The 105,491-nt window shown below is 46.0% G+C and overlaps 1 protein-coding gene across 2 annotated transcripts; it reads right to left on the reverse strand.

Moving 5' to 3' along the window:
* Positions 1 to 18,866: 18,866 nt before the first annotated feature.
* On the reverse strand, positions 18,867 to 84,159 carry RYK (receptor like tyrosine kinase). 2 transcript variants are annotated; one of them, XM_055817300.1, is made up of 15 exons: positions 83,715 to 84,159; positions 64,942 to 65,063; positions 63,059 to 63,158; positions 61,764 to 61,898; positions 59,438 to 59,494; positions 57,854 to 57,998; positions 53,908 to 54,008; positions 50,836 to 50,961; positions 47,463 to 47,549; positions 33,278 to 33,347; positions 31,136 to 31,268; positions 29,303 to 29,412; positions 25,468 to 25,627; positions 21,593 to 21,729; positions 18,867 to 19,919 (listed from the first exon to the last, which is right to left on the reverse strand). In XM_055817300.1, exons 1-15 carry the CDS (start codon positions 84,022 to 84,024, stop codon positions 19,808 to 19,810), a joined length of 1,905 nt encoding a protein of 634 aa, XP_055673275.1. In that variant the 5' UTR covers positions 84,025 to 84,159; the 3' UTR covers positions 18,867 to 19,807. The 2 variants fall into 2 exon arrangements, with proteins under 2 accessions (XP_055673275.1, XP_055673274.1); XM_055817299.1 differs by having other exon boundaries at positions 50,836 to 50,969; positions 53,907 to 54,008.
* Positions 84,160 to 105,491: the final 21,332 nt, after the last annotated feature.

Here is a 105,491-nt window from a genome sequence, read left to right on the forward strand (position 1 = left end):
GCAAGCACACGTATGCGGAGACTTGCCCATTCCTCCCCAAAAAGCCCCCAGAGCCATGGGATTGACGTCAGCCGAGTGCCAGCTGTCAAACAATGGAGATTAAGGCTTGGCAGGCAGCACCCAGCCATGCGAGCACGTGTGCCTCCCCGGGCAGGTGAGCAACATTCCCCGCCGAGCAGGAACAGGCACATTGCATCAACCCAGCTGCCTGCACCTGGACACAAGACCTAACCTGAGCTTCAGCGGGGGCCAAGTCATGCCCAGGCAGCCGATGGGGCTCGGCGGACCCCCCGTGTGTGCCCAGCAGGACCCCCCCAGGGCAAGGGCACCCCTTGCCCCACGCAGGGCTGGGAAGCAGCAGAGCCCTGGCGCTGGTGGCTCGTGGCTCCAGCCCACGTAGAAGGTTAGCCTGCATGCCAAGAGATGCACAGTGCCGGGAACAGGCCCGGGGCACGATCCCTCCCTGTTCTGCCCAGGGCAGGGACGGAGGCGATGACATGCTGCCTCTTGCCGAGGTGTGGCTCAGCCCAAGCTAAGTCCTCACTCCACAGAAACCTCGAGAGGTTCAGCCCCAGGGTTAGACGGGGGCTTCTCCTGGGGCAGACGGACATCTGCAGGACACACGGTCCTGACCCGCGGCAAGAGCCTGGGCATCAGGGAGGGCATGGGACACAGCCAGGCTGGCACCAGCTTTGGGGAGCAGCTGGACCTTGGGAATGGGATGGGAGCTGCTCCTAGTTGTCATGCTTGACCGTCCCATGGTCCCGGCTTTGCACGCTAACCCTCCTGGTCTGGCCACTGGCACACGGTGCCTCGCTGCCAGCAGAGCTGCCAGGACCTGCCTTTTGCCAAAACAAAGGCAAGAGGACCGCAAACACAGAGGTCACCCAGCACTGCCTATGGTAACTCCCTTCCTCACCACTTGGCTCCCAGGCTGGGCTCGACCTGGACACAGCTGGGGCTGGGAGCCCTCAGCAGACAGGCAGAAACATCCCCGTAACCAGAGCTGAGCCCAAACTGAAAAGCAGAGCACCAGCCTTCCTCCCAACCAACCAAGCAAACCCAGGAGGGCACCTGAGGTTGAAGGAACACCATCTACCATGCCCAGAGATATGAACACACCAGGATTTGACAGTTCCAGCATGAACTACAAATCCTGCTGGGCTCGTGCCCTGCTTGCTGGGAAGATCTCCCAGCCTGGCGTGTCTGCAGCACAGGAGGTGTGCCCGCTCCTGCTCCAGGAGCCCGCTGACAAGCTGAGTCTCACCAGATGCACGAGGAAAGCATCTGGCTCATCCAGGCAAGACCAACATCGCTGCCTGGGGACAAGAGCACAGTGTCCAGATCTTGCCCCCTCCCCCAGGCTGGGAACCCCCAGACCCCTGGGGCAGCGGCAGGACAGCGAGGCTGCGGTGTCCCCTTGCTTGCACTGGCCAGGGCTCCCATAACTCAGGCTGCCCAAGGGAACATCCTTTGATGAGGTCCTGCCACTAATGATGGTGACACTGCGAAGTGACACAGGCTGGCCCATGCTTCCCCAGGGAAGAGGAGGAGGGGAGGGCAGTGGGGCAGAACCCAGGGCAGCTCAGCTGGACCAAATCCAGAGCATCCTGCCCCAAAGCCCCCAAAAGCTCTGAGGAAGGAGGACATGGCCTTGAAGAAGCAGCCCTGAACGCTACGGCACCCTCCCACCTCAGGGTTTAACGAGGCACACAGCTTGGAGGAGCCACCGGTCAGTGGCTCGCTGCTCTCCGTGAGTCAGCTCAGCTGATCTGTGGGTCTCGGGGGGTGCACACCACTCCCATGCTTGCCTTCTCCACACCTGTCCTGGGCCCTGGAGCTGGGGAGGTCAGACCCAATCCAGACTGGCCATGTTTGCTGGGGTCCCTGCCCTACAGCCCCGCTGAGGTGGGCTCCAGGAGATCTACCGAGAGCAGAAGGCAGAGGTGGCCCAGGGCAGGAGCTGCTCCAGGGCCAGCAGGCTGGGAGGGACAGCAGTTTCTCATGGGCTCTGTTGACTTCTGCTCCCCAAGACCAGTCCCTGGTCTGGTGGGATTTGAGAGGCCCCTACCCTGCGATGCTGCACCTTCTCATGCCCTTCAAGCCAGACCTCCTGGCACGCTTTGCCTTTCACCCAACGTTATCACAGGGCCTGGCCCAGCATGGCCGGATGGGAGGGGAGCAGATGGCCTGTTCAAGTCCTTCCCATTTGTTCTCCCTCAAGACACACTCAAAGGAAAACCCTTGAGGTCACCGTTCTATTTTCATCAGGCAAGGGCATCTAGCACGACTTGCGTTAGGAGGGGCTGCACTGAAGGCAACCACTCAAGGAGAAAGGTCTGACCAGAGGCTCAGATGGAAGAAGCAACCCAAAGTCAGGACAACCACAACTCGCCCACCTGCATGGAGTATCTGCCCACGGCTGATGGGATACCCTAAATGCTCTGCACCACCTCCACCAAGAGGAACACCCCACCCCCCCCCAAACAAAACCAAACCCCCCCCTAACCCCCCCGTCTCTGCCCTCTGCGACCCATCCCGGCAGACCGCTCACCAGCGGTCACGGCTCTGCCTGTGCCGGCGGAGATGGTGCTGGAGTGACTCACACACGGGTGGCCTTGCGAGCAGCTCTGCTGTGCCCCAGACACCTCAGCCTTGTGTGCACCCACAGGCCAGGCTGCCTCTGCCACCCCGCAGGCGGTGGCCCATGGCACCGCAGCGTGCGCAGGCAGGCAGGCAGCCAAACCTCAGCCAGCTCCGCTCCCCCACCGCGCTGTCACCACCGCGCCAGATTGCTCTGCAGAGTGTTAAGCTGGCAGTTTTGACACCGCAGACCTTTGTCGTGTGCTTCTCAGTCAAGATGCTCCCAACCCACACCAGGAACAGCCCCAGGGCTTGGCTGAGAACCCATTTGAAGTGTCTGTATTCAGCCCCAGCTTCTGTAAGTGCCTGGTGGTGTGCTGCTCCTCTCCCAGGGCGCCAGTCCCACCAGCGTTACTGCGTCAGAGCTGATCTCTCCCACCAGGTTCCCCCCAGGAGGTGGGATGGCAACAGGGATGGACAATGTCACGAGTCAACAGCCAGGCCCTCCTCTCTGCAGGAACGTCACTAGGGCCGCTGGCCTCCGAAGCCTAGGGCGGGGGGAGGACAACAGCAGAAGAGCAGAGCTGCTAACACAGCTATAGCTGCCAGCTCCTTGCCCAGCCACAGAAGTAGTGCAAAGGAACACCAGGCATCTTCTGCTGAGGTACTAGTCCACCAGCAGAGCAGCAGATGACCCACCGATGAGATGTACAACAAGGACACCATCGCCAGCAGCACGGCAAGGTGGGCTGCTGCCAGAATTGGCCACAAGTGAGAAAACTCAACAGGGCCATAAGGGGGGGGGGTCCCAACAACAGCTACATAATGGGGGGGGGGGGGGGGGGGGGGGGGAATAAAAGGTGTGGGACCACCAGGCCTGCAGACCATGATACCTCTAGTGCAGGGAAGAGCAGCAGCTGCCACCAAAAGCCCAGGGCAAAATTTTTCAAAGCAAGATGCAGTGAACGGGCCAGCCCCTCGCCGAGGCAGAGCTGCAAGTAAGACCCACTGCACCACAATGCAAAGCCCAGCTCTGTCCTCCCGGCTGGGCTTTGGGTCACTGCAAGGTCCTCAGCACCCCCGCAGAGCACCCACCCCACCACTGATGCCGAGAGAGGCCTTTCTGTGCCCGCACAGCTCCCTGGATGGAGATCCCTCCCTGTATAAAGACGGTACAGGGAGGGACCAGACCCTTACACAGCCGTTCAGTAAACACCAGGCTCCATCCCGGGGCACGGTGCAGACAGGTGGCAGCCAGCCACCGAAACCCCGGGGCTGTGTCACTTGGGCCGGGACCTTTGCGGCTCCCCAGCCCTCCCTGTGTGTCCTCGGTGCTATCTGAATTTCCCCAGATCCAACTCCATGCTTCCCTCATGTTGCCCACGGGGTTTGCCATCTTTAAAAAAATATATCAAGTGTACATCAACAAGTGTTTTGTGCTGACCCAAGTTTTCCTCCAACTTCTCGGCTGAAGTTCTCCTGCTGGCCCCAGGAGATGGACCAATTTCAGCCCTTGCCAGGCCATACCAGCACCACCTCCTCTGAAGCACCTGTGCAGAGCCCAAGCCTTCGCTAGACCCTCCTTCTCTAAGGGCACAGCTTTCCAGGAAAAAGCTTAACCAAAATCTGTGGTAACACTGACTTCAGCCCATTAAAAAAAATTTTAAAAAATCAGCATTTCCACTAAATGTACAGGGAGAGATGAAGGAAAGAGGAAGCAATACAGTTTGTTTTCATTCAGCCAGGACTTGCGCAAGAGTGATGTCTCTGTAGCTGTATAAAGCCCCCGTGCACAGCAGTGTCTCCGCGCTGTGAGCTCATGCTGGCCTTATCTTTGTCAGCAAATAATGGAACAGTTGCCAAACAATTTACCATGGAGGATGTTCTGCAGCTCTCCCTTATCCCCGAGCACAGAGCGAAACCATCCCGCTGACGTGAGCCCCATCTCCCTCCCGCTGGGACACCGGGAGAACACTGCATCTGGCACAGCGTGCGCCTCTCCAGGGTCACAGCAGGGAGGTCCCCCGGGCCCGGACTGGCGATGCCGTTGACATCTGCCAGCTCTTCCGAGCCCAGACCTGACCAGTCTCAGCGCTGCTAGGTGGGAGCATCCCTCTGCCCGAGGGAAAGCCGATGGCCTCTCTGCATGGCGGGGGCAGCTCAGAGAGATGCTAGGAGGGGACCACGTTTCCCACACTCCTTGCAGAGTGGGGACCGCCGTGCTGCCTCCTTGCAGACTGCCCCCACCAGCCCCACCGCTCTCGCAGATGTTTCTTGGGTTGTGTTCACAGCACAGGGGACTGCACCCAGCACGAGAGGCACGAAATGGTCCAGGACCCGACATGCAGAAGGTGCTGCTGCATCCTCACTGCTCTGCTCCTGATGGTCCTGGAGCGGCCCTGGATGCAGCAGCAAGGACAGGTTACTCAGTGCTGTGCTGGAAGCCTGGGGGACATTACGGAAGCAAAACATCTCTGGGGACTCTCACATCTGTGCCAGGGGCAGAGGGTAACGTAAAACAAGTTTCACTCCAGGTCGTGACAGCCCTGGGATCTCAGAAACCAGGTGCCTTCAACCAGTAAACCCTCTTGCCTGCTGTTACCTCAGATGCTGCCACCCAGGTGGTGCTTTGTTTGGCCAGGGCATGTGGCACCATTCTCCACGACCGATGGAACTTCCCTGTGGGCCACCGAAGGTATACCAGCTGCTCCCACCTCTCTCCAAGACCTGCCCAAGATTCAGACTGGTGAGCAAGCTGTTTTGTTTAGGAGGCCCTTACCATAAAGGTTACAGCTCCCATCCCTTTATTTTCTTTAGGCTGACCTCTGAGCATCACTAGCGCTTCCTTCTCTGACCACGTTAGCCACCTGCCTTTGTTTAAACAAGCAAGGTAACGCGGCTTTGCAGGGCTGGAGCCTGCCAGGCTGCCATGTGCCTCCCAAAGGGACAGCTGCTTGGCAGAAATTGCAAAGGGGAAGCAAGTGTTGAAGATATCAAGCAAGTTCATTTGCCTTTGGTGGCACTAATCCCTCTGCAGCAGGACCAGGATGAAGCCCAGCAGGGCAAAAGTGCCCTGCGTGGCCCCAGGGCAGCACAGAGCACAAGGTACACAAGGACCTGGGTATCCCTTGCTCCTGCCTGCTGCCCTCCCCAAAGAGAACCAACGGGCTTCAAAAATTTTAGATCTCTTGGCAGGGGAATGACACATGACGCTAAGGGCCCACACAAGCAAAAAGCATTTACAGCTTATTTGACATATTTGCATGGCTCAATTACAAAATAATTTATCCCAAAAGATCCCTAATGAAGCAAATCATGGGGTGGGATGCCCACAGCCAAATCTTGCCGAGGATTCACAGAGTCACGGAGAAAAAGACAAGGAAAAGACATTGCTCTACAGCACCTCCCATCAGCCCTGCAGGATTCACACATCAGCTCCCCGCTGTACCCCTTGCTGGGTAACGTGCATGCGTTCACAGAGGGGTGGGAGAAGGGGGAACCCTGTCCAGCCTTTTCTCCCCCTCCTTCACCTTTAGGGACCACTTGGAGCATCACCTGCCTACAGGCACAGCTGGGGAACAAGGGCTTTGCTTTACAAGGCACGGGGATGCTGCAGGGCATCCCTTTCCCATGGCACGTGCTCAGCTCAGCCCTCACCGCTGGCAGCAGCACAGCAAGCCTGAAGCATCCTAGGGGTGGATTTCCCAAAGGAGGAACTCCTGAAGCAGCTCCAAACCCGGCCCGACAGCAGAAATCCCCTGAGGGGAGAGCTTCAGGACAAACCACCCCCCTCCCAGGACATGTAATCCCCAAGGATAAGCATCATCTGCTGCTAGCAAGGAGACACACACAGATGCTTCTCCTCCTGTGGCTTTTGAGTTACACCTTGCAGCTCCTGGAAAGGCTGTAGGGTTTTGCAACAACAGACAGACACACCAGCTGAACGAAGTGGGTGGCCTGAGCAAGTGTCTTGCACGGGGAAAGAATGAAAATTTGAGATTGGGAAATTAAAGCATTCAAGACAAAAAAAAAACCCTCAAGTCCAAGCAATTAATCAACACTTAAAACCACTTCCTCCACCAAATGGTATCAAAAGATTACAGTATTTTTGCAGTTGAACACTGAGCAGCAACAATTTCCTGATTTCCTGTACTAGTGCTGTCCAAGCAACTGGGGCGAAGCTGAAGGATTTACATGTTACTGGTACATACTCCACGTGTGACTGAAAACACTTTTCCTTCAACATGGAAAAAAAAAAATTAAAGACTTTTTATGCCAGGGTGAAAATAAGACATCTCCCCTGTTAGAGCCCATTTGCTTTCCAGTTTTCAGTTCTTCAGGGCTAGAAACCTGCTGCAGTACCTTGAGATATGTTCACGTAAGGACAGGACTCCAAACCTTGGGATTTTAAAGAAAGCAGGATTTGAAGAAATGCTAAGAATGGTAACTTGGCAGTTTTATGCTTTGTAGCTTCCCCTCTGCTCTTGCAGAGCTCACAGGGACGCTGTGCTGGGCTGTCATGGGCAGTAACACCAGTTCACCAAATGTGGGCTCTTGTCCCTGGAGCAACCTGGCCGTGCAGGGACAGGAGAGCCAGGAAACCCTCAGGCTTCTGAGCCTTAGAGACCTGCTAGGCATCCCCACCAGATGAAAGCAGCCCAAATTCACTTTTAAAGCAGTAAAAAGAGATGCTGCTCCTGGCTGAGGAGCAAGCAGGTGGGTTTCTGCCTGGGCCAGCACAGCAGGATGAACACGGACGAGGTGCTGTGCACACACCAGCCAGATACCAGCTTTGGGCACAGCCCAGCCACAGGCTTTTGGCCGGACAGCTGGGGAGCCCGGGGCCTGCACCAGCACAGGACAACATACAGCTGCTCCACACCACTGCTGACTACGGGGGTCCAACCACCAGGGCTCCTGCTGCACCCAGCTGGAGGCACATCTTCACCGATGCCAGCAGAGCAAGGGGACGAACAGTTTCTGCTCCAGGGAGCTGGGAGAAAATGTGAGCCCGTCACCAGTTAAAGTCAGATGAACTTTGCCAGGATGCAGGAACAAGATAAAACAGAAGTGGCAGCACTCAAGCTTCCTGCAGCTACACGGCATCTCATCAACGACTTGCAAAGAGGAAATATATTCATGGGAGGGACGACTGCCTAACGCGCCCTCCACCCACCTCTCTTTCCTATGGTTCCAAATTCCCCTGCTGGGATTCAGCGTCTATTGCGCAGACATGTTGAGAAATACGATATAATCCACTAAAACTGAAACACCAAACTGGTCTGTTCCAAAGCAAGCAGAGGTTTAGGGAGGGGATAGTGGTAAAAACATTACTGCTTTTTTAGTGATCACTATGTAAGGACAGAAATCTATAGGCAACCATGTAGTCTGGTACCACACTCAGAAGCGCCTAAGAATAAATGTAAAAATTGTTTTAATTAACTTAATTTTTTTCTTAAAGCTCACAGATTTCAAGATTAGAGAAACACACCCAGAGTGGCTCTCGCTATCCAAAGGAACAAAGGATCTTTGAAAGAGTTATGTGTTTCTATAGACTCAGAGACAATATCCACAAGTCCCTTCTTGTTTCAAAACTTAGAGCTCTGCATGTACAACCAAGGTCATTAAGCTTTTTATTATTGTTGAAAGTGTTTTGTTTTGTTTTTAACTTGTTTGGGAGTCATACTTAAGCTTTCCAATACAGCTAATTGTTCATGATGAGATGCACTCATTACATGAGTGTTACACAAGGAAAAAGGGCAATCCTAATGCAGCTCTGCAACCAGGTGTTAGAAACAGCGTTTTAGTTTATCCCCAAAGACGTCGTGTACTTCCAGTGCTCCATGAAAACATCAGGCCACTCCTCAGCAGGAAACAGCGTGAGGTGTTGTGCAGAAAGGATCGGGGGGGGGGGGGGGGGGGGGGGAAGGCATCACATTTGCTTACCCTGCTAGGTAAATCTCCAGTTCAACCGCACCAGGAACTGTGTGCACATCTACGGCCCCCAGCCCTTGCAAAATGGGCAACTTAGATATCCAGAGCTCTTCACACTCAAGAGGGGGCCATGCTCACAGCCTCCTATGCTACAGCTGCTCCAGGGCAAAGGAGATGAGAAGGCAAGTTCAGAGCAAAAAAGAACAAAACAAAACAAAAAAAAAACCAACAGAAAAAGATAATTCTTCACTCAATAGCTGAGCTGCAGAGCTCCTCGCTCCAGAATGTTGAGGATGTTAAACACACACAGGGTTTCAAGAGAAGATTGGACAAGAGAAATTAATGTCTTAGTAAACAGAAGTGTCATTTGGCTTGGAAAATCATGCAAGCTGGAAAGGGCTGGATGCTGCAAGAGGTCTCAAAAGGATGTGTTGCACAAGCCTGCCCTGCTCTTCCTCCTCTCCATACATCTGCTTTGACCAGGGTTGGGGAGAAGACCAGGACCCTTGATCTGCCCCAGTATGGCTGTTCCGAAATCTCTAACTGGGGCGGTAATTTTTAACATACAAGGGAATGGGACTGTATTCCTTAACTTCCTACAAGGAACAGAACAACAGCCTTAACTTCAACATTTGCCCGAGACAAATACCAAAATTGTTAACAGGTCAGAGTGGAAAGGTGAATTTTTATCACTGAGCTCTCCCAAAAGAATCAGCCTTTTGCCAAGACTCTGTGCACATCCTGGCAGGGTTGATAGATTCGTTTACTAAAGCCAAACAATAAAAAGAAGATGTTCCAAGGAAAGCATCAAAGCATCTGAAGAGGTGAGCTGGCATAACCCCCACTGGGAGGGTGGAAAAGACACGGCCCCACCAGCACCATCACTGAATTAAAATGCAAATTCACGCAGCAAATACAACACTAAGCATCTCCTCTGCAGGTCCACGAATCACGCTGGGGGTCCACTGTCACAACTGGAAGAAACAGTCTGCTACAGAGACGGTCCTAGCCTAAGTGAGCACACGTCTTAAGGTTTGTGACATCAATGTGAGGGCAGTTTGTTCTGACCCAGGGAAGCCCTGTGTTTCTAGGAAGAAGTGCTCACGTTGCTCCCAAGTACGCCCTTCTGGCTGAGTCTTTGGAGAGCACAACCAAAAAGCCAAGGCCCAAGCTGCGTGCACAGTCAGATGTTCTGCAAAGCTGGCACTGCGGAGAGAGAGACTGGGCAGCAGCCAACAGCATCCCAAGCTGCATCAGTGCAGAGGAGGCAAGCACACATCACCACAGATTCCCCGAGGCACAAGAACTCCCTGCAGAAACCCAAAATTGGCTCTGACATACAATAAAACTGTTTTCCCCAAATGCTGAGCAGAGCTGGAATTAACAGCTTTTTCCAGAACCCACGTTGTCATATTCCAACACTGCCAAAACAAAGCTAGGAACAGTCTCTGCAGAGAGGACCAAGATATCCCTGTTTAAAACAACATCGGAGAAGGAAAGGTGACTGACCTGAAGTAGCCTGACATTTAACCTGTGCCCCAAGAACAACAGCTACAAGCAGCTGAGATTGCTGCTGGACAGACTGACCCTGAGCGCCTCTTTTGATGGAGATGGCTGTGATTCACACCGAGCTGCTGCAATCCCCCACCGCAAACGGCATTTTCTGAGACCAGCTGGACCCGTAACTCAGCTGCCAGCGTCATCCTGCCTGGAGAGAGGACCAACTCAGATGAAAATAGTTTTACTAGCAAGTTTGTCAACAGGTTTTCATCATCCCAGTGTGTTGTTATAACAAGCTCAAGGGCAACTGTCTCTCATCTCGAGTCCCTCTAATAACCCGCTCCTTTGTTTTGGAAGCAAAATTTGGCAGTTAATTTACGATGGCACCCTATGGAAGGGCCACTTGGAGATGCAGTACAGGTTTCCCCCTCCAGCTACTCCCAAAGAAGCCATCAGCAATTCCCTCTTCACATTTTTTTCGCCCCTGTGCCATTACCAATTAACAAATAACTCTGACTAGAAGCTGGGAGCAACTACTGGTTTTCTTCTTTTTTTCCTTTGCACAACACCCCTGTGACACAGGCTGGTGCTTTCTGAAGGGGAAACCAAGGACTCAGGAGTTTGAGGGAGCTCTTTAATGTGGCAGAAGTGTGGAACAGAGCAGTTAAATGAATCTAGGTGTCTAAACCACGGGTTCTGTCATTTTTCTCCCCTCTGCCCTTTTGCCGAAGGCAGACACTGATTTCTACTGTTCCCCATCCCTGAGTAGCAATTTCATTGCTGATGCCCTTTGCTATGTCAGCTCTACCCTTAGACGTTGGCTGTACCGTCCAGGCTGCCTTGATACCCCACCAACCCCCCCTGCTCTTATAACCCTTCAGCAAGGCAGCCTCAACCACACGTTTCTTTATTATGTAAAATGAAATAATTTTTACACAACCTTGCCCTTAGTGACTGATGCTTCTTGGGAGCCTGAATATTGCAACACAGGGAACACTGCTTGTCCATCAGCTGCCAGCACTTTGTTCCTTCTCAAAATCCTCCTCTTCAAAGAAAACTGAAGGTTTAAAGCTAGCGAAACTAAAACCAGCGCTACTCTGCCTGAAACCCTCCCTCAGGGCTCACGGAGCAGACACCACCAGTCTGAGCACAATGAAGCACACAACATGTGCGTCACGAGCGGGGCCGGAGGGGTGCTGCTCTCCTCCCGGGCAGCAGCAGCCCTGCCTCCCCCCTGCCCGCACCTCCCGGCTGCAGATGCTCCCAGTTCGGGGCAGGGCACCCTGCTGCTCGCTCCCAGTGCCCCTGCTGCTCCCCGTGCCCACCCTGCGCTCCCTCTGCCCGCTGCTGTGGCCCCACCGCAGCACCACTGAAGGCCTCTCGTGGAAGCAGCGATACCCACGCGGGAGCGTGATGTGCCCCCGAACGTCAGGAATACCCCGACCTGCTTTCACCTGTTGACGGCAAACCCCTGCCAGCTGAACACGGGCCTGCAGGGCCTGGATTTTAGCCCTCTGGCCAGCCCTCAGCCAGGCACGGAGTCCTGCAAACAGAACCTCAGGGCACGTTACCTTCTTGACAGTCCCTTTTTCATTAAATTGCTTTTGTTTTTACGCAGTTCCGCTTTTCAAACTTAACCGCCAAGTTCAGTTTGGGTTTTCAGTTGTGGGATTTTTCTACTGCTTGTTCCCCACCCCCGGGCCTTTGCTCTTTCGCACCAGCGAGGGCTCCAGACACAAGCGCCGTTTGGTGGCTGGTACACAGCAGCTCCCCAGGAATTTCACAGCTGGTCCTATGCGTGTCCAGGACCAAGATGAACTGGTTTCTTTCTGGGGGGTGTCCTGTCCAGCTGCTCCATGAAAACAGCAGCTTATGCATCAAAAGAGAAACTCCACACGTGATATTTACCCAACACAACAGACTGAAGCCTCCTGTCACACCAACAGACCTGTTCTCACCTGAAACTTGACTGTCTCACTGCTGCTGGTATCATCCTTCACTCACCATGCCCAGCAGATCAATATTCTCTTCCAAAGCCCGCATGCTGTCTCCTCACCTCCAGGCTTACTCCTAAATGTTCTGACATTTCTGCAAAGACAAGGGTAGTCGGTCCACTTCCCTATTCCTTTTAGCCCTTTTTCAGTCAAACACCGTCATTCAGTCTGTTCTTCAGCGCTTCCCCGGGAGACGTTGCCAACATCTGTCCCATCTGCCTCACTAAGGACAGACAATTCAATTTCTTTTTCCTCCCAGAGCATGAATCACCCCCAGCACTGCACTTTTCCTGTCTGTGGGGTTCTCTTAGCTCAAAAACAAAGCTTGGAGAACAGTTTTATGGAAGTCTCACAGCTCAGCTCCATTTTGATCAAGAGGAAGGCCATCACCGAGGGGCAGCCTGCTTCTCTGCAGGCAAGGGGGGTTTGAAGAACCAAGAAGTGCCCACGGAAGCGTCAGACCAAGGCTGCCAGGCCAGAGGTGCAGGACACAGGGTCTGGGCATGCGGCTGAGCAGCCCTAAGCAGGGCCTCTAGGACCAGGTAAGCTTGAAGACAGCTTTTACATGTTAGCCACAGCATTTGACCTGCATTCTCCACAGGCTATCACATCTCAAGCATGTCCAGAAGAGATTCCTACTTGCTTTCGCCTGGGTTTTGCGGCAGAAATGCACTCAGCACCTGGGGCTTCACCTTCCCACCACTTCTCCGAGTCTATTCCAGAGGCTGAAGCACCACAGACATATTGAGGGCACCCCCATAACTTTCATCCCTAACCCTCATGCTTAGAGTGATCAGCGTTGGCTGGGCAAGCAAGCCTGGGGCCTGCATAGAAAGTGGCTTTAAAAAAAAGCATTAAAATATTGAAAATGCATCTTTGGAAGGTGTTGGACAGCTCCGAGATGATCCCCGAGCGGTCAGACTCTGCTACAGGTCTCTCCCCCTCCAGCTGCACTGCCACAACTTCTGCAGCTTTCAGCCTGCCAGGTCAGAGACAGCCCCGACCTGCGTGCCAGGGGGCTACCGAAACGCAAGGGGGCTTTCACCACCATCTAAAGAGGGGATCTGAGGAGGAAGGGGAGCCATTCCTGTGTCTGCAGGCAAGAAGGATTCCATCAGAAGTGAGCCTTCCAGCTGGAGGACAGGATGGATACAGGGGACGTGGCTGCACACCAAGTGACTCCCATCAGGCAAGGTGACAGGGAGACAGACACATCCTCACAACAGCTGCAGTATGTCTCTGGACATAGGTTTTCGCATACATCAGGACATAGGTCCAAGGCATTTCTGTTATCTGGACGATTAAATGAACTCCTCCACTTCAGTACTTCCCTTACAAACTACGGTTTCCACAAGATTAATCTTGTCTCACTAAGGAGCCCAAGCTCTCGGGTGGGGGGATCGCTCGCAGCCAGCGCCAGGGTTTCTGGTTGCTTGCTCAGTGTTTTGGCTCCACAGGGATGCAAGGCATAGAAAGAGTTCCTGCATCCTGGAGGGTTAAACCCAGAGAAAACCCAGCTTGTCGGGCCAAAAGCTATGGGGACAGTAACACAACAGGAGGCAAGAAAAGAGGCTGATCTAAAACTTATTACGCAAAAGAACTAGAATGAACTAAAGTGAAGTGCGTCTCATTTCAGCGGGAGAAAAAAAGGTGGAAGCTGAGTCTACAGATGAGACTGAGCTGAAGAAAAGGCTGGGGCGCAGGAGGGAAGGAGAGAAGGAGACAGGGTTATTTGATGCATCCAGCCTCTCCCACCCTAGGAATGCACAGAAGCCGACAGCTGAATCAGAAATACACTTGGGGTAATTATTTTGTTTAACTCTGCATATTTCTTGTGTTTCTTAGTGGAAAAATGTTTTGATTTGAAGCTTTTGTAAAAGCTGACATGTCTGGCTGCTTCAGCTGCTGTGCAGCCCTGAAAAGAGGATCTGCTATCTGGAGCATCAGAGTTGGAGCGAGAGCTGGTCCTCGAGTTGGTGAGCCACACTTGTTTATGCAACTGAGAACAGTTTCTGTGCCATGAAAGGAACGAGACAGAACTAACGCTATTGCCTTTTCCAGCCAAGGGAAGCATGACAGCAAATGGTTTATAAAGGGAGACAGTGCAATCAAGGGAGCCCTCAGCTGCTGCAGTTCTGGTGGCGCTGGAGGACACCAAGACAAGCCAGCACGAGAGAGCACATACCAAACTTTCTCAGGTCCTAAACCTAGTATACTCAGCCCCAACCAGGCCAATAACTGACCCCAAAACCCACTGAATCTCACAACCAAACCTCGCCTTCTGCTACAGAGCTACTGCGCAGCAACACAAGCCTCCTCTTTTTATAAAGCTGGCAATAACTGACAGCAGCACTATACTGGACATGTTGCTCCAAGGCAAGATACAGTTAGAGATCAGGACAGGCAAGGTTCACTCCTTACAGGAATGAGATGAGCCATCAGAATAAAGCACATTCCCTCCACCCCCAAAATACTCCCTCCCTGTAATGCCATTTCAATCTAATATTTGCAAGGCGGCACCCCACAGAGAAGGTGCATTCCCCACATCCTTACCAGGGAGGAAGCAGCAATTACCAAAAGCATCACCACGTGGAGCACACAAATGGCTGCAGGGATGTCCTTATCTGGTTGTAAGAACCTGGATGCGCAAGGGTGTCAAAGCCTCACTCCCCCAGCAGCAGCACTGCAGATTTCAGCTGCCAGATCCGCTCCTTATCCGGCACTCTGTGGCTCTGGTAAGCTATTTGCATCAAACCTCATTCCTATCAGTTCTCAGCAGGCTGCTAGCCTCAGGAAGCAGCCCGCCCTTTTTCATATTTTAATCAGATTTCATAGAATCATAGAATTTCTTCTATTTCTTCAAATGGTTTCTCACTGAAATGCCTGTGCTGAGATCAAAGGCTACTGCTGGACTCACCTCGCATCCTGCGATAACAACTCGTCAACACTAAGAGTTCACTTGACAAACAGAGATTTCTTATGCTAAGTTCACACAGCCTTGAACACACAGGGTCCTTGGGTCACAGATCATTTGCACTACAAGTCACATGGCATGCTGAAAAAATACAGCATGTGTTAGCCAGAAAACACACCAACTTCTGGGCTGCTTCCCAGAACACTACAGCAAGGCTCGCACAAACACCCATCATCACGCACGTTCATTTTCCTGTGTGTCAAGCGAGGGGGTTTTTAACACTGGCATTTGGGTTTGTGTGTGGCGTGTGTATCTGGCTGCTTTCAAAGGTAAGCATTTCAGAGCTGGCATCATGGGACTTGAGGACTGAAATGGAGAAGACAGCCAAATTTACACCTGGCCCCAAGTACGCAGATTTACCTGCAAGGAATGTACTCACGCAATATGAGGTTGATGCACTCATACCACTCCTTTCACAGAGGACTACTATTTTTTTTTTTTTCTTTTTTTTGTGTTTCTAATCCTCCTTTTCTTCAAAATGATTCATATCCATCAGCTACCACAAAAATGCTCAAAACTCAATACCATTACAGAAATTCCACAGTCTCGGCAATATTTCCACTTTCTTCTGAAAAGCACCAGCTGACTCAAGCCCTTTCCATATTTGCAGTTCAGAGCACACCACATGCGTGTCTTTCCAGAGCAAACAGTTGAAAGCCTTCTCACAAATCCTAGCCCAAAGGCTGTCAAACACTTTGGGGTGGGGTGCCAAGTTTTAGTGCCAAACTCCAGGGAAAAAAAATAATAATTAAACTTCAATAAAACAAGGTCACCTCTAGTAGAAACAAATGGCACCATCTTCACATGCTCATTTTGCCATGCCAGTCTCACCCTTTGCTGAAAACGGTATCAATTACAGCGGGAAACAGAAGGACAACCTGAACATGAAGGCTGGCCAAGAAAGCCAAGAAGAGCGCTTTGATCCTCCAAGACATCTCTTGAGTTACACGGAAAAACTGCCCATGGAGCAGCCATTCCCTCAGCATTGCTTTCCAGGTGCCATTCACACCCCTAATTCAGCACCCCCACAGCTCTCAACTCACCACTGCTGCCGAGTTCATTGCCTGCTCTCAGGCTTCTCTCTTACCATTTTTTCTCTCCATGATTTGATCCCCTCCTTCACTCCGGAGCCCCACTGCATCAGAAGCCCTTCCAACCAACTCTGACCTCTGCCTTCGAAGGGAGTCCCATGACACCCTGCACTTCAGCAATCTCCTCAGTAAGCCACCCAACTTAATGTTCAACACCTCTTGCCTTTCACCTCTTCCTGTCTACTTTTTTCTCCCAGCATCACTCTCCCAAGAAAAAAAAAAAACGGGGACCCACAATCTTCCCTGTTTTCTCTCCTTCCTGTAACCACAGCTTTCTGTTCTTGACTTGCCTACCAATCGAGCTCCACCTGGCTCTCCCAATGGTCACTCCCACACAGTCTCCTTTACTGGTCTCCTCTGGCTTTTCCTTAATACAGGAGCAGTATAATTTCCAAAACCCACCTTTAGCACACATGGTTTGCTCATTTTTGTCTTTAAGCCCACCCATGACAGCTACCGACAGCTGCTTCCCCAGCCCTCTCCACAACACCTCCCATTCACTTTCAGCATTGACACTCCAACTGAAATGGCTCTTGCAGAAGTCTCCAGTGACATTATTTTACAGAGAGTTCACAGCAAGGAGCTATCATGCTCCAGAGGGCTGGGAACAGAGAGGACTGATATATCCTCAGCCTGTTATTTTCCCCAGAAGTATGATTAGGGCTTTCTCAGCTGGTTTTTTCCCCTTTAACTCCTGTTTCCTGGCTCTCCCACATACAAAACATCTTTTCTATACGTCAGGTCCAAGGCTGTACCTCTCCACCAGCGCCTGTTACCTCCTATTCGAAGTCAGACATGTGGAAAAAAAGATTGAAGAAAGACTATTTGATATGTTTAGTATGGCCAAAACAGCCACTCTTCTCTCACCCTTTTCTTGTCAACACAAAGCACGCCTCCACCTTAGTCTGCCAGTGGGGCTTATAAGCCTGAGGACTATCATCAACGTGCCCTTGATGCCTCTCCAGCATGAAAGAGTGCCATGAGCATTTATTTGTATTCAGGTAGCAGGTACCAATCAAACCAAACTCCAACACTGAAATTTTTCTCTGTAGTTTAAGAGAAGAAGCTACTGATAATATTCTCCTTCCATAAAGTCTGTATTTTCAATCTTCTACTCAAATGACGGGCTCAAGAGCTTTCCTAAAAGGCCATGGAGCTAAGATATATCACAAGCAGCAGCAAAGCAAAGCAAAATGCCAGCATGAAAGCTATTTGCAATCTTAGGTATGATAAATTATTGGCAAGGCATCTACTTGAGGTAGCTCTGCTATCGGCAAAACGCCTGTCTTAGCTTTAACCCCTGTGGGTGAAGCATGTTCAAATGACAGCAGAATTTCCCAAACGGATAGCTTTATACTTTGAACACCACACTAAACCACTTCTCAGTTTCCACTGATGCATACACTCATCTGGGAGCAGACGAGAAAGACTACCGAAGGGAAAGCTGATGGAGTTTACCATTCCCACAGCTCACGCTGATTATTCCCACAGAGCAGCCTGAATTGCAGTACATCCCTAACCCACCTTAAGACCGTAGCGGTTAGATGTCACTTCAGATACCTATCAGACGTGAACGGATTTTGCAAGATACACACCTCGTATGCACATGGCTCTACCCTGGGAAGCACATACAATACACATACCATTTTCACCCTGGGCTGTTTTCCAATCTCAAGTACATCTTACAGCTATGACCTTTGTAGATCCCGTTATAACACTGACCTAGATATGACATAACACTGCCACTGATAGCTTTAACAACCAAGTCATCGTAGACAAGTACTGACGTTGGGTAGTTCCCCTGGGTCAGAAAGGAAAGCGACCACAGAAGTCCACACAACCAGCCTTGCTGCTACCCTCAAACTCAGTGACTCCAGAGCCAACCAAATGAAACCGGTTTCAGTTCATTCAAGCAAACACGGCCCATCAAAACATGCCCAAACTTGAGGCAGAAGGAAAATTTCCTTCGAGGATAAAGCAAGACTTGGTTCACTAGCCACAGATAACTAAAGCTGAAATACAGACAGGAAAGCTCCTGCACTTTGAGGGACACTCCGTTTTAGCTCAGCAATGCAAAGGGGCAGCCTGCAAGACTGTAAACAGACCGCACAAAGTTCTGCTTCACATGATACTGATCAGAATTAAAAGTCTTCAGCAAGGTTCAGAACTCTGGAAAGAACAAAAGCTGCACATCCGCATGACAGCCAAATCCAGGCAGACAACACAGCCAAATCCAGCTGCTCGTACTTGCAGACCAGAGTCTTCTAAAATGCTGCGATCGCTACAGAGCCTGTCAGGGCAAGGATCCCAAGCACGCAGTTGCACAAACACTTGAGGCTACACATGCTTTACTCCAAAGATGGCATGAGACAAAAGGCAATTTTTCACATTTCACGCTGTGCTGAAGTGCAACCCACCTCACGGAGCCACCACATAGAGGACGTAACCTACAGTTCACTTGGAGAACTGGAAGTTACTCTACAAGAAAACTTTGCTATATACAGAATATGAAAGTTATTGAGGCTGAATCAATGGATCACCACACATCTTCCTGAAATACCTTGTTCAGTCCTCTTAAGCAATGTTCAACTCAAAATAAGCTGGGGTGGAATGGATACTTGTGTTAAAGGTGGCAGCGGGACAATATAACAAGTCTCAGGCACTAGTTCTGCAGGGAGGGAGGCCTGCAATCCACCTTGTCTTCATGTCAACTCCAGCCCAACCACCACCACCACCAATCTGCACGTTCAATACACTGGGCAACGTGAGGGACCAAGCTTCCACATTAGATGTAATAGAAAAACATTCTTTACTCTGCAAGTGTCTTTACAAATATATATTTATATATTTAAGCCCATTTCAGGCCATAAAAGCCCATAAAAAACAACCAGTACCTTTTTGAACAAGAGAAACTGCGATCCAGAAGTCTGAGGTGAAAGACTCCCACACAAGGGCTGCTTTGGCGCTTCTCTGAAGGCCTCTATTAGCACATAAAACCATCTTAAAAATCACATCAGCCTTTTATCTGAAAGGAGGGGCACCATTTTTACCCCACCTTTTCTACTCTCTGTATGAGGTAAACTGGAATCACTTTTACATAATCACTTACTGCTTTGAAAAGGAGATATTGTATCCTGAAGACCAGCTTTTCCAGAAAACATTTGTGAATGGGTTAAAAAAGTAAGATGCCGCTTGTGGATCTAACCACAATGTGCTGTTGTCTCAAAATAGAAGAAGTTGATACTAAAAAGCTATTCCAGATACACACAAGTACAAACACTAGAGCTGGTCAGAAATATTCAGTTTCAACATTTTAAAAAGCAGGGAAATTTTTCTGCAGTGTGGCTTCTGCATTAATTTCCCCCATCCTCACTTTTCTACCAGTTCCATATACCCTTCAAAAGAATCACATGTCTGTTGTAAGAGTGCAAAGTCCATCCAAATCTTGTGTTTTAAGTTCACTATCACTACACTTTAAAAATCCTGATGGCAAATAAAAAGGTCTCGATTTAACTTAGCAAAAGTGATATCTAGAAAATATTCAACATCAAGAGGTCTTACAAAAAACTTCAGACTACTAAGGCATTCTAAGGCACAGTTTTTGGAAGAAGTGCTTTCTCCCTTTGGTGTTGCTTTATACACATCACGTGTGTGAGTCCAAGTGATGCATGGAGCTGCAGACGTATGCCGTGCCTTCTCCCAATCAGTGAATTAAATCATCTTCTGCAGTTTCAGACGTAGGCTCCCAATGCTGCATGAAATTCAGTTAGACATTGCACCAGCTGCTGAAACTTGGGTCTTTCTTCAGGATCTAGGGCCCAACAGCAGGCCATCACAGCAAACCTGGAAGACATGGGAAGGTAAGCTAGGAGACCACAGTCCCAACCTGCAAGCAAAAAACAGCATTCCCAAAGAGCGGTGGGGCATGGAGTCACATCCCGCTGGCGCCGGGCACACGGGGGGTTCCCCAGGGCTCAGCGCCGGGGCCCGTCCTGCTGCGTGTCTGCACCGCCGGGCTGGGCGAGGGGAGCGAGTGCCCCCTCAGTCAGGGCAGGGGGCACCCAGCTGGGGGGAGCTGAGCTGCTGGGGGGCAGGGGGCTCTGCGGGGGGGCTGGGCAGGCCGGGCCGAGGGGCCGAGGCCAGCGGGTGAGGGTCGGCAGGGCTCAGCGCCGGGCCCTGCCTGTGGGGCACAGCAGCCCCCGGCAGCGCTACAGGCGGGCAGGGGGCTGGGAAGGGCCCGGCGGGACAGGGCCTGGGGGGGCTGGCTGGGCCGGCTGGGCGGGAGCCCCCCGTGTGCCCAGGTGGCCAAGGCGGCCAGCAGCGGCCTGGCTCGTGTCCCAGGCCGTGTGGCCAGCAGGGCCGGGGCAGTGCCCGTCCCCCTGCGCTCGGCACCGGTGCGGCCGCCCCTGACTCCTGGGCTCAGGGTTGGGCCCCTCAGGGCCAGAGGGACATGGAGGGGCTGGAGCGTGTCCGGAGACGGGAACGGGGCTGGGGAAGGGTCCAGAGCACAAGTGCTGTGAGGGGCGGCTGAGGGAGCTGGGGAGGTTTAGTCTGGCAAGGAAGATGCTCAGGGGAGACCTTATCGCTCTCTACAACTACTAGAAGGAGGTTGTAGGCAGGTGAGGTTGGTCTCTTCTCCCAGATAAGAACTGACAGGAGAAGAGGAAATGGCCTCAAGCTGCACCAGGGAAGGTTTAGATCTGATACCGGGGAAAAAAGTCTTCACTGAAAGGGTGGTCAAGCATCAGAACACGTTGCCCAGGGACATGGTAGAATCACCATCCCTGGTAATGTTTAACGAACACACAGATGTGGTGCTAAGGGACATGGTTTAGTGGTGGACTTGGCAGTCCTGGGTTAACAGTCAGACTTGATGATCTTAAAGGTCTTTTCCAACCTAAATGACTCTAGGATTTACCACTAGAAAAACTGCTGACTGGAGAGAGAAAAGGAAGCCTGTATCTTCTGATTTGCTATGCTGTACGACTCCTCCAGAAGGCAGATACCTGGGATGATCAATAATGTGCTGTGATTGGAAGTGCTGGTTTGATTAAATATACAAGTCAGAGGCAACCCCGGAGGAAGCAACACATAGTTCATCAGAAATTGCTCAACTATTGTAAAAGTATAGTTCAGTGTGTTTCTGCCGTAGGTTTATGGGAAGGGGATGTGGAAGAACATGCGAGGCAATAAGTAGCGCCTGTGCACTTGCATCCTCCTATACCATGAGGATTATGAATAAACACCTCAAGCCCTACCATTTAACTCCACTACACTTCTCCATATTCTTGCTGAGAGAATGGAGATTCCCTCTGCCTGCAAACCTCATGGCTTCCGACACTGCAGCCCCACAAACACCAAGCTGAAAACCTCCAGCCCCTTTGCCCCCCTCCTCCCATTATCAACCCCATTTCCTTATTTTGGCACATAGGAGAAGAGCTGGGTCAGGATAAGGCTGGCTAACATGCCGATTACAAAACAGGTATTTTATCTGCTCTCCAAAAACATGCACTTACAGTTCATCAGGGCAGTTGATTGGCTGAGCTATTCGATAGCCATCCTTTAAATAAGCGGCCATCTCAAAGGGGTCGATATCGACATACGGAGTCTGTCCTAAAGTCATCAGCTCCCACAGCGTTACTCCAAAGGCCCACTAAAAAGACAGAGCATGCAGCATTAAAAGAACATGCTGAATTTTGAGCACTCCTTCAAGAGTTCCACAGAATCAGTCATAAATAAGACTACACAGAGAAAGAAAGCTTTACATAAATGCTATATACATATCCAAGTTCAACATGACAACGCTTTGTCTTTGAATAGAGACAATTAAGAATCACAGAACAGGTGTTGTGTTGAACTAAAATTAAACTCTGTGCACTAAGATTTAAATTTTAAAAAAAATCATGTGTTTACTGCATTTTTCTAGTATGACATTTCAAAACACTTGCATCTAAGGAATATTAAGCACTAAACCACTGTTCTAAAAAAATTAACAATTTTATATTACATTTTACCTCTTCTACTACTACACCAAATTCCTCAAAAAAGGTCTGTGAGATTCAAAGCTTCAGAAGAGCAGACTGAATGAAACCATTTTTTAAATCAAAGTAATCTGTAAATTTTGAGTCAGAATTATATTTTGCTCACAAGTAGGACTCACGGGAAAAATAAAGATTTCATCTAAGTAAATCTGACAGCTGGACCAGCATTTAACACATTCAGCTGACAATACTTGCCAAAAGGAGCTTAAGATGATGAAAAAAGTAAATCAATGAATTCACACGCAAGCAACGTACAAGTACAGTGATTTACTAGCTGGTATCAAGAGGCCCAAGAGAGAAAACATAGATGGTGGTGATACTGCACACTGATGAGTCACTGCTGAAGTTACAAACACTGCAAACATAATGATTTATTACAAAGGGGCAGAATTCAGCAAGCCTCGAAAGATTCTTGGTTTTAAACAAAAGAAATCCTGGCCCCTGGCCCCTGCCCCCCTCCCCCCCACGAGCCTTAAGGGATGCTGCCAGTGGCCACCGATGGGAAGCTCAGAGCTGGAGAACTGCAGGGGCCCAGATGCAGCCCCACTCTGAACAGCCATCTATTAGCAGTGTGGTGCTAAGGGGAGGACATCCTTTTTATTTGCAGGTAAGAAAAATGCCGAGGGACAAGTGGTGGTGCACCTAGAACATGACAATGAAGGGCAATTCAAGCAAAACTACTTTGAGAATATAGCTATTGCTACTGCCATAAGTAGCTGCATGAACACTACATAAGGAGATGCAGAGCTTCATGTCCAACAGAGGGGAAAAAACACAGAATTAAAATCCAACAGGAATCCTGTTTTGTTTTTCTACGCTTTGGCTGACTGGTAAGTATTGGCAGAGGAAAAGCACATTAGGAAAGTTTCAAGCCAGCAAAACCACTTTAAAGAAATGCATCCAAAAAGCAAGCCTAGAACACATGCCAGTTGCATCTTAACAGACACCACCTAAATTGTTTTTAACAGATTTTTATCCCCGATAAGTTACGTGCAATTGATAACTAGGTTTGGTCCTAGCAAGCAGACAAAAACATATTACATCACATTTGTGAAAAGTGTCCTGGTAAACGCAAAGACAAGGATAGTATTTTCCACATCCAAAAACACAGTCTGTTTTTGCACACTGCAAAACTCATACAGTTCTTAATTTCGCATATGTAGCTATGTATTGGAAGCTGAGTTGCATTTATCCCTATATAATGCAAAAAGGAGTTCAGTGTTAAAATCATGAGAAATATAAGTTGAAGCACACTAGAGTTTTCTGAAACGGTTATGATGCTGAGGTTCCTTTATCTTAATAAAAGTCTGCATTTCACTGCCAGCGTTATGTAAGTTTTCATTTCCAAGTTCAGTATTACAAATGGGGAACACTTTTGGGTTCTCAATTTAAAAAAAAAAGACAGCAAGTAAGAATAAGAAAATCAACATTTATTTGACCTCATTTAGTACTATAAAACATGATTTTACAGGCAACTTCTATTTCCTGTTCTATGTTCAAGTTTGGTGTAACACAGAACTCTACACATTTTCCAGTGAGTACAGAAGTATTTCTGGAGCAGAGCTGACTCCTTTCCTATCTTCCTTTTTTTTTTTTTCAAATGTGGCTTGAGCACTAGTACAAAGACCATATCAATGAGGAAAAAAACCAACAAGGACTCTCAAGAGATTTTCTAAACTAGCACATTTTAGGGTGCAGATTACAATCTCTGGATGTAACCATGTTAAGGAAAGTATCATTACCAGAAAATACCCCCTTCGCAGGAAGACACAGATAAGTGCAAGTGGTTTACCATTAATTAGCGCTCTAATTGCCACCGGTTGATTTTAAAGGACAAGCTCTTGTAAGCACAAGAACAGTCCATTCCGATGTGTAGGAAGCTGAGCAAGCACGGCAGAAGGTGCACTGACTACGCTCAGACACATCAAGGCAGGAAAGGGAGGGTGGAACCAGGAGAAGGCTACTCCAAGAATACAGTGAGAATCCATCAGCATGCAGGGATGGAGTCTGGAAAACCAAAGCTCGGAGTTAAACTACCAAGAAATGCCCATAGGAGGAAAACATTTAGGCTGCACTAAAGCCAAGCGTATCAGATGGGATGCATCCAAGAATGCTGAGGGAGCAGGCTGAAGTCATTGCAACACTGCTTTCGTCATCTTTGAAAGGGTACCGCAACTGGTGGAGGATCCTGACAACCGGAAAAAAGGCACTCTCTTGAAGAGATGGGCTCCAGGGAACTACGGGCCAGGTAGTCTACCATCAGCTCCTGCTCGCGTCAGGGAGCACATCATCCTGGAAGTCACCTCCATGCATACAGAGCACAAAGGTGTCCAGGAAGAGCCAAAGTAGATTTATCGAGAGGAAACTGTGCCTGACTAACCCGACTAGTTCTTTGAGAAGACAGACTTAGTGGACACACGGTGAGCAACAGATGTTCACCCTGACTTCAGCAAGGCCCTTGACATCATCTTTCATAGCATCCTTACAGCCAAATTAGTGAGATGTTGGCATTAAATGCTGTACTCAAATTGCTGTTACCAGCAGTAGTCATCCAACTAGCAGCCAGTAACTAATGGCATGGCTCAGGAATCAATACTGTTTTATCTTCAGCAACAACCTGGGCTCTCAGGAAGTTCATGGATGACACCAATCTGGGCAAAGTGGCTGACAGGCTGGAGGACAGCATTCTGCAGAAAGACCTCAAGAAGCTGTAGAAATGGGCTGACAGGAACCTCTAAGTTCAAGGAAAGCAAATGCAAAGCCCTGCATCTGGGACGGCATAGCTCCACGCACCACGCCTGGCTGGGGCTGACCACCTACAAAAGGGCTTTGCAGAAAAGGACCTGGGGGTCCTGGGAGACAAAGTTGAACACAGCAGCAGCTTGCCCTTGAAGCAAAAAAGCCACCTGCATTCCAGGTTGTATTAGCATGTGTGTAGTCAGCAGGTCAAGGCAAGAAATTCCTTCCCTCTTTATCTGTGAGACTGCAACTGAAATACTCTGTTGTAGACTCCGGATCACGCTCATTCCAATAGCGGACATGTCCCAGTAGAGATCGCCCACTGAATTTAACTGCCTTTTCTGCTAACACTACTGAGGAGAACAGGGTGCAACAGACAATTTTGCCATGCAAGAAGGGCCTGCTTGAGCTTTGAACTATCTGCCACAAGCAGCAAATGAGGGAATCAGGTGTATAGATGCTGTTCTGGACAAATCACTGTTATCTAGTCAGTGCCATGATTCCCCAATAGCTGAAAAAAAGGGCAGGGAGGTGAGTGGGAGGATGGTGAGGAATCAACAAAATACAATTTACAAAGTGTAAGAGGGGAAAAAACCCCAAAACCAACTTACCACGTCACTAGCACTGGAAAATTCGTTATTAACCAGGCTTTCCAGAGCCATCCATCTAACTGGTCTGTTTTCATTATCTCCAAGGCAATGGTAGTCCATAGGAAACAGGTCTCGAGATAGCGCGTTGTCTGTAATCTTAACCTGAAGTGCATCGTCAATGCTAATTTCAAAGAACAGAAGTATTTAGCAAACTTGGCATTCCATTTTACAGAAAATATTTATACTCAACCTGAAGTTTCAGACTCAGAATTTAATTGGGGAATGCTAATCACACTATCAACATTTCAAAGGACTAGCGTTCTTACAGATGGAAGACACGCTTACTCTGTGATTATCAAATATTATCAAAGAACGTATTTATTCGGTGTTAACAGACAAGCACTAGAAAAACCATTCTTAGATTAAATAAAATCAAACATTTACAAGTGCAAAAAAAATACAGTTAAAGCAAACAAACTCACTTAAATTATTTCTGCTCCCTTGAAGTTCTCCTATCAGGTCAATTAAACAAATTTTAGCTGTAATGTCTGTGTGGCAATAATGAACCAAAGATTTAAGCAAAACAAGATCTAGTAATATCTTGTTAAAGCAACCAATATTATTTGTGGCCTAAAAGCTTGTCTCTAATCAAGCAATCAGGTAAGATACTATTTATTCTCCTCAACATGATTCATTCTGACTGTTGTCAGAAACAGGATACTGGCTAAGGGAAACTTAGTTTTAATCAACAAAAGATGACTCAAAAAAAGCACACGGAGCCTACTCATTTTTCTCCCCTCTGTGATGTTAATTCATATTCTACTGAACTTAAGTGTGTAATAAAGTTCAATATTCTCATAAACAGCTGACTTCAAAAATATGGGTAAGATGCAGGCTTTAACATCTTATGACAAAACCCCAAATATTTGGGTCAATGGAACTGTAACAAAATGCCATTTGCTGCCTTTTCATCTTGTCAATTATTTATTTTGATGAGAAAAGATAGAAATGCTCAGTTTGTGTGTTTTCCGCTTCACTATCTCAAATACCTTCTTATTTATCCCATTTCTATGCATTTTCAGGACAGTTCATTGGACTCAAAATTTATAGACCAGGAAATTTCCGTATCTAATCACTCTTCAGAGTTCAGAGAAATTCCTAGACCAGTCTATAAATGAATACAATACAAAGGGTAATTTCCCAGTGACAGGAGAGCTCTGACTTGTGTAATTTGTATGTCCACTCTAACTGGGCCCAACTGTGCCACGGGCACATGAGACCCAAACTATTTCCTCCCATAACAAGCCTGCTAAGACCACTGCAATCCTGGCTCTCTTCCCAAAATTAGGGCACAGGTACATAGGTCTGACACACTTGATATCAATTCCTCTCAGCCTTTCACCTCACAGGAACAGACCTGGGGAACAAAGGGGTGCAGATGAACCAAAGCCCTTCAAGGGATCCTGGCTACTGACACCCCCTTTCTCTTGATAAACCTAATGCTTGCCCAGGATTTCTTGTACTGCAGCACAGATGAGCAGATGCACAGCTCCTGCCTGCATTTCCCACGCAGAAGGAGCACCTGGTGCACTATGAATTGATTTTTATTGCTAGTACTCCAGATCACATGTATGGTAATAAATTGAAATCTGAACTTTGCCACAGGAAGGCAAGGAGTCAGGCAGTCTGGACTGCCGACCCTTTGCACAGCAAGGGCACTAGGCTATTGATTTGCTGCACAGAAATGAGAGCCTGTCGCAAGGTAATTTCCCTGGAGCACTGTAAGATCTTTGTCTCCTGCAGTACCACTTCTTCATCAACATGTCCACCAGAGAGGAAACGAAATAGGAACTGGGGAGAGTGTCTCTCAGAAACTGTCAAACTGAGCACTCTACGTAGTGCAAGAGCCAGGAAAGATTCTGCTGGACCATCTTGTTCAGAAGCACAAGGGACGGCTTCAGTGTGGATCTCAGTGCTCCCTCTGTCCCAGCTTTGCTACACCGCCAGTGCTTGGTGCCAGCAGTGCCAGTGTAACAGGTGCAGTAGTGCATGAGTGCTTAAGTGTCTCCCAGCTTTTTTCTCTTCGCCTCCCGGCTGCAGCATCAGGAGCTTTGCTGGCCCTGGCTGGGATCTTTGAAGAACTGGCCCAAAGGCTGCACCTCAGAGGATAGAGTGACTTTGTAGACAGAAACACAAGGGACAGAAGTTGCAGCAGTAGCAACCCCTGACAGCCCTGAAGGGCTTGGCAGGGAAGTCAGGAGCAGAATCTATCCTGGTGTGGGAAACGTGACTCATTTTCCTATTAACTGCTGAGCCAGACATGCAGAGCTCTAACAGACACCAGCAGCATGGCCCCAAGGCGGACCATAAACTAGAAGTGCGTGCTGTCCATGAAAAGTGCAGAGATAGAAACTGGGCTTCCACTTCAAGGACTATGTGGGAAGAACCAAAGCAAACCCCCATCAAAAACAGGTTCAACAACCATGCCTTGAAGATATTGGAGGGACTGAAGCCTTCAGGCTCCTAGGAGTCATTCCCAAGGAAATACGGAGGCAAATACGGAAAAACACATTCACAAAGGTGGCAAAAAGTTGAAAGAGATGGAAGCCAAAGAACAGGAACTGAGACAGTAACCCACGCAACTCCTTCCCAGGCAACTGGGGAACCTGAAGGTTCGGGAGCGTGCTCCAGTCTTTACACCCTTGCTCTGGCAAAAGACAGGACCTGAGAAAACCCCACAGGTGCTTCTAAGGGAAAAATCCTCTCAGATCACATGCCCCAAGGTCATCAAGAAGATGTGGGCAGCAAGTATGAGAAATGAAATAGTTAATAATATTTTCATAAAACAGACACAAGAAGAATTGAGCAGATAACTAGACCATGAGGCACTTTTATTTTCTCCCCAAAAAATAAATGAAGCATCGTAACTGAAGGAATGCAAGACATGCATTCATTCCACGTGATACAATGATGATGCACTGTTTCATAAATGAAATTTTTTATGATAAAGCAGAGCTTATCAAATCTCAACATCACCTCTAATAGTCAATTTCAGATTAAAGACTTTATCAGTAGTTCAGTTACTTCATTAGAAGGTACTTGTACTACACAGCTCTGGGGTATAACCCAGAGGTTGCTTCTTTCTGCTTTTCTTTCATTGCTAGTTCAGTAACAAACTGGTGCATGTCCTTGGGTGGTGGCACAGAAGAAGTGTCTCTCCAAACGAGGAACTTGGATTCAAGGCTTCAAGCATGGCCTTGAATTCTAAAAACTAACTGTTACTCAAATTATGATGTTATCTGCAGATACCATAGAACTACTCAGGACTAACTGCCCCTTTTGATATTTTCACATGTTTAGTTAAGTTTAAGCAGAAGGCTGTATTTTCTGGTTCCCCTTATTAGGTATTAAAGCAGATGGAGAATGAGCACAGCTGGTGGTCTCCAAGTGATTTAGTTTATAGAAAGCCACCGAACACATCAGTCCCTACATTTTGAGGGTGTACGTCAGTCAGAAGATGATCTCAAACCCTACTTTGGCATTCCTACCGTTACAAAGTGCATTCATATCTAGCCATCACTTGACCACTAAGAAAGCTACCAACGAACAAAGTCATTAAGCCATTTTTCAAGAAAAAATGAAGAAAAACAACTTCATACAAAAATCTAACCACTGATAAAATGCCAAAGATAATCCATGTTTTTATTAAAGCTTAAGGGAAGCTTTAATATTTTTCAAGCCTTTGAAAGAGTGACAGGCAAAACCTAGCAGAAATATTTAGAATGAGGATGTTCTGCTTCCTTGAAAACCACGCTTTCCGGTTCACCTTATTTTTAGAGGAAAACAGAATACTTACACACAGTTTCTAGCAGCCAGGTCTTTGTGAATGACCTCCCGTCTGGCCAAATAACTCATTCCACAGGCAATCTGAATAGCCATATGTACAAGATCCTGCTGGGAAATTGCCTGCAAGAGCACAGAACAATCACTGCAAAACTGCCAGCCCAGCACCTGCAAGGTTAGTGTTTTCATTGTATCCTACTACCCTCTCCCCTCACCTTCAGCAGCTGATGCTTTCTAGTAGCTACAGACACTAGCACCTGTTGAAAACTTATGAAGTCTCTTTATTCTAAACTTTTTTTTTTTTTTTACATACTAGCGGCAAATTTTTCCAATGTGCAACTGCCTCACTGCTACACAGCTTTTCCTTTGATTAGCGGTGAACATAGGCAAAACCGGTCAATTTTATCCTTCTTATCACATTTTTTCAGTTTGTTTCCCTGGGAACCAACTCATTTTCAGGCAGCAGAGCACAAACAGCAGTCAAAATTCTTGTTGCTGTCTACTGCTGAAAACTAGTATCAAAGGCTGTTGTTCCATCTACTTTTACAACTTCACAGTCCTATACAAACTAAACCCTTGCATCTATACCTTGGGTTCCCTCTTCCATTTCTACAGTGTTTCAGAAACTTCAGTATGCAGGTGGACACGCTGAAGCTTCAAGACTGGGATTAAAAGAAACCAATTATAACAGTAATTAACTGGTTTCTTCATTAACAGGTTGTTATTAAGAACAATAGCCAGGTGTTATTTCAGAAAACTTGAGAGTTTGCTTTAGGTGTTTGTAGAAAAGTTCCATCTTAGAAGTAGTATCTAGGACACCAAATGTCCCATTTTTTGATAGCTAAATACACTCGTACCTAGTTACTAAGAGGCAACTCCTGTGTTACGTAATACAGATTATAAATAGTGTTTCCACCTAAATTCTTGGAAAGGGATATTGGTGCGATGCAAAGGTATTTATAACTCAGATTAAGCAGCAAAACAAGTCGAAAGATCCTAGCAGCTTATCAGAACTTGTAAATTAACAGAGGTAAGTGGCTCTTGCCAGTTTGAAATCTGGTACATAACATGAATAAGGGACAAATGCTGACCTCAGGAAACAAGATTTCATTTTGTCTAGAGACAGAAGTCAAAACAAGGTGAAGCTGAAGAAAAGACAAGGTAATCCCAGTAAGAGGGATACTTTTCCTCCATATACACATCCATCACTAAACACGTATTCAGATTTTTAAAAGTAAGCAAAGTATGTTCTCATCTAGGAATATTTTCTTTCTCACTTCATGAAATATATTCAACAGGTTCCATTTAAACACAGTAAAGCTATGCATGCTAAAGAGCACCCACAGCAGTAAAAAGTAAAAAAGTTAAATAAATCCAGTTATTTTACTTCATAGCAAATTTACAGCAGGACACTAAAAGTTTAACACAAGTGCTTTATGCTTACTATAAAAATTAAAAACTACAGTAAAGAGATAATCTGTTAATTATACCAAAAATAACCATCAGTAAATCTGAAATTTCTCCATACAGTTTTCCTCCGTATATTCTAACTTAAACCCACAATCATAAACTATTTTCTCCAATATTTTTTTAAGATGTAGTGACATACCATACTATTGTAATCAGAGTTTAACTCAGCTTCATGCCCTCTGAACATGTGTGATAAATACAGCCAAGAATGTTTTCCTTGTACGAGTCAAGACAAACACTTGCTAGGGATCCTGCTTGCCAATTCTCTCATTGTCACAACAGCTGAATAGCACAACTATTTATTTTAAGGCACATACACAGATGACAAACCAAGTCTAAGTTTAATGGGCAAGAAGTCACAGATTTCTGAGTGTACCTGAGGATTGTTGGCCTCTACCAGCTTGCACTGTCGCAAGAATAGTTTAAGATTCCCCCAGTTCATGTATGGCAGCAGCACCATTGGTTTCTCTCCCTCTTCTATACAGACGTGAGTGATAGGTAGCAGATTCCTGGAAGACAAGGAGGGCAATTCCCGATTTTATGAAACTGAAATTTCTTAAGAATCTTCTAGATCCCTAAACATAGCAAGTAAAAGTAATTCAGCGTTGAGGAAAAGCATTTACTCTTGCATTATGAACTGCAGAGCACAAGGTCTCCAAACAACTGAAGCCCTAGACTTTTTTTTTTTAAGGTGAGATATTTGAGCACTCTCCTGTTAGGAAGAATGCTCCAAACTTTGCTGCTTGGTATAAAAGGGCTTAAATAAGTTTCTGTGAATACAGGTTATCATTTATATTAACCACATATATATAATCATTTATATATCCTCAACTTGAAAGTGTATCATTCTAAATGCAACTATAGGTACAAAACACATAGCCCCATTACAGTTTTTTTAAAAAAGGCAAAACATCATGTTTGATTTACTTCAAAATGACAGAGCAGAAAATTTTAGGTTTGAATCAACTAAACATTAAATTGCACTCAAAGCACAAAAGTATCTCAGGAGTTTTATCATAGGTGTTTTAGAATCACAGATCATTTAGGTTGGAAAAGACCTTTAAGATCACCAAGTCCAACTATAAGCCTGTAACTGTCAGCTCCACCACTGAACCACTTTAAAGGTCCCTTCCAACCCTCCTTAAGGCTCAGATAACCCCCATACAGTAGAGTTGCTAAACATCTTACTATAATATCACCATATATATTTGTAGAAGCTTGAAAGAAGTTTCATGGAAAATTGAAACTATATGCAACTTTTTTAAAAAAAGTTTATCCTTCTATTGAAAACCTATTAGTAGTCTCCAATGAGTTATAATGATTTTTAAAAGGGAACTTTGAAATTTCCTGTTCTTACCTGAAGACATTCAACAGTCAGGTGTCACATCCATGAGCTCTACCTTTGATCAACATAAAGGTCCCAGCTTTACAGGCAGTGTGCAAAAGAAAAGCTTTTTGGACTATTTAAGGAGTTTGACTTGTAAAAGGGAGGATTAACAGCTGATTTTGAATGACAGGAGGGGGGGCTGTTTCATTTTGTTTTGATTTGAAGTATGTTTCCCTAAGAACCTGCTAGTCCTTCTAATACAATGATGTATTTTAGGCCTTACCTTAATTATAACTACTCTTAAAAAAGCAAGGCACTGTATAACTAATAATTCTGCTTGAACTGTTTTCACTTCCTTCACATTACCAGTAAAAAAAGATCATTTACCAGTCCAGGGAGTTGATGAGCACAGGCTTCTCCTTACTTGCATCCTTGCCAGTAACGAAGAGCTTTGAGGCCAGTTTCAGCCTTTAATCCAAGCTGCAAAACTGCCACTACCTCAAGCTGCTTAGGGCATCAATTTAAAAAATTTAAGCCATCACCCAAAAAAACCCATGCCATTAATTCTTAAGGAATAAATCCCATCAGTGATGTTATGATGCCATATCAAGACAATACGTGTGCAAGAGTCCTAAAAAGCATTTCCTTGTGTTCACGTAGCACAGTACCTAATCACCATACTTGTGTCATGTAGAAAGTTATGAACAAAACAGACTAGTAAGTTAGCTAAACTGACAATGAACCTGCATACATACTCTCGTCATCACTAAGACCCCACCACACTTAAGAACTAGCCTGTGCTAGAACCAGCATAAACCAGTACATAACTGTAGCACCTTTTTCTGTAACAACTAAGAACATACAGAAGAAATATCTACCCACATTTCACTGTGAGGACTGGAACACCAAAGACTTTCCCCATTTTCCCACACACTCCCACCATTAGATTTTACAGACTGCGTAGCTAGGAAAAAAGCTTATAAGCACTCTTTGCAATAAGAAGCATATAAAGAATTCTGTATTAAAGTTGCACAAAAATTGTTTCAGCTCTTTATGGCTTAAAAAAAAGATTTCAAACATACAAAATGTTGAATTCTGAAACAATTGTTTCCTTTCCCCCTAGGGAACTTTAAGGACAATTATTTCAGCTCACACAGATATAGTTCTGTCTATAAACACTGTTTAGCTTACCTGTGATGAAGTCCTCTGAGTTTACAGCTTTCAGTCAGCATCATTGTCACCTGTACCTCTGAGGCTTGATCTAATTTAAAAAAAAAAAGAAATAAAGAAACAGCAGATATAACTTTGGAAACAAATCAACATATTAATTAAAATTTGGTCCAGATTTCCAAGTCAGTTAGGTTCATTTGAGCACAAACAGAACTTGTTTGCCTACTTTTCTAAAATGGAATTTAAAAAACCCCAAACGAGTAAGCCAAGTTCTAGGGCATATTTCTGCTTAAACAAATCAGGTGAAGCCAAAAAAGGAAATAAAACACACTACAGGTGCTGACAGACTGAACTTCTGCTACTTCCTGACAGCTTCTGGGCAGGCACGAACTGCCTGCGCTGCAGCATGGACCACATCCTGACACAGGGCCAGTGCTCCTGGAAGAAGGGGAGCATGCCATGCGTTTCCCAACAGTGCAGATGTGCTCAGAAGATGCCGGTTTGTTCCTGAATTACCAGTATAGGCTTCTGCAGTTTACTTCTACATAGGTGGAGACCATTTATTTCTAGATTTACTTATTTACTTGCTCTCCACTTGACACTTGGCAGCCTTAAAATTGTTTGCTGTTCTCTTCCCCACCTTTCAAAAGAAAAGTAGAATCACTGCTGCAGCTAAAATTCAAGCATCTGTGGTAACTCCAGTAACCCACAGCAATCACATCTACTGGGCACAAGTGTTGCCTGTAACCCCTTCCTCACAAGGAATTCTGTTTGGCTCCCTGCCTCTGGTGGCAAGAAGGAACAGTGAAGCTTAATGCGATGTAAATCAGAGCCCTCACAATCCCACCCTCCTCATATCTGGGCACATTTTCCATCCCTCCTTTGTGCTAGAACTAGTACCGGTGTGCCTAGGCAGCAAACTGCCTCACAGGAGAGAGCCCAGCAAAGGCCCATCAGCTTTCCTTGCTGCATTAGGATGGATTTACGTATAACAGACGAATCACACCAACGTTTTACTGCCCTGGGAGGAAGAAGAGAACTCATTTGCTCTTTTCGCTTCTTCACGGTCTTACCCTCCTCCCTATACCAGCTCTGCCACCCTTTCCTAACCGAACTTTAACCCTGCAAAAGAAAATATGACTTTTGACTGAGTTAAGAGCCAATGTGGTCAGTGCCGGTGAGCACAAGGTGGGGAAAGAAAGCACAAAGGCCAGAGGGAGAGCATGGTCTCCCCACCATGGCAATGGCAAGCTCTAACCATACTACACAAACTGACATTTAGCTTTCCAGATCTGCTGGAAGTGAAGACAGCTTCAGGCACGCAGGTCCTGCCTGAGGAGGGTTCATCAAAAGAAATCACGCAACTCAAGAAACTGTGAGCTTCATCAGCTGGATTGAGAAGGTTCCCCTTAACCAGAGAAAGGAATGATATCCCAAGACAAACTACTCCAAAGGCTGCTTACCACCCTGGCTCAAGAGAAATTAAGGAGGTGGCATGCCTTCCTGAATGCATACAGGCACTATAAAAGGAGGAGATTGGGAAACAGAGGTTATAAATGCAGAAACAGGTCCCAGCCAGAGGCACTGAACCCTGAGCATGCTTGGAAACCCCTAAGAAGCATCGCTGCCTAGACCCTGTACAAGCTGGAAGGACAGAGACCACCAAAAGCCAAAACACGGTGCTCTACAGAAGTCCAGAGAGAGAGGTGCCACTATATTAGTGGCAATTATGGCTGCAATATATTATGCAATGCATCAAAACAGTGCATTTCCTTGTATTTGATAACAAGTACATATAGGGGGGGAGGGTACGAACAGGTTCTTGCAGTGCAGGAGACACTTAAGTAATGGTCAGCTGAAGCCTCTAGTTTGCACTCCAACAGAGGCATGAGAAACAGCAGGTCCTACCTACTGTGCAGCAACAGCACTCGAGTGTTTCATATTTGATGAATTTGATACATAGGAGACAGACTTCAAAAAGCTTGTAAACAAGAAACAAGATACTGTATTAAAATGAAGTTATATAGGCATGAATGGCTGAAGCATCCAACTTTATAAAGGGCAAGAAGCATTAAAAATAGAGGTGTAAAAACATATTATAAGAAGTTAGAAGAACTGCCAGCAGGCTACTAGTACATGGCTTCAGGTTTAAATACATTGACTACTACAACTGAAAGTCCACAAGCTCTTCAACCCAGCACATAATGAAGGGAGGAAACAGATGAGTAGATCTGAGTTTAAACTCTTTGGCCCTGTGCTCGCGTAACTGGTTTGCTTTTAGTTATAAGAGCCACCATGCAATAATTTGAAGCTCTAAATCAAAGATTATTTAAGACTGGCTTTAAAATCTACGGAACAAGTTAACCTGGTCTGGACAATGCACCTATTCATCCCTTCACGCTAACACTGGGAGAGATTACACTCTTCTGCCGATGCCTTTCCCTTTCCATCACACAGAGTGTTTTTCAGCAGGTCACTGTTACGTTTCATTATTATTTTTTTCAGCTCAGAGACACTACACTGTAGTTGTTGAGCACCCAAAAGCATGATTGACTCCCATTCAAGTATATACGGAAATCAAAATCTTATCTTGTGAAACAGTCCCAGCATCCGTATTGTGTTTTCTTATCAATATTATTTCCTTGTTTTCTGTATGGAAAAAACTTACACAACACCAACAAATTCAACATACTCGGAACAAACAATAGCAGTACAAGGCTAATCTTCCTCTAACTTAGACCAGTGCCAATTTAGAACCACCACACAATTTGATTATTGTGCTTCTGTACTAGATATAATTCAAAACAGAATATAAATCACCACTTTGAGTAATTTAGTCAAAAGTGGGTAAAAAAGGCATCAAAATAATGCTACGGCAACAGTCCCCACTGCAATCAGACTTCCTTTTAAGGCCATTTTATTTAGTTACACATCAAAAAGTACATGTAAACAAACTATGTCACATTTGGTACATTATAACCACTTTTCAAACATCCAACAGACAGGTTTTCATAGCTTAGGAAGACTGTGACTTTGGTAATATTTTTATTTTTATTTTTTAAAAATTATTATTATTTAATTAATTTTAAATAAAAAACTGAGGAATCTGACCATCCTGCACTGAAAACCCTTAAAAGCAATCCAGAAAAACCACAGCATTTCTGGCTTCGGTATCACAAACAGGCAGTCCCAGAGCAAAGCCAGTGACAGCCATGACCCAGCAATTCCAGCTCGCTGAGACTTTTTCCAAGGACATATTAAGGTGAATCCCACAAATTTCATTTTCCTGCCTGGGCCAAAGTGTAATCCTGTGCTGACACCATATATCAATTTCTAAGCATTACACGTAAGCACACACACGTGGGCACTTTATTCACAGAATTGTTTGTATAGCCACACAAAACGAGACCTGAGGAATGATCTTGTCAAACACACAAGAAGGCCCACAGGCTTTTGTGGTTCACTTTTTCTGTACTGGATCCATGAAGTCATTTGATACAAACACAGCCACACAGCTAATGAGGCGGGAATAGGGAGAAAGCCTCCCACAGAGCCAGAAACCTTTTTAATGAGAACAGCACCTTGAAGCCATGACAGAGGAGGTCATAGTCTCCCACATATTAAATCAGAAAAACAAGCCCAAGTTTAAGTCAAACACTCCAGAGCAAGGTAACAAGGACTTGTTGCACAACTTTTTCAAAGCCCTAAAAAAGCTAAACTTCCCTCTGAGATACCAACACTATTTGTGATTAAGAATACATCAGTGGAGAACAACTCACACAGCTGCAGCCTGATGATCATGAGGTGTAACCAGGTCAGTACTACTTAGCCCTGAAAAACTGTCATATATTTTTCACAAGGCTATCACACACCAACAGCTGAGTAACTGAACAGCAAAGACTTGAGGTCACATGAGTGAAGAGAAGGATTTAATACCCAGTAGTATTTCTAGATGTTCAACTAGGACCAAAAAAGGTCCAACTTTCAGCAAGTGCTTAAAAACAAAACTACTTGAGATGGATGTAAACTCATTCCAGAACTAGGAAGATGCTTTTAAAGCACTGGTTTTACCCTTTCTGTGCCAAGAACCTGGCTGTGAAAGTCTACCCTAAGGCACAGAGAAGAACAAGCTAGGATTTCAAGAAGCCTTGATACTGCTGCAAGTTTATCTCATGTTATTATGTTATTTGCGTATAGCCAGGCACAATGGGGCTCTTGGCACTACTATTTTTATATAAAAGCTAATCTCTCCACATAATTCTGGCAAGTGTTACATGTGCTGAGGCCCTTCCTGGTTCATGGGAAGAAAGAGCACCTATTCGATTCTTACCAACTTCTCAAAGTCCATCTACAAAACTGCATTTTACAGTCCTTCTTCATCAAAACTCACCAGTCACATGAATCACTGCAACTACCGTGAAAAAAAAAAAAAATCTCTTAAGACGTTTTGCTATGACACTAACATTGCAGCAATTCGATTGCTCTGAGACTGGGCACTCATAACAACTGCAGAGCATCATGTTCTACATTCACTAGGTGGTAGTTTATCAGAAAAGAGTCACTCCACCTCTCAAATTACTTACCAGAGATGAAAAGCAGCAATTACCTGGATATTGCAGTGGGTTACCGATTAGTTGGATAGCTTTCAAGAATAACATTTTAAGTCAGACCTCCTAGAATCTCAAAATAGCAAAGCACAGCACTTAAAGACTTTAGATTGTAGCACAGTCACTGAAATCTGTTTCTTCAGACAGAAGACAAAGCAGAATCTTAAAAGCAATATAACCAAAAGTTTCAACACCGAAGTCGTTCCAGAGCCCTTTCACAGCCTACTATGGGCAGTAACACACAGCAATTTCTTTCAGCACTCCTATCAGAAGCAGCTCCACAAACACTGTAGCTAGGAAGTCTAAGGCTTCCAACAAACACATTTCCCAATAGAAACATTCAAAAAGCTGTTTTACCCAGAACTTTCTCACCTTTGGACCATTTGTAACATCTTGTTCCCACGCAAACTTCCTTCCATCTCATATTACAAGCTAATATCCCCTAACATCAGAATATTTATACAATCCATTTTCTATACGGCTACCTGTTTTCACGAAGCTTGTATTACCCTTATTATCTTTCAGACCTATGAGCTTTGCCAAATACGCTGTGACAAAGTCCACAAGCTCAAGTTACTGAAGGGTGAAAAGCACAGAGGCAGGCACAATGGTCACAGACTGTGTCCACAGGAACTGAGGTGTAGTACTAGAACTACCCTAAATGTTCCGCTTCAGGTAAGAAATGCTCCTAGTACCAACACATCCTTTTTAATTACAGCTACTTCAGCACAGCAATTAATTACGTACAATTCCTCCCGAGGCAGAATTCAATCCCAGTTCAAAGAGAATACATGCCTGAATACTGCTTTAACCCTTCTACACAGTCTTTGGGTTTTTTTGGAAGAAATTCAACTCTTAAAGACTACCCCCAGTTCATGCCTGTTGTGTATGACATTTTTAACGCTGCTAGCGGCCATTCTTCAGAACTTTTCTTCAATGCAAGGACGAACTGCTTCCGGAATGCAAGTAGTCACTATCCAGTCTGCTTTTTGATAATTAGAAAGTAAAATAAATATACAAAAATATTTATGCCTTAAAACTTCAAGAAGCCCCAACAGTTAGACAGTGAAAAGTTACTGTGGAAGCCAGTAGCGCATCTGCCTACCACAGAAGCGAAGGAAAACCACCTTGCTCCTGTTTGGCAGCTCTACTGCATATGCAAGTCTAGATCGATGCAGAGGCATTTGGGTAATAGCTATACTTTCATACATTAACCGCTATCTCTTTACAAGGCATCCATGCATCCTACGAAATTCAGATCTCCTATATGTCAAGAGTTACATAACATAAATAACAACGTAAGGTTACAACATAAGACACTGTGCTCAGTCTTGTTAAAATTTCAATAGAGCAGGATTTCTCCTCCGATCTTAATATCAAGGCTATTTATAATGAAATGTTTGTTTCCACACCACAATCGCGAAAGCTTATTTTCCACAGCAAGGCAGTTCAAATCCAAGCCTAAATTTGGTAAGTGATTCAACATGACATTGCTAAAACAGGGAATGCTGTTCAGGTTTTCCTACATTACAAATGCACACGCAATTTTAAATCACAGAGAAGGGCAGCGAGAAGCATGGTTTGGAAATACTGCTATTTCCCTACATAAAATACCACCAGAATCTAAGTAGCGGCAGTGAATAGCAACAAGTAAAAGGCTCTTTGCTTAGTAATCCATTTAACTTAAAACGAAGCCAAAAGCATAGGTAAATGTCAAGTGAAACTGGGGCAGAGAGAAATTGCTGATTTAATGTTTCTAAGTCTATCTAAAGGGCAGCAGCTAGTAAAATTGAAATACAGGTAGTGATTTTAATTAAGTAAATGGAAGCGTACTGTAGATTAGTTTTTCCTCCTGCAGAAGCATAAGGAATAGTAAATCTTTAAATTATGGACATCAACCTCTGAAAGCTGCTACACAATAATTTTTTTGATGTATAAGGTACTATTTTAGGTGTCTCAGGGTATTTTCTTCATGAGCCATGACTGACAAATACAATGCATCTCTAAGCTGGTATTCAGAAATGTGCTACTTTACCCTAATTCTTTACATTTAAGTATCTTCCTTTATGAAGACACTTAAGAATTTAGCTGAGAATTGAAGCAGCTCTTTTCTTGAAAACTTTGTCATCAACCTTCTTCTACAGAACCAGGATCCTGTACTCTTGATAGTGGAAGGTTAAATACTTTTAACAATTAACTTAAATACTGTACATTTAAGTCATGAACTTAAACTTATAAATATTTTCACAAGGCAGCGCTTTTAAGAATGAGCTGCCCAGAATAATAAATTCAATGCAATTTAAACTGGTACCTTGGGAACAACTGTGTATACTCCAGGTTGTGGTATTCTCTATTTCTAACACAAACAAGAAACCCTTCAACTAGGTTAACACAAAGCTTATTATACACACTTCAGTCACCTAAGAATGCCTAAGGCTTTGCAAAGCAGGGGAAAGCTAAAGTTCTCAGGATCTCTACTCTTACACCTCCTAACTGTGCTGAAGTCCTCAGGGGTCACCAGCTTGCACTTGGCCTGGTTCTTAAGCTGGCGAAAACAGACACCACGTGAACGAAGGCAGTAACAGGTCTGCACACTATGGACAGATAAGTCTCACTTGTTTTAACAAACAACATTTAACATCGACTAGGTTTCCTCATATCTACAACTCAGCACAAACCCACACTGCAAAGTGCATGTTTTGGCTCACAGTAGAAAAGTCCTGTGTACTACAAATACTCTGAGGGCAGCTGCAGTCCTGAGATGTACCAGAGGAATTCATGGTAAGGTCCTTCTCCCAAGCTTTCATTACAGCACCATGATCTATAGTCTATGTGGGTGTACTTTGAGCATCTCCTCTTAACTAGATTAACAATAAATAAAATTTTTTAAAAAGTATAAGTTACAGGTAGCCAAGAATGCTGAAAGAGTTCTTTAGTGACTTAGGATGACATGAACAAAACTCAAAGCTTTGTTAAAGTTGGTAAAAAGATGAACTCTTAAGAGTTAATCTTCCCTCACATTATGACTTTGTTTCCAGTGCTTTTCATGGGTGGTTTGTTTTTAAACACTCTTTTCTTGTATGTAAGAAAAAAAAAAATCTTAAGTGGTTACAAAATTAAATGGAAGCAGTCAGATTATCCTGAACAGCACCATTAGTTGTTTTTAACAAAAACATACCTTGGCCAGACCATACTAAATGAGTCAGGGCTCTGCACAGCTCAAACTCACCGCGTATGTTCCTGGAATAACACAATTCCATTTGTTCTGCAAATAATCTTCTCCTTCACAGGAAAAGCACCATTATACAATGTGTTCTTTAAATCAAACGTGAAAATGGTGTGTTTTCTTCCTCTTCTACCATAAGAGGATCTAAAAGATTCACAGGAAAGTCTGCTTCACACCATATAAAGGCAGAAGAGATCTATCAATCACTGGCAAGATACACAACGCCAGCTTTGAGAAACATGCCAACCCAGACACTTCCCAAAGTTGAAGGTGATTGGAAACCTCCTATTGGAAAGGAATGTGAAACATTATAACTAAATAAAACAGTTCTACCATAGAGCAAGAAACACAATGAAGAAAGCAAATGCCAGCTAAGTCTCTCAACTTTCTAACAAAGAACTTATTCAGGTTGTGTTGATCACAGAGTCCAATATCCCAAATATAGTACACACATTTTTGTTCCTACTGCTAATGAGACATACATCCTTATCTTCATGAACGTCCACTTAAAGCAAGAACAAAGGCAAATTATCCACAGCAAAGTCTAAATGTGAAAGAAGGTAAAACTTAGGATGACGACTAGCAAATTAACACAGAGAAACTAAACTGCAAACAGAGAAGAACAACTAGATAACCAACATGAAGGATCTAGAGGAAGTATGAACAAGTGCCATCTTTTGCCCAAGGCTTATGATCTTTGTACTCTCAAAGTTATTAGACCTTCCAGAAAGCTACTTCTAATTTTGCCAACTGATACCCAGTTTTTCCTTTTAAGCTCTCCTCTTTGGCACAGAGCACCACACGTAATGGAAGACTCAGGCATCCAGAAGCACTCTGAAGTGTTAGATGATACAGCATTAAAAGAAAAAACCCAACAGTACAAATTAATGTATTTCATGAACATGCAGGTAGAAGCTTTGTCACTACCCAGGGCATGTTACAACTTTCCTCTGGAGTGCACTACAGTTAGGTGAAAGAAAAAATTCTTCTAGGGATCTGGAGCGAACTTCTGGCACGCTGGGATGAATTCTGCTTTCACACTGTATCTTTATAGAAGATGTGGTGCTCAGATTTCAACAGAAGCATCTCCAACTTTTCAGTCATATCAGCTTACAAGCTATGGAACAAGTAATCACGGAATCAGTTGAAAAGTACTTGAATGACTTCAGGAACGGTTCAGATGAAAGATCCCAAACAATTCTGTGGCATAGGAGAAGCTAGTCAAATAATGCTAAACTAGCAACTTCCAATCTATTTGCCTCCTGCAATGATGTTGCTTTATTAGGATCTAACTCGCCCTCTCAGAGTCTGACCTAACAGGTCAATCCCAGCTTGAGAAAATGGGGAATACAATACATTCCCAGAAACTAATCTCACACTCTCTGAATGGCCTCTTTCACTTAAAGAGTTTCTCTGGACAAAGGTAAGCAGGTCCAGACTTTCTCAGTTCTTACCTATTACCAATTCCTTTAATAGCAGATCACTTCAGAAGGGAGAATAAGTAGTAAGTCCAGAAAAATCAAGGCTTCTTGATTTCAGTTAGCACTCTTCTGTGTTTATAGTAATGCTCAACACCTTACCAAAGGGCTAGAAAACGTCACGGAAAGAAAGTGGGAAGGGATGCTGCAGTTACTGCCATAACCAGTCAACCATCTTTGCTTTTTGATCCTCTAGGGAAAAGGATCAACCCCAGCGGGAGGTAACTAGATAGGAAAGGAGCAAACTGAGAAGGCTACAAACACACTCCTCTCAGAGTGGGAAATACACATCTAACTATTGTCTGACAAGCCTGTCAGCCACAACTTCCATCTTCTCCAGAATATGAAATGGGAGAACTGACATAACCCATCCTGAAAGGTTATGGATCCTATAATACATTAGCAACTGAAGGAGGAACCCAAGAAAGAAGAGACTCATTATGATAGGCACCTGCTGTTTTATCTATGGCACGACCTTTCTTCACAGATTTTCCCAATGAGCAATTTTTCTCTCATTTATCTCTCTGAATTCATCAAATTCAGAAACCATTACTTGAACGGCACAATAAGCCTGGACACCTTTCCCAGTACAGGCAAAGGTCATCTAAGAGCCAGCATACATGTGCTGCCCATGGCACAAGGAAGCCTTCCAGTGCCATGTATACTACTTGTTGGGCCTTCTGAGGCACGTCCAGTGGATAAACATTACCCCACTAGCTTCACCACCCTGCACAATGCAACCCCGCCATGATCAGCAGCTTGCAATGGTAACACCCAACACAAAGCCACTTGCATGCCAGTACACCGGTGTTATGCTGCAGGGGGGAAGGCACTGATCTGGTGACACAGTAGACAATTGCACCAAGGTCATAACTAGACAAAGCTCCCAGGTTGAGGGGAGGGGATTCTCCACCTCTATTCTGCCCTCATGAGACCCCACCTGGAGTACTGCACCCAGCTCTGGGGTCCCTAGCACGAGAAAAACACGGACCTGTTAAGAGCTGGTCAAGAGGAGGGCTGTGAGAGTGAGCCGAGGGCTGGGAACACCTCTGGTATGGAGAAAGGCTGAGAGAGCTCAGGTTGTTCAGCCTAGTGAAGAAAACACTCCAAAGAGACCGTACAGCAGCCTTTCAATACTGAAAGGGAAAGGGGGGCTTACAACAAAGACTGAGAGACTTTTTTTTATCATGGCCTGTAGTGACAGGACAAGGGGTAACAGTTTTAAACTGAAAGAGGGCAGATTTAGATTGGACTTAAGGAAGGGTTTGGGTTGTTTCCGTTGGGGGGCATTGGGTTGGTTTTGTTTGGGGTTTTTTGTTTGTTTAAGGTGAGGGTGGTGAGGCACTGGCACAGGTTTGCCCAGGAAAACTGTGGATGCCCCATCACTGGAAGTGTTCAAGGTCAGGTTGGATGGAGCTTTCAGGAACCGTATCTAGTGAAAGATGTCCCTACCCATGGCAAGGCAGTTGGACTCCATGATCTTTAAAGGTCCCTTCCAACCCAAGTGATTATGATTTTAATATGAAATTCTAGTTTGGGCACAAGTGTACTGATCATATTTGCCATGTCTAGGTGTTCTCCTTCCAAAGGGTTTCTTCTATTGGCAATACCAGCTTTAAAGCCACAGCAACCACCCTAATGTCAGAACAACATCACAAGTTTCTCAGGCTCTGATCCTGGTAAAAAAAGAGATGGTTTTCCACTCAAGAAGGTTATTCTTCCTCACAGCATCTGCCGAAATAATTTTAGTTCACATTACCTGAAACAACCCACGCTCCTTCCCCATGATTTTCTGTCATTCAGGGTACCACTGGACTTTATTTTATTAATTTCAGAGTGTACACGACAGTTCTGGAGCAGCTCATCCTTTTTTTTTTTTTAATTTGGGGGGAGGAGGGGATAACTTGGCTATACAGGCAAAGCCTTTTTACCTTGTTTCTCCCTTCCATGGCCCTCAGCTCCTTTCTTGCCTTCAGCAACAGAGATACTTAAGTCAGTTTAATAGTTCTCATATCCATCTCACTTTTGTGGTCCTGCCCTACTCCTATGTTTGTGCCAAAACAGCAGTGTGTGTGGTCACAAAATGAACAAGATCAAGGAAAAAGTCTGGTTAAGAGAATTTTTGCAGGGTTGTGGGTTTTTTTCCCAAGCAGATTAGATTCCCAACTTATTACATGACCCAGCTGCACACACAGCTATCACAGCCAGGGTACGAAGATCAGGCTGCTTAATATTAGCACTGCAAATGAAACGCTCTAAGAAGTGGGGATGTTTACAGTTATTTTCCTAGCAACATTCTGCGGCCCAAACCAGTATTATTTCACAGGCAAGTGTCCCGCAAAATCTATTATAAGCTTTGTCCATATAGATCCTTTTTAAAGCTGAAAAATTCCCTACAGACAACAATTACATGAATACCATTACTCCCTTAAGACCATCCTCCAGTTCCACTGCAGCCAGAAAATCCTTCCCTTGCAAAGGGAAGGCTAGAGAAATCAAGACATGCACTGTGTCAAAGATAAAAGCCACTGCAAGGGAGAAATGCAGCTTTAAGAGTGGAGTGAAAACCCCACTCTGGTAAAGCAGTTAGATAAATGGTGATGGGAAGCAGCTAAATTAAGATCTGTTTTCACAAATGTTATCTTGTCATTTAATCCAGTGCTATAAAAAGCAAGCATGCTTGAGTAGTGCTGTACAGATGTCAAATTGCCCTAGCTCACAATCATTTTGGGGCTCACAAGAGCTCTAGCATTCGTTGACTCTGAATTGGGGCAGAGAACCACCAAATATCACAGTGAAGGGGAGCACAGATTAAGGTAATACTGGTGAACGATGCCCAGGTTAGACTGCCTCATCAGGAGCACCAGGCTCACATGATAAGGGATAAGTCTTTGGGGAACTGTCAATAAAATCAAAATGACAGAGCTGTTAAGCAAGGAGGAGCAACAGAGAAGGACAGAATTCAGACAAGTTGGCAAAATAATGGAAAGAAGCATACTTAGCATACTTTTTGGGGTGGTGTTTTTTTTTTTTTTTAATAGAGGACTCTCCTTTGCTTCTTGCTAGGAGTCACTACAGGAAAATACTTGCCTTTATATAAGGGGACCATTACTTTCGTTAAGGCTGTGACTACTTCTGCAGACACTGTTCTACTACCACCATGCTAAATGTTAGCTACCAACATCTTCCAAAGGGGACAGCATATCTACTTTTCACAAGTCCCCCCTGGACTCAACAGGGAGAGGTGCTACAGAATGAAAGCGTGCCATCTCAGAGGCACTCCTGAAGAAATAATGCAAGTATCTTGTGACTACAAGAGTTAACTGTCCCTCTGAATCTAGGAATGCCCACGAGGATGTGCAAGAGGAAAGTGCAGGAAAAGTGAGAGCAGCAAATCCTCATTGTTAAACCCTCCGTGAATCACGTTAGCAGAAACACAAACAGCTGTTCCAGAGCCCAGATCACGCTCTGCTGGCCGACTCGATGCCCAGACAGGTTACCCTGCTGCTGCCCAGAGCACAGGTCACTGTCGTACCCCTCCCACGTTAAGAGTTCAGCCATGCCAGACAGATTAGGAGGTAAGGATTTGTTAGGCAGCAAAGGAGGCTAATTTCACACTGCCTATGTTGATTACACACAGCTGGGACCTGGCTCATAGTAGAAGCTGGACCTTTTAAACTCATCATAGTTTGTTGGAGTGGCAGGTATCGTATCAGGCACTGACCTGTCTTTACAGCCAAAGCACACCATCCTGCTAAGCCTGCATCAAGAACAACGTGCAGCTAAAGCATGCAACAGCATCCACCCCAAACTGCCACTCCAGACTGTTTCAAGAAATACGGACTCCTTTTTTTCAGCTATTTTTACTCCAAACCAGGTTGTCTAAGAAATTCCTTCCCTTGAAGTGAACGTGAATCATCTCCTAAGCGGCTTTCCACAAAGAAACATACCAAGAATAATAAAAGCTTGCTTTCTTAAAACAATAGGTTTTTCTTAAAAATGGCACAGAATAAATAGGTAGCGGAATAAATTCAACAACAACAAAATATAGCAGCTTCACTAATTCCCACCTTCTTTAAAATGAGTATATTTAAAAATTACTAGCCAAGCAAAGAAACATTAAAACAAGTTGAAATTCTTATAGAACCTATTTTTTTTAAGAAAGAATTAAAAGTTGTAGAATGAAAAAACAAAGGCAATAATACACCCGATTGAAATGACAAAAATAACTACTGAAGCAACTACTGTACAGGGAATTTAGCAGAACTGTTGTGAACTACTAGAAAACTCTTACAATTATGAGTGTAGGAGAAAGGATATATGTAATATGGTTTTCATCTATAATTACCTTGTTGTTTCTTAAGTCTACCAGCCATGATTTAAATCGCTTCAACAACATGTTTCTTCTGCAAAGCTGGTGTATTTGTATAAATTAAGTTCTAAGTGATAATTCTCATGCCTCAGTAGCAAAGTCTAAAAATGGCAGAAACTATGCCGTATCTTTTGTACAGCCAGCATGTTTTTAGATTTTTAAGAAGAGTTTTGCAGGTGCCTTTTTCAGCAACTCACAGGGGAAAGGGCTGTGGATGGAAAGAATAATGACATGCTAGAGGAAAAAAAAAAGCCAAATATAATTTTTACTTATAAGAATAAGCTAAAGTATTCCAGACACACCAATTGAAGGCACTGGTGGAGAACACATGCATTTTTCTTCCATATAAGATTTCCGTTCTCTCTGGCTGAAGGCACATCCAAATTGGTTTTGCTTTTTAAGAAGTAGCCGTTTTCATATTTTGGAGAGGGAGGGGTTTGTTTTTAAAGATAGTTTTGATACACTCAGCATGCACCACAATCCACACAACGGGATATAAAACCACTACTTTATGTAAACATACCTTTAACAGTTTTGACAAAAACTTGCTTCTCTTTACTGGGGTCTTTTTCTTCTATAAGAATCCCATGGAAAATGCGCCCAAATGTGCCTATTAAGAGAACATACAATTAGTACATATTATGTGGTTAAAACACACTGGTAACATTATCAGAATTTCATATCTATTAAGAAAACACCACCTTAAAACCTATCAGCCACAGCAGAAAGTTAGGAACAACAGCAGTTAAAGCAGAAGTCCTGAATGCCCTATTAATGCAACAATATATAACCCAACCACCTCTCCAGCACGAGATGGACTCACAACTATACGCAGTAAACGCTGAAAGGTTTAGGTAACTAGAACTTAGGGGGGCAACTATGAGAGAGTGAACTAGTGACAGCAGCAGAATCCAGTTAAATTAAGCATCAATACTGATGAGGGGTCTATTTGTGGCAGTTCAGTCTTTGTCAGCTGTCTGCACTAAACGCTCTAGCTCCATCCTTTTCTCATCCAGCCAGTCTGGAATTCTCCAGTCAAAACATTTCTCACAAAGATGAATTTTTTTTGCAATGGTCAGGAGGAAATAATGGTTTCAGCCAACCAGTACATATGGAGCAGTTTGAAATAAACAGTATCACATTGTTCAATTATTTCACCTCAGTTGGAAGGTGTTGGGTTTGTTCAAGGGTTTTTTGTCTCCAACATTTTTCCATTCACAAAATTTTAATGATGCTGTTTGCAGGAGGAGGAGCTACATTAACAGCTGGAGTAAGAATGATTGCAGTATGGCAACACACACTTTTTATAAAAGTCAGGTTCACAACACTTTTCTGTCACACTATTACCATGGCACCAATTGTGTGCCTCATCTTCATGCAGTCTATTCGCATGTTACATCCCTTTCCCGTTGATTTGTCCTGTCTGATTAGGTTGAAAGATCTTTGATAGGATTGCCTTAGCCTGGTCGTGCATCTTCTGGCATGCAGTGCGGGTCTCATTATGGTTTTAAATACTTAGGCAGGGACAGTACAACACTTATATCACCTATCCTAGGACTGCAAGTAAACCCTGCAAGACTGGGGTCTTCAAATTGTAATCTCACTAAGCAGGAATTTAACCAAGGAGACTGCAAGGCAACCATAAATATACAGCATGAATTATTTCACGGTAAACTAACACACACACCCCCCATCTTGGCTCTTGAAGACATCAAAAAAGTGCCTTAAATACCTATTTCCAGTATAGAGATAGACATAAAAATCAAAGGGAAGATAGCATCTTGTACTGAAACATGTTAGGGTATCAAGCTACCCATTTGTAAGCGCTGGAATTAAAGAGAATGTGGAAGCATGTAACAGCAGGTATGGCTAGAAAGTAATTTTACACGATCCATTATCTCAACATACTAAGACTGTAACATAGCGTGTCTGTATGGTCCACCATTTGGGGTTTTGTTTTCAGGGCTGTGTGGGTTTTTTTGTTGGGTTGGTTGGGTTTTTGTGGTTTTGTTGTTTTGGGGTTTGTTTTTGTGTTTTTTAAACAGCACCCTGAAAGACTCCCACCTTAGCAGGAAGTGTACATCACTGGTGTGCTATAACTTTCAGACACAGCACCATGAACATGCTACTTCTGCCTTGCTCTCCACTGAGCTTTTTTGCAAATTAAGCTGTTTGCATTCCAGACTGGACATTTAAGCTGTTTCCCTGTTTCACTAGAAAACAGTAAAGGTCCATTTACTGTTAACATCTGTTCCATTTGCTAAACCATAGCTATTCCATTAGAACCCTTTTTTTCTTTGACATCTACATTTTTGCCTTACATCTGTTACAGCGTGAGCTTGAAGCAGGTTCAGAATCACGTGCTGTATTGCTGGGCTTGCACAAAAGGCCCCTACAGATCCCTCTTCCTTTGCACACTCTCACACCTGGTGCTTTGCATTTTCCAGCTGGTTACACCACAGCAGAACCATAATCTCCTAAATTATTAAAATGTTAAATAAGCTAGCTACATTATGGAAAGTTTATACTTGAAGTTTATAATGAACCTCTGACCAAAATCTACAAACTGTTTAAGATCCATTGGCAGCACTTCGGTACTGCCGAAAATTTTACGCAGACATTTCTATTAGTTGCTTCTTCCTCTCTGAAACTCTTTTGTTCTTAGATGACAGAGGCTCAACTCTGCTATGATCATGAACTAAAACTGATGACTGTTCATCAGGTTCCGTCTTCTAGTCCTCTGACTAACTTTTAAAGATTCCAACAGACTCAAAAAACAGCTGAGGCCAAGAAACAAGATCCCATTATTAACTGGGTCCACAATGCATTTGACAGCTGTTTAAGCCGCATTTCACACAACAGGGCAGCTCCATCACTCAGTGCTAAGTGGCTGAAGTATAGCTGTGGCACTGAGTCACTTCTAGTCATCAGATGACTCCTAACGTCACAGCTACAGGCAACAGACAGCACAAAGGAACACACTGCGTATCCAGCATGCAAAGGAAGCTTTCTGCAGAACCAACATTGGAGCTGAGCACAAAGCTACCTCCTTAGAGATTTAGAGACATACATTAAATGGGGAGTGTTAGCATCCTCCCATTGTTCTGCAGACAGTAACGCAAAGCATTTAGCAGCTCTACCTCCAAAGGATGAGTATCTCTGATCTCCAGCTATGGAAATTTTGATTTCTCATGAGGCTCAGGGAACACAGACTTGAAGTTCAGCAGTAAAGATTAATGACAAAACCCCCAAAATACTTAAGCTCATTTCCCAAATTCAGCATCAACAGGATGCAAATTGTGCATCAACATGCACAATGAATGTTGTGCATGAACATTTCCAAAGTAAACATTAAACAAGACAAAAGTATCAGGTAATCTCTGAATTTTTCACATCAGAGCTGTAAATGTTGCATCTGCTAATTAGATTTCCAAAGAAGTGATCAAATTGTGATTATGAGTTTAGACAACTGAGGTTTTTCTGGGCTTTGTGGTTTTGTTTAATTTGATTGTTTTTTGGGTTTTTTTTTTGGTACAGTGAAGCTCTCATGCAGTAACTCACCCAAGTAAGTTACTTTGCCACTTAAAGCCCTAACTGATTACCTCATTCCTTAGCCATCTAACCCTTTCCTTTATTTAAAAGACCAGATTATTACGACAGACAAGCTGAATGATTTACTGAACACAATTAGTCGCTCCCCCGTTCTAATGAATTCTGGAACCTGCTTTCCCCACCCCCACACACCCCAAATGCAAACATCATTCATCATTCTCCTCCAAAGCTATGAAGATCAGAAACGTCATCCACGATTAGTTTCAGAAAAACCTAGCTGTAACTGTAACTATATATATATATACACCACGTTACAGCAGCAAGTGGCTGAGTCTTGTAAATACCTTCTTGGAGCACATCTTTTAGAGTTATCCTCTCCCTGGAGATGGCTATGTCCTTCACTTTGGCTTTTGCTTCCATTAGAGTGACGCTTTTAAGATCATTCTTCTCTATCCGTAATGTAGGATAACCTGAGGAGCCAGCAGAGCCAAACAAACCAATATAAATACCCTTATAATGAGAACACAAGCACATTGCCTCACCTCAGCACCACCTACAGGTATAAAGACATGCAAGCAGCATGTACTTTAAAAGATTATGTATTAATCTTAAAAAGATTATAGTATTTAACAACAGAAAACACAAGAGAAGTCATGTGTGAACATAATTATCTGCAGGGAAACAAAAAAAAAATCACGCAGGAATTCTGTGGAGTGTCGCACAATCAAGACTCATTATTAACAACAAGTTAACAAAACTCCTTACGTACTGAAGCCAATTAACGCAACACTGCACTGCCCTTAACAAGGAAATGAAGACCTCGGTCAGAGACTGTCAGAAGACTTGGAGCGAGGAGGATGCCTTACCGCAGCAGGACATAACCAAAACTACCAGTGCCCTCTTCTGGTACTTCTCGATATCTAGAGACACTAATGTAGTCAGAAAGGCCTGAATATTTTTGTGCAAGTTTAAGAATTATTAGAGAAATCTTGAGAATTACTTTCATGATTTTTTTTCCCTCCATAATTTAAATATTACTGAAAACAAAGTTAATATGACTGTGGAAGGACTAAGAATGCTCTTCCGGTTTATTTTATGCATCCAACCTTTTTTCTTCTTCTATTTGTTTTCACCATTTCCTCTGCGACAGGGGTGTCCCAAAAAAAGGTATGAGACATTCTGAAACAATGAGGACTGAACACAGCAAACAGGTGCCATGTGGCATAGTGGTTACCACTCTTGCCAAGGTGAGGAGGGTTTAATCATCACTATGGGCTTGGTCTTCTCCCCTTTTGTCAGAGGCTCAGCTAAGGAGTTTCCAGGGATCATATTCAAATTAATCAAATGGCGGTCACTTAGAGGGTAAACCCAAAAACCCAAGGTTGACAGGACATCAGCAGCACAACATGATCTGGGATAAGAGGTGGAAAATAAAAAAGCTGGGAGATGACTTCAGGTGGCAAGAGGGAAAACCAGCTCAAAAATCAGTTGCATGCTAAGGTAGGTCTCTTCCAAACTCTGTGGAAGAGTTTTTCTTGATATATATATGTGTGTATACGTTTTTTAATATTTATATATGTATATACAGATATATATTTATATTAATCCTTCTACTAAATAAATTTTAAAGGCAGCTCTTTGAAAGGGAAAAATGAACTAATGACAAAAAAGGTCTATTTTTTTTTTTCAGGGGATATTGTACAGCTTAGAAGGCAGGCAAAACTTTCCCAAAGTTACAGTCCATTCTTAGGCTAACACCTGCTTCCACGCCTGGGAAGGAAACAGGAAAACACAGTAGGGATGAACAGTAATCATGACATTTCTGCAGTGCTGCTTCAGGAATTGGGATCATCAGTACCACTACTAAGTGCAACCAGAAGACAATGGGAGAGATTTTTGGGTCTTATTGGCTGCTTTTTAACAAAAAAAATAAAACCAAAAAAAAAAAAGGAATTAATCATTGCATTTATCTAGCTCAAAATAACAGATCTGTCTTGGGTTTTCTACTCATTAGATTGCTGAACAAAGTCACTTCAGCTAATTAATGCAAAACTCAATGATCTTAAAGGTCTTTTCCAACCTAAATGATTCTATGATTCTGTTGAGCATTACAGAACAGAAAAATCACTGGTGGCAGCAGATGAAAACAGGAATCATTTAATTTGTACTTCTGACAAGGTCAGGAGTGCCAGGGTACTAGTATTCCAGTCTGGTAGTTCCCACCCTGAGAAAAACAGCAATTTGAACTTAACAGAGAGATAGTTTGTTCCTCTGGCTGGGCTTCCCCATTTTTCTCACTCTGTAACATAAACCCTTACCTCACTTCAGATCTTTTAACGCAGGCTCTCCAGCAGCTACTCAAGCCAGTTGAGTATGGGCTAAGTCCTACCCTCCTCCATTGCTCAGCCATGTAGACCTGTACGCTCCCAAGCACCAACCTTGGTGCTCATACAGTTAGGCTACAAGCCAGTTCAGAGACCTGAGCCTACCAAAAACCCATCACTCTACAAAAGAAGTCAGTTTTTGCCTGGTTCAGCAGAAAAGAAAGGCTCATGGTCAGTCCAATGAGACTCAACTGCCAAGGAACTGGGCAACCCAAGTGTCTCCCTGCACTGCCTGGCTTCCCTACAGTCTGAACAGTCCCTTCCCTGGAGCGATGCTAGAGCAGACAGACAATAATTAGAGGAGCAAACATTCCACACAATAAATACCTTCAGCAGTTACAGAATTAACACTGAACACAGCTAGTATCTGGTACCAGATCAGTCTATCAGAGTATATAAACCACTGCCACCCTTTTAATTCACTCTCTTTTTTACTATTTCATGTTCTTTGAAGCAAACTGTAAATAAAATGATATAATGAATGTATCATCCTTGTAAAGCTTTTTTGCCCATTCATTTCCATTGCACATTGCAGCAATGAGATGAAAAGAATAACACAATCATCAGTAATACATATGATGACATCACTTGCTTTGTTGTCCACTCAGGAACTGATCCTAGGGCTAGGTGGATACTTCCACTTGCTGTTATCTCTTCCAGTTCTATACCACCCTCTGCTTGGACTACATAAGGCAGCTTCTTTCCAGTGTTAAGCAAACAGATGCTGCACAGATACTGGTGAAGCCTTTCTGGCTGACTGATCTGTGTGCAGGGAGAATACCCTGTCAGATAAAACACAGTATCATGCTCATATGATGACTGCTGGGCCCCAGAACTTAAGGAGGCTTCAATCTTGACTATGGCATGGCTGGATAAAACCACACAGCACATTAACTCGAGGTGCAAACTGACAGAGCCAGATTATTTATTCTCTTCTACTTGATACTGAATTGGTGTGACCCCTATCAACAAATACTCCAGCTGTGTCCAAGAGTGTCTGTTGCAATGGTCCGTAATTAGATTAACACTTACTGGTTACTGGCGTTGCATTATTCGGTGTGTCAGCGCGCAAGTACTGTGTCGTCTGTGTGGAAGGCTGGGATAACCCTTGTGAGCTACTGCTGTCACTAATGCTGTTTCAAAAGAAAATTGGACACAGACATGACTGCTTGTCACTGTAATGAATTCGAAGTTAAATAATCAAAGTTAAAACCAGAACATTTTCCAAGCTAGATTTTGAAAGAATGGCATTTTTGAAGTCTCTCACACATTAAAACGTATTTCAGGTAACTCAAAAATCTTGGCACTTCTGTTATTTAAGCATGAACAACTTCCTCCTATTTGCTTTGCAGAATTTGCTCCATTTGCCAGTGCTTCTTCCCCACATTTGAAAAATCAAGGTGACAACACATTTATGGCAAGAACCACTGTCATACCAGAAGCAAAAAACCTGTTATGTCCCAGGGAAGATTTATATGCATTTATTTCATAGTACCAACTTCCTGTTGAGAATCAACGACTACAACAGTTTGAAAGCAGTAGTCTCAGCCAAACCGAGAGGCACCTGTAACACTCCGCAAAGCTTAACCAGGTTTTTCAGCCAGAGTGATCTCCTCTTGCTTGCTCTGGGCATGCCAGCTGCTAGCTCCATCTGCTGCCCTTTAGTTCCTGTGCTGGTGCAAATATCAAAAAGGTATTCCCTAGTTCACTGTTGCAGACGGCCGTTTGCCCTGTACCACTGTACCTCTCTCAGCTCTCTGTTACAGACCAAATTGCCTTAGCCTACTTCGTCATTCCTCCCTCTACGGATACCTGTTGCTCCTTCCAGGGCCACTTACAATGTGCTTTTGAGATATTTTGTTTGAGTAGAAGGACCGTAGCTGCACATAGTATTCAAGAGACTGGGAAACCGTAGCTTAAACCACAGCAGGATGTTTTGTCTTATCCTCAAGACAAAATCCTACAAAAAAGTAGTTGTAGCTGCAACAGCCTAAAAACAGGTGAGAAAGTTTGCAGGCAAGGCAGTATTTGTCACTACCTCAGACGGCAAGGCCAGGAAAAGCTTTTTTGATGTCCCTCCCAAACACACACAATCATCCCCGCCTTCTTTGGAACTCGAAAGCTTCTCCACTACTGCTGACTGCATTGGGAGAACAAAGAAGAGATTGGGTTTGGGTATAACCCTCTGCCTTGGCAAATGATCAACATTCCATTTGCTTCTTGGGCTGCTATTGAGCACTGACCAAGCAGTACTAGCCATCCTTGTAGCATTTTTAGACATGCTTGGCGATGCCCTTAAGGACCACTGATAGCTCTGAAGCAAGACTTCATTTAAAAGAAAAGAAAGCCAAGTCAGCTCTTCCACACTGTACCATAATTACAGGTGCACCTGCTGAATTTTTTCTTTAGAACAGAATCTACTAATTCTCATAACACAAATTTCAGGCTTACTGATTTATAGCTGGCCTCAATCTCTCTCTGGAAACCTTTTTTAAAGTTCTTCCCACATTCACTCTCTTCCAGGTGTAGGGTTCCAGCACAGTTTTTAGCATGCAATTAAAAGCTGCAGTTGGTGGCCTAACTACTCCACTTTAAATTCCTTTAGAGTTTTTGAATGAATATTCTCTGGTACCTGCAACTTACTACTGCTTCTTTCAACTGTTCACACTATTGCATCTACAAGCTGCTTCAATATGATCCACTCCTCAGTGAGTTCCCCAGAAAGAAGCGTCCTGGCATGGTCACTGCATTAAACACTCATGCGGAACTTGCATTTCATTTCCCTGCTATGGCTGGAAACTCCTTTTGTAACTTGATCACCTACTAGCCCTACAGATTTCTTTGGCTGGCTTCCTGCTGTAGGCAAGTTTGAAAAAGGAATTATTCCTTTTATGCCTGTTGCAAGTTTGACAAACTACCTTTTGGGTTGGCTTCATTCCATTTCTTAGGTTTAACTTGCTCACGTTTATGAGCTTTCTTAGTTTTCTCACTTGCATACTATGTCAGCTTTTTGAATGGTGCCTCCTTGCTTTTAATAACCTCCACTACCCCACTGTCAAGCCATGCCAACTTTCTTTGGCACTTTTTCAAGTGCTTTGATAGGAGGCATGCAAGCATTCGCTCTGAACTTTGAATACAACATTCTTAAATAGTCCATGTGCAGCCTGTAAACTCAGCTGCCTGGCTTCAGTTTCTATTTAACAGCCTTCCTCATTTTTATTTAGTTCTGGTTTTTGAAATTAAGAGCAACAGCAGTGGGTTTTTCAGCCTCTGTTGCTCCTGGGAGGTCGTTAACCCTAATGATGTTATCTTCGATGCAGAACCCCTTTAGATCAACGTTTTGGAGCTTGTTATTCAAAACCAAATCAAAAGTTGTTTCTTCTCTCACGAATTTCTTGACTAGATGCTACAACAAGCAGTCACTGATCATATGTAATGCTAGTGCCTAACACTGAGGTTAAATTCTGAACCAGTTTCTCAACAAAGCAGGAAACATCACCTCACAGTCTCTTCATTGGCTCCTGTGCACACCACCCGTTTGGAAAACAAAACTCCACAGATCCTGATTTTCAGGCACATTTTGCCTCTGTTACACCTTTGCTACCATACTAGTTGACTACAGCTCTTACCCAGGAGCCCGTGCAAGGCTTTGCCAGGTCAGGCACCTTTGGGCTCAAAAAACCAAGTCATCCCATTGCTCTCTGAAGAACTAAATCTGCACAAATACCACAAAAATTATCAGGCAGCCATATACTGATGTAGAGCAAAGTCTTTAATACCTGCAAACCACAGAGTATTAACATCAGATTAATTTTTAGCTTGTATCTCCTCAGAAATCAAGTACAGTGGAGTGGATGAAGGGACATTTGATCACACTGCTAGGCTAAGAGTCTCTCAAAAACTCATAGATGACACTATTCACACACTCTATAAACGTAATGCTTTTCCTTTCTGAATTAAAGCAAGCTGCACATCTCTTAACACCTATTTATTAAAAATCCTTAGTAGACAGGCACAAGTGAATTGAGGAAAGCTGGCAAGTCATTCGGTTAGATCATCAGGCCTTGAGAAGGCCTTACTACTTAGTACACCAACATCCCCAAAAAACCAAGTGGTCTGGGGACACCAGAGGAGCGAACGGCAGAAAGAAAAACGAAAAGAAACAAAACAGATGAATGGATAGAGGGGAAGTTAAAAGATAGAGGTACTCTGAGAGACTGCAGGCAGGAACAGAAATGGTTCGAAATATGCTTTCAACACAGGTGACCACCCACAGGACTGACTGTTTTCCAAAGTATTCAGTTTCAAAACTGGCTGTTTCTGAACAGTTGCATCTGACACAGCCTGTTCACACAGCCTCAGCGGAGCCTCCACCTGCCTTTTCTGCCTCCCTTCCACCTTGGTGTTTAATCCCCACTCAGCTGACCGCACTGCCCTTGGGTTCATCTTACAAGTCCTCTTCACAAGCACGTGCCAACTTGGTTTGCCTGGATTGAAAATACATTTGGAAGAACACCGCATTTTCTGCTTTATAGCCAACCAGTGGTAATCCCCAGACTTAACCCTAAGGCCAAATACTGGTAAATCAGTCAAAATAGAGAAGACTGAAATTCTATCTCTTGTAGAAGTCAGTAATAAACAAATACTTTCAGTGAGGCCAGGCATCTATCAAATCTTTCTTCAGTCCTGACAATCCCTGTAGATCTGATTCTGCCCAAATTTCTTCACTGTGTGTCCTCCACACAACTATTCTGGCAAAAACCCAACAGCCACAACCCTCCCACCCCACAAATCGCAGAGCACCTGCGACTGCTGCCTTTCTGCACTACAGCGCTTACCACAACTCTACAATGGTAGTAATTGCTACAGCTTGACATCAAAAGAGCAAATACTACAGAATGCTCATTTTGCGACCAGAACTCCTACAAATCTGAGTAAACATGTTCCAGAAATGCACTTGAAATGCTTGAATACATACCTGTCATCCAACTCTATCCTTTTCATGCTGTGGAGATGCAAGACAGCTAGTATTATGGCCACCAGGAATATAACAGCACAGCATACACCTACACTGATATAAAACACACGGGTAGAAGTGGTGGGAGCGGCATTGACAGGATCAACTGAAATAGAGAGGTGTAAAGTTAATGAACTTTTATCAGAAAAACTCCAAATAAAAAAAGACAACAAAAAAACCCAAACAAACCACAAAACAAACAACATTTTGCTAGCTCCCAGCAGGCTGACATGTCAGGAGGGCAGTGCTGCTGTCCCCAGACTTGCCCCTGGTGTCTGCCACCCAGGTCTGGCAGAGCAGGGAACAGCAGCTGGCCGGCAGAAGTGACCCCAGAAGAGTGGCCACCACAGCTCCTGCTGCAGCAAAGCAGGGCAAGGCCCAGCAAGCCACCCTATGCCTCCATTTATTCACTGAGACAAAAGGAAGGTTCCTACTGAAGGATAAAAGCCAGCCAGGACCCTCCTAAAATGCTCTAAAAGGGACTTGTTAGTCCTGCCAGTTCTACCTCGCACAACCCCTCAACCCTCCTCCATGGCTCCCATGCTGCAAACACAGTAGGAGCACGGACAAACCTTGCCTCCAGCTCAGCTGAGCCCCAGCGCAGCAAGTGGCACAGACTTGCTTGTTGGGGCTGGAAGAGCAGGAGTCACCTGCACTCCAGGACACACACCGATACAGTAAATAAAATGAGATTAATACCTAGATGGAGTGTGATAGCGTGCTTAGTCACTGACTGAATGTACCAGAGCACACAACATCAGCTTCCCCTCCTGATTTTAGGGTACGATGGGTGGATTACAGCCCCCTGACCTGAATCGTAATGCAGCAGTGTTAACAGGGCAGTTAATCCTCCTTTTTTGAAAAAGAAATCTCAACTGCTGCGCATTTTAGGGCAGAATTCTGCAGTTGCAGCTGGGCAGCAGAGGGCTGCCTGCTGCACTAGCCCTGAGCTGGTGCTAAACAGCAGCGTGCGCAGCGGGACTGGAGGCAGGAAGAGGCAGTAGCCCCAGCCAGCCCCAATTTTAAATCATGCATCGTGGAGAACAATCGCCCTGGAAGAGACAACAGGTGGTAGAGAGAAAACAGCAATGCGCTCCACTGCTTTCCAAAAGCGTCCTGGCAAAAACGTTTACATTTTGGAGTACTGCAGAGGCAGAGCACAGTCGGTAGTATTTTCAGCTAGAGAAGGAATGACTAAAAGGAACTACCTCATCCTATTCATTCAATACTGGCAATTTTAAAGCAGCAAATCGGACAGGTCCTAAAGTCAAGAAAATAGATCACAGTCATGTACAGAAACCAGAGCACCTACCTAAGATGTGATTAAAAAAAAAAAAGTTGTTAGGAGACTTGGAATAGGGCTTTTTCCCCTTCAATAGTATATATACCCAGTTAAAAGAATTAATTACAAACAACTCCACTAAAATACTGGGTATAGTACAGACTACCTGGGGAACATTTTCATAGGGAAAGCTGTGGAAACCGAAAGAACATCAGAAGTTTTTCATTTTTTATACCCAAAGTTGTACACTCAGAATTACTTACAGATAGCCTTGCTGCTGTTTTTATCAGATGTCGGAGATTTTGCTTCTGGTTCAAGCTCTAAACAGATCAGAGAAAACCATTAAGTCTGGTATACATTTATTACTGTAGCCCTTCACAGGAAGTCAATTGCCTTATTTATGGAAAAACAAGTCTGCTTTTCCAAATAGGTGAGCTGACTTAAAGACTACAGTTATCTCTAGATTTCCGTTTTGAATACCTAACCACTGTATAATAAAAATCACACTTAAGACACATGGGTCAGATATATTTCACCACTGACAGACATGTCCATTGAGGCCGTGCTTGAACCTACTGAATCCACCTACCTCAAAAAACCCTCCAGCTCGTCCACCAAAGCCCAAAGCAGCAGACAGCAAAAAGAGGAGATGCAGGGTATATGAGTGTATGCTAAGACACTAAACAACAAAGACCTCACAGAATCAGTTACTACAGTATAGAAAATAACTTCTTGAATGTTCAGTCAATACTACCCTGACCTTTTGGAAGAAATTCTGGCTCCAGAACTTATCCTAGGAAGAAGTTAGAGTGCTGCCATGGGCACTCTTCCTTCTCAACTGATGCTACAGTTATGAGTCTTTTGAAAGTGAAGGATGAAAAAGGTAATGCCTATTTAAATACCCATAAATATGGAACAAAAGGCATGAGGAAAATACTCAGGTTCCTGTGTGAAAGTAGTCCTTAAGGAAGATTTATCCCCCTTCTAAAGTGACCAGACTCATCGCAACCCAAAAGGAGCAGTGGGAACGCAGGCTGTGGAGTTTACTTCACATGAATCTCACTGAGGTTCACACACAGCTGAGGCACCACAGTGGACTTCTGTGGCTGTGAAGGCGCAGACCCACTTGCACAGCCCCCTTCTTGCTCCCAGCTATGAAGAACTGCCTCCTCCCCAGCACAGTCTCTTCCAACTCCTTAGTACACCCATTCAGCCTGATAAACTTGTGAAAAAAGTAATCTGGCGGAAGGGAGGGAAAAAGAAGTATCTGGGTTTTTCCTCCTTATTTTCCCCTTTTTTTAACTGTAAGAGGAACTATTATGAATGCCTTAAGCAAAACCGCTAGCAAGTTCCTGCATACTGTTAACTTATGCATTAAATGAAATCAGAAATCCTCAGATGCTCTATACCAATCAACACACATCAAAAAAAGTCATTGACATTTTTATGAACCCACAGAAACATGGTCTTTGTAGGAATCACTTCTGCATAATTTAGGAAGTGGCTCACTCACACACCCAGATAACTGTGTGGTGCCTAAGGAAACCTCTTCCGCACATTCAGCAGCACAATAAGGTATGAATGCGTAAGCAGTGCCGATTTCCCCCACTTAGAACATTTTAAAAAGTACCTAGGAAAACATGACAGTAAAAATGTCAACATTATCAGCAAGACCTCCATTTTCACTAGAGACAGACTTCAAATTCAGACTGGTCTTCCTGTACCATCCATGCATGAAACATGATTATCACATGTGCTAAAACAGCCAGGCTAGCTCTTTCACTCACACCTTGCAGAAGTTCATCCTTAGACTTCCATACCTCAGAGCAGTGACAAACCTGCCTCCAAAAAGCCAACTACTGTCCTCAAATGCTCCAAGTAAACTGAATAGAGCCAGGAGAAGCATGTAAATAGAAAGGTGGCCATCCTCAAATGCTGCCTGAGAACAGAACACCACAGCCATTTTTAAGGAGGGTACAGTTCTTGGCATTCTCCAAAATAATTTTCTTCTGATGCCTACGAAAATACTTCTAGGAAGCAGCAACAGGAGATAGCAACAATCCAGGAATAAGTTGGGCTTGCAGATTCCCAAGGCAAAACACAGAAGAGTCCATCGGGGCTTTCTTGAAGTCTGCATTAGGTATGAGGATCACTTTGTACTCCAAGTCTGAAAGACGAACACCTGCTTACATTTACTAATAGCCAATTTTTAGTTTATCACACTTTATAAACTAAGTAGATTTTGATGGTAATTCTTAGATCAATTTCAATATTCATGAGAGTGCTGCAGTTTTGAGTAAACTAGTTCCTTCCAAGCACAACAGGGAAAATGCTTTTTGCTACATATGTTAAAAGGTCAGTCAATGCAGCAGAATGCTTGGGGAATTGCTTCATCCATCAGCTTCTGCTTTTACCAAACGGCCCCATTCATCTCTGAAAGGCAAAATGTTACCTGGTTTCTTCCCATCCTTTCCGACATTTACTCTCAGGAACTGTTACTCCTGTCCTGGATCATATACCTTAACACTCCTTTTTCCTAAGATACTTCAACAGTAAAAGCTTTTTAGTATTTGAAACTTAATGTCTTACTTTTGTAGCACATTTTCCTTCGTTTGAAATTTAAAACTGTGATGTTTTTTGATGAATTAATTGTCAAGTTGAGCTGCATTAGTATTGTGACCTCAGAGTCAAGTCTGCCAGTGCAGGAGAGTTCAACACGGAACACTGCAAACAGAGAACATATCAGCATTACAATTAACTTCAAGCACTTTTCAGACATTGTGGTGAAATAACATTTAAACAATAAGAGTCTTTTCAAATTATGTTTATAATGTACATTTTTTAAGAACCTGCTATTAAGAAATGCTATTCTAGTCTTCAGTGCCTTGTCATTTCAGACAAGCATTAAAGGGCACATAGTTTAAATTAATATGAGTTATATTAAAAGTTTACAGATTACTAAAACTGTAACTGTGGATAAATGACTGTTAGTCATCCATTAGTTAGAGTGCCGTCACAAGAGAAACCTCAGTTATCACAGAAAACCAGAAAATTTAGTTTTACAGTTTTACTCATTGCTTTTTCAAGTGCTATGAAGATGAACTTTCTTCACAACCACTGGGTTTAAATATTTTGGTCTCTGCAAATCTGACTGGAATCAAAACTTAAAACTAATATGACATTATTTAGTTTCCAGTTTATATACCAGTACTATTTATGCCAACAGAGCAGACAACAAGCCTAATTCCCCAGTGCCTACTTTCACAAAGAAGTGGTACACAACCAAAACATCAATATATTTTATTGCCCCTTGAGTATCTAAAAGAGCACAAGACAGTGAGGAATCACACTTGAACAAGAATGAATTTGCACATTTTCTGAAAAAGATGCAACTGTATCCAGTATAAATTCTATGGAGGAGCTGGCATAGACACAAAATAGTTTTCTCAGTCTTAAACTTACCATAAACACTTTAATGTATTAACTCCCACCCACACATCCTGAAATGTCATCTTTATAAGCTAGAGAAATTAAAAGGTGTGGATTTTAAAATCCATGCAATTGTTGTTTATTATTGTTGAAAAGAGAATGGGAACCTTGTGTGTGCACTTACACATCAAAAATCATGTTTCCCTTCCAGGAAAATTTCTGTGCTCCAATAAACAAGGTGAAAAAATTATCATCTCAGACTAGTAGTCTCACTGTAGAATACCCTTTTAGCAATGTCGTAACTGTTGCAGAAGGCCTGTAAACATATTATGTTTACTAGAGAAAAATTATGCTCTTACACAGCACTACACACATCCTGGAAAAAACAAAGTACCACCAGAAATCAGTATTAGTATCAGCACTAGCTGTGCACTTTTGGAGGGTGGGGACTTTACCTGAAAGGCTGCGAGGAACTTCTCCTTGTAGAGAAATGTTGGCCTGGGGCATAGCCATAGCCATGGGATTATCTACCTGAAATCCCAGTTTATACTCAACCTGTAACGACAGTTGGGAGACAGAAAACACGTAAGAAATCTCTACAGTAGTAAAAACAAATGCTGCGTACCTTTTCATAATTCCTCTTGAAATTAAAGAAAAAACCTGTATCTTATTTTCAAAGAATGCTGGTGATTTTAGGTGTCCATATCCAAAGTTTCTTGTATAAAGTCTAAATATCAGACTTCTGTGACAGTTCAGTTTAAGAAATCCAAAATAGAAGCCAGTCTTGAAATCATTCTTGAAAATTTGGGGCAGAATTTAAAGTGCTGTATTAAAAAAAAAAAAAAAAAAAAAAAAAAAAAAACACCAAACAAACCCACACACCACAAACCTCACTTGCTTTAAACTTACTTGTTTGAAAGGCAGTTTGTGAAAACCATAGGAATTAAAAAAAAAAAATCTCATCCTCTAGTCAGTTTTATAAACTACACAGCCAAAATTCTTACAAAGTTTATTCAACTACAGTCAAGATTTTGTTTCCACTTAAGAAGCTGATTCTGCAAATACTCATTCAAGAAAAGTACCGGATCTATTGTCATAAGCTCCTGTTGGAAACTCATACTATCCCTCCACACTCAGTTAAAGGAATTTGGTTGGACTTTCTTTGCCCCATTAGTTTCTCCGCCACCCCTCCAACACATAATAGGATACAGTTATGTTATCAATTTATTCTTCAGTCAAGATCCCAAGGGCAGAAACATAACCCAGTTTCTGAGCTCCTATAAACTGCACTACACCCATCCTACAAAGTTAGCACAATGTCAAACAGTGCAATCACAATAATGGAATCAGGACTACAAGCTCAAAAATTCCTATTCAAAATTCACAGGCAGGCCAAAGGAAACTCAGGATAAGGACAGTGATGCAGGTAGTTCATGGCTGAAGTTGTAACAAGGAAAATCCTTCAAAGTTCTTACTCAAATGGCAAGTGACTGAACTGCCTGTGAAGGAAGAATACAGTGTCAAGTAGAAAGGGCTGGCTTACACTCTACCCAATGTCTCTGCAGGCCAAAATTCACCTCTTGTAAGAAGTTATACCTCAAAAAGAACACTGGTAGAAGGGATCTTCAGAAATTGCATTGGTGGGGTTGTTAAATATTACTGTTCCTACTGCAGTCTTTCCTACTTAAAAACAAAAGAATAACCATCCCTCAACTACTTCTTTTAAAAAAAAATAATATCTGCCAGAGACTAAACACATCAGTTCATATACAAAAATAAATTGTTAAGCAACTGGAAATCCTTCAAAATGTAAGAGCATACGCAATCTTTATGACAGCTGTTGCTGCATGCTCCAGCCATGGCGATTAAGTGAAATAAAAATCCCTTCCCATTTAACCGGGGCTCGGTAATAACATACTACACACTACTTTTATAGGTTCTTCTCGTCTCCAGACATATGTTTCTAGAAAACTCTGAAACATGATAGCCCTACATTTCATTTCCAGAGGCTTCAATTCATAGTTGCCCCTCCTGTGTGTTCAACGCACCACCAGAAGTGATTCCACTGCCAGTAGCTTGTTTGTATATACATGTAGCTTGCCAGAAGCAAGTATAAAATACTCCAAAAGTAGTGCTTAACCTTTCTAAAACAAGAAAGGAACAGTCTGGATATATATCATCTTAACTTATTGCCTGCAACCGTATATAAATAATTCTTTAGCACCTAGCATATGCTAATTTTGCAAAGAAAAAAGCCATTACATTACAATAGCGAGTATTCACTAAGCAATACAGATCATGCATCAAGTACTCAAACACAGAAGTTATACCTGCTTACCTTGGATTTAGCATGCCAGCTGAAGTGAAGATTATTGGTCTCACTGGGTATTAAGAGATTGAAGGACAATGCATAGTGATTAACCACGTCATTCCTCACATAAGACAACTCTGCATCAAGACCTGCAATGAGAAAGAAAAGAGTAAGATGAGGAAGAACAGGACCAGCAGTAACACACTGGAAGAAACAACTCTCAGTGCCACCAGCTTCACTCGCATTTGAATGTTTAAGCAAATACTTCCTCAAGTTCATAAATTCAATCGCAGGTTTGGAAATCAAGGCTCATGCGCATCAGCATTAAGCAAAGTGCTTCAAGTTCTTAGAAAGCAACAATTTCAGAGAGACGCCACAGCCTAACAAACAGGAAAAACCTGGAATGTAATGGAAGGAAATATGACTTTTCATGCAGTTCTCCAGAAGAATCATTACCGACCCTCCTGAATGCACCCCTGTCTGCTGCTGGGCATCAACAGGTCTAGTTTTGGTCTTATTTACAACTGTGTACAGTCTAAACAAATTGCTTAGGATTATCTAAGCTTGTTAATTGCAGGTAATTCTTCTTGAAATAGCTCACTTTGGAGCCTGAGTCACATAAACTTTATGGAATTGACTTCAAGGTAATATAGATCAAACAAAAAGCACGCAGTGAGAGAAGGAATGACATTTGTACACCAATATTTTGTGTCTACCCTTTGCCTTCTAAACATTTTAATAAACTTAAGAGAATTGAAAGACCCACAAAACCATTTATTACAGAGCACTTAGGTGCATTTTTGCAAGACATACTCTAATATAACAAATACTAAAGCTGCCATTATCTTTTGCAGCACACATTCCAACATCACACTAAATGCAGGGTAGGACCCTAAGGCTTGCACTGGGTGTCATCAGCAATTAGTGGTAAAGTAAGCACTACAAGTTAACCCCCTTCCTCTAAAATTAATCCCAACTCCGTATCCTCAGGACAAAACCGTACTGTATTTGTAATCAGTACCATTATTTGTTTCATACAACTTTTCCTCCGTTGCTCCCAGTTAAATGTTATCCAGGCTCAGCAATACAGCAACACACTAAGAGGACAGACACAGGTGCACACTCCAAGCAAAAGCTACACAGAGGGAACTGAGTCCAATTAAAGTATTCACAGTACAACTGGGAATGGAAATACTGGAGCTATTTTTATTATGGCTAGAAAGTCAAGAAAACTGGACAGGTAGGACTCCAAGATGACAGTATTCAAGGCATGCTGAAGTTATTCTAAGAATCTAGGGAATCATGAAAGTTTATTGGTTTGGGGTTTTTTTAAGAAAGAGACAAAAAAATATCAAAGATAACTATTGAACTGTCTGGACAATCTGCATTTGAAGGGAGAATTAACTTGAGAGAAATAATTCCTCCTGTTCGGTGCAAAAACTGGGCACAGATCAGCGCAAAGCGATAAGTGTTCTCTTATTCCACAATGTGATTTAATCCACCTTGTTTTCACAAGATATTGAAATACAGTCAAGACATTTCTCTTCACTGTCGTGGCTGTTAACCACTTTTACTCCCCACTGGCTCATTAGTGTCCTGAAACTTAATCACAACGCAAGAGTATATAACCACAGACACCGGGGAGTGGCAAGTGGGAGAACCCCAGAGACTGGATGCATAAAAGGAATCAACAGAACAGAGTAATCCCAGGAACAAATGCTCTCAAACAAGATCTTGAAATAGAAAAAGACACAGGTGATGCCTTAAGTGCTGAATGTAATCAGCCTGAGACAGTATATATAAAAAAGTTAAACCTTTCTACTCCAATTTGTCTGTTCCCACTCAATAGGTGGCAAATGCAAAAGCGTATCCACCAGCAAAATAGGAAGGAGGAACCACACGCACACACACCTTGAAACAAAATAAAACTTTAAAAAACACGTGAAACCGCAAACATCCAGAATAGCTTGCCTAGATAATTTTGGCTTGCTTATACGTGAAATCTGTCTCAGAAAACATGGAAGGAACGTGGAGAAGAGCTCACAACCATCAGACAATTACCATTAGATCCAACCAAGAAGATGGGCATAAACTTACTGAACAAAGTATTGAAATCAAACCCAGGAAGTACAAATTACTAAAAAAAAGTCAGGAGGACAAAAGGATTTGCAGGTAAAACAATGAAAGTGTAGCAAGGGAACTGCTTTTGGAATAAATAAAAACTTGTCTTGCTGATAAATGGTCACACCAGTGATTAGAGGTTGACAAAAGCAACATTTCAGAACTTGTAACACCATGAGATTTTCAAGGTGATAACCCTTGATTTAATATAAACTTTGCAAAGAAACTAGTCATAGAAATCAAATGGGTACACAGCAATAAAACTGCCTGTTATAAAAACTGGCCTTTATAAAAGTCACGTAAAATGCAATCTTAATTGAAGTTGTCAAGCATAAATATCTTGGTGTAAAATATCATCTCAAGGTGTACAAAATCCAATTACCCTACAGAAGATCAGTCAAATCTTTAAGTTTTAATAGTGTTACAACACTGAGCGATTATATAGACCACTAACGTTTTAATGCCTGTACCGTCATAAAAAACTACACATTAACAGGCGATGCTAATTATATGAATTTCAATAGCATCATGGTAAAGCAGCATGAGAATCAATGTCAAGTTTTATTGCTTAAAAAATTATGCTCTAACTAAAAGACTGGCATATAAAAATAATTTAAGAGGTTTTGTACCTCTTAACTCATAAAAAAGGCAGAATTGCCAGGCTTGGTACCCTGTTTCTACTAGAGGTCTACAGAAAACGCTCAGGGAAGAATATAAAACGAAAGTAAATACACAGTGACACTTTACCAGTAGATCCCATGTGCTTCTAGTGCTAGTTTAAGAAGCTTGTGATACAGAAATGGGCAGCATCTTCCAACAGCTTCTCACTAGATTTTTTTCTTCTATGAAATTGGACAAATGCTTTCTCAAACCCTTGAATCCGATAGACGCGTATTTGGGAAATGTCAGCATTTCAATACTGCCTGGTATTTTTTTTCATATAAGTTTATCAACAGTTAAAATACTTCCTCTGTAGCACATCTTTTCCCATCTGTGAACTACAGACAAAATTTGATGTGCCATGCACAGCTAAGAACCTCTGTCCACATTAGACAAGCAAGCTCCCATCTCCCTATCTCCAATTCATTGCAGTATGGGTTTGCTTCCAGATCATCCTTCCATCCCTCATTTTTCATCCCCTCACTGCCTCCCCCACTTCAACCTTGAATTCCTGAAGCACTTTGCCTATATACTTTATCTCGACGAGGCCAGGAAAAGACACCAAAATTGCAGTTGAACCTGCCAGTCAAAAAAAGCACCTTACCTGTGCTCCAGGCAGGCAGGCAGGCAGGCAGGCAGGATGATGTGCTCTGCCTGACACAAAGGAGCCCAGGTGCCAAGTGCCAGCGATGCTGGGAGCTGCACCATGTCCCAGCCACAAGGGTGGGCACCAGAAAGGTACGTACAGGTAGGCAAATCACACAGGGCACTGTGGCAAACAGTGGTGGAAGCCAGAGCCATAGCTCGCTCACTCAGCTGCGTGATCAGAGTATTCTTGATGCAGGCTGCTAGTGCTTTACTCGCTCCATTCCTGGGCTTCTTCCGTTTTGTAAGTCTTCTGCTTAGAGGAAGAGAAGACTTCCCTATACCCACAGAAACTGCCTGGGCAATACTGCAGCACCATGCGCACTCCAGAGCTCCACAGCGGATGGACTTCAGACTTCCACAGTTAGCAGGTTTTAGCCGAGATCAGGTATGCTTTTTTCAATGCCATGTGGGTTGCACAGTTTAAATTCTCAGCAACAAAAACAATGGCACAGCCGGCCAGGCTCCAGCACCCCTGCACTGCTGAGGACAGAGGACAAAGATACCACTGCAAACATGCCAGGCAGATCACATCCAGCACCCCTGTTCCCACAAGTTCGGATCAAGAGGACGACAATCAACCTCAGTGAAACATCAAACATGCTCAGTTACATTCACTGTCAAACAGGTTCTCTGAGGACTGGCTGTGACCTACCTCTATTCAACCAGGTATTTTGTTCCTTGTTATCTACACACTTCTAAAAAAAAAAAAAAAAAAAAAAAAAAAAACACAAAACAACCCCACAATGAAGTTGTGCCTCCTGCTTCAATTTCCAGACTGGTTAAGTGCTATTATTAGCCCTCTCCAGAGTAGACATTAGAAGTGGTTAGGGAGTTTTCAGAAAACACTATAGGCTTCATTACCATGACAGTTTAAGTCAAACTCAAAATTGCTTTAATTCTGCATTCACTATGTATTTTCCTCAGACATGCATACTTACACCTGCTTTGCAGCATTCCTTATTTAAACCTTCAGCCAGCCAAGTTCAAGAAGTCAAGCTGGCACTACGCAGGGGGAAAAAAAGCAGGGGAACACTCCTCAGTTTAACTCCCTGAATCAGTGAGGATGATGTGGAACACTCCACATGGAGGGCAAGACTGCAGCAGCACTAACTTAAATGAAGCTTATACTAAAATAGTACTGTTACCATATCCAGATAGTCTAGGCTTTAATTTAAAGCATGCTTTGGGCATAGGTGGCTTTGAAAGATGGTATCAAATTAAGCAAGTTGCTGTCAATAAACAGCCTAAACCAGTAACCTCAAATTTTTTTTACTTTTTTTTAAACATGTAAATGTCTTTCAAAGACAGTAGCAGCGTAACATGTAGCTAGCCTATGTCACAGGTTGCTGAGGAAAAGAAGGTAAGAAACAAGGTTAGTTTTCCCCGTTGTTTCAGATTTCAGGAATGCATAGTAAACTACTAAACTACTATACTAAAACCTGACTGGGGGGGGAGAATGTAATTCTGCAAGACGTTGGGTTCCTCCTAAGGTGCTGAACACTTTTGCCACTTCACACTTTAAGTTGGGCAAATACACCACCATCCTGGAACGAACCCAAATTAGTATGTAATGTTTTATGTCATATATGGAATGATCAAAGCAGAAAACAGGGGGCTCAAGAAGAAAAACACCAGTGCATTACAAACAGCTAGAGAGGACAGGCAGCTCTTCAATAGCCATTTTTGAGGCAAAGCAATAAAACAAAGAAAGGGGCAGAGAACCTTACACAGAAATATGGAAAACCTGTTGTGTTACATAAACTATAAAGGAGGAAAAGAAGTTCTTCAGAAATGCTTCTGTTGGTTTAAGCAGTATATTGGCGATCAACGATGAACAGTTTTAAAACACCGGTTGCAGTTTTGCTTTGGCAAGCCTCCTTAAACAAATCCATATGCAGACAATGCGTAACGCTAAAGGATCTAGTTTCTCATTACTTGGACTTGACTAACCTACACCAACCCGTGCGAAAACAGTAAGACCAATGCTTTGCTTTGATTTCAAGGCAAAACCGCCACCCCTTTACCCAGGCAGTCCCTAAATCTCATTATTAACTTCCACATCTTTGTATCTCCCACCATTGGGCATAAACTTCAAAGAATAACTTAAAGTTGAATACAAACAAAAAGGTAAATTTAAGCAGCACCACAGAGAAAGTCTGTCATTCTTTGCACTGTTTAACATAACAAAACATCTGAAGAAGCTCAGAAAGGAAGGAGAAAGGCTAATTTTCATTCTCAAATGCAAAAGATGGTGGGCAGCCCTTGTGTTCCTGACAAAATTGAATCATGTCAGTCTACCAGCCTAACAAAACACTTCTTTTCAAATGTCCTTGTGCAAATGCAGTCTAGCTTCAACTTTTTTTCCCCCCCCTTCCTAAGCACAATATACAAAAGAAACTTGCCTCTACCAGCATGGGAAAAATTATTCTTATGAAGCAATTCTATCCTACAACATGCACTCATAATAATACATTCTTCTTAAAGACAATGACAGTGTTTAGAAGTCTGTTACCTGGAGTTACACTTCATTACTTAATTACTTCAAATCATCATTCTGGCAGATTTTGTCTAAAATCAAGAGACAGATAATGAATGTGCAATGTAAGAGTCAGATGAGATCCCTATTAGACTAGGGCTAATATTTGTATTACAAAAATTAGTATTTCATTAAGAGCAGTCTGGTAACGATAGCTGACATAATGGACTGTCCCAGCTCCTACCCAACCCTCTGGTAGATTCCTGTCTGTGTACAGGAATGACTGAAATTAATGCCCGTTTTCTTAATAGTGTGCAATTTGAAGGAGTTTCTTCACAGGCAGCCGAGAAATCTCTGCAGTGCAAAATCAAACCACTACAGCCCTCACACAGCAAGACACTCCTGCTGACTCACAGCCACTGAAATAATTTCAGAGGTACACAGTTAAACAAGTCATTATCTGAACAAATAAAATATTTATATAAAGAAGTTTATGTGCTCCAGAGAATGATGCCTCCACTCCTCATCTGGGGTTAGCTCTCTGGCCAGACCAGAAGCTTCCACTCCAGTGTGACCATCCACATGAAAGAGTATGAACCTCAAGCTTCAAAATCTTCCCCGCCATCTACTTCCCAAGTCTGTGCAATCTACCCCACAAACACACCAGATTCTCCCAGCACAGGACTATTTACCATGTCAAAGAAAGCGCACCATAAATCTGAAACACTGACTAAATCCTAAGCTTTCCTAATTTTTGCAACAGGATCTGCAAGCACGCGCTGCAAAAATTCTAGTTTCATACCATCAGTCTAAGCACAAGGAAACATGGCTGAAGAATTAAAAATCAGCTCTTGACTACTGCAACTTTTCTTCAGGGTAAAGAGACCACCTTCCCAGAGCAAGCCACCTTAGTTTGACTAGATTTAATCAGTTCACTTCAACAATCAGCTTACACAGGGCTGAAACTACAACTGTGATGAGTTAAATGAGGAAATCAAATACAAACTGACCCACATGGATCAATTTCATTTAGAAAACAGAAAACTACTGGAAATGTAATACTAAACATCTCTGAATATATATATATACACACACAAAAGACTTTTTCTATCCTGTTTGTACATATCCAGTATATATGACAATGGAAGTGAACTTTCCTTTAATCAAACAAGTAACAGATTAGAGCCTTCTACTTCCATTTTTACTTAAGTTTTCCACAACACTCCAGCCTGCTAGTTAGAGCTGCTGGGTCAGGAATTTGGGCTGAAATATTTGCTCTTAAATACATTACAAGCCACGAGTCTCTCAAAAAGGCAACTGATGAAAAATAGCACAGGAAAAAAAGTTAAATCTTGAGGAACACAGAGATGATGAAGAAACAGCTTTTCACTCTCATAACACATGTCAAAGGATGTTGCTCAGTGTCAAGCTTGAAAGCCAAAACAGAAGGCACAAATCCATCAATACTCACTAATACACCTATTCCCCTCTGCTTGGAAACATTTCCTCCCTGATGTTGAACAGTCCCTCTGCTCACCACCCACCTCACGCTTAGGGGAGGGCAAAAAAAAAAAAAGAAAAAAAAAAACCCACAACACAAAGACAAAAGATTCTTCCATTTTGGGGGGCAACTTCCTACCTCTACATAGGAAGTTCTTCATTGCCTACATGCGTCTCTCTCACCAGAGCACTCTCCAATCCACTTCCCTAAACTTCAGTCTATGCTTTGCTAGAAAGAAGCATCTTATAACACCATAGACCTTGAAAAGAAAAGCCACATCATCGAGCGCATGGAAAACTGACTAGAAATAAAAATCACAGCTTGACACATGACCAAAGCATACGGAAACACACAAACTCTTAGTGCAATTCCACCAGCATTAGCTTGTTAACGTAACACATACTGATTGGCAACACTCCAGAATCAAATCCACTCTCACCTCCACAGAAACCTCTCCCGCCAGAGACTGATGCCTCATTGCTAATAGCACAGTTGCTTTGTTAACTCACCTAACTCTACCCAGCAGTAGCAGGGAGCATATGGACTGTGGTTATTTACACAAATGGCTTTGTTACCTGTGCAGAGTTAACTTTTCACAAGCTGGAGATGGAATGCAATACACAAGGCACTCAATTTGAGGAAATACTCAACATAACTTCAAGGCAATGACTTGGTCCTTGAAAGCCAACCAAGACTCCCTAGCAGGAAATCTTAGTAGGAAGCTTCCCAACGTCTAGCAAACAAGACTAAAAACTTGGCTGAGAGCTCTCATTATATCCTCATCAATCTTCACTGACAGATCACCCACAATTCACCTTACTGATACTGTTAAATACAATTTGCAAGTACAACACCACAGGCAAACAGGATTTTCTCACTCAAAGGCGTTTCTGAAAGTCACAGAGCAGACTTCTTCCTTTCTAAAGGAGGAGGCTTCCCCCAGGAGACGGCACTCGCTGAAGTGAAAGCATAAGGAACTCTGCAATATTTAACTCAATCCATACTAAATAGACAACAGTCATTATGAGGACGCAACTGCTTACCCTTTTGTTTGTCTCTGAACAGCAGCAACAATTACATTTCAACAGTCTGCCTGCTTATTCTTCTCTCCTTCACCTACAGAAATAATCTTCACTTTTCCGATAGGTTATAAAGACCACTGTGAAAATGCTTAGAAGATTATACTCTCCTTAATGGGGATTAAAACAGAAAGCAAACCACAAATCTTACCTCAAAGCAGAATACAAGTAAACTCTGCTCCTGAGAACACCTTCTAACTGAAATTTGCCCATTTGAAACAAACAAAAAAAAAAATCACACCAAAAAAACCTTCATAAAACTTCCCAACAAAACCAGCAGTCACTTTGCTATTAATAGCCAGAAAAATGCATGTAAGTTACTTGAAGAGCTGATGCCAACGGAAGGATGCAGCAGAGATGCACAAGGCATACATGAAGGTAGAAGAAAATTAGTGCCAGTGACCTGAACAGCAAGCAAGGGGAAATGGGACAGATGGGATAGGAATGGTGCAAATACAGGATTGGAGGCAACTGAGAGGGAAATCTATAATATAAAAAAAATTAAAACGAAATAAAACTAATTATAATGACCAAATTAAACAACTTTATTCTTAGTACACAGAATATTTATGAAATAAAAATTTAATTTATGAGTAATGGTAAATGGTAAATTTAACTTACCAGTAATGCAAATGTCTCAATTATTGTAACAAAGTTTGATGCATCTTTTGAATTAGAATGAAAGTAAACACTGAGAATACAAAGCAAAAAGAAAAGTTCCATCCACACGAACAGCAGTTGCCCAAGAGCACACATCTCAAAATAAAGTAACTTCAGACCAAAACCTCACAAAGGTTTTGAACTGAACTACTGTAATCTTCCGAGCCAAAACTCAATCACCTAACAAAGGCATCAAACCTCATTTGGACTCATGAATAATATGCATTTGCTGTATTTTAGTGTCACCTACTCGCAGAAGTTGTGCCACTTCATTTTCTTTAATTTCTTTTTTTCCCCCCAGTTATAGTAAAGCACCCATGCGTAGATTCAGTTATCCCTGTCAGCAAGACGATAAGGTACAACAGCCTAAGTCACTTTTAGAACGGTGTCCCTGCCAATGGCCATGACTATTTCTGTAACAAGTACCCAACTGAGTACAAATTAAAAAAACAAAAGTTTTTTTAGAAGACACACACCCCGCTCTCTGTAAGAGACTGCCCACCTGCGAGACCCACCACTGACACAGCAGATGTTTATCTCAGCATTGTTACAGCAGGAAGCCAACACCACTGCCAGAGCAGAGGTTTATCTCAACCATGTTATGGCAGGAAACCCACCGACTGACCACAGAGCAACTGGTGGAGCTAATAATGAGAAATTTAATCAAATGCTTGCACATGCACCCAGACAAGGGGCCTGGAGACCCCCCGAGGACCACCTGAGGTACTGGCCATGCATACCACTGCCAGGTGGAAGGTGTGGATAAGCAGAACAGCTTGGGACAACCCTATAAAAGAATGGAATCAACCAACATCAGATGGAACATTCCCCCACCAGACGTGGAAATGAATCAGGCTGTCGGGATGCTGCACCTCCAGGGTGGTAGCTATTGCTGTGAACTTCCTTCATTCTTTCCTCTTTTTTTCCTTCCTTTTTCTCTTTGTGTCTTGCTTTCTCCTTTGCATTTGCAAACCTGTTGTCAGGCAAATAAAGTTCCCTGGCGCTTGACTCCATTTTGAGTCTTAATTCTGTTCCCAAGAACACAAGCAAAACCTCGCCCAGGTCTTGGACCGGCACGCGACGCTCCCTCAATGTACCAGACCTCTCAGTCTCGAAACTCATGATTCCAGTTCTGTGACCGACGGGACTGCTGAAGGGATAATGCACCCTTCGCATCTGTTGAGACACTTTGGTGCAAACAATTAGTTTCACTAATTCTTTAATGCAAAACCAAGTTCCACACAAACTAAAATAGGTCTGTTCACTTCTATGGCAATCTCTTTACACAGTAAAGCCACGGAGCTTAATATTTTTCTTTTATTAGGAAGTATTCTACAAGGCCATCAATTAACTTCATAAAGGCTAAAACAGTTTTGAGAGGATAACCATCTTTATCAACCTGCTCAGCTTCACTGGTACCACTGGCATTACGTATTCTGAGCGGCTGCAGCTTTTCAAGCCTACTAAGCAGCAGCTCCAATGCTTACATTACTGCTCTTATCTTTCCCAAGCAACATGGTGAAATCAATATACTGGTTAATTTAATTACGGCTATTCAAGACTCGGTAAGTGGCATTGAAATTCTAAAGCATCACATTAGTTTCATGCTGTTGCTTCTGCTCCCAGATCTCCAAAGCAGTCAGTGCAAATATGTGAGTTATCCGCTTGAAAGAAGGACAAAGGCAGAGATGGAAGAGAAATAATGCGTTTGAAGCCTCTACCATCACGCCCTTTGTACCGCCACAAGGCATTTTCAGAGAGTGTTAGCATTCATTCTTACATGGGATCTGCTGGCGCTGCTGCCATTCGGAGGGGGTGGGGGAAGGAAAAAACCCTCAATTCATCAGGCACAACTCATTAAATGCACTTCACCCTTTACACACTCCCTGCTTTCACAGTTGAGACCTCAAGTACAATTTTAATACTGCACACTAAGTTACTGTAGGAACAGCCTCTAACTAAAGACCCTTCCGCTGCAAGAAAAGTAGGAGCCTCAGCGATCTTTTGAGTCTGGATAGTTTTGTGTAGGAATTGGTCATCAAGCAATCCCATCTTGCTAGAGCTCAGAACAACTGTGAACCACAATACATTTGGAATTTGTCTAATTAATTCAGCTTCTCCAGTATCCAAACACTGAATAGCAGAAGGGGAGGAGAAAAACACAAAACTTCCCCCACATACTTCACCTTTTAAAGTACCCACACAGCAGAGTGTACAGTATTGTTGCCGCCACAGCCCCCACTCCAAGGAAAACTCCACCCTGGGATTTTTCATGCCTGTGAGCATGATCCTTATCTCTCGTGTTTCCCTCAGCCCAGGTAGTGCTTAGGAGCAGTTTCAGACCCTGCCTTCCTCCCAGTACTGGTGAGCCTTCTCTTGCTGGCTTTTTTCATGCATGCAGGAAGCTCTGTACCTCCATTTCCTCTCTCTTGCTCCTATTCTGTCCACGCACAGGAGGGGGAAAGAGCATGTATTCAAAGAGGCCAAACAATCGACAGTGATAAATAAGATGCCACCAAACAGAACACAGGTACACAGGTGTAAAATCACAGCAATGAGAAATGCAGCTTTGGGATTCCCCTCCTCTCCATCAGGGCAGCCTCTAGTCTCAGAGGTCAGATTTCTTCCAAGTTCCTGACACACAAACGTTACAAGAGCCACAAACATTTATCGCCAGACAGACCTTGGCCTCTCGGGAGCCGAAATGGCTGCTTCCTCCCAGGCCTGAGTGCAGAGAGCTGCAAGAGGAAGCCAAGCCGCCTGCTGCCCATGCAGTCCCTCCTGAACCGCCAATCTGCAGAAGCAAACTGTTTTCTCCGGGTAGGGTTCAGACAGAGCCCCCAGCATTTTCAAATCCCAGCACAAACTGGTGTGACAGAACAGCCACAGAAATCAACTACCCATCTCAGCAATGCTGAGCAGATCAACACACACAAGGACTAAAGTATTTCCCAGACTTCCCTCTCAATGGCAGTCACACAGAAGTTATTTGAAAGCAATCCTAACCCAGGCTAGAAGCTGCCTCCACTGGTATCACTCCCAATGGCCTTCCACAGGCTGTTTCAAACTTCTAGAAGCATGTTCTTCTGCCAGTTTGCAAGCATTACAAATATTGCAGTGGGTTTGTATGTCTGCACCCGTCTCCAAAGGAACGGCTATCCACATGCCATTTGAACTTTGCAAATTAAAAGTGAGGTCATAGAATGCAAAAGGGCAGAGGAACCCCAAATGCAGCTTGTTCTCATAAACCTCAAAACAATATTGACATGAACCATGGTACTCTAAACCAGACGGACAAGCATCCAAGCATCCTGAAAAGCTCCAAAACAAAAACAGATTGCTCAACAACATGATGCAAAGAACTTGTCACAACGTGCTGCAGCTAGCAAGCAGCCAGATGTTGCTGCATGCGCCCTCCAAATGCTTCTATTCCTCCAAAGCAAACTCAAGGGACATTCGCCTGCAATACTAAAAAGCCCATCTAAAAACCACCAGTCATGGACAATCATTAGGCTAAAGGGCTTTACAGGGCAAGGTAATAAAATAATTATCCTAAAAAGAGCACTTCCACTTAAGTGGAACGAATCAGAGTATTTTCAGGCCATCATCAGAAATTCAGTTCTGTTACAGTGCATGGCATCTGTCAAAATTAGAAGCTTGCTTTCCATCCAGCATTGCAGGCCTATGGTATGCTTTAATTTTAAGTCCCTTTCAAATGGTAAAATGAAGCATCAACATGCAGGTTTTTGCACTTCTGCAAAGACAGGCGTGTGGACCATAATGCTTATTTTTGCATACAACATGCCAACAGCTACTGTTCTTCAGAGTCAAGCACTTAAAAGCTAGAAAATCAGTATTTAAGAACACGTATACAACAGAACCAGATTCTGAACTGTCAGTCACATACCACACAGACACTTGCTTCAAGACCTTAGGGTACACAAACATTTGCTTCTTAGTGGACATTCATCTTCCTGCAATTACACAGAGGCTCTTTGCTGTATTTTTTCTGGCCTAAAGAGGCACCATGTACAACCCCCTGTAACTTACTCATCTCATGTGGAAATTTATCTTGGGTGCTGCTAACAAAACTCGCTCGGAACACAGCACTAGCTCACTGATGGTGCTCTGCATTGTGATGCTCTCAAAGACAGACATGAGTAGGCTTTTAACATGGCTCTGAAGCATTTCAAGAATCAGAAGAAAGAAATACTTCAACCTTTCAATAATTTGAACATCAAGCTCACCCCTGCAAACTGATTTTCAGCTCCCTTTCATAACAGGGACAACTAACCATGCAACAGACAAAGGAAAAAGAGGATTTCCAGTCACTATAAACTCAGTGCAAGTAACATAAAGCACTTCTGACGTGAACTCCTGTTGGTAACTCCTCAAAATAGTGATATTAAGAAAGCTGTTTCACAGTGTAAACTGAAAACATCCTAATTAAGATCAACTGCTGCAATAAGTAGACCTTTAGCCTCCATCTAAAATATCCAAAACTGCATTTTGCCTGTAATCCACCAAGGCTCTGCTCAGTCCTTCTGAAAGCACACCTGGAGTACTGGCTCCAGTGCTGCGTTTTCCAATACAAGAGACATGGAACTACTGGGGAGAATCCAGCAAAGGACCACAAAGACTATTAAAGGGACTGGAGCATCTCTCCTATGAGAAGAGGCTCAGAAAGCTGAGGCTGTTCAGCCTGAAGAAGAGATGGCTCAGGGGGATCTCATCAATGCATATAAATACCTGAAGGTGTGTATACAAAGATGACAAATCCAGGCTCTTCTCAGCAGTGCCCAGTGACAAGACCAGTGACAGGCTACAAACTGGAACACAGGAGGGTCTGTCTGAACATCAGGAAAAACTCATACTGTGAGGGTGACCAAGCACTAGCTCAGGTTGCCCGCTGAGGTGGTGGAGTCTCCATCCTTGGAGATCTTCAAAAGCTTCTAGACACAGTGCTAGACAACCAGCTGTAGGTGGTCCTGCTTGAGCAGGGGGTTGGGCCAGAGGACCTCCAGAGGTCCCTGCCAGCCCCAACCATTCTGTAAGTCAGCAGTACAATTTAAAAACAAAACCCCAATCCTCTGTTCTAATAGGTTTTGCATCAGGTTCACATCTTACAATCAGACAACTCATTTTAGTAAGCTGCACACTGGCTTCAAGTGAAATTCTAGGACACCTAAGAAGTCATCACATAAATGTTAAATCTGTAATTAAGCAAGATGCAAATATAAAACCAACAGAAGACAGCATTCAATACGTTTACTCAGAAGAAACTAGGCCAAAGAATACTAAGTTTGCCAACTCAATGCAAACATCCTAGGACTTCTGACTCTCCCACAATACTAATTTACCCCACCCACCACCATCCCAATATGTATGCATTATGACAGCCCTTAGTTACATGTTAACATGGTATCTTTTCCCCCCATGGGACCAAAGTCTCATTTAGCATTCAAGCTAGACCTGTCTCTAAAAAGAGCCAGAGCCACATGATGAGGAAGGCTATCCACAAGACCAATTTCACACCTGAAAGGTATGTAGTCCAAGGAAAAAAAAAAAAAAAGCCTTGCAAGAACAGAAAGGATTGTCCTTGCTGCTTAAGCATCTTGTTGCTGCTGTAAACAATTATGTGCTATCTCATGAATGCTACAACAGAACTGCCTGCAATGCAAGAAAAACCTGTTTAAGCCAAGTTTTCCCATGCAGCTGTTGATTCTGGTCCTTGTACTCAGAGGGTATAACCCAGGTCTTCCTGTGAGGCTAAGCTGCAGAACGGCCGGCAACTCACAGCTGAAGGTCTAGGAGATACACCGTGAATGCATGAAGCTAAATAATGCTATGTACTTTAAATAGACCAGATCAAATCCTTAATTATTAAAAGCTAGCTACCTAATCTTAATGGCTATTTTTTACTTTTTTCTCCAAACCTTAACTCATTACCTGCAAAGCAGGGATACACATGCCTTTATATCACAGGATCCTGTGAAAAGCCACTCAGTGGAGCATTTCAACATTATAGACAAACACCATGTTCTGATTTCACAGGAAAATCTAAATGGAAGTCACTAAATCAAGTACAGACCTTCTACTAAGTAATTCATCACCAATTTAACACCACCTGCCCTGCATGCTTAGCATCACAGGAAGGTCACTGGAAAACCATGATACGATCACAGGTGGCTTTATCATGTCTATATAGTTATGACTCTGTAAGACCAACACTACTTTCTTCACGTTTATGTGCAGGCCCAGAAGAGGTTCTCCATATGAACCAGCTCCAAAAAGCTATGGATCGCAGCGCTGTGTTTACAGACACCCCTAAAACGGGTTGCAGTGCTCGGGATGTCTCTCCCCAGCAAGGTAACCTTCCTCCTCCCCGACTCTCCATCACTCTGTACCTCACCTCTACTCTCACTCAAGCACCTCTGGCTCCTGCTACCATCGCTGAAGTCATTTCAACCAAGTCCCCTTGACTAACTCCTCTCTTTCTATCTCCATCCCTTCTATCGCTGAAACCTGCCTGGTGCAAGTGGAATCTAACACATTCAAGTATGTGAAAGCCACAATTATTTTTTCCCCCCAAAGGCTTATAGTTTGGATGGCTGTGAACATTTTCCACAGGAACAGCAAGAGAGATTGCTGACGGAGACACCATCTGCCTGCCATATAGCAAGTCCTGCTTTCAGACCATGAGAACTCTGTAGCTTTTCAAGATACAAATCCATCTCACACAACAAGACAAGCCAGTTTACTCTAGTTTTCTTCTCTGTAAAGTTCTGAAGGTTTCAAAACAATTCCTCCTAAGGCAGACACATGGTCAGAATCACATAGCCTAACGGTGGAAGCTTGGCATAAGCATACAGAAAAGCAGCGGGCAGTTTTCACTATAAATCATAGTATCTGTCCTGCCTCCATGCCACAGAAACAACAGCAGCCACAAATAATCTTAAACAAGTCACTATTTCATTTACAAGAGCCACAACCTAATTAAAAACACAGACCACGGTTCCATAAGACACTGAACTCTGGTTTTGAGGAAAGCAGTACTGCTATGCTCCACTGAACTGGTTCAGCCTCACTGGTGGAGAGACCACACGTGGGTACAGCCCTGCAGACCCTGCCCCAGACCCTGTGGATGCTCCAGTTTTGCATGGAGAACACCACTGCATCACTGTCTATGGCCGATTCAGCAGACTCACCATTGTGCGCTTACATTTGTTCCAAATCAAATTTGTGACCTAAAGATGTATGGGGACAATATTAAGAAGCAGGAAGACACACCACAGGCTGTAGTAACTCCATGTAACATTTGGGTTTCCAAGCACTTCAGAAAGTCTTAAGTATTTTCTGTTCAACCACAGCAAGACAGTAGCCGTGAAAGAAATGAGCTTCTATGTTTATATTAGCAGCTTCGCTGAACCTAACAGTTGGCTTCACAAGCAACGTCATTTTCCTATCTGCTGTGAATGTCTACCCTAGCATCCCCTGAACCATGGCTTTTTTCAAATGAGTTACAGAAGCTGAATCATCTCCCTGCTCTTCAAAAGTTCACACACACCGATAGGATCACTTAAACCATTAACTTGCTCGTACATAAACACAGTTCAGATACTACAAAACTGAACATTTTAAAATAGCTTGTTTTGTTTTCAGAACTGGGAAGAACTGGAATAAACCTGTCTGTCCCTTTGGACTTTCTTCTGCCAGAGGAATACATAAAGCAAGCTGAGATTTGATTGCCTGTGCCTAGATGCCTCGCCAAACTACACCTTACCCACAACAGCTAGTACGTGTAAATACCCCTAAAATTCAATTTCATGCCAATGACGCAAGGTGGATCCTAAAAGTTTAGTTTAAGACATACTGGTAGTGATCTGAATCCCACCAACTGAAAAAAAATGCCAGTTTATCTCCACATTAGACTCCAGTTTATCCACAAGCCTTTGGAGTCGCAGAAGCAAGAACAGATCATTAAGCATCAGATACTTAAAAGCAATATAAAACAGCTCCAGACAGCTTGAATAATAAGTTACTTCAACCCACACTGGCAATAGACACCCATAAGGGAGGTCACGGGATGTAATTTAACTTCAAAAGTAATAGTAACAACAGATCTTCCCTCCTCAATTGTTACTTCATGATGAATAATTATGCTAGTGGATCATGGAAGTCTGAGCAAATCCAACTAACACAGATTTCAGGTGCTAGAGTCGGGATAGCTCAAACTTTACCGTTCACTACATTCAAGATGAAATACTTGTTTAGAAAATCGCCTAAACAGCAAGCCTGACATTTTTATCCTCTATCTGTAACAGAGCATCTGGCAGCAAGCACATGCAATGTAAAAATGACGGCAGCAGAACGCTAATCACCAGAGCAAGCCATAAGGGAAAGAATGTTTACGGTGTTATTAAATCCCTAGGTCCCCTGACTTTGGTCAGCTACGTGCTTACAGAGTTCAACTTAACTGGTGATATTTTTGTCTATTTGGTGCAAATAAAGTCTTTCACTGCTCATTTTTCAGTTTATGGAAACACAGGACACTTGCTGAAAAACAAATCACTGGGGATACCAACATATTTGTTTTGAGACTCCAGTCACCAACTCTAAATAAGAGCCTAACCAAGCCAAAGCCTACAGAAAGCAAATCTTTCTTTAAAATCAGAGACTCTCCAAGCACAAAACTACTGCGAAAGCCTTCTGCAGCGGGCCAGATGGGGGACTTCATGAACTGCCTCCAAGTACTTGCGCAGCAATTGTCAGCCTGCCTAGAAATTAAGATTCCTTTCACACACACACCCCGAATTATTGCCAGGTCTCCTCTCTGCCCTCTGAGTGTCACTTGCCTCGCTAATTAAATCACAGGCCTGAACTCACCTCTTCCAGGGCTTACCCTGCTCCCACGGGGCACCATCCCCAGTCACCTGAACCTAGGGAACCCCCCACCATCAGGGTAAAGCCCAGGGCTCTTTTCTCCCCCCAACCACACACACACAAGGCAGCACAGAAGCTCTCCTGAGCCCTCAGACGCCTCCATTCTCCCCATGGCCCTCTGCTCCCCCAGCCCTACAGAAACCCACCTGGATCCCCAGATTCACCCAACCCCACTCCAGTCCCGCGGCCCCCCATCCTCTCCTGAACCCCAGGGCCTTCGTCCCCACTCACAGCCCTCTCCATCGTCCCCTGCACCCCAGACCTGCCACCCTTGCGGCAGTCCCACAGACTTCCCCATTCCTCTTGGAACGCCACAGCCACTACCCCTACCCTCCACTCCCACTGGCCCCAAGCCATCCCCACCACAGCCCCACAGACCCCCCATTCCCTTCCAGACCCCCCATCCCCTTCCAGACCCCTAAACCCCACAGAACTTCCCTCATCGCCTCCTGAGCGCCCTGACCCCCAACACCACCCATCCCCAGACCCCCCATCCCCTTCCAGACCCCCAAACTCCACAGCACTCCCCTCATCGCCTTCTGGGCACCCCGACCCCCAACAGCACCTCAGCCCCACAGACAGCCCCGCAAGCCCCCGGCCCCACAGGCCGCCCCCCCCGGCCCCCACCCCGCAGACCGCCCCGCCGCCGGCCCCAGCCCACCTCCCCGCCGGGCCCGGCGCGACCGCGGCCCCGGCCCCGGCCCGCACTCACCGATCAGCCGGCGCACCTCCTCCTCGCTCAGGTAGAGGCTGAGGCTGGGCCCGGGGCCGGCGGGGGGCCAGTCCGGGGGCCCCGCGGCGTGCGGGCCGGAGCTGGGGCCGGCCTGGCCCTCGGCGCCGGCGGGCAGCAGCAGCAGCAGCGGCAGCAGGCGGAGGAGATGGCGGCGCGGGCCCCGCACCCGGCACCACCACGACGACGGCGGCCGCCGCCGCCGCCGCCGCCTCCCCGCGCCCGCCTCCCCCGGCGCCGAAAGGGGCCGGCCCCGCCGCCGGCGGCCCCCGCCCCGGCGCCCCGGCACCATCGCTCCGCGGGGAGGCAGGCAGGCAGGCAGGCAGGGCCGGCGGTGGGGGGGGGGGAAGGCCGGGAGGGGACCCCCCCCGCCCCGCCGAACCCCTCACACGCCGCGGCCGCCAGCCCCCGCCCCGCCGCTCATGGCTGCGCGCGCCCGACGCCGCCGCTGGCGCCGCGCGCGCCCCGCCCCCGCGCACGCCCCCGCGCACGCGCACGGCGCGGCCACCGGCAGCCCCGCGGCCTCCTGAGGGGAGGGGGCGAGCGGGGGGAGCGCCGCGGCCCGGCAGCGCGCCCTCCGCCTCCTCCGCCTGCTCCGCCTGGGCTGCCGGCTCCTCGGGCCCTGCCCTCCAGCCCCCCGGCCTGCCTGGCCACCTGCCGGCTGGGCCCGGGCGGCTCCTCCACACGGCGGGGAGCGCTCGGCCAAAACATCCCGGCGGAAGATCTCCTGAAGTCACTGACCGGAAAGTTACCCAGCTGGAAATACCTCCGGAATACCAGCGCTTTAGTTTAAGAAAATTTCCTTTTTTGGTGCTTGTTTTTAAGGCTCAGTGTAGCGATGTTGTGTTTAATGCTCTAATCTGCTTTTTGCTTGTCTTTGGGCGCTCGGGCAGCAGCAGCGTTGCCGAGGGCTGTGCCGGAGGAGGGCCCTGGGCCCGCCAAGGATGGGTATGGCCTCCCAGCCAAGCCCCTGCTGCTGCAGGGGTCCCAGAGTAAAACCCAAACTATAAACACGTCTGCTGTTCCGTACCAAGTGCCAGCAGCGGCGCTGCATGGCAGCTGATGTATTTTGTAAGAACGCTATGATAATCAAGGCAAACGATGAAAGCAATGTTAAATTCCAACATAAGACTTTGAATCAACTATACAAGCATCCCTGACCTTTTCCCGAAATCCTTTTCTGCACAGAATTTCAGAAGTATGTGTTTCCGTTGCAGTCTGGCACAAAACCCCGTTCCAAGATGTCCACCTTTCCCCTGAAATGCAAAACCTCTGGTGCTATCAGCTCGGCAAGTGGATCTTGTTTTTCTGAACTGACGTTTCACCTAAATGCGCCCGGTCCCTCACCCCTCCGGGCTGATGATGGAAGAGCCGCCTCCATCGTCACCTTCCTACCTGCTTTCGGGTCTGGCTGCTTTCCAGCTCCTCTGGACTCCCCAAAGAGCAGTAACCGTGTCAGTCTTTGCAAATTCATCGCTGGTAGCTGCCTGCTTGATTGAGATTTTCAGCAGATGTGTCACAATACTCAGTTATGACCATTAAATCAGTTAATAGCTTTGAATAATACACTCTCTTCCGACCTGCCAGGGGGAATTTAGTACCTACGTGGGTGACCATGACAGGAGGATAGTGCAGGCTAATTGGCCACGGAGGGGTTTTAATCAGTGAGTCTTTCAGCTCGTAACCATAAGAGAAAGCGCATAGGAGGTTCTGCTCTTCTAATCACTGTGGTGAAAGAGAAATTGCTCGCACACCTCCCCACAATAAGCATCACTCACTTAGCAATACGAGGCATAAAAAAAATAAAACAGCAAACTGAAAAAAATAAAATGGCAAACTGAAAATGGAGTTGCAAATTACATGCAAGTCTTTAGTTGTGTGGATGTGGACCAGCCTGAACAGCGCTGGTTACTGAGGGCAAGCCCTCCATACCACAGGTTCTCCACAGACCATTTCCTCAGCCTCTAAACCCAGAGGCTGGGCATGTGTGTTTATTTGCTGTTCAGACATAGTCTAAACTTCAGACTCTGGGTATTTTCTAATGCACCTCACTTAGGGACTCATAGACAGACAGGCAACTTGCGGTGTCTGATGTGATCAAAACCAAAACCGAGGCTCATCTTTGGCTTAGGGTTCCTGAACTGCTTGATAAAGTCATTGCAAAAGCATTCACAAAACTAATGCACTAAAGAAGCATGAATTTGCACCAAGCTCTGAGAAATGCGGAGAATAAAAAATCAGAATACAAAACAAAATTGTTTCAGCAACAGTCCTCATTTAGTCTCTGAAACAAAAGACTCTGTTCACAGCAGCAATAACTAACCATGCTTCAAGTTGTGAGAACGTGAGAACAGAAGGCTGTTAACATCTTAATAGTGTATCACTGAAAGATAACTAGTGCAGTGTTACTCTGCACTTGCGGTGTGTTCTCGGCAAGAGCCACGCTCACCTGGGTTTCAACAGCGTGCCCCCTGACAGGCTTGCCTGGAGACCAAGCAAAATATTAGTAGCCTTCTCCAGTGAAGTTAGCAGGCAGCCTACATGCTGAGATGCTGCCAAAGCCACCTGAGTGTAGCTGAGGATTTATCACTTTGAGAAGGCCCTGCTTCACTCACTGTCTTTTTGGTGCAAATGAGGGAACAGCAAGAGATTGCTGCTGCTCTCTGGAGGTAGGATGAGCCCAGCGAGACTGAAAAATGTGGTGCAGGCACCATGCAAACAGCTCTGTTTTTCCACGGGCTTGTCAAAGACATGGCAGAAGAGACAGGAAAACACAGGCTATAAAACAGCCTGTAACAGTGACAGCACCCATAGGAAGCCCCACATGGTGGCGGTGCCCCAGTTCCCCCCATAACCCATTTCTGGACTGCCATTCTTCATTAGGAACAAGGGGACAAGATCTGTACAGCCATCCTGTCCACCGATAACATTACTTTAACCTTAACCTCGGTCATCCCTGCCTTGGACACATGGATTCAGCAGAAATGTAATATTCAGCAGAAGGACCCATGCTAGATTATTTTGCTGCATTTCTTTTTAGTGAGTATGTAACTTGCCTCCTGGAAGTCGCTGGCAGATTTTAACAAAAGGTCACCAAAACCACATAAACCAAATGCAAATAAACACATTCTTAGGATGCATCTGCCAGCCTGCACACAGACACTTTTAGGGCTAAAGTCATTGCTGGTGTGTCTGCTCTGTTATGCCTGTGAAGCTGATTGCTTGCCGAGCCCTGAAGTTATAATTAAAATGCAGTCTGCTACACTTAGAAGAATAATTGGGGGTATTAGAAGCCAAATAGGAGGTTTCACGGACATCAAGAAACACATTGTTTGAAAAAGGTGAAAAATGCAACTCACAGGCCAGCTCAAATGCTAAAGATCTTCTGCTGATTTTTTTGGCTGCACAGACTATTTTTGGCAGTATCAAGTTCATGGTCTTTCACAACCATTCTGGGTAAGATTATATTGCAAGAGATACACAAAGTCTCTCCATGGAAAGCTGCTAGCAATAGCTGTGAATTCACAGCACTCGTATGGAAAAGTTTTGCTTGGCTAGGCAGTGGGATGCATCATTGCTTGTGCTCTGAGCATGACTGTATCAGCGTTTACCACCACTGTGTCCCAAGAGGCACGGAAGAGCTGGTATTCATTTCTGGATGTAAAACAAATCTGCAAAAGCAAATAGCTGACAATTAATGGCACTGATGAGAATTTGATACATTAGGATCTCATGGAAGACATACGATACAGGGATATTTACGTGGGTGCTGGAAGATGGGAGAGAGGGCTTTGGTAATGATTGCTCCATGTCCAGACTTGCTTGCACATGCTGCTGCAATAAAGGGTGGCTTTTCCCACCTCCTTTTTACAATTGTAAATGACTGTGTAACGTTCCCTTTAGAGGAGAACCGGCCCCTTCACGTAGACACAGGAATGAAGTCCTTCTGCCTCTTTCAATCAGTCTTCCAACATTTTTGCCTTCAAACAGTTTCTCTTTTTTGCAAGTACCGGGTGACCTCAGCACCTGGATGGCTTCCAACAAAACTGCACATTGGTTACATGGTGCACAAGCCTTCACCTCATTGCTTGCACAAAGGCAGAGGCCAGCTAGGCTTCTCCACAGAAGTGCTGTGGAGCTTTGGCTTTGCTCATGGGCAGTCATTAGAAATGGGCAAAAGGGATTTCAGATTTAGGAGACCATGGAAAAGACATCACAGCTGAGCCTGTGTAAGCACTAGGCTTCCTAAGCTCTTCAGTATTTATCTTCTCAGGCAACTCCTAAAGGGCTCTGTAATGGCAGCAAGGACCCCTTTCCATGGGCAAGGAGGACGTGAGCATGCTTCTGAGTAGGGATAAAACCCACTCATTTACTCTGCTTCGCATGCTGCCGTTCCCTGAGGGGTGCCCCGCTTCTGTGTTTCAGGGAGCAAGGTGTCCCAGGGTTTCCAGTTCTCCTCCGTCATCTGGGTGGGACAGACTGGGGACTTACTGCTTTTTTTCTCCATCTCCAAATTTGCCGTTCCTTTTCCCACCACCCAAGGAGGAGAACCAAGAATGAGGGAATGGACTATATGTTGAATCATATAAACAGACAGATGGCTTCACTCAGGTCAGCAGTCACCCATGAAGTCTTCCATGTCAACTTTAAAGTTGAAAACGTACAGATTCCCCTACTCCACACCCCCCACCCCACCCCCCCACCAACTCTTTCCATCCCATCTCATCAACCATAAACAGGAAGCACTGGCTGCGAATGCTGGTGTCCCCTGTTTCTGCAATAGCAGAGACCCAGCACTGAGGCAAAGATAAAAAGCCTCAGACTTCCAGCCTGCTCCCCTTTGTAACAGACTTCTACTTTTTTCTTTTTTTTCATTTCTAATTGCGCACACAGGTCCATAAAGCTGCCCTTGAGAAGGAAGGGCTGGCTGATCAGTCACTGCAGAGCCAAACCACTTAGGCTTGAATATATAAAGAGAGGAAAAGTCACTCACACAGCGGCAGCGGGAAATGCCATATACAAGTTCCTGGAAATGTAGCATTTATTGTAAAAAACATCCTGGTAACATTAAGCTAACTGAGAACTACTACGGCATTAAGCAAGCAGAGAGGCTGGAGGAAAGCAAAGCATCAGAACACGATTTCAGTGTGTGGTTGTTAAGGCACATGCCATTCCTTTGCCTTAAAAGGGGAGTGTTGCATGCTATGATACTGCTAAATATGAAATAAATTGTTTGCGTTTGGGGGCTGGTGGTCTCACCTCTCCTGTCCCCAGGATTCCCGTGGGATGCTGGCTGGGGTCTGTGTCATTTGAAGCATTTTCTTTGCCAATAGATGCCAGGGGTTTGGGCCATTTTAAAGCATGGATTGCACAACAAGGCTTGTACATTTTGTTCTGCACTCAGACAATCGGAGCTTAATGCTCAATTGGGAGTTGGTATCAGGATAGGCCAGAAAATGACAAATAAAACCATTTTGATGACAAAATTGAGAGAAAATTGGAAAGATGTCTGCTGGAGGGAGCAGAGAGAATTGCTAGCAAGCAGGCACCCAAACCTGGGGACTCCCTCCTGGCAGAAGGATGCTGGATCTCGGGAGCTGGCAATGGGTACTGCCAGCCCCAGCTCGGTGGGAACACTTCCCATGTCACCAAATGCCCCGTCTCACCTTGGGTCAAAGGGTTTTTCTTAGCATGGCTTTGTCTGGATCTGTGGCTGGTGCAAGCTGTCAGACCCAGCACGCTCTGGACAAACCTGAAAAACACTGGGGTTTTTTCTAGCTCACCAAAGGGCTGTTGGTGTTAAAACCAACCCCTGAGCACCCCTGGTGTTAAAAGCACCTTGGCACAAACATCCTGAGAATCACTCAGTGGCAGAATCCCAAGTCACCCAAGACCCAGCTCAATGGTGCTGCACCCCGGAGAACTGCCTCCGGGGCAGCCTAGTGCTCCTGAGTTTCTGGCTCCTCTTTGGTCTTTTCTTGGCTTTTCAGTGCAGATGAACCTTCCAAATTTGTCTTCAGGGGCTTTCTTCCATCGCTGCTGAAACAAAAGACCTTGCACTGTAGTTCAGCACATGACCCCAAAGTCAGCACCCATCCTCAGAGGGCTCAGTCCTCTCTGTGCCTTTCCCTTTTCCCTTGGGAAGTCAACTGAACAGCAGTTGCAATCTTATGTGGTCATGTTTTACAGATCACTTATGTAATTTTTTCCCTGTGCTCTGGCAGTTTGAGCTATTTTATGGCTTACCAGGGATTTTCAGAGCCCACACACGATATAGGAATGGAGATAATTAGTTGTAGGAGTCACTGTATCCCATCCTTTTTTTACAAAAGCACAATTGGAGCATTTGCCCAGGAAGTGACTTTCTTTCTCAGAAAGTATTAAGACTCCCATTTTCACTAGAATAAAAGTTACTGTACATGAGAATCAGAAAGAAGTACTGACCAACTCACCCAGTTCACTGAACCCTCTACAGAAGATGTTGTGGAGCCCCTGGATCCATGAAAGCAGGAATCACAAGAGAGCATGCCTCTCACCTCCTCTCAGAGTTTAGATTGTTCTGGGGAGCCGCAAGCCTGAATTTCTTTAAGCTGCAGAGATCTACCTCTTGTCTTCCATGTTCTAGCCAAGCAGCCTTACAATTCTTGCAACGTCACCAGCATCAGCCGACCAGGTGGCTGGGAGGGAGTGAACCCTGCTCACTCCTTGCATGCCGGGAATGAACAGACCCTTTTGCTAGCAAGTGTTTCGGACTCTGGATCCTGCATGGATGAAATCTTTTGCCAGTGATCCCAGTTCAGATGCCCACACTCTTCTGCACACTCCAAATAAGCAGGTCCTAGGTGACTCCTACTCAGCAGGAGGGATACTTGGGAGACTTCTTGCCCCTGCACACACGCCAGAGACGTGCCTGGGCTCCAGCTCTGGTCTGCAGACTAGGCACCTATGGCTAGATCCTGCAGATTTAGCAGCAGTTAATTCATTGGTGCAACTGAATATACTAGAATAATACTAACAAACGCATTGTGAGCAACAGGAATCTTCCCATGGCTTCTGGTGGTCTCTGAACCAGAGCAGAAGGTGTTCAAACCCACCAGAACCTGCCCACAGGGATGAAGGAGAGTGCTGGTATCAATTTCCTCAGCTGCACACAGGGTCTGAGTCACCACTGTCATGGCCAAAGAGGTATCTGCTCCTCTTCCCCACACCGGGCAGCACTGCTACACTCCAAGCTCAACCGCACACCTTTTATTGAAGGCAGATACATTTTACCTCTGAAAAACAGATTCCTGTAGCTGATATATTCTGACATAGGTAAAAATAGCTCCATTTTAATCATGCTTATATTGCAGATCCCATAAGCCAACTATTTTAATAGATTCTTTCTAAGTCCTTTTCTTTGGGTTGGAGCATACTCAACACCAATAAACCAAAATACTTAGCAGGATGTTTTGCCTCATTAAAATGCTGTGTGCTTTTGACTGTATTCTGTTCTTTCAGGGCTGCTGTGTTTCCATAGATCCTTATCCTGAAAATGAGGTAAGGGTCAGGAAAAAGCCTGTGGAAAGACATCCTGGCCTCCTCCCATCCAACTGTTCCTGGGTGTTTTCAGAGTCCCTGACAGACCGTTCATTCTCCAGCAGCTCACACAACACGAAGTCATGTATAAACCACATTCAATGAAAACTCCTACTTTCAATAAAACAAAAAAAAATCCAAAACATTTTATATGCTTTTCATAAAATATCCAGTATTCCCACATAGATTTCGGTGCTGAAAAATGTTTTACAGCCCCAGAGTCAGCGAGGAGGGATCCTGTAAGCAGGCGCTTGCTTGGGCTGGGTCTCACCCAGGCTTGGACGGCAGTGGCAGGACCCTCGCACATTTTCACCAGCTGGTTCCTCCACTGATTAAGATTTTGTCACTGTTGTGTCAAAAATCCTAAGCCAGGCGTTTTCTAGGCAAGGTGGATTCAGCAGCAAGTGACCAGCCTAATGGACCGCAGAGATGGGGAGAGCTTCTCCTGCTGGGTGCCTCCATTCTCCTTGCAGGCTGGATTTTAGTCCAGCTGTGAATCATCGCCAGCTGCATGGCTCAGCGGTTATTTCCACTCCTGGTCCAGCATTTACCCTTGAAAGTCAGGTGGTGATTTATTGGGAAAGGGCGAAAGAGGAGGGGTCCCGAAGGGGCCGAGTCCTGCAGGGCGCAGAGGCGGGCAGCTGTGGGCTCTCCCAGCCGGAGCAGAGCAGCCCCTGCCTCTGCCGCACTGTGCCTCAGCTTCCCCTGCCGCCAGCTTTCATTGTCCTCAAAAATCACTGGCCGCTGGGAACGTTCTTGCTTTGCGATCACCGTGACAAGTCATTTCTCTTGCATAAGCAAAATAAGCCGTGTTTCCTTGGCCTTTCCCCATAAGGTGAAGCCTGACCTTGAATGGCTTCCACTGGTCTTATTCCAGCATTTTCCATTTATTGGGCTTTTTTATTGAGCTGTGGCTGACAGGACTGGACACAGCATCTGGTGATGGATCTCAGAAATGAATTCTACCTCCCGTTTGCTACTAGAGGCATCTCCACGCAGGCCAGGGTGAGGGCTAGGTCAGGTGGAAGCAAGCTTTCTGCTGTGGCTGCGATGCTTAACACCCCTTGAACATCACTACAAGTGAAAGGCTGCTTTTGGAATAACATCTACAGGCAATTTTATGGGGTGAAAGCCATACAGAAAGTTTACAGTCATGCAGTTGAGTTTCAAGACTGCTTTTATTTCAGTGACATTGGCATCTCACAGCTCATATTAACAATCCCTCCTGGAGAGGGCAACAGATTTCCTATCTCTAATTTACAAGCTTTGTCTCACACGTGCAGGCAGGAGCAGCAAGACCCACGTTAAAGACCCATCATTGTGCACAGAATGAAACCAGACAGGGAGAAACGCTCCTTAATGAATCATGCGAAAAAGCGCTCAGCTGGAAACCATCATTGCCACACTGGGACGTGGGAAATCATTGACTCAAATGCAATTTTTGAAGAGCCCTCTTGGCATCTAATTAATCATAGACTCATAGAATGGTTGGGCTTGGAAGGGAGCTTAAAGTTCCACCCCCCTGCCACGGGCAGGGTCACCTTCCCCTGCACCAGGGTGCACCCAGCCCCGTCCAGCCTGGCCCTGGGCGCTGCCAGGGATGGGGCACCCACAGCTGCTCGGGGCAGCCTGTGCCGGCGCCTCGCCGCCCTCGTAATTAATTAATTTCTTCCTTATATTAATCTAAATCTCCCCTCTTACAGTTTCAAACCATTCCCCTTGTCCTGTCACTACAGCCCCTGGTAAAAAGTCTGTCCCCACCTTCCAAGCGCTGTTTCGGTGCTGGACGGCCGCGGCGAGCTCTGCAGCACCCACCCCCCCGGCCCCCGCTCTTGTATCCGCAGCGCGGGGAGCGGCGGGAGGGGAACATTCCCGGGGGGTTAAGCCCCCGGAGGCAGAGGTCCCCTGCACCCAGCGCTGTAACCGGCCGGGCAGCCAAGCGCTGCGGGCCTGGCAAGGGCTGAGGGGTCTCGGCGCGGGGGGCTGAGCCCCAGCAAGGGCCGGCTGCTCCGCCGCCACCCAGCCCCCGGCCCCAGGCTGCCGCTCCCCCTCCCCGGCGCGCTTTCGGGGGCTGCCGCAGGGCGGCCGCGCTTAGCCGGGGCGCTAGGGGGCGCTGCCCGCCCGGCCTGGCCACACCGCAGCGGCCCCCGAGCGGGCCCGGAGCGGAGGCAGGGAACGGCCCCCACCAGGGCCCGGCCCGGCCCCGGCGCCCGTTGTGTGCCCGCTGCGGGGGGGTGGCACCCCGGGGAGGCACCTGCCGCCGGCCCCCCGCTGCTTCCCCTCGCCCACAGGAGCGGCGGGGTGCTGGGACGGCCCTTCCCGCCGCAGGCTGCCTGCGGAGCCGGGCCAGGGGCAGCGCCGCGCTTCCCCGCCAGCGCGGGCCCGGGCCCCCCCGCCCGCTGGCGGTTGCTGTTGGGGTGCCGGGCTCCGCATTTCGGCCCTCAGCCTGGCCGGGCCGGCCTTCCTCCCATCTCATCCCCAGGGAAAACGCAGCCGCGCGCAGCCGGCCCCGCAGAGGCCGCAGTGCGGGCCGGGCGGCCCCGGCGCTCCCACGGGGAGCACACACGGCTGCAGGGCTGGAGCCCTCCCGGGAGGTGCGACATCCAAGGGCACCCTACCGCTGCGGGGTGTTAAACCGGCCGGGTCCCGGCACGCCTGGCGCTCCCGTGCCAGCCCCTTCGCCGGAGCCTCGCACACACGACGTGCGGGGAGCAGTGCCTCGTGCTCCGCCGGCCGAGGCCTGCTGGTAACCACTGCCCATGGAGCGATTTTAAATACCCGCTGCAGCGATATAAACGAGTCCCTTCAGGATCGGAGGAACTAGGGATACCCGCCTGCCTCCAGGTTTGCGGCTCACCTGTGCTTGATTGATGATGGTAAAGCGTGTCAGCGAGTCCTGCCCCGGCTCGGCTGCGTTCTCACGCTGGAGCCAGCCACCAGCCTGTCCTTACTTAGCCTCTCCAAGGATTTTATCTTGCTTGTAGGTTATAACCCACACTACTCCACTTGCCAGCTCTGCACCAGGTCCTGCTTCCTAGATACACCCCTGCTGCCATCCTGCCAGCAGCTCCGCTGAAAGCGGACTGCCATCTGCACCCAGCGTGGATGGGTTTCTTCCAGCACCTCTCAAATGGCCCAGGAGCCCAGGAGTAGCTTTTGATAATGTTTCTGAGCAGCACACCGTGCTGTTGAGCCCCAGATGGTGCCAGGAGTCATGGTTTAAATAACACACAATAAATATTAGAATAGCCTGTGCTATGGAGAACTCCTCAGACACCAGTTTTTAAGCATGATCTAATACATTTCTTGGACTCACTAGTCATTCTCATTACTCTTCTGCATTTTTTTCCCCATGCTATTTTTCTTCCCAATAGAATGTTTTGGTTTTCTTCTTTTTTTTTTTTCTGCTTGAGTCTCTAAATACGCAGCCATGGCAACAGGCTGGAGGAACGAATTCCCTGGGTCCGCCCGCGTGTCCTTGGGGTCTGCTGGGGAGCAAGGAGGGTGAATTCCAACCATTCCCTCTTGCAGAGAGCAGTGTTTAGTAAACACACGTGAGCACACACATGCTAACCCCTGCCCAACTCTGCCACGCACCCGCCAGCATGGTAAAGGCTTTTCTGCGGGCCTCGCATGTCTCCTCCCTGTCCCCCCTGGACCAAGTGGCACCCCTCTCTCTAGCACCGTTCTGGGCTGGCATTTTTTGGGAGCAGCATCAGGGAGGAATGCAAGCCCCTGGCGTCGGGACAGGAGCTGACATTCCCGGCCCTGGGCTGAAGAATGTGGACATAGTGTCTGCTCCAAAGTCGGGCGCTGGAGGGAGTTCATTCACCCCGCACCCCCGGCGGGGGGGACACTAGGATCCGAATGGGACTCAGCCCTCGGTGGCAAGGCTGCTCTAAGGTGGGGGCTGACGCACTCCCCCTTCATCTCCAGGCACTCAAAAGATATCCCCACAAAAGCCATATCTAGCAAGGCATCCAGGGAATCGCTTGTCCTTGTTTTGGTGGCTCCGTGGCCTCTGCCCCTCAATCAGCAGCTACGTCAGCTTTTTCTTGGAAAAGTTGGGAGAGCATGAGGTACACTGGATGCTGCTGAGTGAGTTGGTTTCCGTGCAGCCGGCAGCTCTAAATGTGGAGAAGGCAAACCCATCCTCAGTGGTCCAGCAGCAGTGATGCTGTGCCCAGGCAGCAAAGTGGGGACCACCATCTAGGAGCCGAGCACCCCAGTTTGATGAGTGTTAGGTGAAGACCCAAAAAAGGCAGTGCAGGCTGAAGGTCGCATGAGATTTCTATTAAGCAAAGCTGACCTGCTGTAGTGGATGTACTGTTGCAGAAACCAGAACTGAATGTAAATTCAAGCTGTAAACCCACTGCTAGCTTGCAGCTCATCGTTCTAAGGCAAACATGGGTGTTAGAATTCCCCTGCCCCTCCGACACACCCAGGCAAAGGCCGACAAGGGCTATTTATACACTTTATAATATTACACACCACTTGGATTACCGTGTGGCATCCAGTTTGTTTGGAGCAGGATCTCATGAACCAGAATAGTTTTGCATTAATACAGTTCTCACCAGTTCAGGGGTTTGAAACTGGATATGACAGAGTTACTCGCCATTTACTTAGACTGGATTGTACGGGGCTTTGTGGCTTAAAATAGCAAAACTTCAGCAATAACAATGATACAACATGGTTGAGGCAGAAAGATCCCCACTGATTCACCACCCTGTTATGTCAGCGTTACGACACCAGGGAAATGCTGCTCATTCCAGCAGTTTTCAAGGATGGTGAAGCCCTGAGATTGCAGGGAAGCTGAGAAAGTTGGGGAGGTTTGAAAGAATTTGCGGAATTCTCATTTTTTAACACCAGAACACCAGAGGAGGATTATACCCAGCCCCTGGGAAACTGTGATTTGAGAACAGGATAAAATGAAATAAGGTATCACAAAATCCACTTTTCGTTCTGCTGCCAAGGGAGGGGGTGAGTGCGGCAAGACCCTCCCGACCCGCTGTGCAGGGACAGAGCTGAGCAGCAAACACCCCGTGCGGGACCGCAGGCTGGCCTGGTATTCCCGGGAGGCTGAGTGGCGCAGGCTCCCATACCTCCCCTACCTGCCCCAGCTTCTGGAAGGTCTCCAGGTGTTGCACAAAAGCAAAGCACCAGTGGTTTGTTGCAGAACCTGAAGGAAGAGGCAGCGCTTGCCTCGGCACGTTGGAGCCAGCCAACACTTTCTAGTCATGCTCTTAAAGTCGAGCTCAGGGAGCATCCAGGGTTACCTGGCAAATTCTTCTCTGCTGGAGGGAAGGCTGACTGTTCCTGAGCCCTTGGTGTGTCCGTGGGTAGCACAATCAAGCCCATGTCTTTCGGTTGTCTGAGCCTTCTGTCCAAACACAGAAGGAGTTGGCCCATGTCCCTGGCCACCTAGGACAGGAGGAGAGCAGGGCTGAGCTGCAGACATCCCTCGCCCCAAAATGATGGCTTCAAGGGAGGGAAAAGCCCAGAAAGCAGACCCACCACAAAGGCCCTCTGCCCCCATTCTTCCAGCAAAGGAGGGGACCGAGCTTGTTTTGGACCAACAGTGGGAACGAACAGTCTGTCCCAGGTGGAGATGCTTGGGAGTGCTGTGCCCGTGCTGGCTTTCAGGGGTTAAGCCTCATGTTTGTTCTATGGTGGTAGAGCTCACCCTGGCATGCTGCTGCTTTGTCATCCCAGGATTTTGTTCCCTGGCCTGTAAGAGAGATGTGACAGTCGGGGAGATGCACAGCTGTGCTCTGGCTGTGCGATGCAAGGCTGTGTGTGGAGGCAGCAAGAGGGATCTGCAGCACAACAGGAGCCTGTACGCTCATGGTTCTGTTCTTAAGTATTTGTGCCATGGTCATGCCAAGGATCCCCGGTGCTGGAGCCAGGACAGGTTGTGGAGCTGGAGCTGCTCCAGATTCAGTATCGTTTTCAGTGCTCCCCTGCCTGCCAGGGCACCAGCCTCCAAGGAGCAGTGGGAGTGGAGATGGCCGGTGGAATGGAGATGGTGTTTGGTAGAGCATGAAAAGCGTATGGTTTGGAAGGTTGGGCCCGGTTCTTCTGCCTGGAAGCAAGCAAAAGCCAAGGGGGGTGACGTGATTCTTATTTGCTTTACCACACAGCAATGCTTTCTGCAACCTCAGCCTCTCAAGCAAGCCCTCCTGCTGCCCATGGCGCAGCAGTCCCAAGAGCCGTGTTCATTCCCCCTCACCCCTGTTCCTCTGCAACACAAATGCCCACAAAGCCACCAGCTGCCTCCCTGAGCTCAGCTGCAGCCATGGTACACGTGTCCCTCTCTTGCATGGGTTGTCTTCTCTCTTGAAGTCCTCTCAGACCTTGCAAAAGCCAAAGTTGGCTCCCTGTATTAACTACCTGGCTTCCCTTGCTCCCTGCTGGCTGCAGCTCCACAACAGGGCAGGGGCTCACTGCCAGCTGGGAGCTCGCCCAGCAGCACTGCCAGCAAATGCCTGGCATAGAAGAGGAGGGCAGCAGGGATTACGCCCTGCAAGCAGCGATAAACAAATAAGTGGAGTGCAAAAAAAAGATTGCCTGGAATGTGCGATCTGGTTTTCCTGACCTGCCAGTGAGCCCTGCACAGGGAGGCTGGGGCACTGGGTGATGCTGAGCCTTCCTCCCCACCGACACATGGTCCTCCTTGAACTGGGTTGTCTCCACGCACCGCTCAGCCTCAGAGCCAGCTGAACGTGGGGAAGAAAAAGCAATGTTGCCGTTTAAAAAGACATGCCATAAAGCCAAGCGAGATGGGGAAAAAACAAATGGAAGAGGAGCGAGGACCAAGATGAAAATATAGAGACTTATGGGCAGAAGGCAGATGTGTTTGGGCCCCAGAGAAGGAGCCTCCCAGTTGCTAGAGACACACATTGAACAACCCAAAATAGCCACCACAGGCAACGTCTCTGTGATGGCTCTATTCCGGGATGGAGCCGTCCCTGCTCTGGCGCACAGGGCAGCAGCTCAGGAATAGTCAGAGCTGACGAGGGCAGCCCTGGTGTGCTTCCCTGCATGGAGCCAACCTCGCCTGCACCACGAGCATCTTCCCTGCCCATCTCCAGCCAATGTTTGTCAGGGAGGGCCAGGGAGAGAGGGACCCGCCTGCCACTTTTCCAGCTGATTTCATTTTCTTAGAATTTCCTCTGTTGGTTCCGTTTCTTTTTTTTTTTTCTTTAATTCCACCTTTTTTTTTTTTTTCTGAACAGCTGGAAAAAATAATATGTTTTGGTTGCCCTGGAAACATGCTTCTAAACCTTTGGTGGGTCCCAGACATGCCAGGAGTTCCAGGACAACCAGTCACAGTGGCAGAGGCTTGTCCTCGCTTCCCGAAAGCGGCCGGCGCTGCTCTCCAGCGGGTCCAGGCACACGTAACCCTGACCTTCCCTCCGTACCGACCCCTGTTTACTGGGCAAATACGACATTGCTTACAAATTGCTGGGGCATGACATGGGACCTCAAGGCTGGGCTCTGCCAGCATAGTGTTACTTCATGCTGGACACTACGCAAGAGGGGGGGAAAAAAAAAAAAAAGGATCGCTTTTTAAGGCTGTAAAAATGCGGGTGGGAATATTTTCCAGCCTGTGTCATTTTCCATCGAGGCCAAAATTCACATTCTGCCTCTCGCTGTTTGTGTTTTTCTCCCTGAAACTTTTTTTTTTTTTTTTTTAAGGCTCTGTAATGCCCTTCCACCCCCCTCCCCGCAGCTTCAAGCCTGCACCGATGGGAGGGAGCATGCAGGACAGGCAGCCGGGGCAGCTGGGCACCTGGGGAGGGGGCACACGGGGTGGTGGGTCATCCCCAGCGCCCGCCATGGGGACCAGGCATCCCTCCTGCCCCGGCTCTGACGGTGGCTGTGGCATCCCGTCATCGCTTCATGCAAAAACCCGGGGAGAAAAGCACCACAGGGGATGTAAGCGAGATGTTTGGCTTCAGAGTGTCAGCTTGAGATGAAACACGCTTTGGCTTTCTCAGCTGGAGCATTAGGAAATTCATGGGAAGTGATTCTCTCCCCCCACCCAGTGAAAAATTTCAAGGAAACCTTGAATGTGTAAAATTTCAAGCCCCGGGAGTTAAAACTTTCCGTTGGCCTGAAGCCAACTTGTTTTCCCCAGATTTAAGTATTTCTGTGATTTTCCTAAGCATGAGAACAGTGAGAAATAGGCACCTTCTCTTCAAGTAACCAACACAATTCCTTCTACACTTTTTTGTTTGTTTTTTTTTGAAGAAGAAGAGTTTTAGCTCTAAAGTGAAGAGGGAAGCAAAATTACACTGAAATGTTTCCCCCACAGCGGGCAGGAAGGCCAAACATCCAGTTTTTCCTGGAAGGAAGAAGCCAGTTATTTAAATTAAAAAAAGAAAAAAAAAAAAAAGAAAAAAAAGAAAAACGAAAACGAAAATGAAAAAGAAAAAGAAAAAGAAAAAGAAAGAAAAAGAAAAAGAAAAAGAAAAAGAAAAAGAAAAAGAAACCAAGCCATTTTGCTGTGGGAAAATGTTTCCCTTGAGATTCCCTGGTCAGAGTTACTGTGCAGGGATGCAGCGCTGGTGTTAAGACCTGGGCTATGAAGTTGGTGATTTTTAAAGGTTTTCTGGATGGCCCCGACCATCTCCATCCCCTGTGGCCGGGGGTCGTTTGCCTGTCCTGCCAGGGAAGTGTCCTGAGCCTCGTGCCCCTCCACTTCCAAACGCACTTCTAACACCACAATTTGCCTCCATCCAGTTAATGAAGGATGGAAAATGATCCATCCCTGGCTCCTTTGGCCAGAGCGCTCTGCCGTGCCCTGCGGCTGGACTCGTCCTGCAGCCCTGGGGACCTGCCACCAACCTCAAACCTTCCCTGCTGCAGCAAAACCCGAAGAGCAGCAGCCCCCCCACCCCCAGCACCACTCTTGCAGGATGCGCAGCTCCTTTTCTTTCCAATTTCTGCTTGAACGTTTTCAGTGGCGTGTTTGAAAATGAAGAGCTCTGGAAAACAGCCCCTGCCTGGCAGGAAGCTGCACTTCCAAAATGTCATGGTGAAGCACTTAGGGGTGGGGTTTTTTGGTCCAAATAAATGAAGAAATAAAAGGCATCTTGGGCCATGAACAGCTCAAATACGGACGGGGGTGAGGTGAATGATGTTCAGCTAAAAAAAAAAAAAAAGATTTTACTCAGAAGTGTTTCTTGCACCTCTCCCCTTCACTCACGCTGAACTGCTGATCCCAGGCGATGTGCGTGACATCAAGGCTGCTCATCGCTGCCCTACAGAACAAAACCTGCCCATAGCAGTCAGGCACCACAAGATAAGAAACACTTCAATGTACACACATGAGTAGTGTCGTGCTCAGCAAAAGATGGCATTGCATGAGTTCTGCAGGGGACAGACACATGGGACACGTCCCCCAGCCCCAGCTGATTTCAGAGGCCCCACTCTTAGGCAGGAGCTGAAAATTGCTGTGTGCTTGGCTGTCACCTCTGGGCAGCTCAGCCCCCCGCTGTCGTTCGGCCATGCCGTTGTGGCCAGCATCCTGCGAGTGTCTCTGACGAGCCAGCAGGGTCTGCCTGGATGCTGGGGGTCCCCCACGGGCAATGACAGCTCTGCTTCATGAGGTCCTGAGTATTCTGCGCTGACTTTGCTCCAGGCAGGGAGCCTGGGGTCCCCGGGGGTCCCTGCCAGCCTCAGCAATGGTGGGATTTCCCATCATCCAGCTTTGCTGAGTGGAAAGCCCTTTGCTCCCACCCTCTTGCCTGGTTATTGCTCTCCTGTTCCCGGGAAGCGTTCAGAGCCAGAGGTGAGCCCGCACACTCAGATCTCTCCAGACATTGAAATCCCCTGTCCCACTCGCTGGCTCCTTCTCGTTACCCCAGGGGACCTGTCGGTCCCCAAGCCTTTCATCCGACCCTCGCCTCAACAAACCCACGGGGGTGCTGCTCCATCACAGAGCTGGTGTCCGGACCCCAACCGCCCTGGGGACCCACCATCCCCCAGCTCCCACCCTGGTGCCTTCCCAGCACAGACAGCATCCCCCCCCTCTCCCCCAAAAAAAGCCCAGTGCTGGCTTCCCCCCAGAGGTGCTGCACAAGGCTGAATCATCAGCTATTCGTCAACCGTGTCGGCTGCCATCGAGCTGAGCCCTAGCTGCAGCCAGAGACCCGAACAGAGACCCAGCCGTGCCATCGCCTGTCTTGCTGAGCGCGTTACACAGGTGAGAGGCACAGCGCCAGGTCTGCCTGTCCTCCGCATCCCGGCTGGCACTGACCTCCTCTTCCTCGCCTCCCGCTGCCGGTCCGTCTGTCAAGGTTCACCATTGCTCCTCGGCTGCCGGAGCATTTGAAGCATCCCAAAAATTTTACGGAGATGAAACAACCTGGGGCTAAACGTGGAGCTCACCCTGCCGGCACCTCCTCCTCTGGCAGTCAGGGATGCAGCTGCGAGCGGGGGTGTCCCCTGCCCGCAAGGCTGCGTGACCCACGGGCCAGCGCTCATGCATTTTTTGTGTGAAGTAACGTACCCAGGAGAGGGAAAACCCATAAAACCCCCAACCTGCACCCACCAGCAAACCTTTGCAGTTGAGCTGGAGGAGCTGGTGGGGGCATGGGAACCCTGACCTATCCCCTGCCTCTGGCCACTGGCTCTGGCCTCCTGGAGAGCTGCAGGCACCGAACCCCAGGCTAGAGAGGGGCTTTTGGCCACAGCCATCCTCTGCCTGGCCACTGCCCACCACATACTGATCCAGACCCCGGTGCTGGGTCCATGGAAGGCTTTTGGGGATCACACCTAAAAGCAAAGGCTTATAGGGCTGACCTGTGGGAGGATGAGGAGGCAGAAAAGGGGAGGAAGGAGTCCCAGTCCTGCCAGAGAACCTGCAGGGTGAACCAGGGAAGAACTGCTGCCTGCAAAGGCCAAGTGGTTGAGCTGCTGTCATGCTCCTCTTGGCTCCCAGCTGCCTGCATCATCCCCAGACCCACATTTTCCAACCCTGGGGGACAAAATGCAAGGAGCACGGGCAGCATCCTGCTCCCTTGCCCCAGCTCTCTGCGCAAGTTGCATCCTCTGGAATGTCCCCAGCTGCCTCGAGCATCCCCAGACACCTCCAGCATCCCCAGCTGCCTCGAGCATCCCCAGCCACCTCGGCCAGGGCAATCAATGGGCAAGGTGCCCGGGGGCTGGATCCTGCCTGCTGCTGCCAGCCCGGGGCTGCTCCACCACCAGGCTTGGCCCCAAATTTGCCCACAGCCAGCCGCAGGGAGCAGCGAGGGTGGCAGCCAGAGCACAGCCGGGGAGCGGGTGCGGGTGAGGAGAGCCAGCGAGCTCATCTGCCTGGTTTTTCAAGGTCACAGAGGTGGTGGGAAGGAAAGAAAAGAGAGCGAGAAAAAAAAAGTTGACTCAGAAACCGCAGGGAATTTTTTGCCTTTTTAGAATACTGGGAAGAGAAAAAATAGCCACAGTTATTCAAAGCATCCGGGATAATAACAGCCTGTTTACTGTTTGCATGCAAAGATGGCAGGCAGGCAGCACAGCGCAGGGAAGAGGAATGAGGAATTCGCCACGCTCGCACCGCGGCCCCACCGCTTCTGCTTAGTCCAGCAAAGCACCAGGCAGCTCTCCGGGAGCCAGGTCCGCCACCGTGCCCGGCCAGTCCCCGTCAGCAGCTTCAGGAGGGACCTGGGGCTGGGGAAGGTGGAGAAGGAGCTCGCAGTGCTGGAGGATGCTCACGCTGCTCCGTGGCTGAGTGGATGGAGCATCCTGGAGGGAGTGGTGGCCACCCCCATGGGTGGCGGGGCTGCGCATCTCCCCTATAACACCACCCACCCCAGTCCCATCTCTGCTCCGGCGCCTGCTACACGCCGATGCTCTGCAGGGAGGGGACAGCTCGGAGGGTGCTCACAACCCAGCGGGATGCAAGGCCTGGCCCAAGGACTTTGCCCAGGGAAGTGTTGCCCCCCCAACAGAACAAAGCCAGGGGACAGCCCCCCAACAAGCCCCTGGGCACAGACAGGAGCCTGTGGGCTTGGGGGACCCCCGGGGGAGGCGATGGGGTGAGGGAGGGAGGAAGGGGGAAGGGAAGGGTTCAGCAGGCCCGGCGGGGAGAGCTTCATTCCTGCCAACCCAACGAGCAAGCTGGGACTTGAGGCGCGAGAAAGCGCTGCGGTTTGCCCGACTGGTTTGCTGGGAAGCCGGCTGCAGGGCTGGCCCGCAGCGTTGCCAAATTTCCCCTACAAGGATCAGGATTGTTTGGAAGGAGAGTGAAATTCCCTTTCTTCCAAACCCTGGTGGGGATTTTTCAGCTTTCCAAAGAGCCGTTTTCCATCATGAGGAAGCTGCAATGAGCTTGTGTTTCCCCATTCAGCTCTAGCATCTGACAAATGGAAAAGGAGAGGAGATGTATGAGGAGAGGACAAGGAGGAACCAGGGCTGATGAAGGACCTGCCAAGCTTCAGGGATGCTCCAAAGACCAAGCTCCAACCTCCAGGCTCCAAGGAGGAACAAGAAAAAGCAGGAATCAAAGCCGCAAAGATGCTGCTGTGATGTGGCACCAGGGGAATGAGGTGCTCCTGTCTGGGAATGGGACATAGTGGACAGCCATGGGGCCCCAAGATCCTCAGCCTTGTCCTGGCCCACTGTGAGCGCGGAGGGGCCATACCTCCCCGAATAGCCCCCCGGGCCAGATGAGCCGTCTTCCTTTCCCCCAGTGAAAGCTTCTGCCCTGGGACCGGGTGTCTCACTCAAAGCCACCAGTGTGACAGTGGTGGCATTCAAAGCAGAGCCTGCTGGCCCTTTTCCATCTCTCCAGATGGAAAGATGGACACAGAAGGTGTCGCAACCAGGTGCCAGCCCAGCCAACAGCTCAGCAAACATGTCCAGCCACCCCCTCCCAGGGGCATAGAGACCCAGGGATGCAAGGATTGAGGACACAGAGATGGGGGGCAACAAGGGTGCAGGGATCAAGGACACAGGGATGCAGGGATGCAGAGATCAAGGACACAGGGATGAAGGGACACAGGGGCTGAGGACACAGGGATGCGGGGACACGGGGATGCAAGGATCAAGGACACAGAGACCACAGACACTGGGATGGGAGCAGAAGCAGGATGTTTGGGTCCCACATGGTATTTCGGCTGTGCTGTGGTGACAGGGACATGTCCTGGCCTGAGCAGGACCCACGGGGGATAAAAGACTAGGTCCAAGCGATGCTGATGGTGCAACCCAGTGAGATGGTGCAGAAAGGGCGGAGGGAAATGCCTGCGATGACAGAGCGATAAAGCAGGTGATAACACACCCCCACAGCAGCCTTCCTTGGCCAAGGTGTGGAGCTCCAGCAGGCTGTTGCTCTGACTGAAAAGCAACCCTACCAAAACAAACAAGCCGGGTGCCGCTGCCGCATCCTCGGGGGCGTAGCAGGAGGAGCCGTGACCTCCTGCCCCAACCTGCCTGGCTCAGGCAGCTTTTCCCCACAGCCTGATTCCCGCATTCACAGGTGGGCCTTGGGGTTTTCCTCTCCCTTCCCACTTGTCCAGGGCTCTGCTCCTTCATTTCCTGGCTCCTGCGAAAGCCCTGGGGGCAGAGGTCCACGGAGCGATGGGCAGGATGGAGGATGGCCAAGCAGTGGGCAAAGCTCTCACCAGAGGCCGGGTCTGAATCCCTAGACCTGGAAAGCTCCTGTAAACAGCCCGACCTGCCGCAAGGCCACTCCGCATCCGGATTTGGGTAAATAAAGCTGGGGCGGGAGAGCTGCGGTATGCCAGGAATGCTGCGAGCCTTCCCGGGTGGCTGCCTGCAGCTCTGGGGCAGCAGGAGCTGGGGGGGCAGGGCAGGTACAGCCCCTGCCGGGACCCCCTGACATATTCCAGCAGCAACTCCCTGTGAGCTTCCCATCCAGCCCGCCCCGTCGCTGGTCCCGTCTCAGGGAGGGCAGAACGTCCCCTGCAGACATGCCCTGTGCCTGGGGGGAGCTTGGTTCCCTGCTTGCAAAACCCAGGAGAAGCCATGGGTGGAAGGAGGAGCCCAGCTCTGGGCTTCCCATTGCTCCGAGTCTCTCTAATCTGCTCTTGCAGGGATGGAGACCTGTCCCACGGACAAAGGAAACCTCGTATTTTCAGCCACACTCCTTCCAGGTTCCTGGGTGGGAAGGGTGGAGCTGAGCTGGTGTTCAGCATCACAGTCCCACCAAGACCT

Source organism: Falco peregrinus, chromosome 12 (genome assembly GCF_023634155.1).
Source record: "Falco peregrinus isolate bFalPer1 chromosome 12, bFalPer1.pri, whole genome shotgun sequence".
In the NCBI taxonomy this organism is placed as follows: Eukaryota; Metazoa; Chordata; class Aves; order Falconiformes; family Falconidae; genus Falco; species Falco peregrinus.

Coding starts and splice junctions, on each gene's coding strand:
- RYK (XM_055817299.1), bottom strand. CDS start 84,024: ATGGTGCCGGGGCGCCGGGGCGGGGGCCGCCGGCGGCGGGGCCGGCCC. Junction 61,899..63,058: donor AGTTCCTCGCAGCCTTTCAG/GTAAAGTCCCCA, acceptor CTCTGTTTGCAG/TGTTCCGTGTTGAACTCTCC. Junction 21,730..25,467: donor TTTCCAGTGCTAGTGACGTG/GTAAGTTGGTTT, acceptor CTGTCTTTTTAG/TGGGCCTTTGGAGTAACGCT.